Below are 144,179 nucleotides of genomic sequence, written 5' to 3'. Positions count from 1 at the left end.
TAATAGATACTCTCGCTCAGCTTTTATGTGATGCTGCGGTGTGCCTGTCTGTCTGTTAATCTCATGCTTGTACTGCACCCATAGGGGCGGTGCTGTTGGACTTGGACCAGAAGACCCTGCCTGGCATAGCTCACCAGGTGGTGGAGCAGATGATCATTTCAGACCAAATAAAGGCAGACGACCGAGCTAATGTCCTCAGGGCCCTCCTCCTCAAACACAGGTACCTAGTACTCACTGGAAACCACTCTGTTCTAACTTTCTCTCACCTAAGAAAATAGTCTGTGTCTCACACTTTACTCACTGAAAAGCAAATACAGAAATGCTGAAAACAGCAAAAGGAATAAAGAGGACAAATTACCATAAGTTTAGAGCCTACAGAGAGATTCACTTACCCCTCAACCAAAACATGCACTGAATCAAATTTTAGTACATGAAGTCACAGCATGTCTGCATCTAGATCATCACCTTGTGTTTTAGTTTTTTTACTTATTAAATATATGAACACATGCTGCATTCTTAACCTGTTGTATATGTATTTAGAATTTCTTACTTTCTGCCTCTTATTTTCTACTCTGTCTTAAATGGGTTCTTCTTGGACACTTAGTGGAAAAATAGACTGAAAGATGTGCCTCTGTCTAAAGGCGCTTTCGGACCGAACAGTTCTAGGGTCTCATTTGATAGGAACTACCCCCTGGTTAGCTCCCCTAGAACTACATAAGTTCTAGGGCTTTTTTTCTGTTTCCATTCACACCGCCAGTAGGAACGCAGAAGTGACGTAAGCCAGCCAACGGTATAGCAGCTAAGAGCTGTTGTTTACGACTAACCAGGATAGCCGCACATTTTTAAGTACAAATGTAATGACTTTTAAGACCTTTTAGATACCTCCAAAAGGAAAAAAATACCATTACTGCGACGAAAGAAATCGACAAACTAGACTATAGTATGCACAATTAATGAGTTGTATTGAATTTGAATGACAGAAATATTGAGTGCACATGAGATAACATATAACTGCCTTCTAATTGACGAAAATAAAACTGTATGGCGATAGACCCAGTCCGATGGACAAAAATGTCCCCCCGCATTTATGCATGCACCACCGCAGTAGCAGTGAATGACTCGATGGGCATAGTACTTTTCGGGTGCTAGCATAGCGCTTGTGCCTGACGCTTGGTCGCAGCATCGTGCTTTTTTTTTTTTTCCTTTTTCCCTGCCTCAGCCCTCAAATCGTAAGCTGAATAAACACATTCTTATTTTAGGTTAAAATACGGATCACAGCCACACAAGCGGACACACAAGCACCTACCGAAGCGAAGTGTACGCTACCTCTTCAATGTACAAATATACATTGGACGTTGCAGAAATGGTCATTGTTGGGGGATATAAAATACCGGTAAAATAAAACATAAAAACCATGTGTACCCTCCTACAATTCCAGACATTTTAAGAGTTAGTTTTAGACATGAATATCAAAAACTAAATGTAATACGTTCTAAGACTTTATATTTTGCACGGATCGGTTGCAATCATCGTATACCTGCGTCTGGACCAATGGCTGTACACCTACGTCACAAGGTTCCTATTGCGCTGCGAAAGTACCTACCCTGAAGTAGGAGCTAAAAAAGCCCCTCAAAACGGCGTTCTAAGAACTATGATCGCTCTAGGTTTCTGCGGTGCGAACACGCGAAAAAGGGGGTACTTTCTTCAACAGTTCTAAGAACTATGGAAAAGTTCCTCCAGTGCGAAAGCGCCTTAAGGGGACTCCTTATGTGACCTGTGACGTCATCAAGTATCTGCTTACTTCAGCTTCTAATAATGTCCCATCATAATGAATGGGTTTGAGAATCTTTTTTTGGGGTTCAAAATCTTTGAGTATTCTGCTGTCTGTCTTCCCATCCTCCTTGGCTTGGCTTTGTCCCAGTAGATCTGTTTGTGGCCCTTGTCACTCCTTCCTCCTTTACCTTATGCCGTGGCTCCCTTTCTCTCCTTCCCACAGTCACCCAAGCGATGAGAAGGAGCATGTGTCCTTCCCCAGGAACATCTCAGCAGCCAGTCTGGGCTCTCTCTTAACACATCACCACAGCTCCAACCATGTCCCTCAGACTGAGCCCTCCATCACAGACCCACTCATGGGCGGCAGCAGCAGTGCAAAGCCTGACACCACCCTGCATATGGAAACTGAGAAGAATGAGGTAACTTTTCATTTTCATACTCGGTGTTTATTCTTAAGACAGTTGGTGACTCAGATTTCGTCCACTTTACAAATGTCTTCATAATGTTGGTGTGTTACGATATCAGTTAAGCTCAAATTCGCACACAAATCATCACAAGTCAAATAATTATCTGTATGTTGTGAGCATATATATAATCCTTTAGCCAAGGTTAGCACAAGTCATGTTAAATCATTATTGGGCCTACAAAATAAACTAGAAAATATTTTTATATTTTACACAGATCTTGACTGTTAGTGACACAGACGGCTTGTGAAGATTCACAGTATCATTTTTTATCTGTTTTCTTGCCAGAAAGAGTCAACTACATCTTTGGGCATGCACAGATCAAAGTCCAAACATGAGCTGAAACTTCTGGAGAAGATTCCAGAAAATGCAGAGGCCACTGTTGTCCTTGTGGGTAAGCAATCCATTAGATTTGTTTTCTGCACTCCTTTGGACCACTCTCCTGTTCTTTTCTAACCTTGAGAGCTCAGTTTGGATTCGGTTTTAGTCAAATATAATTTACAGTGATGTATAAACATACGCTCAGTCTTTGGGGTGAACATTTTGATCTAATGATTCCATGCTCTATGTTAGGCAGTGTGGACTTCCTGGAGCAGCCCACCATGGCGTTTGTGCGTTTGCAGGAGGCTGTGGAGCTGGACTCTGTTTTGGAGGTACCAATTCCTGTCCGCTTCCTGTTTGTGCTTCTGGGTCCACCCAGCACCAGTATGGATTACCATGAGATCGGCCGATCCATCTCCACCCTCATGTCTGACAAGGTGAGTTTACCTCTTCACACTCACACGCACCAGTGAGTTTACCTCTTCACACTCACATACACCAGTGAGTTTATCCCTCCACACTCACACACACCAATGAATTTACCCCCTCCACACTCACACACACACCAGTGAATTTACCCCCTCCACACTCACACACACCAGTGAATTTACCCCCTACACTCACACACACCAGTGAGTTTACCCCTCTACACTCACACACACCAGCAAGTTTATCCCTCCACACTCACACACACCAGTGAGTTTACCCCTCCACACTCACGCACACCAGTGAGTTTACCCCTCCACACTCACACACACCAGTGAATTTACCCCTTTCACACTCACACACACCAGTGAGTTTATCCCTCCACACTCACACACACCAGTGAATTTACCCCTTTCACACTCACACACACCAGTGAGTTTATCCCTCCACACTCACACACACCAGTGAATTCACCCCTCTACACTCACACACACCAGCAAGTTTATCCCTCCACACTCACACACACCAGTGAGTTTATCGCTCCACACTCACACACACCAGTGAGTTTACCCCTCCACACTCACACACACCAGTGAGTTTATCCCTCCACACTCACACACACCAGTGAATTCACCCCTCTACATTCACACACACACACCCTTCCACACTCACACACACCGGTGAGTTTGAGTTTATCCCTCCACACTCACTGGATAGGTTATTAAGCACAAAACACTCACGCCAAGAGTATGAATAGTTTCTCTGTAGTATATTAGTGTATTTCTGACTGTGTGAAATATCTTTGTAACAGATTATATCAATGTATTGCTGACTATGTGAAATCTCTGTATGACGGGCTATATCAGTGCATTACTGACTGTTTATGCTGATTCCTGCAGCACTTTCATGAGGCGGCCTACTTGGCAGACGACCGTCAGGACCTGCTGAATGCCATAAACAGCTTCTTAGACTGCAGCATAGTCCTCCCCCCATCTGAGGTGGGTGGGGACGAGCTGCTTCGCTCAGTGGCTCGCTTCCAGAGAGAGATGCTCCGCAAGAGAGAGGAGCAGGAGGTTGCTCTGCTGGCCAAGGAGAGCGCTGAGGAGAAAGGTCAGAGCCTCTTTCAGGCATATTCGAGTTTGTTCCTGTTGCCTTAAGCAGAGATTAGGGTGACATGTAGTTTATTTCGTAGAAATACCAGGCCTCTCCATGTACTGTAAACTGGTCAAGCTACAGAGATGTCCTCAAACCACATGTGATAATGTAGTGCTGTACATTATTCAGTGTCTTCAGATAAAGGTACACAGAGATCTGCAGCCCTTTGCCAGCATGTGTTAGTCCCGGGACCCTAGTTCTGTGAGCTCTGACAGTATGATGCAGAAGTGTGTAACCGTAGAGACAGAGTCATCCCAGAGTGAGAGCAGGTTCAGATCTTGAACACCTGTATAGTGTATAATGACTGTTAGCTGTTTCGACACCTCCAGAGGCCCTTCTGACCCCCAGCAAGCCTGAGGATGACCCTCTCCAGCGGACAGGTCGTTTGTTTGGTGGAGTGATACGGGATGTTCGCCGCCGCTACCCCAAATACCTTAGTGACTTTACGGATGCCCTGAACCCCCAGTGTATGGCAGCAGTCATCTTCATTTACTTCGCTGCCCTCTCCCCAGCCATCACATTTGGTGGTCTCCTAGGTGAGTCAGAGCTAAAATAACACTATCCTCCCCATTTGTTTTTAACTCTTCCACACAGTTCCACCATATGTCAATGTAAAATGCAGCAGTAATATCTGGAGATATTTCTCAGCTCTGAACTTAATGAACTAGTGTTTCAGCTTATCCAGAGTGCATAACATCACAGATATCCTGGACCAATGAGGATCCACAGAGAGCCCGGTCAAATGCAGAGATAAACAGCTGTAAAAGCAAAGGACATCACTGAACAAGTCGGCTCTACTGTAAATTGTTATACCTTAGCTGACAAATCATTTTTGTGGGCATATCAGTTACAATGCATTGCTGTAGAGCCAGCTGTCTGCAGGGTGGCATAATTTCTCTTACATGTAAGACAGTATGAGTCAGGGTGACTAGGCATTAGCTTTAGCATGTCTCTCTGCCAACAGGTGAGAAGACGGAGGGTCTAATCGGAGTGTCAGAGCTCATCGTGGCCACATGTGTCCAAGGCGTGCTCTTCTGCCTGCTGGGGGCTCAGCCGCTGCTGGTGGTGGGTTTCTCTGGACCCCTGCTGGTCTTTGAGGAGGCCTTCTTCAGTGTGAGTCTAACATTTAAAACTCAATTTTTATTAAAAAAAATTGTTATGGTGGTGTCCTGATGATTCTGATGTTGGAGCTCCAGTGGAAAAGAGAATGTTTCTGAGCTCTAGATTCGCCTGTATGTGTTAAGCCAAACGCATTATAGGCCTAACACTTTGTCAGAGTAATTACTGTTTGTCAATGAGCTATTGACAGGATTTTAATCTGATCCAAATAACATGGTGAATGTAATATCACTGAACTTTGAACATGCTCTCATTAGTCTGTCTTTGGGTGCAGTTTTGCAAGGGGAATGGAATGGAGTACCTGACAGGCCGCGTCTGGATTGGCCTGTGGCTCATTGTCATCGTGCTGCTTATGGTCGCCTTTGAGGGCAGCTTCCTGGTCCGCTTCGTCTCCCGCTTCACTCAGGAGATCTTCTCCTTCCTCATATCCCTCATCTTCATCTACGAAACCTTCTCCAAACTGGGAAAGGTGAGAGCCACACGCTTTGTTTTTCAACTGTTTGTAGGATCAAATGAAAGCAGTTTAACTTTTGGTCATCTGATTTAATCAGTGTTACCTTAGGCGGTACTAATATGATTTTCAAGATGCAGCTCAACAAGATGCAACAAAAATAATTTATGCCACAGATCTTCTTAGAGCACCCGCTGAAAGGCTGCTCCATTGAAAATTCCACGGACGTGTCAGAAAATTTCACCCTTAGTCCTCTGGCAGATAACAGCACTACTCAAGGACCTGTAAAGGTGGTCGGGCAACCAAACACGGCTCTTCTCTCATTAGTGCTCATGGCTGGAACCTTCTTCATCGCCTTCTATCTTCGCAAGTTCAAGAACAGTGCTTTTTTCCCTGGCAGGGTGAGAACTTGGTCAATGACTTTTCTTTAGAATATCGTATATCGTGTATCATCCCTCAGCCAGATGGGCCATTCATTTCTGACCAGGTTTCAAAGCCCGACGGTAAGGCACAGTTCCCTTATTTCTGCTTCTGTGTCTCAGCTCCGTAGGGTCATTGGAGATTTTGGGGTCCCCATCGCCATCCTCATTATGGTCTTGATTGACTACAGCATCCAGGACACTTACACACAGGTAAGACAGTTTGAATAGAATAATGGGCCATTCACACTTTAGTCAGTAACCGTAACCACAGGGCTAAAATAAAACAGTGATGGTCAGATCAGCGAGAGTGGCCACTCTTAACATGACTGACAACCAAAATGATTAGTCACTTCTCCAGCATTTTTAGTACCCAGCAGTTGTATAATAAGACATGATTCTGTAACAGAATTCCATTCTTTTTATAAACAAATAGGGGTTGCATCCACTCTGTAGAGCTTACCTGTCAAGCGCTGCAGTTTTCATATCTCTGTTGAAGGTTTGTTACCGATGAGCCGTGAACACTAGTATTAAACTGTGGACAGTTAGTTGTTGTTATTACTAGCTATGAGAGGTCCCACTGCCTGATGACAGTCTTAATAATTAACACTGCCACGTAACTAAGGTGTTACAATGCAGTCTGTGATCAGTCTGTCTGTTTTATGATGTGGCACAGAAAACAACAAGCAAATAATATCCATGCCATTGCAATATCACCATAATTTTTTTGTTATTATTATTATTATTATTCCAACTCTACTGAACACTGTGAGGACAGCCTTGTTACACTGTGTTGAGTTTCAGTTTTGACTGGAGGAAGAGTTTTGCTTTATCGGATGGTGTTCAGTTATGTCTCATGCCGTGCTCTCTGCTGGATAGAAACTGAGCGTCCCCCGTGGCTTCTCCGTGACTAGTCCGGAGAAGAGAGGCTGGCTGGTCAGTCCCCTGGGCTCAGATGGCCAGTTCCCCATCTGGATGATGGCAGCCAGCATTCTCCCCGCCCTGCTTGTCTTCATCCTCATCTTCATGGAGACTCAGATCACCACGTGAGTCGGCTCGTCTTTCTGCTGCTCAATTCTTTAACTCCACCCTTTTCTGATGCTCAAACCCCACCCACTGTGGCATTTCAGACCTCCGAGAACTCTCCCCATTGTTCAAACACCCGCCCCCTCTCCTGGTGAACAGAGACCAGTCTCCTAAGGTCCCTCTGATGCTGAAACTCCTTGCCTCTCCTCCTGATCACATACATTTATGCTCTCTCCCCTTATCTCCAGTTATCCATGTACAGCTCCTTAATGTTTTCTCAGAAAAGGCTAACTGAGGCTTCTCCCTGCAGGTTGATAGTGAGTAAGAAGGAGCGGATGTTGGTGAAGGGGTCTGGTTTCCACCTGGACCTGTTGGTGATCGTGGTGTTGGGCGGCACCTCGGCCCTGTTTGGTTTGCCATGGATGGCAGCCGCCACCGTGCGCTCAGTCACCCATGTCAATGCCCTGACAGTGATGAGCAAGGCCGTCGCCCCTGGAGACAAACCACGCATCCAGGAGGTCAAAGAGCAAAGGGTCACTGGGCTTCTAGTGGCCATTCTTGTGGGTAGGTCTCATTTTATGCTCACCTAAAAATTAAGTAACCAAATTCAGATTGTCACCCCTTGTCATGTCCTGAGTGTCAGAACCAGTGAAGTGTTTAGTGGCAGAGCTGGACAGATCAGTAGTCTCTTTCATTGGGTAGACAGAATATGTTTGGTCTGTGATTGGTTACTGCTTTTAAGAGAGTGCTCTGTGTTTGTGTAGGATTAGGGTTAAATGAACAGTGGTAATATATGGGTTTCACTGTCAGGTCTGTCCATTGTGATTGGAGACCTCCTACGGCAGATCCCCATTGCAGTTCTATTTGGGATATTCCTCTACATGGGTGTGATGTCGCTCAACGGGATCCAGCTGTCTGAACGTATTCTGCTGCTACTCATGCCACCCAAGTACCATCCAGATGACATCTACGTTCGCAAGGTAAGCCCTTACCCTACACTGCTCACCTGCGCCCTGCTTCCCTTTATGCACATTCATCTGCTTCTCACTGTGTTTACCCACACAGCTGATCACAGAGAGCTCCCATTACAAATATAGCAATACTAAAAAAGTGTGGGTTATTTAAATAATGTCAGAGTTAATGTAACACTAATTTAACACACGTTTGGATTATATGAACTCTCCAGCAGATTCACTGCATCACTAACATGCTGCTGAAATGTTTTGGTTTGCAGGTGCGGACGCTGCGCATGCACCTGTACACAGCTATCCAGGTGGTGTGTCTGGCCATACTGTGGGCGGTGATGTCTACCGTGGCCTCGCTAGCCTTCCCCTTTGTCCTCATCCTCACTGTGCCCCTGAAGATGTTCCTCCTGCCACGCATCTTCACCCCGCGAGAGATGCAGTGTGTGAGTTCCCCAGGATGACTGGCACTCTCCTCATTAAAACTACACTAAACACATAAGAATGAATACTCACGGCATCATGACAGTGGGGTCATAAATAGGGATGTGCCCGAATCCGAATACGTTATTCGGGAAAGCACAAATAATATGATGGAAACAGATGTTTCTTCTACCCGAAGTTGCTCGTTAATATTTGGGGGGAAAAAAAACATGATTAACACGTCTGTGCATCAGCCTTTATGTTTCTTCAAATCGAGTCATGTCACTGTGGATGGCCACAAGATAAGAATGCCCATTCTGTTTGCAACACAGGACTTTGTTCTCACTAACTAGTCGTTTCCTTTACTACATATTATGGAAAAGTGACTGCTATATTCTGTAGTAGTCCTGTCCGAGTCAGGTGTGGGAGCTTGCAAAACAACAGCCTGGTGTGGCAGCTGGTTTACCCCCACAACCTGTAGTTTTTAGCTGTATGTGTTAATTTGCTTCATGAAAAAAACAGTCGAAAGTCGTTTCATTTACTACACAGTTATTGAAAAGTGATCACTATATTCTATAGATGCCCACACTAAGTCAGCGCAAATTACTGTTGTAAAATAGTAATTCACGTCTCTGTAGCGATCTGCATCAAGAATTATGAAAGCAGCATCATTGGAATTTGAGATTATTCCCTTCAACTGACGGATATTCTTCTGAACATCTTTACTGTAAATAGTTTCTATTCCCAATGCAAAACAGAATCTTTCGAATTATGAAACATTTTTCAGTTTTTGACTGTTCAGTGTCCCCCAGTTAAAGGGGTGGTGGTGTTGGGGTTCAGACAGTTCATAAAACTTAGTTTAGCTAAAAGTAAAAATAAAACAACGAGAGAGAGAGAGAGAGAGAGAGAGAGAGGATGTGGAAATATATTTCATAATTAATTATATGCCAATACTAAATCAATTTGATGCTTTGAAAAAAAATTTGAATATTAGGTTAGAAAATACAACATTTGCCCGATTTAATGTGACTTATGGTATAAGCCAGGCCCATGTCCAGTCTACTATCCGAATACAGATACAGAGACAGATAATTTTGTTGGTTGAACAGATACATATACAGATAATGACATCTTTGAACACCTCTTATCATAAATTATGTATTTGTCTTAAAAATACTGTACTGGAGCTCAGTTAAAAATAAATTGTGTCTATTGTCAGTATTTCTTCTGTATTAAGCTGAACATCCTTATATCAACACTGCTGTTGTTTGGTTCTTCTATGATTTACCATATTTGAATAGCCTCTATAGATCAATAGGTGGAGGGTTTTAAGGTTCCCAGCCAGGGAAACAGATGGAGCTGTTGCAGATATATGACTGGACTCTTTATAAATGGGAACATTGCTGTCAAAAAAGGCCTAGTTACTTTATTGCTGTTTATGCGTTGTTTATATGAGCGCTTGGTGCTTAGACGTTTAACCCTTTCTCTGCTCTGTCACAGCTGGATGCAGATGATGCTGAGCCTACGTTCGATGAGAAAGAGTGCCAAGATGAATACTCAGAGATGCACATGCCTGTCTAAGCCAAGCCCACTGCATCCAGTTCTCCCCTCTTATTCAACACACCCAACTGTCAGTCACTCTTGTCGCCAATCACACAGTTGCCTTTAAGGATCTTCTCTGGAAAAACAGCTTGGAAAACTTTGCTGACAGCTGCTTTTAAAAAGCTTTGGAATGCATCTTGGAGTGGGAGTCAGGATGTCAAAGGAACTTAATCATTTTGTTCTGAATCATACTTGTCCATCTCATTGGGAAAGACTTTTAAACAGTGTTCCAGTGTCTTTCAACTCTACACATCCAAAGACTGATTTTTTTTCTTTACTTTTGGAGATCATTTGTGCTGTAATATAAGACAGTTATCATCTCACATTTTTGAGCAGTGTATAGTATTTGCCCATAGGGAAAGAGAGTGGGTTTTCAGTACTTTGTCGTGGGGACTGAACATCGCCAAACCTGTTATGGGCTCTACTCTGAACCATAACATAAATGTTGTTTATTTAATTTTGTACATGTTGTGTTGCACATTTAAAATACACTTTAACTGGTGGGTTAGAGAAGAAGTTAAAAAATTGCAGATGAATGTGAATGATTTAAAGGAATGAAACAGATGTTTCCATAGATTGTTTTTATAGGTCTGTTATAGGTCAGGGATTGCGATAAAATGCCAACATTCAATGAAATTCATTTGCATATGGGTTTAAATGATTAAGGATTAGACGCGCTGTTCATAAACAATTATTTTCGAGATTGCAGGATGTTCATGTATTTGTTTTTATTTTTTCTTTAACTATGGTATTGTTCACACAGTTCCTTTCCAAACACACACCTGAGTCACTGGCACTACATATATACAAACACACACACACACACACATTTACATATTTTCATACCATTTTTCACCCTTCTCTGGACAAATACAATTTGATTGGCATGTGCCTCAGACTGTCCGTGAAGATACAGGTAGTAAATATGTAAAAGTTCACTTACAGGCCTTAAGCACTTTGTTAAGGTGTGTGTTTGTGTGTGTGTGTATGTGGTCAGAATGAGTCTACAGCCACCTTTTAGTGACTGTTACAAAAGCCCACTCTGCACTTCTAGAGAACACATGCTTTCACCACCTTGGTCAATGTTCTTTAACAGACAGGAAGTCATGTCTCCTGTATGAGTTGTTTTTTTTTGTTGTTGTTGTGAAGATGAAAGAGAAATTCCAACTCAAACAAGCCAAGTTTTTTTTTTTTTTCATACTGTGATTTAGTGTGATATTTGTATTGCTGATTGACCTGTTTGAATGATATGTATTTAAATAATAACTTGGTAATAATTCTGGTACTTCATGACCATTTTATGACCTAACCTATATCTAATACTTCCCCCTCTGTATTTATATTTCTACAATTGAAGATGTGTATTTTTAAAAGAGGACTGAGGCAATAGAATGCAAGCATAAAGTTTTTGTCATTGTTTTGTTTGTGTTTTGAGTCTAAACACCTGAGGGTATTTCTTCAAGACAAAGAGGTGAAAACGAAGACACTATCATTTTACCACAAAGGCTTTTTTCTTGTGTTTCCTTGTTTGTGTAAAGACAACATATCCTGACTTTTCTGTCTATTGGCCATTTATCGGTACATTATTTCCAGGGACACAGGCTTTAGGGTTGACCTAATCCCAAACACAGACACTGCCTCTGGACCATGTGACTCATGGCTTTCAGTTCTTCCTCATTATTCTAACACTCAAAGGGATCCACACAGACATCTGTTATGCTCACTTATTTAGCGAAGGATTTCATTAGCAAATTTGTTTGTTTTGGGGGGGTGGAGTGGGGGAGGGTGACTAACCTCTGGTTTCTAAAGAGGTACATACATGTAGAAAGGTTGAGAACTTGGTTGGTCCTGACAGATTGTAACTAATCAAAGTCGTTAGTGCTTTAGCTTATCACAATAGTACTAATATCACGTACATAATTGTACCATGCCTTAAAAGTTTAAAACCTGTGAATTGTCTAAGCATGAAAATTACTTTTTGCTCCTGTTTGTGCTTTACTATAGCAGCTGATTTTATATAGCTAATTACAACAGTTTATTGATCGCTGATTAAAACTGAGATTTTATTTTAATCAAATAGAAAAAGAGGCTTTTTATTACTTTACAGACATTTTCTTGAGCATAAATTATTAAAGAAAACTGCAAATATAATTTTTAATTGCAAATAATATTTTATGGTAAAATCTCTTTAGTAAGTCACCTTTTTCAGATCTGTTTTTGTCTTCTCATCTTTCCTTTATTAGCTGTGTTCACTTGTCACTAAATTAGACATGGTTTATGCAACCTCTTTCGTGAACCTTATTGTGCTCTTCTATCATGCTGACATGTTTGTCTGTTGCAGACAGTAAGTAGCGCTGGCGTGAATTGGAATTTTTTTTCCTGCTTTCTTGCAGAGCAGAAAAGATTGTTTGAAATGTCTTAAATCGGAAGTAGCTTGTATGTTCTCTGTAGCTGAAGTGTGTATTCACACCAGTGATGTGTTTGTGTGTGTCACAGGGACCAGAATTTTATTCATATATATATCACTAAAAGAAGTTCAGAAATTTGTTTCTTGTTATGAATTTTTTCCTTTGTTTAATGTGTATATCAAATAGTTCATTGAACAACAAAGCTTCATTTTGCTATCAAGCATGAGATGCTCTGTGATTTCCTTTGATTCAATTTTTCAAAATACATAATAAAAAATAATAAACCAAGACAGACACAGAATTGAAACCCTGAGGTTCTACTTATTTTCTGTTTTTATTAATTTTGTTCTCAATAAATAGTTCTGTATTCTTGTTCAGTTCAAGTCTCTATGCTCTTCAATGTGTAAATGCTGTAGTACACAAAGTCTGAAGACAAACATTTGTCATAAAAAGGGGGTAGTCTAATCTTGGTATATCTTGATGAACACAAAGAAGAGTGTAACTTCACAAGATGACACAATTGGCTTTGTGTGTTTATTTTGATTTGTTTAGTTTTTTTGATCGTTTTTAATTTCCAACTTCTGCCATGGTTCCATTTGGTCACAGAGACAAACATGGCACAGCCAGCAGAAACAACCCCAATACAGTTCAAACTTGTTTTATTTGAAATAGTCCATTAACACAGCTCTGTGGACGAGGTTGCATAAGAGGACACAGGATTAGTATACATGTCTAATGTCTAGTAGGTGACCGTGTATAATGGTGCCCCAGTCAGGATGAGCAGATCTGAGATCAGATAACAGGCAGGTCGAAGTGTGCACTGATCAGTAGCGCACTTTGGTTTGTGGGAGGGGTGGTAATGACTGTTTTTGGAAGATTCTGAGTTAATGTTTAGTTCAAAGAAGTTGCCAAGAGGCTCAATGTGGAGCTGAGTGACCTGGGTCTTATCAGACAGAACTGGGAAGATGGCTGCTCTGCTGATGGTTTTCCTGCTGGTTGCTGGAGCTCTCCTGAGATCTACTGAGGCTCAAGAGGACTTTACCAAACTGCCTGACATGCAGAAGAAAGGAGTGGACTTAGCCCTGCTGCACCTCCACTCCCACAAGTCCATCCAACATCACTTTCGCTTCTTCAGAGGTCAGGCAAAGTCCCACATCGATGTGAGTGGATAAAATTGAACACCATAGCTTGCCATCAGATTTTTTTCTGATTGTAATAGATTTGGGGAGAATATGGAACTGAGTGCTCTTTAAATAAATATTTGCAGATCCAGAACAGTAGCTGAATATATGGTTTACTCATTGGAGTATTCTCCAGATTTTAGCTGCTAATATGTATCAAAGTAACTGCAACAATAAGACCTACTCAAAATATATTTCACCAAGCTTAATGTATGTAACTCATTCAAATGTATGTAACTCATTCAAATGCACTGATTATGAGAAGAGCCTGTAGTGTCAAGGTGAGCTGGTAAGTGGAGGAGAATTACATATATTATAGTGTGATTTATCTTCTGTAAGTATTTGGTATATTGATTAGGCACCCAAACTTATACCATATTATGTTAAATTAAGTAAAATTACATGAAATCTGTATTTACAGATTACATCAATTTACTTACAGTGCTTGTGCACGCTCTTGTCTATCTGAGAACAAACAATGGTGATGGCAGTGTTTCAGGACAGTATGGCAAGTCTGTGATCTGTCTCTCTCCTTACAGGCAGGGTTTGATGTGAACTACCTTTACTACACATTCTTTCTCAAAGCCACCAAGTGTCCCAAAGGAACCACTGACACGGATCCACAGAGGTGTCCATTTAGAAATGACCGTGTGGGTACTACATGAGTTCACATGAGTAAAGTCCAGTGTGTCAACTGTTATTTGCTGAGTGCTCTGTGTGCAATATGCGGAGATCAAACACAAAATGAACACACTGTATGTACAGGAAAATTTGCTGTTTTCCCTCTGTCACAGTTTGTCCTATAGTTTAAATGACTGTTAGTTCAGTCTACACTGTAGTGTGAATGACTGTTAATTCAGTCTGCCCTGTAGTGTAGTTGATTTAATTCAATATGTTCTGTAGTGTAATGACTGTTAATTCAGTCTACCCTGTGGCGTAGCTGATTTAATTCAGTCTGTCCTGTAGTGTAAATGACTATTCTGTTGCCTGAGCAGCCTCTCATAGATTGTGCTGTGTGCTACAAGACGTACGCCGGAGAGATTGAGCCCCAGCCTAAACCGTATGTGAACTGTGTCCAGAAAACAGCTTTGACAGAGGTATACTCATTTCCTCAGTGTCCATTCCTTTTACTTAATTGTTTTTAAGTGTCAGTCCTATGATTATCCTGACACAGGCTGTCTGTGTGGAATAGGACTTCAAAAATGCACGTGTTTAATGTTCTCAGCCCAAGTCCAAGCTAAAGATCAAGCAAAGGAAAAAAAAGTGAAGTAATATCTGTTTCACTGAAGGAAATGAAGGCAGAGAGAGTGAAACACTGCAACACCCTGGGCCAAACCAGTGGAGCTGCTACTCTCCTGGCTTCCAAAGCATCGTAGTGTCGGTACCCATGGGAGCCCGTGCCTGCAGAGGATATTTCCCACAATGCTTTTCCTCTTCGTCTGCCATGAAGTCGCATCATAAGAAGGCTGTTCCATATGGCCATCAGGACCAACTGACACAGAGTGTGCTTCTCTATGCACAATACTGAATAACTGTCAAGACAGCTTGGGTGATATTTCTACTATTAATATCTGTAGCCAAGGTAGATCTAGACAACAGCCCATTCACTTCAGACAAAAGGCAGCCCATCTGCCTGCTGTTTTATCTGAGAGGGTTTTTTTCATCTGTTGTTCCTAAGAATGTCAGTGTTTCATTAAGTTACTCATTTGCACACAAAATGTTGCATCTCATGGTTAATACAGCTTCTCTCAGCTGCCATCGAAATGTTACTATTTGAGTGGGATTTTTTTTTTTTTTTTTTTGAAAAATTCAACTTATTGTTTGATTCAAAAATAAATTTTATTTCCTGAAATTCACTTTCGTTTGTACTAAACATCCTCTTTTGTTTTCACTGATCCAAGCACAGTAACTACAAATTTAGTAATTTGAAAGACAAGGGATTATCTACAAAATCACAAAACAGAAAGGTTCACAGTCTCTCATTACTGGCTTCCCTGTCAGGAACTGAGGCCAATTCATTGTAAATGGAGAATCCCAGCTGAGATAACAGTCTCTGTGACTAGGGGAGACTGAATCATCTGAGAGACTGTCCCTTTAAGATGAGCCAGCTAGATGGCAGTACTGTGAAGAATTCTTTGATGCTGAAGGATTTCCTTTGAAAAAGGAAATGTGGAAGCTCCCAAAACAGGGTTTGGGTGGGGGAGGGGATGACACATGCTGGTGGTATGCATATCTTCAAAAACAATCTCATGCGCAGTTCACTTTCTTTCACTGCTCTTGACATCCACAAAGGGCTCATCTTTGAAAAAGAAACGAGATTCATTTTTCAGGACCGATCAGCAACCACCTTTGACATCCTCTGTCATAAGTGATTGCATTATTAAGGTTTTGTGAAAATTCAGTGGAAGATTATCTGAACAGGCGCCTGGAGAGGCTAAAAATGGCTGCTGCTCTGTTGATTGCGCTGTTCTTCACTGGGACTGTGCTGAGTCTGACAGAGGCTCAAGAACTCCCAGAGCTGTACCAGAAAGGTGTGGATCTGGCACTAGAGCAGCTTCACTCTCACAAGGCTATGAAACACCATTTCCGCTTCTTCAAGACTCTGGACAAGTCTGACATTGACGTAAGTGGGTGATACTTCAGATTTTCATTTCAGAACAGTTCTTTTTCCTTTTTCAGAGGAAATGTTCAGCTGGTATGTTTTTAAGCAAATCAGCATCAGCAGATAAAGGTTCAGTCATGTAAATGCTGAGCCAATGCAGCCGTTAAATTACTATTGGTTCACACATTGGAGTATCAACTATCTAAACTCACTAACTACAGTATAACTGATAACAATATACCACGGACCCCAGTATGTCAATATCACAAGTTAATAATTAGTATGAAACATATTTGAGCATTTAAATGAGTCTAAATTAAATCACAGTGGTAATAAAGAGAACTGATAGCAAGATTGGGTGTGCTATTGTAAACAAGGCACATAGAATTAAGATGTCTGACTTGTCCACACGTGTCATATTCTAAAACCCGACGGTTATGTAATAGCATTTTTTTTATGTTGTTCTCGTTTTGCATAACCATATTTGATATGTGAACAAGTTGCTGTGGCGTCCAATCCAGACAAGAAAACAAATGACCCTAAAATCACAGATCACTTTACCAGATCTATATGTTTTTATCTCAGAGTGGTGTGTGACACCTCACTGTGGTAATTAACAGTGATATAAGAACTTTTTCATATGCCTTTGTTTATCCACTTATTCCTTTATTGTTATGTTTCAACAGGCAGGGCACAGTGTAAACTACATTTACCATCATTTTTACTTTAAAGCCACTAAGTGCCCCAAAGGAACCACTGAAACCAACCCGAAGAAATGTGCCTTTAGGAATGACCGTGTGAGTACACTTTTCACGCACTGACCACGGAGCCCACAAAAGTCACACAACAGGGTTTGAAAAGAGCTTCTCAGAATCTGATTTGAGAGAGAGAGAGATGGAATGTTTACAGTGTGTTTTGTATGATTGGTCCTTTCCTGTGTGTGAGCCTGCCTCTGATAGACTGTGCTGTGTGTTCTGTGTGTGAACCAGCCTCTGGTGGACTGTGCTGTGTGTTATAAGACGTATGCTGGAGAGATGGAGACAGAGCCTAAACCGTATGTGCACTGTGTCCATAGGCCAGCACTGACAGAGGTATGTTCCTCCCTACACCTCCCCTCCACCTCCTCCATCACTTAATCATGAGCTCTAGCCATTCTGAGTATGGATTCGGAGTGCTCTTTTTGGGTTTAACTTTGTTTTCCCTCAGAATTTACAGGTCCTCTGTGTAAAATTTGTGATTTTTGTTTTTCTGTAATCAATAAATGCATTGATTCACTGCACTCACTTGATTCAAAGAAACTAAATGAAATACTGAACAGAGCACATGAGGATCGGGGCCAAAAAAAAAAAAAAATATATAGAATAGGTATATTTCGTCTGCCTTGACAATGCTGCACTTTCAAAGTATCCTCACTTCAAGTGTCTTGACATCTGATTTTGAAAACTATATCAGTGCAAATATGTATATGCAATATGTAAATGAAGAATCATAACAGCAACTGAGAGGAATAACTTGATAATTTGTTTTGATTGAAGGAGATGAAAACAGAGAGGACTAAACACTGCGATGCCATGAGTCACACCAGTGGATCATCCACGCTTCTGGCCTCCAGAACCCAGTGAGGCATGGCCAACAGGTGTTACCCATAATACATCTGGGGTCCACTTTAATCGCGCAGTCACAGAGTGCATGTTTATATATGACTATAACACATAGTCACACTGTTTTATGTATACCAGGTACATACACACACAGCCTGTGAAACACTGATACCCACAACGTACTCCTCTGTTTTAGAAACTGCAAATATTCATTGGGGTTTTTTTTTGTTTTTTTCAATGCTTTGTTTAGGTTTTTGTTTAGGGTTTTGGTATTCTCAGGTGTCCCTGTCAGATTAGTATTTTAACATTTGAAAAATACATGTATTTTAATAAATATTCAACTGTTTAGAGCACTGATACATTGCATTGTCGATTGTAGATACAGCAATTTACCTTCATTAAAAATAAATTTCCTTCAAGTCCATCCCACGTGATTGAATCAAGTGCATAAATCTAATAACAAGAAACCACCTGGTGAATCACAAAGCTGCACATTTCATTTCAATAAACTCTGGAATAGGTTTCTGGTTAAAACTGTACTCGATGCGTCTGCTTAAATGAATCTTGAGTCTTGTTTCAGAATAGACAGGGAGTAGGTTTCATTTTGAATCGAGCATCTGCATCAGATCATGCTTTTTTAATGCTAAATAGAAATACACTGCTTCTATTTCATTCCTTATCCAGGTGTTCACACGTAAGAAGCCTGAGCAGAAAGAAATAAAATTTAGTTAAAAGACAGCTGGTGCTAAGAATTCAGATATGGAGTTATAAATGTCTGTCTCCTGTGTTCCGACTGTGTTAGTCACAAATACGAAACAGTTCAGCATTTAAGGACCAGTCATCGGCTGGACATTTGGACTACTTTTTCTGACAACCACTGGGGGGCAGCACACTTAAAAACAGTGAATTCTTCAGCTTCAGTATCTCGCTGTAAACAGGGAATGTTGCAACTCCAGAGGGAGACAGGGAGGAGAGAGAGCAGATCTGATGACGACAAATTCAGTTGTTTTTTTTCTCTCCTCCTCCTTTCCTTTCATTCACCCCCTCTGTGTCCCTTTATCAGAACCCACTCGGAACAGAGCTCAAGGTTGTCCTTGACTTTACCTCTCCTCTTGTCAATAAATAAACAGTTAAAGTTTAGCTAGTAAAGTTCAGCTGAAGTGTTTTCAGGAATTGGATCCTATCAGACAGAACTGTAAAGATGGCTCTTGGTCTGCTGACGTTTTTGCTGCTTGTGGCTGGATGTCTAGCTCAGGACGACTTCAATGAGCTCCCAGAGCTTTATAAGACTGGAGTAGAACTGGCTCTTCAACAGCTCCATGCCCACTCGGGCATTCAACATCACTTTCGTTTCTTCAAAAGTCTGTCCAAGTCTGATTCATACGTAAGTGGCTAAAACTCAGTTCTGATATTTGATTGCTGGAAGAGTAGCAATACCTATTTTTTCACATGTTTGCTCATTTTGAGGGCCAGGCATTATGACTGAATAAAAAGCCGAAGTCTTAATCTTTATACTTCAAATTAAAAACAAACCGTGAATAAAGAGAGTTGTAGAGCATGCCTAGATTACCCATGCTTTTCAGTGTTATCTGAAGTGGAAATATCAGAAGTTTTTTTAAACTGAGAGAAAAATCCTCTGTTGTCAGTTTCAGTTTTACTTTTAGTTTTAAATTCTTGGAAAAGCTGTAGTAGTCAACAGGGCAGCAAAGCTGGAAAAAACAAACAAACAAACAACTGAAGTAATCTATATATAGAAGCAATGGTGACTAATGCAAATAAAGTAAAAAATAAAATATACACATGAAATTTCCAGGGGGGATTTGGCGTCAGTTACCCTTACCACCACTTCCACCTGAAAGCCACCAGATGTCGCAAAGGCGCCTCACGTCCGAAAGACTGTGTGTTCAGAAACGACAGAGTAAGTGTTTCATTACAACACAATTCTTTACTGACTGTTTAACATTCAGTCCTGAGCTCGTGTAAATTCTATCTATCTATCTATCTATCTATCTATCTATCTATCTATCTATCTATCTATCTATCTATATGATACATATTTATGAAAATCAAACACCAATCCATATCTTGCATTGTTATCTCTCCATAGCCGCTAATAGACTGTGTCACCTGCTACAAAACCTACCAAGAGAAGCTGGAGCAGGAACCAAAACCCTTCATACACTGTATTCATAGACCCAAACTCACTAAGGTATGTCAGTCCCACCTTTACAGTAAACTACAAATACAAATACAGTCCCATGATCCTTAAATACTTTAACACATTTAATCTTCCTTTCTTATCAGCATAAGGATCAATTTTTTCATCTCTTCACGACAGAATATCCTTAATGTGAACTTTCAGACTTTCATAGAAGTGCCAGGTGGTCTGGCCTGTGTACTGCAGCACAGACTGAAAAATTAGTGTGAAGTTGCTAGATTGTTTTAAGATAAATACTTAGCCCACGGGCCCATGCCTGTTATAAAGGTCTTGTGGCAGAAGATACAAGTGCTCTGCTTACCCCAAACCAGACAGAGCCTTAACCAAATACACAGCCCAGTCATTAGAGAGCACTGTGGGACAGGTGGATCATGAGAAAGTATTGTGAACCACTTTCTCTGTCTAGGCGGCAGTTAGGTGAGTCATAAATTATAGAGGAACATGTGGGCACTGTTTTACTGTTTCCCTCCTGTCTGTTTCAGGATATGATTGCCCAGAGAGAGCAAAAATGTAAAGACATGAGTTACAGCAGTGGATCTGCCACCATGCTCCTGGTCAAGTCTGACAAAAATTAACACCATGGAGTGACATCAGCTACACCAGTCACATAACTCCATCAGCCTTCAAAGTTCTTTTTAGATGTTACTGATTACAAAGCGCATTCATTTCATTATTTTAAATCAAATAATTTGTTCAGTATTGCACCACACCTTCACCTCTATGTATTACCAAGCACCTTAGCATATGTTTTTCATCTAAAAAGTACAAACTGGTATTACTTTATCATGCTGAGAGTCAGGACTGACAGTCTCCACATGCGGTAGACATCACACTGTGGAGTAACTGAAGATGTAGTATTGTGTTTTTGATGTTTAGTGTAATATTCTTTTGATGCTCATTCTGATAGGTTTTCTGTTACTTACATTCCTAAACAATAACAAAAAATGAATGTCTGATATTGCATGAAAAACATCTGATATTGCAACCACTACATCCACATGACAAAATATATTTTCTCATGTGACATATGAGATTTAAAAAAAATAAATAGATAAGGACCCTTGAATTATAGCAAATTATAACCAGAAAATCTTTTGGTAAAAGTACCTGAGAATGTTAAACTACAGTTAACCACATGTCAGAAAATAAATAAATACCTTTCTAATGCTGAGACCAAAGCTCATTGTATTTTTATTTATTTATGTATTTGTGATTAATCATTAGATGTTAAATGACAATCACTGAGCTCCACACAAAAATAATGGTGGAATCTTCGGAAGGAATTCCCTTACTGCTTTCAGCGTCTCTTGTTTTACTGAATTGTCTGGTAAGTACTAAGGTCTTCAGAATACAATTACCTGGTGTATACTGTAGGATGCAGCCTAGTGTACTCCTCAAGGAGGCGTTGCTCTTTGTAATCCTTGATACAGCCGACCTGATATACTCTTGCTTCGCCCTCAGTTCTCACAACTCCTCTGACATCTTGAACCGTTTACGCACATTCACATTTTTTGATTTTGCTGAAACTGTGAGGAAATGTCACTCCTGCCGTTCACTCCCAGTTCCATGTCGACTTCTTTTTTGCTCCATCTTTATGTCCCATCCCAAACTACTTAACGCCGAAAAGGAAGAGTAGAAACATCCTATTTCCCCATTGGGGAATCGAACCCCGGTCTCCCGCGTGACAGGCGGGGATACTTACCACTACACTAACCACAGTATCGACAAATATGAGTTGGCTAGAAATATGACGAGCTCTATTCAACTATTCTTCATATTCTTTCCCTACTGTTGAAAGTATAAAAGGTGTAGACGCTGCAAGAAAACTTCTACTTGTACACATTTAATCAAAATGATCATCAAAAGATTCTCATCAAAATTCAATCGTCGAACCGGTGGTATCAAGAGATTCAAAACCCAGCTGAGAAACTACATACATACGTACATACTACATACTATGATTTGGAATATCAGCTCCCTGCAATGTATAATTTGTATCGTCGATCTGCCAAAACACAACGAAACTCAAGCCCAGGTTAAACAATTAGGTCCCAATCAGCGAAACACGCACCTTCTGAATCTGTAGAGACGGGACGAGATAACAGTGACGTGATTCCTGGAAGCAGTTTCCTTTGAGGTTGATTAAGGTACCTAGCACTTTAATATTTAATATGAACTGATAATTAATGCGTTAAGGTCCTGAAAGAAATTATTTACAAGTAATACGCCACAATCTTATTTGCCAATCGAAAGGGCATTGCGTAGATTTGAGACTAATTAGGGTTACACAATTTATAGTTTTATTCTCGTTAGGCTTGTATTATTTTTTTAGGGGTAACTATGAGGAAGCAATACATGCCTAGCGAAGCGCTTAACGTGTCTTGATTATGCTATAATCCAAACCTTTTTTTTTTATTTGAAACGAAATAGATTATTACATGCTTGAAACAAATCTTCCCTACCCTGTCACATAAGGTCATGCCATGTCAAAGCCTCCAACCCAATATTTCATTTTATGAAACGACAAAGTAATTTTACTCATCAAACCCTGTGGATCCTTTTGCAAGGCGCAGCTAAGTGATGGGCTCTAATAAACCCCACACACTGATCATTAAAGAGACCTAACAACGTCCATGTTCCGCAGGCAGCATTTTAGAGGCTCGCTGGGAGTGCCAGGTTTCATCTCTGGGGATATGAATATCTCTCAGGAAAATACTCTACATTTTAGAGCCAAGTAAAAAGGGAGAGGATTAACTTTAGTTAGATTCCACCAGGACTTAAAAGTGTCTTTCATGGCAAATAGCCTGACGGACACTATCTTCATTCAGCAAGCCATGCGCAAAGCATTACTCCTTTTGCCTGAACAATGTCTCCTCAAACACTTGGGCTTCGTAAACTTGAAGCTGTGATTTGGTGCTTTTCCATTTCCATGATCGAGTTAGATCTCTCTCTCTCTCTCTCTCTCTCTCTCTCTCTCTCTCTCTCTATAAATGAGCAATGTGTGTTACTAACACCAAATTCCCATGAGGAAAAAAAATCTCCACCAAAACATGCAGACAGCTCATTGGTAGGTTATAAAAAGGAAAGAGTGGCGAAGGCGAGACACCTGAAAGCCGAAACCTGCTCAGCCGGTCATTTCATTCTCATTCGGTGAGTACTTTACAGCTTTTTTGTAATAGAACTGCCCTATATTAAGTTACAAAGTAGGTCTTCCTTTTACCAGTAAATTGAAATGTATAGACTATCTACATGTCGCTATTATAGCTGTTATAGATGTAGTTTAAAATGGAACAAACTGAATAGTACAATTCTGCTCAGGGTGGTACATCATAATGTATTTTTTCGTTTGTAAACCTTAATAATGTTTTTAAAATACTGAAAAATCAGTGGTGATTGTACAATTGATAATATGTCCTTTGGTGTTCCTCTCAGCCTTCGCAGTTGTTCCTGAACGCTTGCATCTGAGAACCATGAGTCGAAACTACATGACCAAATACGATGAGCTCCGCAAAGGAGACTATCTGTGGTCCAATAACAAAGAGTACAAGGCTGTCTTCCAGGTAAAACTCTACGGGTATTTTATGCCCTAACCTTTTAGCATGGCATACCTCTGTCCCGTTCTGAACAGAAACATGACTTTAATAAGACGAACATTGAACTGTGATTGAACTCCGATGCTTTACGCTGTTTTTCTCCACTGTCGTATTAAACATTTGAATTATGTTAAAGGTACTGATGTGTGTTTTGAAAATATTATTAAAGTTACTTTAAAGTTACTTTGATACCCAGACATGTATTTTGGAGATTAGTTGTATGTTTGGATGCATTACAAATTAATATTTAAAAAGGCATTTCCTAGTGCGGCATGTCCGGTCATTATTTCTTTAACGTCCCATTCAATTGTCACACAACATGACTGAAGTCTCAGCTCTGGATGTGACCTCTTTCTGAGTGAAACACTTCTCTGATTGGACAGGATAAGCCATCAGAGGCATTCTGCTGGATTATGTCCCATTGCACTATGAGGAAAAATACAAACTGGAAACCTTTAGGAAACCTCTGTGAAGAATCTGCTTTATTATTATTGTTGTTTTTGATGTTGATATTATTATTTCAAGATCTATTCATTTTTTCTTTATTTTTCTTTGTTCCTGAAGGAGGATGGAAACTTTGTCATCTATGGCTGGAAGCCAGTTTGGACCTCAGACACGGCTGGCCAGCGCGATGCCCATCGCTTGGTGATGCAGGACGACTGTAACTTTGTCATGTACCGCAGAGATGACAAAGCCATGTGGCACACTGGCACTCAGCGCTCGGATGGCTTCCGCACATGCCACCTGTACCTGCGCAATGATGGCTCTCTGGTAATAGAGAAGGATGGAGAGGAAATGTGGTCCTCCACCCTTTCCCGCAGCCAAAAGTGAAACAGTCCCACCCTAATTACATGACACACAGACTCCAATAAAGCATGTGTGAGAAGCATCAGCATAATCTGTGTCAGTTCTTGAATTATAAGGAGAGTGGACTCCTACAATGTCTCCATCAATGGTAACTTTACAAGGGTTTATACATGAAACTTTATAAACAGACCTATCCCTCAGGAAGAGGAGCACACAGTAGCAAGTTAGCAGCAATCAGCAATCTGTTTCAAAATTCTGTTTCTTCCTCTTCTAACAGCTAGCAACTATGCATAGCATGTTCCTCACATAAATCCACAAAACCTCAGTCAAACTAAAATTGCAATGATATCTGGGGTCACAGATAAATTGGAGAATGAATACATATGAAAAGCCTAAACTGTACCCTCACATTAGAGAGTTTAAACAGAATGGGCTTTACTAAGACCACTGTCATACCTTCACATCACCCCGAAAAACCTGCCCCTCAGTGAATCTGGAGTACACAGCCACTTTGTACTCTTGGAAGTACCAATGTCATATGAATGACGACACAAACAATGTTCCTTCAGTTAGCCATCAGACCCATAGTCTAGTCTATAATGTGCAATTAATCTCCTGTAAAATTTCCATAAATGTCTTAACAGATTTGGCTTTGAGTTAATCTTAGAGTGTTAGAATTTTAATGTGCATTCCAGAATGTTGCATCTGTTAAACTGCTGAGTCTGATTACCTCAGAGGAGATTCAATTCCAGAAGCGCAGTAAATCTCAAACTCAATATCTTAATAGTATCAAGTCTGTCTTACAGAGCCTGCTGACTACTTCTGAACACACGGGACAAACTAAGCTTGGTCTTAAATATTAAACCTGATACTAGTGCATCATCCTGATATGATTAGCCATGCTGATCTCTGAGAACTGACCGTTCTTTTTTATCATTGATGTTGAACATGCCTCTGGCTCTGATTGTGGCATATTAACTTTGAGAATGCCGAATAGAACAGGTCTGGTGTTGTGTGTATAATTTTTAGCTCATGGTTGTAAGTATTGGTGTGTTAACACTAAGCTGATGTAAGGGTTAGATCTGGCTTTGCTTTTCAGTTAGACATCAGCACAGTGCCTGCTTACCTCTTGTGATAATCTCAGTGCTGTATCATGGCGCCGGAGAGTCCACAATAAAAAAAAAAAAAGACCTTTGAAGAAGTCATAAAAGTATACTCCAACTCTTGAAGATAACACAGGTCCCATTAAAGATTTTGCTTTCTTTTAATATGAAGTCATGAAATTCAGAATCGTCAGTTCCATTTGTATGAGCATTTGTACAAAATGGAAAACTTATCCATAAGCAAAATGTCATAGCAGTGTTTTGTAATTGAAATCAGTGTGTAATATTTATATTGCATATGCTGCATGCATTGCATTTGTCTGGGAGGAGGCATGTGAAGTTGGATGCAAAAGGTTTGATAAAGGTTTTAGCCTAAGGAAGGTCAGTTACATGCTGAGTGTTTGGACAAATTATAGTTAAAATACACCAATCATCATCCTTAACATAATACTCATTAAAATATCATTGAGCAAATAACATCAGTAAATCTGTTCATTTCTTGTTGTTGGTTAAAATACTGGTTAAAAATAAATATGACTGAGATTTCATACTTAATAAGGTCAAGATCATTTCTTATTCTTTCATCACCTGTGCTTCAGTAGCAGTTAATGACTTTCACCATGGGATTACAAGATTTGGAGTTCCCCATAAATTCTGAAAAATATTAACGGTATATTAAATATAAACATTATTAGAGATAGTGACGTAACAGACTGGTGAATTTTAATAAATTTTGGTGAATTTTGGTTGTCTTAGTTTTGGAATCCCAACGGTGAGTGCTTAACTCTTCTATTTATTTTACTCTTCATTGTTTTGTGATTGTGTTTTTGGTTTTCTTTTACTGTGGTATATATATATTTCGTTGGTCCTCATTAATATTACAATCTGAATCTTCAGTGTGTCACTGTCCGTTGTCCAAACAAATCAAATTGAGTCGAGCATAAGTGAACAGAATTAAAAACCAATGTGTTTGAAACGGTCTCCTCAATGAGATGTCAAATTGTTCTAACAAGCTAAACCAGGTGTTGACAATTAAGGCCGGTTTCGCTCAATCCAATTCCCAAATGAAAGCTTCTCTTGTTTGATTTCAGCTCCACAAATCACATTAAACGTAATGTGTTTTACGAATTAGAGAAACCAAAAGCTAGATCTTGTGCACCACAGATTTGATTCTGGCGTATGAGCTTCTCATTCACAGTCCTCTCTGTCACTGACTCTATAAAAACCAACTTTTCCAAGCAGACTTCGCTTTGATAGGAGATCCCACCTCAGTCTTCAGAGCATCCATCCCACTGCTGGCGGGTAAGTATGACACTGCATATACAATGCCTGGATTACATTAGTATAACCTGGCCACTGGTATAGCCGTTTTATTCATTTGTCATTAGGCACTGGTTCCATGCTAACAATACGGCATGCCACACCTGCATAAGCCTCTATTACTAAACCCATGTAATACATGTGTTATAATATTTAACTACACACTGCTTTTGTCATCTTGAGTCACTCATATGCTATTTTTTCTACCATTGTAAAAATTACAACAGTGCCTCTCATACAGTAATGTTGTATGAACACTTCTGTGATCAGCAATCCATTGACAGTAAATGACTTTATCTGTATTCAAAACCTATTCTTCACTCTGAAAATCATTAGCATAAGAAAACCATTCATTGTCTGTGGCATATGACACCTGCAAATGGATGCATGTCTTCATTAACATGTCTTCAGTCCATCTCATTTCAGAATCATGAGTCGTAACTACATGTCTAAGTACGATGAGCTGCGCAAGGGAGACTATCTCATGTCAAACAACCGTGAGTGGAAAGCTGTGTTTCAGGTGATGACAGAAAATCTGTCCATCCTTGTTTCCCCCCATCTCTGTATATTTACCTATAGATATGAAACTCACTACTCACTTTGAAGGGATTTTTTTTTTATTATTACTGACCTGCATATACTGCAACTTTTCAGCGGGATGGTTGTCTGGTGATATAAATCATTATTATTATCTATTATTACCTGCTCTATGCCAGAGGTGCATCTAGATGACCTAAAAACAACTGTAGCTCACACAAACTCTTCAAGTTTTCAGTAAAGCACTCAGAAACATGCATCTGGACTATCCAGTTTTTTCATTCCTAAATTCCTTCTAAATTCCACCTTTCTTTTTCTCTCCCACTCTCTCTGTCTCTAGGAGGATGGAAATTTTGTCATCTATGGTTGGAAGCCTGTGTGGAACTCGGACACGTCCGGCCAGCGTGATGCCCATCGCCTGGTGATGCAGGACGACTGTAACCTGGTCATTTACCGCAGGGATAACAAAATGATGTGGCAGACCAAGAGCCAGGTATCCGGAGGCTTTAAAACCTGTCGCCTGTACCTGCGCAATGATGGGACCATGGTGGTGGAGAGGGATGGAGAAGAGGTGTGGTCCTCAGCCCAGTCCAAGGGCCACAAGTGAAGGGCTCCTTCCTGTGGCCCTGTCTGGGAGAGAAATGCTGTATAAAAATGGTCCTTCCATCCCAGCAGTATATCTCTCTTTCTCCATAGAGGCTTGTTTAATAAAGAGCATGTTGAAAAGTGTTTGATGATCATGTTTGTGTTCTGCGTTTGATTACTCTTCCTGAGTCAGCTTTGTGGAGGATTTGCTCTGTGTATATCCTAAGAGCTCTCTCAGTGTTGTGTGTTACAGTTTGGAGGTACTGACAAAGTCCTTACATAGCCCATCTCACAGGCTAACCAACTGGAAACCTAGTGATGAAAAGACCAGCAGAAGAATGAATACGACCACACCAAACAACCAAGCAGCCTGCATAACCTGCTAAACATACCTAAGACTATCACTAATAATTATAACGCATAACACAAAAGATTATATATGTTTTCAAGTCTGCTAAACATAGTTAAGGCTTCCTATGACAGTCTGACATATCCTGCAGAGCACAGGACACCAAACTCAGACATCTGCACAAAACAGTTGATTCTTCCATACTTGTTTTTTGTTTTTAATTAAATAAAATGTATTTAATGATGGCACGGTGTTGTCCTGCTGTCATTTAGCCTATAATTCAATAACGGTCCACAAAGACAAGAAATGTCTCCATTAAGAAAAAGCTTTGAAAAACAACACAATTACTCTGTTACTCAAAAAACCTCTCATTAGCTATAGGATAATGGATTATGACAGGAAGGGATGCTATTTTGGGGGCAGCGTTTGTGATGTCCGAACATTCGTTAACTGTTGGCAACACCACTAAAGCAGGCCATGAGATGGTTCATGCTGGCAGAGGGAAGCTGCTTGGCAAGCTGTATCCCTGTCCTGTGAGCTGGGCTGGGCACCTCCACTGTCTAGACATAGGGCCTGTTCCAGCTGGACAAACTGTGCCAAGACTAAATCTCATTAGAGATGAGAGGGATTGGAAAGGTAAGAGGTAAATCTACTCACTCTTCTCAATGTGTGCTGCAATTAGCCCACTCAAAAACATCATGGAGAACACAAACACACACCCTGGTTCACTGACAAAGGAAGCAGGTATTTCACTCATGATATCATATGAGGACACCAGTCTAGTCAGATATGCCTAAATATTTGTCACAGCATGCTTGTGCTGTCTTTTAAATCACCATATTTTATCAGTTGTAAATGATGATGAGGAGGTTTGACTGATGACTGAATGGCATAATGTTTTCTCTCTCTTTTTTGAACAAAATTAACATTAAAGTAATATCAGTTGTACTCACATATATCACTGTCTATCAATGGATGGCAGTCATGAGGACATTTGACATAAGATTAGATATTTATCTCTATACATTACATACCTGCTGGAAGACAAAAGTGCTTCTTTGGAACACAGCACTAAGTCCACAGATTTGAAATCACAAAACCACACTGACAGACATGAGAAACAGCATTTCACTTGTCTAAAACGCTGCTCTGATAGCACTTCACAATGGCCACTGGAGGGCACTGGTTTGCTCTGCAGGACAACTGCTCCCAGTAGCCATTCCTGACCTGTTAGCATGAAGTGTTAGCGATACCTCTAGTTACATTTAACAGGCATTACGCCTGCAGAATGATCAGACAGACTTCACTGTGAGTGTTAGAACTCTCATAGCCTGTTAGAAAGTGATCAAAAACTAAAATGCTTTAAATGTGACAGAATTTTTATGTTGTAGCAATTGTGCATTCACAACACCAAATGGGTTCCATTCTGCACCCTGTTCACACTGAAGCACAGTATCAGCTACAGGAGTAGCTTACATATTATGATTTTATAAACGCAAAATTGTAACTTTCTGCTTATGTTTCATATGAATCAACATTTCAAACATATATATTCTGCAGACATATATTTCTGAGCTTTCTGGACACATTATAACACAGTGTGTTCCCAAACACACTGCACACACTGTTGGTGTAGATGAAAAAGTATCGATGTGTTAATCAGTCTGTCAATTCGCTCATTCCCACTGAACTTTCAAAATAATTTTTCTATTGTACAGTGAAGGATTCTCTGATCACACACTCTTTACTTACAGTGTCAGAGGAGTAGGGAGAGAAGATAGGCATAAAGAAGGAGTTTTGCTGGCTGGGCCAATTAGTTTGACACTCCTTTATTTGTTTGTTTGACAGATAAAAAATGTTCTAAAGATTCATGGCAGGCACTATTCCAAATAATGTTAGGAAGAAGAGAGAACATTCTACGTTTACAGAACAATCTTTATTTTAATTATGTCATAATGTGTGTCATTAACGTCTCCCTTTAGCCCAGCACATTTCTGTCATTTGGCCGAGTCTTTAAGACTTAAGTGTGAGTCATTTGTAGAGACTTATTTGCTTGTATGAGCATTTTTCACTAAATTAACTGACAATACCCTTTAACCTCATTATAGTATTTTCGATCCATCCGTTTAGCTACTTGTCTGTAAAACTGTCACAAAACTTCCCTAAACTAAAGGATGGGCGACATAAATTTGATCGACAGTATCTAAAATATACTTTGGAAAACACTAGCTTAGAGAACTAATCGCGCGCATTATCCAGGCTTTACGGTAAGCTTCGTGTGCCAACAGTTCCCCTCGGTTGCGAGCCTCAACTTAATAGCAATGTTATTGAATGGTGGGATGTCAAAAATGATTTTTGCTGCGTATAAGGCTTCAGCTTTATAAATACAGCGCCATGAGAAATCAGAATTGTGGTGTGCAAAAACCTTCGTAAGATATTTGTTTTTAATTTGTGGCGATCGTGTAGTTTTGAAACATAGGCACAGCCTAATTTCGCAATATATTTTCATGCTCGTTAATTTGAACGCAGCTGTGGTATTTTAGTTTTTTTGTAATTGGATGGGGCCGTGGTCATTGATCGTAATGTAGAAGGTCGAGGGGCAATGTATTTCACATGGAAAGGATATTACCTGTCGTCTTTGTAAAAACAGATATTGTTTATTGTTTCCTATGGGGCAACTGAGTGCTATTGCAGAATTGTAATGAGACAGGAACGTCACTTCACTCGGAATTCTTTTGCTTAGGTATTTTAACGTCTCCGTCAGACCAGCAGTAATATCTACGCACATTTGAGAACCCAAGGCGAGGACAAAATTCTCTCTCTCGCGGAATAAAATGACTATGTCCGTCCCGGAAAAAAATTCGGGCTCGGAGGAAAAAGAGGAAGAGAGCGAAGATGAGAGTGAAATCCTAGAGGAGAGCCCATGCGGTCGGTGGCAGAAGCGAAAAGAGCAGGTGGGTCAACCTACATCTATACATTCATCGACCAATTGCATGGTCAAGAACTTCACACTGACATTTATTCTGTCATCCGTGCTTCTACCCTGCCCTATGTTGTATCAATCTCGCTGGCAGTGCTCATTTTCTGGGCGAAAGATGGAATACGTGAATGCATGTTCATAACTATCTGGCAAATCCCTTCAATGCATGCACTGTAGGATTAGAGCTACGCTATACCTGACAAGAGCTACCGGCAAGAAGGCGGGGCGTACAGACATACGGTTAATAGCCTATATGCAAATAAACGATAAACATATCATGTTTTCTTCGTGCAAAGCAGTAACCACATTATACTATGCCAGTGTCGCCACCTTTAAATGGATTATGCCTCTTCGACATGGATGCAGATGTACCGGTTCATCTCGGCCAGTTCTGTCAAAGAATCTTTCTTGTAAACAAACGACATTAGGAGCATGTTGGTGTGGTTTAACGTTTAGTCACGAGAATCCGAACATCTGTATCATGACCTGCTGCACTGTAGGATAAAGCCTCTGATTAAAGTGGTCTTGGTTTCTAACGACTGACACGTTGACACGCCCAGAGATAACGAATTTCAGCTGAAGGCTATCTTTCAACCGCAGACGGGGTACATATAGGATACGCATTTCCATCGAGTAATTAAACATTTCCTTTGACGGACATATTCTGCGCCCCTCCCCCGTCGGTGTTTTTCCACCCATTGATCACTTACTGGCCGCTGTGGGGTTGCGCTCTTCGCTGAAAATCTGTACTCTGTCAGTACATGGCCCCGATTAACTTCCCAGTCAAAGGGAACTCGTTTTGCCCAGCACGTCCAGCTGAGGACGCAAATCTCAATATTATGCCTTGTTTGAAGATAAGTGTTTGAAGTGAACTGGATCATGATCGGTTGTGTCTCCGAGCGACGCTCTGTTGGCAGTAATATCATGCTGTAGAGAACTGGTTGAAAATCTTCGGTAGATCTCTACAGAAAACATGACAAAAACTGGGTGACTAAAAGCTGTAGACCCAGTCTCCACTGACAGGGTGGTACCCATTTGCACCTCAATGAATGGACTGGCCAGTCTGTGAAATCAATATTAAGTATGCTTAATGACCAGTTAACAAAAACATCTGAGAAAATAATGAAGGTGCTTATAAAATTAACAATTTCTTAGACCAACTGAAAATTGAAAGTGTATGTAAAATTAAAATCCAAATGTATTTTATATTCACAAACTCCCACAATCTGATTAGATAAAATATTACATGCCCTCACAGGTCAGTGACTATCTGATTACATAAAATATTACATGCCCTCACAGGTCAGTGACAAGCAGACATGGGTTAAAACAACCTCAAGAAATAGATTTATGGACAATTTCATCTACCCTCTCATCCATTATTTTATCTGAGGTTTCACCAGCGTCAGGGCACAGAAGAGGCTAAAAGTCTAATGCTTTTGCTTCAACCCCAATGGAAGTACATATGAGTCAACCAGTCAGTTTTCTGATGGATAGGCAGTGACGTTGTAACAGTTCTGAAACCGAGAACGAAACCATGATACAAACATCCACAGTCGTACTGAGCCGTGACTTTTGTGCACTGTCGCACCCTAATAGGCAGAAGAAAATGTTAGTGTGAAAATGTGTGTACCTCATAGTTCAGTGTCTGAAAAACAGTGTTCTCTTGAACTAGACTGGATCCTAGCCCCAGTCCAACATGGAGAAATATCACTTGTCACAGACACTTAATATAGTCATATTCTTTGATAAATCATAGCCACAGCCATACATGCAGTGTAGCAGTGTCATAAATGCAGCGTAACAGTGGCATAAATGCAAAAATCAAAATTTGCTTTTAATGTACTGACATTTAACTTTGTAATAGACATTTCTGCAGCGATCTTGTACTGAGCCACTGTAGTGTGATACCCTGTCCATCCACTATGTCTAGCTGTGCAGATGTGCAGTCACTAAACCCAACCCATGAGGATAATCTAGGATTTGTCTGGGCAAACTGTGGAGGCTAATACTCCGCTTCAGCCTTTCAACTGCACTTTTACCCATTGTCAGTGTTTGCTTTACAGTTCATTTGCATCAGCTTACTCACACCAGAGACGTACACAAAGCGTGGCAACCAGGGATGCTGTCACAGTGCTCCTCCTTGCTATTTTAGCTGGGGATAAATTATCAAGAAGTCACGTCCTACCACTGTCTATGGAAGTCCTTCATATCTTACTATAACACAGTTTTAACCACACTGATGAAAAAGGGAAGATTTCTCTCCTGAGTTTAGGCCTTTACACTAAGTTTAATTCTTGACTGCATGTTTCCAGAATGAAAACAGAGATGGAGATTTTTCAACTCTTCCTTTTCCTTACACACATTATAAAGGAAAAACAGCAAACAGCTTTGGCCATGAGGCACAGGCTAACCACTCAATACCAGGGCTTTTCCAGAGCCAAATAACCTCTGACACAGAAAGTAAAGACTGTGTAAAGACAGGGATGAAAGTGGTACATGAAAGTTGCACATATATTTACACTGAGATACTTTCAGACATATGTCAGTGATTTCACAGTTGCATTGATGTTACATTCATGCAGTTTTTGGACAGGTTATAATTTGTATTTTCTTGAAAAGCATTTGTTCCAATCAAGTTTATATTGTGAAGCAACATTGTTTTCTGAACGTCTTCAGATGTCCTCAGAGTGAGAATTTGAAAGCTCGTTATGTAGTCAGTGCATATTGGTCCTGTTCTGCCTTATGATGAAACGCATGTTGTTTTCAGGGAAACAAGGTAATAAACACTCTTATCTTTCCAAAGAGTTCTGTTGGGGGCTGCATACTTGACAGGGTTCCCTTTTCCCAGGTTACACTGACCTATAAACCATACGGTTCTTTCGTAACCTGTTTTTGTGCAGTGACTCTGTTCTCCCAGGAAGACAGCTTCTGTGCTACAGTGTCACAGTGGCTGGCAGTTCACTAAGTCTTTAACCACAGGCTCCACACATAAGAGGCTGGAATATGTCATCCATGGTAATGTCCCCATAATTAACTGAGCTGCCACTTGGTCATTGATTATCGTATGACTCTGTGAGGCTTCTTCACCTTTCACTGCTTGGAATGTTATGAAGATAGTGGTTATTATGTTGTATACTTTCAGTAATAATGGGAGATAGGAACATTCTGGAACAACACACTTATGAAACTAAATTATTCTTTTACCTCTGAACACTGTTTGACTGTATACATTGCTTAAAACTGATAAGCTGTGTGATCAGTTTATGAGAGTATTGTTAATTTCACACACGCACACACATGTGCACACACACGCACATACACACACACACACACACACACACACACACACACACACACACACACACACACACACACACACACACACACTCTTGCACATGCACACACACATACACACACACACACACACACACACACACACACACACACACACACACACACACAGATGGCAGCAATGATATTAACTGCAGTGCAGGGGTCAGTTTCCTGTGTGACAGCTGACTTATGTGGAATGGTACCATTCACATTTAGCCCAGGGGGTGTGTTAGGACACAGACTGCACATCTCCACTCGACCTACCCCTCCAGGCAGGCGCCCATGGCAGGGTGAAACCTCATCTCTGTCAGCCCTGCTTTTAAACATACCCACTCTAGCACTCATAATAATGCAAAAGCACTCAGCGGATATAGCGGAGCTTTTCAGGTTAGCTCAGCTTGAACAGTGGAACTATGCTGCTGGACTCCTGATTATTAATGTCTGTGCTCATGTCAGTCTAATGGGTTTCTTGGCATTTGTGATGGAATAAATGGATATGATGATATTAAGGCCTAACTGAGTTATGAAGAATTACTGTAAGAATTATTACAGCTCATTTTATAAGATTACCTGTGGTTCCGGTACCAGCTCAAAGAATACTTGATAATACCAGAACAACAATAACTTTTTCACTTCTCAGGGGCTTAGTTCACCTGCTCTGCCAGAAACCACAGTCTGATGTTGTATTCCATCACTGGTTTTGGTTTTGCTTACATTTCACTGCAAAACTCTGGCTTTTAGACTTATTCAAACATCTTTATGTATTTCCCTTTGGACTAGCATTCATAAATTCATCCCTGTGGTCTTGCATTCATAAATGGGTATGTGAGTGAGGACCCCCAGTGACCCCACCCCTCACCTTATCAAGTGATCTGACAGAAAGGCCATGCTAAAATCATTGAATGTGCTGAAAATATGCTGAAGTGTCTTTTGGGAGCAGAGTGTCTGGTGCGGTGAGGAGTAACCCACTTCCCACATAGAATCGCCACATTTAAACTCTGCAAATTTGCTTCACTTATGAGCTTGCAAAAGAGCTGTACATTTGCTACTTATTTGAAAGAAAACCAAGTACAGGTTTTCTAGAGCTGGCAAGTCATGAAAGCAGAGATGATTTACATGTGATATGCTAATGACATGCTAATGATTGTTCACGTATTTCGGTTTTGAAGGCTTTGATTGATGGCAGAATCCTTTTGTACTTGTGATACTCTGACCTCAGAAACATTTGTATGATGTGAAGGTCCGTTCATTTGAAACATTTGAAACTGAAAGGGACCTGTGTTACTGTATTGTGAAACCTGACTGTATCCTTATTGAATTTTACTGATATCTTTTGTTTCACTACAGCAGTAAATCACTGGAAATCTGCAGTTCCCACAGTCTGTAACTCTAGTTGTGCTGAGTGGTCACGCCTCTCAGATTAAAAAATGACAACAAAACAAAACAACAATAAAAACAGTTAAAATCTCATAACTGTCTAAAATTCAGTAGTTGCCAACACTGATAATATAATGGTAAAGCGGTTGGGGATGGGCTTTTATTAGCAGATATCTCCTTTTGTAATTCAGGAGTTATATAAATTCAAATTTACCTCATAAAGCTCTCCACTCCAGTAGTACAACACAACCCCATTAAATATAAACTAAAATGAACTGTAGGTACCTTTCCTTGAGTGTCTTTTATGACTTTTTGTACATATATGGATATACAAGTCATCAGAGTGGGTAAAGGACAGACGGCATACAGTTTTATTTTCAAAGCAAGCATTTTTATTATCTTTGGTGTAATAATTTACAACCCTAATCTTTCTGTGAGCCTGGTTAGTGGCAGCCTGACTGTACTGAGCTAACTAGCAGCACTCCCTCATGAAACGCATTCCGGCAGTTTCTTAACAGTGCTTAAGCGAGACACAGATTGGTAAATTGGAAAGTTGACAGCCATGTCTTTTAAGCTGCTAGTATCAATTCCTTCTGAGCTCTGGACAGATGTACTGAACACTTGCCCACAGAAATAGGCTTGCATTAAACAAATTGCATGTCCAAGTAATGTATATCCAACGGGCTTCTAATGTGTGTGAAGATTGTGGCCTCACATTCCTGTTGCTCCAGCTTGCTTGTTGCCCAACACAGTGTATGACTTTTGTTAATGTCTACTGAGGATCTGCTCTTTTGGTTTTAGGGAAAATGGCCATCCGTCCAGCCCTAGCTGCCGTCTCTCAGCAGCGTGTATCTGTGAGTGCTGTCAGTGTGTGGGGAGTTGGACAGTCAGGTTTGGCTAGGCTAAGAATAGTGTCTGGCAGGTGCACAAGTGTGCACAATGTTGCCAAGACACGGTATGAGCTCATAGCCCCATGGTGCCTTCAGCAGTGTAGACTGTGTGTGTGTGTGTGTGTGTGTGTGTGTGTGTTTCAAACCAGTCACAATTCAAGAGTTCTCAAACCAAGTTGCTCCATAAATCCTATTGTTTTATCTAACTAACATGCCTTAACTGTACTTGTCAAGTGTTCTACATTAAAGGAATATATAAAATATAATACGTGATATGTCCATGTATGTATTTTCATACAACTCAACTCATATGACTTACACAATGAAGTATAAAAACAAAAAACCTTTTTGTCTTTTTTTGTGAGCCAGTCCCCAGTCCTTTGTACTGTACTTCTGGGTTAGGATGTCATTCTGTTGTTGAAATGTAATATTGTTGCATGAAATATATGCTTGGAGGAAAATTCTAAACTGTACCCATGTGTCAGCTGAAACCATTCTGGAGTCATTAAAAGTGATGGAAAAACTTGACTCTTTCCTCAGGTTTGTTGTGAACCGCTGGTCATTTTTAACATTGATCCCAGTGGTACCCTGGTTTTTCCTCTGAATAGTCAACTTGTTTTGAATGTGACATTTGGTCCATTTGATATGTGCCTTATGTATTGAAACAGTCATTTATGATTTGAAGCTGTCTTCGGTTGTTACCTACACAGTTTATCACACAGGTTCCAAACACTGAGCTTCATCTTTGCTTTCTAAGTCTGGCTGAAGTCTTATTTCCAAAAATAACATTGTATCTATATGTAATATTATCCATCTCCCATGGTTAGGCAGAGCTCTTGGCCTGCTGCATATGTGACTGTTTGGATGGTGGTCTTCATCAGTTTATGTAGCAAGGTCTTCAGTATATGACACAGTATTGTCCCTTAACAGATATTTCATATAACATTTGTGGTTGTTGTGGTTGTTGATTTTTCTTTTTTTTACTAAAGACCCTATGTTATTACCCTATTGTGTAAACATTGTTCCTCCAACTGTAGTGGTGAGACGAGGTATTGCACTCTCCATTGAAAATGAATGGATGAGGTATTGCATGGTCACTTTTCTCACTGCTTCTACTCCCACAGTTTTCTCGAAACTGATTCCTAATCCTAATGCTGTGTAGTGTGCTTGTATACAGCTAATTGATCGGTCCACTCTTTTTTTTAATTGTCGTTTTTAATTGCTTAGTAATAATGAATGGAGAAAGTTTTAGGTCTCTAGTGGTACAACAAGGGTTTGCACACAGCGGCAGTCGATAGTTGGATTCAATGGTCTTTTGCTCCGTGAAGTGATGTGTTAGAAATTGGGGCTCTGAGCTAGACTGCTAAATTGTAACATTTTAACAGGCGAATATATGTGTATATTTGAACTTTAGCTCCTGTAGTAATGCTTAGTTGACGTGCATGTTTGGTATTTTGTAGGAACTCTATAGCGTGAGGCAAATAGTTAATAATCATCATCATCATCATCATTTTTTGCCGCTTATCTGGGACCGTGTCGCGGTGGCAGCAGGCTGAGGAGGGTAGCTCAGACATCCCTTTCCCCGGCTACATCCACCAGCTCCTCCTGGGGGATCCCAAGGCGTTCCCAGGCCAGCCGAGATATATAATTCTCCCAACGTGTCCTGGGTCTTCCCCGGGGTCTCCTCCCAGTTGGTTGTGCCCAGAACACCTCCACAGGGAGGCGCCCAGGAGGCATCCTGACTAGGTGCCCGAACCACCTCAACTGGCTCCTTTCTATGCGGAGGAGCAGCGACTCTACTCCAAGCTCCTCCCGGGTGTCCGAGCTCCTCACCCTATCCCTAAGGGTGCGTCCAGCCACCCTGCAGAGGAAGCTCATTTCCACCGCTTATATCCACGATCTCATTCTTTCAGTCACTACCCAGAGCTCGTGACCATAGGTGAGGGTTGGAACAAAGATCGACTGGTGAATTGAGAGCCTTGCCTTCTGACTCAGCTCCTTCTTCACCACGACGGTCTAGTACAACGACCGCATGACTGCCGCTGCCGCCCCGATCCGCCAGTTGATCTCCCGCTCCATTTTACCCTCCCCCGTGAACAAGACCCCGAGATACTTGAACTCCTCCACTTGAGGTAGAAACTCAGTCCCAACTCGGAGGGGGCAAGCCACCTTTTTCCGGCATAGGACCATGGCCTCGGACTTGGAGGTGCTGATCCTCATCCCGACCGCTTCACACTCGGCTGCAAACCGCCCCAATGCGTGCTGGAGGTCACAGTTTGATGAGGCCAACAGAAACCACATCATCTGCAAAAAGCAGAGATGCAGTCCTGGCCACCATACTGGACGCCCTCCTCACCGTGACTGCGCCTTGAGATCCTGTCCATGAAAATTAAGAACAAGATCGGAGACAAGGTACAGCCCTGACGGAGTCCAACACTCACTGAGAATGAGTTTGACTTTGTGCCGAGAATATGGAAACAGCTCTTACTACGATTATACAGGGACCGAATGGCTCGCAGCAGCGAACCTGGCACCGCATACTCCCGCAGTATCCCCCACAGGACACCCCGTGGAACACGATCGTAAGCCTTCTCCAGGTCCACAAAACACATGTAGACTGGATTGGCAAACTCCCATGATCCCTCCGGTATCCGTGCAAGGGTGAACAGCTGGTCCGCTGTTCCACGGTCAGGACGGAATCCACATTGTTCCTCCTGGATCCGAGGTTCGACAATCAGCCGCAATCTCCTTTCCAGTACCCTGGAGTAGGCTTTCCCAGGGAGGCTGAGCAGTGTGATACCTCGATAATTGGAGCACACTCTCCAGTCCCCTTTTTTAAAAATGGGGATCACCACCCCTGTCTGCCACTCCACAGGCACTGCCCCTGACTCCCACGCAACACTGAAGAGGCGTGTCAGCCATGACAGCCCAACAACATCCAAAGTCTTCAGCATTTCAGGGCGGATCTCATCCACTCCTGGCGCCTTGCCACTGCGGAGTTTTAAATACTTAATAATATACTTCATTATTAAATTTGCAAATTGTAATTTGCACAGTATATTTTCTGTTCTCTGTACTTAGAATGTGTTAGATTCACACAATATTGTCCTTTCTAACTACCCCATACCGCTGGCTTTATAAGGTTGTAGATAGGGGGTTACCTCTTTGACCCTATATCCCTGTTCCTCAGGTCCCTTTAGGATGCCCTCATTCCAAGCATAGGAGGAGACTGGAGGAAATGCAGGGCATATGCTGTCACACTCATCAAACCAACAGCATGTGCTAATTTATTTTGTCTCCAGGGTCAATACAAAATAAACCTGAGATACTCAGTTTGAATGAGACAGCCACAGGTCATGTTCAGACACTTTAGAGGAGCTGCAGATGGGGAATTCATTCTCGGATAAATTATAAAAACTCACTCCTCTGGAGATATTTTTAGAGCATGTTTTCAACCAAAGCCTCTGAAAGTAGCCCTAGTTAAGAGCAATATCAAAGCAAATTTTGCTGTCTGTCTGTAATGTTTATATTTATTCCTCAGGTAATGTGTGTATGGAAGATGTTGTAAAAATGACAACTCACAGCAGTGGTTGCTATGCAGATGGACAGTTTGGTTTTTCAGACGAGGACTTCGGAGTCTGAGCTCACTAGCACAATTCTAACTCCCTGTCACATGACCACAAAGAACAATGCATTGGGGATTAAAGTGAGATTTGCATTTAAATGGAAGTGCAGAGATCCTGTCAAAAACAAATAAATAAACAAATCAAAAAAGACGAAAATGATCTTTTTGGTTGCAGAAAGCACAGTGGCAAGAAATGGTGTATTAGTGTAATACCAAATAGTGTATTCGCCCACTGAATTCCCTCTACTGCATGTTACTATGGTTAAATTTCATTCCTTAACTTATAACTTAACCTGTCCCAACAATTCAAACACTCTATACCATATTTATTGTCACACTGCAGAACACACACACAAGTTTCCTAATATGATTGTAATGGCATAAGCATATCCTATATCAAATACATTTACGTGTTCATTCAGTAATAAAGTAATGAAAGGAGTAATAAAAGACATCAGTTTAAAGGGGCCTCAAGTGGAGTAACAAAAACACTTTCTCAAAATGAAACTCCAAAGCTCATTTTGAACAGTGACAGTGTGGCCAAATTCTATCACAATGATAAACCTTGAAGACGTTTATCAGACTTGACCTTCTGTTGTTGCCAGAGTATTGCCTCCGGTCTGATTTGTGTGCTGGCAAACAGAGTCTTCTCAGATTTGGGACTTTGGTGAGTCACACTAGTTTCCTCCCTGAATTGAGCATTTCAAAGATGTTATTCTGTACTTTTCACAATGCTAGTTGAGTATGAGAGTGGGCAGCAGTTGCTGTCTTTTTATAGAACTGTTTAATGATGTGGAGTTCTCAGCCAGTTTGTATTGAGACCCAGTATGACTAAGCCAAACCCAGATGTTTTATTTATTTATTTATTTTTTCCAGTGAATGATGATTGCCAGTCTTAGCAGTTCAGCACAAGCATATCCAAGCCAGCTATTTAAATCTGCTTACACTCCAACATTGTGGACCAGTCCCTCACTTTCTTGGAAGTGGGATGTTTTGGCTTACCAAACATGAGCTGTTTTCCACAGTGGGTTGTGTTTCTGTAAGTCTTGATCTCTTGTTGCTTTTTCTTTGCCAACATTGCAGAGGTATAAGTGATGTTTCCTAGCGCTCTGCGCATTGTAAGAGTGTTTTGATTTGACAGAGAATAGGCTTGGTGTGCTCACTGAACACACAGTGCAAATCAGGCAGCCTGAGCTGTTCATGAAGCTAAGAATCTATGAGGAAGCGTAGGAGTAACTTGGGAGATTAGACAGAGGTTTTGGTTATATGTTATGGAGATTCTCCGCAGTGGTGCTTGTGCATAGTCAGGCAGGAAGTACACGAGTCATGTAACATTAAAGTTGAATCTGGATCGGAGAGGGATTGAAACTCAGTGGTAATCCCACGGTAAACGTGCTAATCCACACAACATTGTATTTTTAGATGATTCCCCAGGCTTAGGTCAGGAAGTGTTTCAAGGGCCTACATAGGATGGTGTTTATGTATTATTAAATGGAAAATCTTTTTTTTTTTTTTAAGTGCAGATGTCCTAATGGACATACAGGTTTAGTTAAGTTTGAGTTTGCTCACCAAAGTGATTATGAAGTACTCCAATTGTATAAGACTTAAAAACCTGCCATTTGCTATAGAATGTAGCCAGGCATCACACAGCTTTCACTGCAGTGAGCCAGGAAGCAGCCCATTCGGTTTTTGGTAGTTTTGTTATCTGTCTAACAAAAAATAAGCAGACTGGATTGATCTGTCATTGACCAAATACTGAGCAAATAATAGAGAGAGTGAATGTGTTGTACTGTTGAGTAAACTGCACTGTTAGTGTCCCAGCCGTGGTGATAGTGTGGTCAGAAACACAGGTAAGGTCAAGGAGGTAGGGAAAATTATAACAAACACACACACGCGCACACACACACACACACACACACACACACACACACTCACTCACATATGCGCACACACACACAAATATAAATATTTTACATGGCAGGTGTTGCTTGGTTCCCAAACCATTAAACCTTGCTGTTTGAGTGACTGCGTAGATAACCTTAAAGAAAATGTTTGACCTTGAGGTTTTAGATAATGCAACATTCAACATTTGTTACCGTGTCTTTTGGATCGCTTACAATAATACTTATGTCTCTTTAAATCATAAGAGAACATGATCGTGAAAATGACCACTGTTCATGACATTTGCTTTTCGCCCTTTATGGTAAAAAAAAAATTTGGCCAGTTTTCCAAACACATGTTAAGAATAATCTAGGGTTGAAAACAAGGTGATCATCACTCATTAACCATGAAATGTACTTTCCAAACAGCCTTTATCTGTATCTGGAAACTTCCCCGTAAGAGCATGAGTATCAAGCAATGATTAAGTACAGGAGAAACTTGTGTTCTGAGTGGAAATTCTCTATTTCAAACAGGATTCATCTCAGGATGACACTGTCTGTCCTCAGTAACATTTTTCAGTAGTTTTCATAGACTGCTGCTGCATTCAGAACACTAAGATTTGTAAATATTGGCCAGTAAAAGACAGCACCCCAACGGATTTTGTGGTGAATTTGATGCATCAAAAACAATTTGTTAAATGTGACCATACTGCACCATGTAGTCCAAACATGACTATTGTGCACTATTATGCATGGGAGATACCATGTGTTTTTTTTTCTTCATCTGGATAAGTTAGCCAGTGTGGTGCTGCCTCACAGTCAATTAGTGTTTTGCCCTCAGAAATGCAGTTTGTATTTTTATTTTTTAATGTTATTAATTTTTTTGCAGACCTGCTCTGAAAGCATATTAAATAATTTGTTGTAAAGAAAACATTGCTTTCAGGTGCAAACTGCTCTCTTAATTTTCAGTGACAGAAACACATGCCTTTAGAATTTAGCGATAATGGGAATGTAAGAAATAGGTGTCGTTTGTTTTCTTAGGTCCAAGCAGGCCAACTTTGAGTGCTTTTGTATTCCATAATACACAGTTACTGGGATACACAGTTACTGGGTGACAGTTTCTCATCAGAGGACACATGCCTTGCACAGCCAAGGACTTTAAGAGTGTGGAAGGGAATCCAAGGGAATCCGGCTACCCTCCTTTCCCCAATGAAACCAACATGTTCATCATCAAGAACAAAACCTCCCCTGCTCCCTGTACACCCAGTCTGAGTTTGTCATTTTGTTTTGATACAAAGTTTGCCTGAGGACGGCACACTCATGTGTTTGCTGAAACGGACATGGACATGGCCTTGGCCTTGTGTAGGGAAACATGATGAGTCATGAATCTGTAATTTCAACACAGAAAATGGATGTGATATGTAGATGTGGTAGTGATGCAGAGTTAGAGTTAGGATGTCTTAAGCATTAAAATCATGACATTATCAATTACACTAAAACAAAATCCTCCGAACATTTTGTGTGCATGACTTAGTCGAACTGCCACTAAATCATCCCCTGCAGCCTTCTGTAATCACGGATTCACATGGATAGACTTGTCTTTGATTGCATGTGCTAAAAGTCAGGCCAGTTTTATGACATAACTATCATAGATCAGCGTAGAATATGTTACTGGCTAAGAAATGCTAGAGTAGGAACTCTTTTTCATTGGCAATCCTGGCCATTGGGAGGTGTGATTTCAGAGAAGAAGGGCTCACAATGTCAGCCAGATGAGATGGTTTGCTTTTGTGGAGCATCTGGTTTTTAGGGTCAGTGCAGGGACATGAACTGCCTGGCAGGGAGCTTGTTTCACTTTTGGGGACATTAGTCGAGAACATGCAGTACTGATCATTCAGGCACACACAACTGCCCAGACAACACAGCATAACACACAGACAAGTTACTACTGTAGGATTACATTATCATTTTTTTCCTGAAGTCTGCTATGAGAGGAAAATTAGGTGCACTCATTGTTTCACTGCATAGAAAAAAAGGAGACCAAATCCCTATATTTAGAGAGGCAGTTGTGGTAATAGGCAGTGTTATGAGCATTTGTCAGAGATGAAACTAAACAGACTAAACACTGGGTACAGGGCAGACTTGCCAGAGAGCTTCCTTGGGTGGCTGGGTCTGAATCCTGTCATGATTTGAAATAGCATTGTCTTACAGTGCTCTGTGAAGGCTCTGTCTGTGTCAGTCCCAGGTGGGAAACACATGCTTTAGAGCCATGCAGTCAGGATGCTCTGGTCACTTCTGCAGCTGCTGACTCCTGCCACAAGGGACATTTGATTGGTCACTTATGAAAGAGACTTGATTGTGATTGCAGATTTGTGTTCATAGCAAAAGAGGGAAGCAATTAATTACTATACCTCTAATCGGACCATCAAATTATTCCGCCACCTGAGCCTTGAGTGTGGACGTGAATATAAAAGTGGCCAAGCAGTGGAGGATGTCACTGAGGGCTGAACCTCTCCGGCATTTTTCTCCCACTGGGCTGTAAAGTTGTTGGACCTTTCATATCTGTTGTCAGAATGAGTGGAAGTGAATTCTGCTGTTCAGTCCCACTGAAGTTAGCTGCTGCAGGATTCTGTGATAGGTTTTATACATAGCAGAGTCACTGCTCACTAGTTTCACTGTATCTTCCCAATTGTCTCACCAGTGTTTGAACGCCCAGAAAATTTTGTTGGTTTCACCTGAGCATTTTGGGGGACAAGTTTGCTTTTTAATAAACTGATTGAGATGGGATAAATAAACGAACTAGCCAAGTACCACAAAAGTAAGAGTGAAATATGCTGCAGGCGAAACAAAACCACAATCATCAGTGTACAATACTTAACTACTGCAGTAGTGTAAACACATATTTAGTTTACTTGTCTTCAGATCAAAACTGCTGACTCACAGGGCTGACTGTGGCCTGGCAGACTCAAACAGTGCCTAATTATCACTGCATGCAGTTCTCATGCAGGTTTTCTGCGTACAGTGATTATATTCCCATGACATAGACAGCAGTGCTTGCATAAAAATTAAACAGAAGGAAAAATATGTGGCTGTTAATGAATAGCTTACTTTACTTCAATCTTACTTTAAAAAGCTGACCACGAAAGGACTGGTCTTATTTTGCTGAGGTTATCTGGGTTAATTCCATGTCCCCTGTGATGCGGACGGACGACCTACTCCAGACATCCCATGTAACTGTAACCCAGTTGGTTAATTAGCTGCATAAATTAGAATTAGCTGCTAGCTGTGGGGCTAGCTAATTTAAACACAGCTACTGCGACTTAGTGACCTGTTAAGCTCTGTTCTACAGTGGCAACAGTGAAAAACTCTCTAGTCACACTTGGGTAGCTTCATTTTGAAATTTGCCACAACCACAACTGCCACCACACCTCGCTACTTACTTACCAGTGATTCAGTCATATTTCTCGCTAAAAAAAAAAAGAATAAGAATCCTGTTGTTGTTGTTGTTGAGTTTGTCATCATCATCAGTTCTTTTCAGCCTATTTTTTTTTTTTTTTTGCAGTGATGTGTGAAAACACACACACACACACACACACACACAAACACCCTCTGTTTGACAGTAATTTAATTTTTGGGGTAGGTTAACAGTCGAGGTGTTGGCTTAAAGCAAAGCCCTGGTCACGAGCGCACGGTCATCAAGATGTCCTACGGTAACTGCCGCAGTGCGCTGTGAGGCTTAAGACTGCTATCTTGGCAGGTCATTGGGGGAATTACTTTTGTTATTATGCAATGTGGAAAACCTTTGTCCCACTTAAAATCGCTGTCTCAACTTTGTTTGATGGCACTGGTTTCAAACAACAGCCTATTTTATTCCATAAGTATGTGCATTTCATGAAGATGGACTGCTGATTGAATGACTGATTGTCTGACTGATAATACTTACTAGGTTTTTCCTTCTTGACCTTACAATGATCTGCATTTGTACAAAATGGAGCAATAATGACAATAAAATGGTCCATAAACAGTCCTTCCATGTCTATGAATAGCACAGTTGACGTGACATAACAAGCAGAGGATTGTGGGTAATCCATATACAGCTAGGCTCAGACGGGGGCTTGGTGAGGAATCGGCTGAGACGTGTATGAACTTATCTGACCTCTGCAACTGTGTCTGGGGTGTCTACATCATTCAGCCCCGTGCACGTTCCACTGGTGGACCAGCAGAATGGAGTACTCCACAGAACATTAACTGAGAATGTTTCATACACATTTCATGGAAATCTGATCATTTTAATTCAGAGAAAGCTTTCTATATTTTCTTTATTTCTATAATAATGAAAAACCTTATGCTTATATACCTTCAGATATCACTGAAGAGGAAAGCTGAAGAGACCAAATTCCATCAGGTCCAACTATGCTAGAAAGGGGTGTCAATGTCAGGCCACAGATTAAGAACTGAATGGCCTTCCTCTGCGGTGCTAATCAGATTATCCTCTCTGTCTCTGTTGGGAAAGGGATTGATAGCCGTTTGGGTGAAAACAAAGTTGGTGTCCCTCCGGTGTCAGCCACGGCCTAGCTTGGCGCTCGAATGCTGGGTTTTAATTTCTGAATCCACAACAAAATCGATTAAGAATAGAATAGAATGAAATGGATCTTCAGTACTGCCCCTACATTTGTTTGGTATGAGCTGTGCATTCCCTCATAATGTGACTGAAATATGCAGCACTTTTGGCCTTAAAGGATCTCCTCAGGATGTGTGTAAGACCTCACGCAAAAGGACTTCACCTTTGACCCATTCCTCACAGGAAACAGTACTCACATGAAAATGATACTTAAAGGGGAAAAATTTACCCTAATATTTGGAGTATGTGGTGCACTGTCCTTTTCAGATCCAGAACACTGCCTTACAGAATGCACCTGTAATGGAAGGACTCATAAACATGAGCGATGTATGTCAGTCTTCTGCTGATGGAACTCACAAACGTAGAGTAGAGAGGACAGCATTAAGTGGAGTGTTTGGTGTGTAGAGTCACTGTTGGAGATTAGCAGGATCGGGAGTCACGGCAGAATATTTTAGGGAAGGGGCAGTTGTTGGGAACCGCTGGGTGTTGATGAGATATCTGGCTCCAGAGAACCTCGTTAAAAACTTTTTCAAAATGAAGAAAACATTTATTGCTTAACAATTTTGTTGTTTATGAGAAAAACATTTCCCTCCTTAGACTGAGGCTTGCATTGCTGCCGTGGGCAGGGATTTAGGTTAAAACATATTAAAACATACGTGAACATACTGCTGACTCAACCTCTGTGAAAGGTTTCACTGACCAAACTCAACCTTGAGGCCTGTTCTCTTTATTTAAACATAGATGTCTCACACTCACAGAGACCTTCCTGCATTCAGCAGCAGAACTGCTGATATGCTATGTTTGGGTTGGAGATATGCGTAATTTCTGAGATAAAACAGAACACGTTTAACTAATCGTAGACTCAGTAATACAATGAGTATGAATGGGGTAATCAGCCTTCCTACACAGAAGATGTTGGCTCTATTAAACTATAATTTCAGTGGCACCATCCATGACTTAATCTGTCTCCTGGTGACAGGGTTACACAGAACAGACCAAAAAGCAATGAGAGTTTTAGACTTGTCTTGAAATGACCAAATTCCCCAAGAAAATCTTTATCAGAAATTGCATTTCCCAACCCTCCTTCATTTAAAAATCATTTTATTAGCAAACTCATCTAACTGACAGTGGTAAATACATGATTTCACCCACCAGATTCTCCTAATGTGCTTTTTCATTCAGTTTCAAGAGTCATTATAATTATATATCCCTGCAGATTGGGTTGTTTGGATCCAAAATTTCATTTATAAGACAGAGTATTTGAAAAAAGAAACACTGCTAAATTACAGCATATTGTATTTTGAGGTGAGGGAAGTAGCTAAACGCTCTATACATTAGAATGGCATTACAGCTGATCCTGTAGTGTGACATGGCATTACAGCTGTTCCTGTAGTGTGACACCAGATTTCAATGAAAGCTACTCTCGTAGTTCTCTGTTCATGGCGCCCAGCTGGGAACAGAACCATCTGATTTATGAGGGATGTTTTGCCCATTTGCTGGCAGACTGTGCAGTACGAAATGAGACATTTTAGAAAAGATTATTTGAGGTAGCTTTATTTTGCAGTGTGGTTTGGGAGGATCAAACAGCACACATAGAGGTCAAGTCAAGACTGAGAGAGTCATAACTGTGCTTTAACACAGCTAAACAGAGATACATGCACAGATACAGAATTAAACACAGATATGTACCTGTCATGATGAAGCACAGGTAGAGACACAAACGCAGACACTGACACAGCTGGAGACACAAATAGCGACACACACCCAGACACACTGCTAAACACAAACTAAACACAAGTAGCAAAAATCCAGACACTGACACTGACCTTAACACAATCGCAAAGCTAGACACTGACTCTGGACTAATCATACGCTGCTAGACAGAGACGTGCTAAACTCAAACATAGTCCATGACACTGCAATGTTTACAGCATATCTTTACTAAAGATCCCTCTTTGTCATTCACAACGTTTTCTCCTGGAATATATCTCCTCTGTCTCTCTTTCTTTTGTTCCTCCTCTTTGTGTCTTTCCCCTTTTCTTTCTCTGTCTCTCTTTGTCTCTCTTTCTGTATCTCATTCTCTCTCTCTCTGTGTCTGCCTTTATGCCTATTTCTTTCTCTCTCTCTCTCTCTCTCTCTCTCTCTCTCTCTCCTCAATATTACATCCATGATGAACAGGAAATCTCTCTCAACTACACTGAAATCCAAGCCTGCGCTCTTGCATACCTCCTTACATAAGCCACAGTGACACTAACAATCTCCTTGCTTTGCCCCAGTTCCACAATCATGATTTGCAGGAGGTAGCTTGAATATGGAGCTTCTTCGTCGTCTCGAAGCTGCAGTAATATGACATATGAGGTAGAGCGGGGCAGAAATGACCCCTCCCTCACATTCTGATGCTGGCATACTTTAACAACGCTGAGGATGTGTTCACAATCAGGCTTTGTCTTCTGACACTTGTGGTATTTGTTGAACCCCACATAATTACTTTAACAGTGTTTTGCATCACTCTGGCTGGCTACAACAAAAATTAAAAAGAAAAAAAGAATGAAAAAATAAAAAGCAGTCCATTAGCCTTTAAATGAAGTGTTCAAGTCAGTTGAATATTTGGGCTTCTGTCAGTTATTCTGTCCATATAAGAGAATGAGAAGGGTGTAAGTTAGGGCTGTTGCGGTGAAGGAATTTCACCTGCAGTGATTTAGGGTGGCTCAATAGCACCATATGTGGTATTAGAGCCTTTTTTTAAAAATTTCATATGCCCTGATTTTAGTGCTATATAAATAGGCTTTAATGTTAGGGTGTTATCAGGTATATTGTTGCTTTTTAAATGACAAAGATGACACAGTTTTAAAACAAATTAAATACTTGTTTATTGGTAAATGCAGAATACAGAAGGACAACAAGGCACTGCCTGAGAATGCAAGGTAGGCTACATGCCCTTTCTCCTTTATGGAAAAAAAGGATTAAACCTAGCCTATAGCCTAGGCTAGATATAAATTGTCACATAAAAATAAATAATAAAGCAAACTGTTTAGGCTAAATCTTTTAAGTGCAAATCTACGGAGCCCCTAAAAGAGCATGAGCGAAAAAAAAAAATTAGGGGACATGACAAAAAAAAATGATTGAAGTTTCTCATGCGCACAAGAAAACTATTTCAGTTGAGCAAAAAAAAAAAAAAAATTAAATATTTTCTTAAGAATTTTTTTCTCATGTACCCTAATTTTTTTTGCTCACATCCCATTAGGGGCTCCGTACAAATCACAACAGAAACACAGTCTTAATGAAGTAAAAAAGGATAGCCTATACTTGTCAAAGAAATGGTGCAAAACTAATGCAATATTAAACGCTCTAAAAAAAATCAATGAAAACGTATTATTGCTTTTCTTTAGCACAAAGAATAAAGTCCATAAGATTTAGACCTGGCTTGTCATGTCCAAGCTGCACGCTAGGAAAACCAACACGATCACCTTATGTGGTTTCAGAGAGGATTGGAGAGGGGTAGCATTGTTACTCAGCAGCACCAGATGTGAACAGACAGCCGGCAGGAAAAATTACACTCTTAACCCTTGTTTTCATTATGAATTTACTGAACATTCAATACACACACACTAAAGTGTAAAACAAGAAGGGCCTAGCTTCATGAAAAAAAGAAAACACGTGAACATAGCAGTTGTGGCGGTTACTTGCAATCCCCTGCGGTTGGCCTGTCAATAGCACAGTATTACGGTTATCGCAACAGCCCTAGTGTAAGTACTGCTCTCAGAAAAAAACCCATCCTTTCTATCTTGTGTATCTCATGTAGTTTTCACAGTGGAAAAAGAAATTTAGCCACACCAGCTGTGTAAATTTGTTTGGTACAACTCAGTATACTCTGTTATTATTCTTTGAAAACCAGGGTGTTGTCACCATATGCCGAACGTGGATTGACACATGCATTTTGCATTGGATTTAATGGTGTGTCTCCCTCTGCAGGTGAGTCAGGGAAATGTCCCTGGCATTGAGAGTGCGTCTCTAGCCATGGACACCGAAGAGGGTGTGGAGGTGGTGTGGAATGAGGTGCTTTTCACTGATAAGAAGGTCTTCAAGTCATTGGAGGTCAGTGTGTGTGTGTGTGTATGTATGTGTGTGTAAATGGGTGTGATCAAAACTGAATGGGTGTGATCAAAACCGTGACCAAATCAAAAATTAAAACATTGCAGTTCTAGAGGCTCATTTGTATATTTGGCTGGATGTGTGTGTGTGTGTGTGTGTGTGTGTGTGTGTGTGTGTGTGTGTGTGTACTCAACAGGACAAGATAAAGGAGATGTTTGAAAATTTGATGCAAGTTGACCATCCCAATATCGTCAAGTTTCACAAATACTGGGTAGACATGAAAGAGAACCGGGCCCGGGTGAGACACCTACACACACACACACACACACACACACACACACACACACAAACACACCTCTGAAAAGCTCATCATTCCCTTATAGTCCAAGGACCTTCTTTGTTCTGTTTACGACAGCATTTTGTAACCAAATCAATTTTTAACACTTTTTTTATCAAGGAGTGAACATTCTGAAGGAGGAGGAATGCTTTTTGAAGGCACTGAGTTGAAACAGTCAATCTTGCCTTATTTTATCTGTTAAAATGTGTCAGAAAATTCTCTCTCTCTCTCTTTTTTGGCTGACATTGTTATTTTCTGCCTCCCCGTTGTCCTCCTGTGTCCACTCTGTTTCCCACAGGTCGTTTTCATCACTGAGTACATGTCCTCAGGCAGTCTTAAACAGTTCCTTAAGAAGACCAAGAAAAACCACAAAACCATGAACGTCAAGGTCAGATTCATTCAACTACTAAACCATTTCATATCCCTGAACCAACAGGCCGTGTATGACACCTGGCTGAAACAGGCAACCTGGCACACTGGGTTCTTCTTTGGTTTTTAATAAGCCTTGTGTTGATGTGAATATAATTAAGTGTATAATTGAGGGCATGTGTATAGACTGTATAATACATTAATGAACTTAAGACTTCTAACTGTGTGTCCTTTGTTTCAGGCCTGGAAACGATGGTGCACACAAATTCTTTCTGCACTAAAGTACGTACTTTATTAAGTTTGTGTACACACACATACACACCACACGTACACACACTCTTTTTACTGGCTCTACAATCCTACACTCATGCAGCCTACACATGTCACAGATGTTCTGTGTCTCTGGCAGCTATCTGCACTCATGTGACCCTCCGATCATCCATGGAAACCTGACCTGTGAGACCATCTTCATTCAGCACAACGGACTGATCAAGATCGGATCAGGTGCCTGACCACTTCACCACAGACTCCCTGGATAACTCTCTCTGCTATAGGAATAAAGGAGTAAATGTCAATGAATGAATGCAACCAGACAACAGCTCCACAGGGATAGAGAACACAGTGAAATATGCAAACTGAAAAACAGCAGACTCTGAAACTTCTTTATTTAAAAAAATGATAGTTCTGTGTTTTTTTTTAATACTGCAGACTTTCTCTCTTTTTGATACAAAAGCTGAGTGAATGCGCTGATGCAGAGAATGACCATTTTTTTCTCCAATTGTTTCTGTCTTTTCTCACAGTGTGGCACCGATTGTTTGCGAATGGTGAGGATCATACTTCATTATTTCCATTTATTTATTTAGTGTATAGTGCAGTATGGAAGTTTGATGTCATGTGTTATTGCTCTCTTTCCCAGTCTTCCCTGAGGCTGGGGTACATGGGAAAGCTCGCCACCAGCGAACAGAAAAGAGGAACTTGCATTACCTCTCTCCAGAATATGGCTGTAAGCTCTCTGACGTGACAGGAATACATCCTTACTTAGCAAGCTCCACTTTAAAAGCAATTTACTGTGTCCTGTCACCTTTCTTTTGGGAGACAACATCTGTCACAGCTTATTCAGGCTCAGTGTTGACCCTAGCTATTTTGAATGTAATAAAACAGATAACAGACTGGAAAGTTATCTGTTGTCAGTTATGGATGATTGTCCATGTCTCTCAGAGTGATGCAGCACAGAGTGATGAAGGATGTAATAACCAGTCAGATTAATAGTCTGTATTGGCAGTGCTTTGTGAGGACAGCCTTTTGAGAATGTTCCAGATTCTGATCCTATAGGACTGTACTGTATATTTGATAAGGGTTTCCAAACAACCATTAGCATCATAGATAGATAGTTTCTTTATTGTCCTTTTACAAGGAAATTTGTTGTCATGTTTGTGCAAAGCCTCACATGTGATTCCATCACTATGATGTTCCCCACAAAACCACAATGTACGCCTGACATAGACATAACATAACATGAATAAGAATGCATGAATAACACTATATACACTCAACACAGATCATCATCACACTCTGTTATTATCTCACTCTTCTTTCTCCTCCTATAGCCTGCCAAGATGACTATGCTATAGATATCTTCTCCTTTGGAATATGCGCCCTGGAGGTGAGATTCCCCATCATTAACACACACACACACAAAAAAAACAAACAAACAATGTACTGTATACACTTACAGACTTCGATATAACTGCTCGGTCCTTGTTTTTGTAGATGGCCGTATTGGAGATCCAGGCCAATGGTGATGCTATTGTGTCTAAGGAGGCCATAACCAGTGCAGGGCAGTCACTGGAGGATCCCCTCATGAGAGTACGTGCCTGCGAAACCTCCACTGACTCTTAACACTCATATATAAACATGAACGAGGGGCAGGTGATATGTAGACAAGAAACTGTTGTCTTTCGCGTGTTCCTTCATTTGTAAATTATTTAGAAAACTGCAGCAGTGTGTGTGTAATAGTCATCACGTCTGCTCTTGTCTTGAAATTTGTTACTACATGTTTATGATGAAATACAAAAAATATGACATCTTTTTAATGACATTCCTTTTCAGTCTGTATGACCACATATGCACACTAATGATTGGATTTTTAACATCTTTAAATCCCATCCTGTCAGAAACACTTGCCTTTCTTGTTTTTTTTTTCTCTCTGTTTTGACAACAGGAGTTCACTCAGTCGTGTGTGCGTCACGACGCCAGGCTGCGGCCCACAGCTCATGACCTGCTGTTCCACCGTGTCCTGTTTGAGGTTCACTCTCTAAAGCTGCTGGCCGCCCACTGCCTCATCAACAACCAGTGTGAGTGGAGCCACCAAAGCCAGGGCTCGGGCAGCCAGAGGAGGCTGAGGGTGGGGGGTGGGGGTTCTGTAAGTTTAGAACCAGCGGGAGAACTAAGAGTAGGTCCTTCCTCAATAAACCGATAGTTTTTTCTCATATCAAAGAGGTTTTACATATGATTGACATTGGTTTGCATGCATCCGTTTCTCATTGTTTTTCTGCACCAATACATTTCCAGGCTATTTTTACTTTAACCTGATCTTAACAGACCTGACTCAACTAGACAACTAATTCACAAGGCTTTGACTCAGGTGTCAGTGCTCATCTTGAATGGAAATATCTTATTCAATAGACCCAAGCACACTGAGAAATTCGGTCACAGTATATTTTCTACCCAAAGACACTTACCATTTCATACAGAAAGACAGGAAAAGAGCAATTCTGTCATCCGTGTCTTGTTCTTTGTTTATGTTTTGTTTGTTTGTGACATCTCTTCAACCCAAAGACCTGCTCCCAGAGAACTGTGTGGAGGAGAAGACAAAATCCTTTGACCCCAATGCCATCATGGCTGAGATTTCTCATGGAGATCGGCCTGGAGTACAGATTAAGTAAGAGAGTGATGATAGATTTAACAGAGCTCTACATGAAACAAAACCTGCAGGTATAAGGTTGAGTTTGCCTAGTTTGTGAATGACACAGCAGGCTGTAAATAGACGTATGGAAATATGAGACCATTTCTCTTTTGGATTAGGACAGTATAATCATGTGTGTAGCAGGGCAGTGTAAAGGGAAACCTAATGAGATTTACAGATATTCATGTCTGTATGCAGCACCTCATAAAACTCTGAGATCTACTGTTGCTTTTCCTGTGCTCCCAGTGTTGGTTATCATTATCATTTTCTTTAGAAAAATCTCATTAAACAAACAAACAAACAAACAAAACTAATAGCTAATTCTCTCACACCTTCACACATTTTGTGCTCTGCTTCTGCTTCTTCTCTCTGTTTCTTACACTTCCCTCATCGTTATGTTCTGTTTTTTCTGCCTTTATCTATTTCTTGTCACATATTTCTACGTGTGTGACCCCCTCCCCCCACCCACGTCTCTCTCCACTCATCTTTTCTTTCACAGGTACTCTAATGTGTCCCCTCTGGAGCTTGACAAGTTTCTGGAAGATGTCAAGTAAGTGTTTCGTCCTCCATCAGTGCTTTTTATGCTGACGGTCAGTACCTTTTGCACATTGTGTGTATGCATCGGGTTTGCCAGTGCCTTGAAAAGTATTGTTTGTTGTCCTTTTTATCAGACCAAGACAGCTTTGATAATAAAAAGATCAGTAATTATTTAAAAGTAATTATTTAATTATAGCACTGTTTATTCACTGTGTAGCCTGTGTAGACTGTGTAGCCTTGGTGGTGTTATGCTATACAGAGAGTTAAAAAGCCTGCTGGGTATCTATTAAAAAAATCACAGCACACTCTCTCACTGTGGGTCCTTTATATCACCACACAGAAATGGAATCTATCCCCTGATGAATTTTGCCTCAGCCCGACCCCACCCTGTAGCCCGAGCCCTGTCTGTGACCCAGGAACAAGTAGAGACTGTGAAGACCCCCACACCTGAACCCCAGGAGACAGAAACCAGGAAGGTGTGTGTGTGTGTGTGTGTGTGTGTGTGTGTGAGTGTAATTAACATAAATTGAAAAGTGTATGTCATCATGAGGGACTCAAAGTTTGACAGGGAGCTCAGTGCAAATAATGATTATTAATGATAGGTGTGAAAAAACATACCTGTGTGTGTGTGTGTGTGTGTGTGTGTGTGTGTGTGTGTGTGTGTGACTAAATATGGATGCATGATAAGACTTAGATAGAGGTGTTAATTATTGCAGTCCTTAATTGGTGTGTGTGTGTGTGTGTGTGTGTGTGTTTGTGTTGTGTTGTGTAGGTGATACAGATGCATTGTAACCTGGAGTCTAATGAGGAGGGAACCAAAACCCATGTGAGTTGTATCTGTGCAGTGATAAAATGTTACTGTAATAACAGTGCTGGTTAGTTACTGTTGTCTAGATAGATGTCCACCTTTTGCTGGTGTCCTGGGCGATGCATGCAGAGAACATTAACCACTGTCATCACCCAATTCATTTGAATTCACTGCCATAGCCAAAGAGATGCAGACTGACTGAGCTGTGAGAAACTGGCTGGAGCATGACTAAGCAAATACAGTGAGACATTTTTTATCTCTCCCTCTCTCAGCTCTCCCTGCTTCTCAAGATGGACGACAAGCTCCACCGGCAGCTCAGCTGTGACATCCTGCCAAGTGAGTGAAGGCCTGAGCCAGGAAAAAAAGTGTCTCAAAATGTCACTTCTGTGAAAGCAAAGGCAAAGGAAAAGTAATGTGCCAAAAGCACAGTGAAAGAATGAAAAAAGGGGGAAACTACTCTGTTACCACTAACCTCAGCAGATTAGCCTGGAATCTAGTTGAATGAATTGCTGTTCAAGCTAAATATTTGTTTGTTGTCAGTTTGTTTGGTTGGTTGTGTGGTTGTTTGATTATTGAAAAAGGGCAAGAATTTCCTAATACACTTGTTGTCTTGCAGACTGTGATCAAATTCCTATCAGAGATTTCTGTTATTGCTGAAATATTGATTTTGTGTGTTTTTTGTGTTAATTGAAGCTGACAGTTCCAAAGACCTGGTCAGTGAATTGGTTCACTACGCCTTCATCAGTGAGGTGAGAAAAAGCCAGCGAGTTATTTTGTTTATTTTTATTATTGTTTTTGTTTGTTTGTTTATTTATTTTGTATTGGTGGGTGTGTTCGTTTGCTGAAATGTCTTAGTCTCAGAATTAGTACATGCATTCTGCCCTGTGCAGTTACAGTTGCAGCTGTGTGATTTCAAAGACATGAAGTGTCTCTGAATGAGCAGTATACCTTAATGCAGGTTACACTTTAGTAATGGTTATTATTCCCATTTGTTACGGGGAGCTTTGCTCTTACATATATGTTTCAAAGATAGGCTGAACAGGAATTCCCAACTGTCCAACCTGTTTTCAAAACTGCATAGTCCAAATAAGGATTTATTCCAGGACTGACTCCTGTGGTTTCTGTAGGAGGATAGTGAGAAGATGGTGGTGTTCCTGGAGGAGGCTTTGAGTAGGCACCGCAGGGAGCTCTCCGCGGCCACACAGTGAGAAGGCATCTCAGTGGTCAGCACAGCAGATGCTTCTACACAGACGGAAGCTGAAACGTCCAGAACACAGATCTAGAAGGATAAAAGATTGGGATTGGACAGCCAGGATGAGCGATCAGGGGTGAAAGGTGTGATCTGAAGGGGGTGAAAGGTGTGATCTGAAGGGGGCGAAAGGTGTGATGGGGGTGGAGATCTGTATGTGGACTGGCATGGGATTTGGAAGCCTATGAGACCATGGAACAATCAAAGTTATTGAGTACCAGAGGAACCTTCCTTAGACGGCTGTGTTCCAGCTTCTCGTCAGGAAGAAGGACGTTACCCGTATCTCCGTCCTTTGGGTGGAGGTATGACTGGCCAGGGGTCATAAAGCAAGGAGAAATCTCAAAATTGTGACACATTGAACAGGTTTAAAACTGAAGGAGCTGTCTCTAACCCTGACAGCAATGTGAAAATATTTTGACTCTCACAGATTTTCAGTCTAAATATCCCTTCCTTACAAAAAATTGCTAAAGATCATTAAAAGTGCTAATTCTTAAAATCTTAAATGCAAGCAAATTAATCTAGCTGCAGATTTTTGGAATGTTAACTGATCTAAGACAGATCTAGTCTAAAATTAATCTTTCACTGGTCTCTTTTAATATTGGGCAATTCAGACGAACACTGGGGATGAATTAAAGCAAGTGACACAAACAGTGATGCATTTTATAAAGAGGTTGTAACTGATATTCCTATGGTTATGTATGGGTTGTACATAATAAGGTATAGTTAATATTAACAACATAAAAACAGTAAGATGTGGTACAGTTGGCCTCCATATTAGTTATTGTGTCCTTATTACTGTTTCACGGTATTAGTGATAATTGACAAAGAAATGGTCCTGCAAAAAACCAAAAAACCTATTTGGCCTCCTAATCTCTGTAGACAGAATTAGACCATGAAAATGTCCTGAAGCTATGGGCCACCAGGTCACCTGGAAACAGCAGGGCTCAGGCTTAGCCCTGATATGACACAGAATATCCTATGAAAGCTTGTGTGTGCCAATCAAGACTTCTAGCCGTCCACTACAAAACACTAAACACAGTTAGGGTACAAAAACACATCAGTGAAAACCACTGGGAGTATAAGGGATGCTCAGCTCTGTGGAAGTGACTCAATAATAATGCATGTTATGCACCTCAGTGGGCTGGCTCACAGCACCGTATGGAAAATCTCCACATCCATCAGAAGTCCATAACAATTTGGAATTCTGTGTTGACTGCTAGTGGGATTTTATGTTGTTGTTAGGTTTTTTGTTTTTTTTTTTTGCTTAATTTGAACATCCCAGCCCAGTCTCTGAATTGTGAATGTGCTTTCCAAGAATAATGCTTTATGAATTGTCAGAATGTAGCATACATGCACATGTTAAGGCAAATGTAAGTATAACAGCACTCGTAAGACATTTCAGAGCTGTCCTAGGATCATGATTGTAGGATTGCTAGCAGTATTGACAGACAATATTATTGAGATCAGGACAAAGATTGGATTAATCTGTACTTTACCTTTTAGTAAGGAACTTTTATTCAAACACAGCCACAACATAGCTAACAAGTCCAATAAGGTTTAAAACAGTGTTTCACTCAGTACCCTCAGGAGAGAAAAATCTGTACGGTTTTGCACCATAAAAATTATAATGTGTGAACGCATGTGTTTTGGGGTGTGCATGGAAAAAAAAGCATTTTTTGCTTTTTTAAAAAGCATTTTCCAACTTCATTGTCATATTGTTTGACCCAGTTTTGTAGAAATCTTAAATCATTTATTCCAATTCAGCATGAACATTAAGCAGTTAAGCATTTTCTAAATAGCAGCATTGTGACCTTCATACTGCCAAGGTCAAGGGTGGTCAGCAAGCCACCCTGGCAGAAATATGGAATGTATATTCAGATCACAGGAGACTCAGATCTATAGTGTCTAATAAAGCAATAGTCCATTATGTATAGACCTTCGCTGCCATGTCTCACATCCATGTAATATTTTTCATATGACATACTTACATACATTACCCAGATTGGATCTACTTAGCATCTTCATTCATGTCAAGCGGAGTCTATGCTAAGCCTAAAACCAAATCTCGCTTTCCCGTCTGTCCAACTCTTATCACAATAATATCTCCCCATAAGAATGAATGAATGACGTTCTGCAAAATATAAAATCAACAGTGAACATGATGGCCGTTGTGTCACTAATCTGTGAATTAAAAATGCCATTGATCTAATCAGGAAAACATACCCGACACAACCATGGGGCGTGAAAGCATCACGTTAAAACTTTGGTTCACATGTCTTTTGGGGAACTCTGAATGTTTTAGGCATGGCACAGACACACTGAGATGTGAGGCAGCTTAGTTAATACCATATAGACTCATGTACAGCCTTAGTTGGTGGGAAAATAATGAGAAATTAATTTTTGTTTTAAAAGCACCATTAAAAACTAGTTTATTGATCATGATATACCGGAACCGAACAGTGATACGGTAGAGACAGAGGCCTTAACTGAATGATTTTAATGTGTTTCAATCAGTATAGTAAGCATAGTGGTATAATTTAGTACATGTGTTTGGACTGAGGTGTCTAGCTTGTAACTGACGGTGCTGGTAAAAGTGACCTTTGTTAAATTTTCTGAAAGCCAAAAAATTTCAAAGTGCCTGCAATGGCAGAAGTGTGATAGAGCATTACATAATATCTGGAATATTTCCCATGTTCATTCTGTGTTTGAAAATATTCACAACTGTAACTTCAGAGATCGGACCTAAAGGCTCTAATTGGATCAGACATGTAGAATCAGGTGATCAAAGTGTCAGAACTATGAATATGAAATTGTTCTTGTAGTATTTATATAGCTAATAAAGTGAGTAATTGTTTGAATTTGTACTATTTGATGTAAAATGCCTTAAGCATTTATGCAAAATTTCTTGCTCTGTGTTTAGGTTATATCGAGCTTCATACACATCTATACATATTTAGCACACATTTAATAAAACAGATTTTTTGACAGCTCTATCACCTTCAAAATTGGCATAGAGGGCTTGTAACTGGTGCAGACAAAGCAGGAGTGGACACTTCCTCTTTATCTTTTCTTTATTGTTTCCAGTGCAATTGTATTTGTTTGTTTTTTCTTTTTGCAGTACAGTGATTTTGTCAAAATCACAAAAAGTTGTGACCCATAGCAATCTGAAGGAACTGGCTGTCATTTTGTTTGTGTTCTATATAAGCTTTGTTTGGAGAGCACATGAGACTGTTATGAGGTGGAAAAATAAACATGGTAAAACTTGTACATGGTTGTGTCTAATGTGTTGCATTAATGAGGGGAAAAAGAAGGAAGGGGGAACTGGAGCATCTCGTAGAGTGAACTGTATCACGGCGACACAACAAAATGTTTCTTAATGAAACTGTATCTTAAAATAATGTGAGGTCAAACAGGCAATGTCCTCATTCATCTAATGAAAAAGCTTGAATTGTCAAATGTCATGAACAGGGTGAAAAACATATGAAGCTTTTCTGGTTTTATGACCTTGCAGTGCCACCCTAACAGCCTGTTTGTAAGACACACTGATAATACAATGGCATGTTTGTCAGTTACTCAAACTAGATAATGTTGTGCCTTTATGTTTTGGGTTCAACTCAGATAACTGAGTCAATAAAAAGTCTCAAGATAATTTTATGAAACCCCTTGATTGTCCAAAAGATTGAGTTCAGTGATTAGAGACAACAAGAGAAAACAGTGGCACTCCCAACTTCCAGATTCAGATTATAGTCAGGATCACCTCAACATTTAATATCTGTTTTAAGGGAACCAGTGCTGCGCAGCTCATAAATAGATATTTTTATTCATCTGGAGTGAGCAAAATAGACAAAACCGGTGAGAATACAAACACTGTGCAAACAGCATGAGTTGTCATTCTTATTTCAGTTTTGGTTACAGAAATAACTAAAAGCACAACTACATGGCTGCTACAGAAATTGTTATTTTGGCCCATATTTTAACATCAGGTTTTCCCCTACAGATGTTTTCTGACAAACAACATTTCACTTAATAAAACTGTGGAATTTTAAAATTGCTCATCTACTCATTTAAAACACATTTTATCATCATCTTATTTTCTTGATAATATCACTGATGTAATGACCAAGAGCCATGAGGACCCTGGTACCAATCTTGAACAGGTTCCTCCCCTAATAGGAACATGACTTTAAAGGTCCCGGCTAGGATCTGAAGGATCTTTTACAAGTATTGTTAATAAGGCTCAAGGTCCTTTTAAATCTCACAGAAACCCGGTTCCAGATCTTGAAGATCCTTGATAGATCCTGCCAGGATCTTAAAATTATCATCAAGGATCTTTAAAGATCTTACTCAAGATCCAAAAGGAGGTTAAAATATATTCAAACTTATTCTGGTAATACAACAACATTCCGTACAGTTAAAAAAAACTCACCCTCATTGTCTCCCTATTATTGTTCATTTGGAGTTTTAACAGTAAACAAATTCTTTATTAAAAGTACACATACCCCTGGACAGAAACACCTAGTCTGTCTCTCATTTCTCCTCTAGAAATTCAAGAACTTCTTAACAGACTCAGACAAAGATCCAGCTCCAGCTCCATAGGATTTTTGAAGCTGTCCCTCTATATTACTAGATTACTTTCAATTATTTAAGCCCATTTGTTGTTCTAGTGTCTTTCATATCTACCTCATAATATTCATTCTTATCCATCTGGATCAATGGAACACTAGAACCATTGTTCATTCTTGCCTTGTCTGGTGAGAAGATTTTTCTTTTTTTAGTGGTTGTAACAGGCAAGGCACCAGGCATTCATTTCAGTAGCAGTCTGTGCCACACTAATATTTCACTGTTGATTTTCTTACACTAAATTAGGAACTAATACATTTTGTAGACAATTGATAATATTTATCTTCTCTTCTTTGTATTTCAACATTTTTTCACTTTGCATTTCCCATAACTGAGTGAAATAAAACAGTGTATTGGTCATTGTTGTTTCTATGCTGTTACTGACAGTTTTCTCCAGACTGAATGCACATGGCTCCCCCTGCTGTTTATAAGTGTAATAATGAAGCAGCAAAGAGACATTAAAATGATGTAGTATTATTCTGTGGGTAAAAGTATCTTGCTATTTCAATCTTTTCACCTTTTTGAATGTACCCAACATACTTACTTATTTTCAACTTAGTAGCAACATTGTGCTACTTGCTTTTTTTTCCTTTTTCTTTTTTAAGGAAGTAATTCATAATGATTCATATGTGAAAAGAGAGTAAGTGTCCTAAACACTATCTGTTGTTGTTTTTATGTGAATCTGTACTGAACTGAAATAGATAAACACATGCATGAGAAAGAACAGTGCTGGTCATAGCCTTCATTGGTCCCTCAGCAAAATTCTGCTTGTGGAAGAATTTCATCCAGCCAAGACATCTGCATGTAAATGAAGGAGTCACTGATAGCAATAAGGGAGGATGTACAACACATGCTCAGTATGTAAGGATGGGGACACCTAAGTTTTCCTCAGCTAAATCTAAGGAATAGCCCAAATGCATTTCTATAAAGGATTTGTTTGTAGAAAGAAGAGCAGTTAGCTCAGTGTTGGACACAGGATTGTTCAGATGCCATTTGTGTATGAAATCATGCTTATTAGAGAACTTCAGCGTAACATGCCTGTATTGGAGTACTATAAGACTAAAGAATGTAAATTCTGGTTTGCAGTTGTACATGAGTACAGAACTGGCTGTCTTCTGGGTGGGTCAACCAGACTGGTTACACTCCCTGTAACATCAGTGACTCCTGGGCATTTGTGAATTGTCTGCAAAGTTACAGGTGTATCCATGGAAACAGTGTGGGCCTCCATACATGCTTTATTCCTGTGGAGACACTTGTGTGGTGGTAGGTGAAGGTAAGTGTTGGCCGAATCTATTATAACCAGTCCCCATTAGATAATACCTTTTTTTACGATGCTAACAAGGGGGCAGAGTCATGGATGTCCAGAAAGACACAATCACCAAAGAGATTATGGCGCAGTCTGAAGACTGGACAGAGGGAGAAAAGTTCATGTGCGCTACTTCATGCAATCCCCGCCACACACACGCATGATAAACGCAGATGATTAGACAGCGAAATACATTGATATGCTGAATAGCTGGCCACAACAAAGTGCTTTCCAAAGTAGTTTAATTTTACATTTACCTAATGTCATCAGCACATTTTTTCCTTGTATGATGCATGTGAAAGGCACTGGAAAGAAATCTAGATGTAAATTGACAATGTTCTTCAGATCCGTGGCATTTTACACTACCCTCTCGCAAGACACATCATTCAAATAAAAGTGATTAAAAGCAGAAACTGTGATGAGGACAGAATTGTTACAGCAAAGATACAGCCTACAATGACTCAAAATGCATTGTAGTGTAAAATAATCGCACATTTCAGTGCAGGCCAAAACTGTCTTAGACAATTCTACCTCTGCAGAGGCCAGAAGGTGTGTTTGTGTGTGTGTGTGTGTGTGTGTATGTATTTTTTTAAGCATTGCACAGTGTACAAAGTTCATTCTGTGGTTTAAAATACTAACTTTATAAGTCTTATATTGGAGCGTAACAAACCTTCACGAAGTTTATCTTTTAGATAAACAAAGTGGCAATGGCAATATTACACAAAATACAGGAAAATGCAGTTTGAGAGTGAATAAAACTCAAAAAATATAAAAAATATACAGCTGGTGTCTTATACTTTTCCTTTTTTTGCACTGCATAAACAAAAACCAAAACCAAAAACAACTTTATATGTGTATATGATGGCATACTAAAAAAAAGTACATGTGAACTTAAAATAGTTTATTGAATTATAAAATTGTTGCTATTTTCCTTCATGGGTAACATTATATCTGGCAGCCCAAAGTCGAGAATGTTATGAAAGGGTGGAGCCTCTCGCAGTTACCCGGTGCCTTGATCTTGGAATGAAGAGGCTGGGTCATTGTTAATACAGTTATAATGAAAGTTCATATTCATATTTTCATCCATTTGAAACTGAGGAGTTAATTGTTTTCTCTGTTCATAGATTTTTGGCATCTGGAGGAGTGGTGTAAGCTTGAATACACTTGTGTTTTTTGGGTTATCCTCAGCAGCAATGAGTAGTCTCCTAGTGCAGAGAACTCCAACCAGAAGTAGGGCATCAAGATGGATCAGGCCCAGAGAGCAGAAGGGGTCAGGATCACTGGTATCTAAGGAGTACCATGTATAGCTCGACAGAGAGAGACAGCAAGAAGAAAGAGAGGGGGCGGAGGGAGAGAGAGAGAGAGAGAGAGAGAGAGAGAGAGAGAGATTGTTAGGTATGCTCATTGTCATGTAATGATTAAGGACAATGTACGTCGTGTGCTGAGTACAAGCATGGACTCCAGTAAGACTAGCTATGACAGCATAACTAAAAGGGAGAGCCAGAAGGTTAAACAGACATGAGGGCACCCAGGGACATAAGGCGGCCAGCCACTCCACCGTCAACAAACCTGAGTGAATGCGTGAGAGTGGGAGGACGACAGCATCCAAATATCCCAGTTAACCAAAAACGCTATGTCCGAATCCTCCTGATCTGCTCTTTTGTCTAATAAAAGCTATTAACAAAAGGCTTGACAAAACAAACAGGTTTTCAGCCTAGACGTAAACATTGAGACTGTGTCTGAGTCCCGGACACTGACTGGGAGGCAGTTCCATAACTGTGGGTCTTTATAAGAGAAGGCTCTGCCCCCTGCTGTCAAATTCTATTTTATTAGTATTGCTGGAACTGCACAGAGAGAACGAGACAGGAGAGTTGGAGCATGCATGTATGTGATGTAGAAAAGCTGTTAATAAGTCAACTAAAAGACATAACAGATTACTAATTTCTTAAAAACACAACTCTGCCCTACAAGTTTATCTGCCGGCTCTGACAGTGCCAAAACTGTGCACTGCTTGTCATAAGTTTGGAGACAGCATCCTATTTGTCAGTAAGAATAAGTTTAACCTCTAAAAGGAAATACACACTGACATCTTGCCATTTTGTTTTTTTAAAAAATACAAAACCAACGCAACTCCTGACAAAAGTACTAACTTGGGAATAATGATATACCACACCATTCTATACCCGTGATGTGATGTCAGCACTCATCAATGGCTCAAGACAATACCTGTCAAATCATAATTTAGGCAAAACCTACTCTTCATGCCAAGGAAGACACTTTGATGAACATGAAAGAGAGTGTAACATAAATATACCAAATGTATTAGCAAGCATCTAATTTTTATCAACAAAACTATTACAGGCACTCGCTTCTTACTTAACTGAAAAGTAACACAGAAATTCAAATATAATCCCAAAATGTTTTATCAGGCAGTGTGCACCTCGAACACGGATACTGTCCTTGGGGGGTCGACCTCAATCTTGGAATCACCTCACAAATCTTTTTTTGTTTGGCTTTTTATGCAACAAACTATCGACAAATCTAACCATCCGTGGCTTGCATTGTCGAGTCTTGGTTCCCTCCTATATCAGTCTAATGGAATTTTCCATGCCACAACTGCACTGTGCTGGTTCAGCTCAGGTATCATGTCTGGCATCTTGTGCAGATTCTTTGGGACAATGTCCATTGTAAAAGGCACTTTACAAGTAAAACTGAATTGAACGCAGCAAACTGACTGTTCAAGCATTATAGCTAGACTAGCAAACAATGTAATTTTGCAACTGTTAGGAACTGGACAAGGGGATAGGGTTAAGATAATCCCTTGAGGCTGGTGCAAAAAATGGATGTGTGTCTATGGTACTATGAGTGGTGCAGCAAGCGCTGATCTACTCATACATTTTGTAGAGTAATTACATTTAGAGGGTGACTTAATGCCAAACGCGTTGGCTTGGCTCGTTTGCATCTGTAATAGGTATCTTCGTAATAAGCATTTGGCAGCAAGGTTAGAAGTCTAAATGTAGTTATGCTTAATATTCGCCGAAAACATCAACCTAGTAATATGACTCGCGGTTGAAAACGACGCACAAAGTTACTTTATTACGTGGCTCCTTTTCTACAGTTAAAATAAATATATTACTGAACTAAATTGAAATAAAACAGAACAAACAAAGAAGCAAATACATAAACAACAAAAAATAACAGCAAACTTTCCAATAAATGTAATCGTAAGTGAGTCTTCGCCCGTTGGATCTGCATTAGTAGGCCCACAGTTGCGTTTGTGATTCAGATAACTTTTAGATGGTCTCGCAGACCTCTCGGTATCAGGTTTGTAGACGGCTGTGAAAAGCAAGACAAATTTCGAAAAAAATCGAGTAATTCCTAAGGGGTGGAGTAAAACAGCAGCAGTGTCTGTGTGTAGAGTGATAGCCTATATTTAGATCATTCAGAGATGGACATCTCGGACCGCAGAAAACTATAAAATGTCACCTCCGAATTTGAGTTAGTGATCCTCCAACAGTGAAGATGATGCAAACTTAGGCCAATCAGCGCGTTTCTGATACATAAAGCTATTTGCATGATTTGATCGGCATACCCGGGTTCGGATCACGTAGGTACTTCCTGGAAGGTAATCCTCTCACATTACTGCGGTTTAAAAAATCGTATTTATTTTGTCAGTACTAAGAGACACTTGGGAACTTGACAAGTGATTTGATCAACGTTTTAGAGGAGTGTGTGAAAGACTTGTCTTCTCACTTGACACGCAGGTTTGGTTAGGACCAAGACCGAGATATTTAGGCCTAAGCGAATATGACATTTGGTCCAGTGCTTTATGTAAACGAACTGTCAGTCAATAAAAGCTCTTAGTTCATGAAGTAGTGTGAAGCTGAAATGTACACAGTTGAAATGTTACCGATGCGTATATAGTATGCGTGTTCAGTTGTAATACGACTTAATCGGAAGTTTAAGAACAGGAGAAAGCATTCGTTTTCATTTTTAGCTTCCGACCAGAATAGTCAGTGCAGCTGATGGTTAAGTACTATTTATGGAGAAAAGACTTGATAAAGTAAGCGGTTTCGTCATTTGACAATGTGCCCACATCTGTCACAAACTACAGTGGGCATCCTTTGTAACATGGCTCTCTGCTTTCTACACAACGAGAATTATGTCAGGAAACTGATTTTTTTGGTATGTGCATGCTTACAATTTTGTTCTCAGTTTGAACCAATGCTCAACTACACGTAGATAGATACTGTAGTTATAACAGGATATAGCGAACTGATATCCCTCACGGACTCGCGCACATGGTTGACGGGATTTTGCTCGTGATGACATAACTACAGTCGTATATTTGTACAGATGCGTATACCATGTCATTGCAACATCAGTAGGGCGGGTAAAAGGGAGGCGGGGATTAGTCACTGTCGTGGGCGTATAGTGAGTGGAATTCTCTAACATACCCGTGTCTTTCATTCACCATACCGGATTTCTGACAATAAACAGTAAGTCTGGGGATGTTCTTTGTTTGTTGTTTGTTTGCTGCACACATACAATTACTTTAAAGAAGCACAACTTTTCCAATATTTCCTCTACAGCTTTGTGACTTGTCTCTGACATAGAGCACCAAACTGTGAGTGAGGGATGAATATTTCCTGTTCGACAAAATGTTTTAATACAAGTTGAGGAATAAAGTCACAAGCTGGTTGGAGTTTGAAAACAAATTTTAAAATTATGATGAAATGCTCTGTGTTGGTGTGGTTTTCACGGATTATCTTAATTTCTTTGACGCTTCCTGTCAGTGCATAGAATTCAGTCATGAGGAATGTAATAAAGGTGACATTCTGCAATGTTTTTATTCTTCTCAGACTTTAAAAAAATGGCATCTCTGACAGCAGCAAACACCAGTTTCTCCCTCAACCTGTTCAAGAAGATCAGAGAGAACAATAAGACAGGCAATGTGTTCTATTCTCCTCTGAGTATCTCCTCAGCATTGGCCATGGTCTATCTGGGTGCTGAGGGAAACACTGCAGCTCAAATGTCTGAGGTGAGTTTGTCCAGCTTCTCTATACAGTGGCCAATCAGGGGACTTTTTGAACCACAGGCCAAATACATTGTCAGTGAGTTTCAGTGTTTCGAGTATGTGATCTTAAACACAAAACAGTTCTCCCATTGCACAGTGTAAATACCCCGAGAGAGAATACATGCAGTTCATATTAATACATGTGTGACTGTTGCACCATCTGCGACCCAGTGTACATTGTTGTGTGTCTAATCAGACAAGACCAGCAATGTTGCAAAACAAGCCACCACTGAAGTAAAAACAAAGAAAGAAAGAAAGAAAGAAAAAACAAAAAAACAACAAAAAAACTTCTGTAAAGGAACACTATTGTTGGAGTTGCCAAAGACAGGTTGATTCATTGCTGATCACTCCTTTGAGTGCCTGCGATGTGTTTGACATGAGCTTCTCAAATGAAAACACCCTTTCAAAACTATGCATGGATTTAGTCTCGTGTGTCCTTTTACTCATGCATAGCTTTACATTGGGATAGTCACACATCTCAACCAGTAATCTTCTTCATGGCTCTCACTGGGGTTCTGCCAATAGGTCATATCTTTCGTTTACTGTCATACTGAAAAGTTCTTGTTCCACGGGTAACACACACATTTAGAGGAATTAGGGTGTGGTGAGTTGCTATACCTGGTTTATAAAAATTAAAGCGACATACTCATATCGCAGATTCAGAAGGAGCCACTGCCTTACCTTTTCTTTGTGAACTTAATCATAAAAACACTCAACAAACATTTACAAGTATTTACAATGACATTGAGTTAGCTTTGAATTTATTAGAGTACCATCAAATGTTTTCATCAAATGTCTGCTGGTAATTTCCATTAATACTTGTCTGAAACAGCAATGTGTTTTCTCTGGCTGAGGACTAAAATCTACTGATTAGTTCCATGCTTGTTTTTTTTTTTTTTTTTTTTTAGGTCCTGAGCTTTACCAAAGACAAGTCTAAAGCTCCAATGCTCCAGCAAGTGCAGCAAGTACAGAAACTCCAGCTACCTGTGGCTTTGATGAAGGTTGTAAGACATGAATATTGTAATCAACCGCTAACTCAAGGGCTGAAGGGGTTGTTAGTTTGAATGTAACATGGTTTTGGTGGGTGAGCAGGGTTTTTGGTGAAAAGGTGTTGGCTGTTGGTGAGTAAACCCAAAAAACATGATTCAAAAAACCTGAGGCAACTGAGGCAAATTAGGAAACAAAACTCAAAAATTTAAGTGAAATGTAGGTTTCCAGACTTTGCTGTTCACTGAGAATTTTTTACATGTTGCGTTGCCTCAGAGTTTCTGATTTTTGGGGTTTACTGTGTGGAAGGGGAGCTTCAGGCTACACTGTTAAAATTAGTGGAAGAATACTTATTGTGCTATATATATTTGATAGTTTTTACTCGTAACATTTTCTTATTTTCTGCTGCGAATTGGTGTAAAACAACTGTTTTCCTCCTGAGCGTAAGGCTTCCTTTGTATGTGTTGGTGCTGATAAAAGGAACTTTTGGTTTAGTTTGTGGAGCTATAGATTCATCTAAATTATTGAAGAGTTTGTACAAGTCTTTGGTTCTTGTAGTTTAGAAATCACATCTGCTTATTCTCTGTTTTGTTCTTGACAGTGAGCTCATACTCTTATTACATTAAATGGGTCTTGTTCTTTACTTTACTGCTGGGAGGAGAGCACAGTATGTTTGAGTTGAAAATTTTACATCAGATGTTTGATGTAAGTATGTATGTTTGTTGTCAGTCTTTGCACCTGAACAAAGCTGAAGAGGACATTCATGTGGGCTTCAGCAACCTCTTTAGTGAGCTAAACAAAGAGGGAGCACCATATACCCTGAGCCTGGCCAATCGCCTGTATGGAGAGCAGTCCTACCAGTTTGTCAAGGTGAGACCAGGTTGTTTACATGGTTGGGAGAAGGAATGCTCAGCTTGCATTGTATATTCTCAGTTCCAATGGTTCCCACAGGTTAACATGTTCCTGTTTGGCTTTTTCCACTGGTCAAACTAATGCTAATTACTGTAGCACACCTCAGAAGGCGCTCCTTGGAATTTTACTCCTTAGAATTATGCTCTATAAATTCTTTTGTTAATGTTTTTTCTTATCTTATTTTGTTAAAATTGTGGAAATTCTGCTAGAAATTTCTGAATGACACCAAAACACATTACCGGGCTGAACTGGAGGCTGTGGATTTCAAATCAAATGCAGAGGCTGCCCGCAAAAACATAAACGCCTGGGTACAGAAACAAACACAAGGTCAGTTTTCGCTATGGTTTACACTGTGGGAGAGACTCCCTGGTCAGGGCCAGGTGTGACAGAGTCCCCTCTCCACACTCACTGCTCTACTTCCTATACTAAGTTCTTCTTTTTTAAAAAATAAAGTCTAAGTTTCAAAAAGCAGTCAAAGTCTTCAGGAGTCTGATGCAGTGTAAGTTCATTGCATTCAGTAGTGAACAAAATACAACAAACTGAGTCAGGTCCCAAGGAGTGACTGAATCTAATACAGAAAATCATGCACTTATATCTAAAATTTTACCTTCATGCTAAACCTGTGTATCCAATAAGCGCATAACACAATTGTATGGTAACACCCCTTACATCATCCGTTTTTGCATGGTCCAACCCATTCGCTTCCAGAAATTTCCCCAAATTTTCCCAGAATTTCATTATTCCATACATCACTGTTTCCGACTTCCTTTTTTGGCTAAGTAAAAAATGATGATTCAGCCATGTCCTTACTTTGCTTTGGATGCTCAACCATGTCCCCGATCTCACCTCAGATATTTTGCCCCTTAACGCAGGTGTTCGTTATCAAGCAATGGGCTAGTCCATGTAAGGCGGACACTGAAGCAACTACACCCCAGCCATTACTTATGCTTCCCTGTCACTATAACCTAGATTTCACCCTTTTCATATTGCCTTCATGTTTTGCTGAACTTGCATTTTCCCTTTCTGGTATACCAAGGCCCTCCTCCGTTGGCTTCAACTTACAGAGGCCTTCTTCCATTACAGAGGCCTTCTTCCATTTCTCCAACAACACACAAGCTTCAGTGCATGACTTGGATACTCTATTTCATTCTTTATTTTCAACCAGTTCAGTAGCCTGTTAGATCATTAACCAATCATGATTTAGACCTGCTTATAGCGATGCTGTCTATACAGTTTCTGAGGTTCCCTTTATTGCTGCTGTATAGGTTTATATGTCATATTTGCCAAGTACCTGCCAGTACTAATTAATTTGAGAGTCTTAAACTTGTGCTGTATTGGAAAAAAATCTGCTAGCGTAAGACTGACCAATAAATGACAAAGTACGCTGGCTGAATTACTTGTGAACTACAACAGTGTTTTTCTATGAACAGGGTTCATGATTTTATGAAATTAACTAGCAGTGTTCCACAAGGTTCCATACTTGGTCCAGTCCTTTTTACTATGTACATAAATGACACTGGGTTTGGTAAATCAAAGCTATATATACACAGGTGATACTTCTATAGTCTCCTGCTCTCCTACTCTTGACAGTTCTTTATCAACCGTTCAATCGGGATCTAATGTCGTCTAGCAAAACCATTACAGTCATTACAGGAACACATTTGTTGTCTCAGAAAATGTGGAATCTTATCATTGCTAAAGTTTCCCACTGCAAATGTGTCCATCTTCAGTTCTTAAGCATCTGACTTAATCACAACTTAAATTTTACTGACAAGTTATCAAGGACTTTTGAGATGACACAATGTTTCCTCTCATGGTGTGAATACTTTTTTTGCCAGAAGAAAAATGTTACTTGGCAATTTTCTGCCCATTTTAAATTCCCTGATATAATTTCAATTCATGCAACACAGTCTAGTTTGTACTCTTTGGTCAGTCTGTCATGTTATGATTTAAGAACAGATTAAAAAAGGTGGGGGAGTTGTCTTATGTTATAGAGCAGGCATGGCCAAACTTGTTGTGGTTGTGGGCCACATACAGAAAAATATAGAGAGCCAGGGGCCAAACAAATTAAGCTAGGCAGTTTTTAACCAGTTACACTGCACTGTTTTTAGACCAGAAAAACTGTGCCATCAAAAATTTATTTTCTATCAAAATTACTACATGACACTACTGAACAGTTTGACTGTTGACATTACAATAGTTAATTGATGTGCTCACATATTACTATAGGCATCTCTGTATCTTAAATTTAAATTAATAAAATAAAATTCTTTAAAACTCTCATTCAAAAAGCAGTGCAAAATGAAAAGCTGTGTGGAGAAAAAGAATAGGCGAAAGGATCAAGAAAGGGACAAGGCAGTCTCTAACATTCCTCCACAACTCAGTGAATATAGTTCATGGCCCAAGTGTCCCATGTACTTTTGTTAATTTATGGCATGGGAAAAAATGGAAGAGAAATGTATCATATCAGAATTACATTTCGTTGTGTTTATTACTTTTCCAACAGACACAGACAAAAAAGACTTACTGTATGAACAAACAGACCTTACAAATGGCCAGACTTTTGTCCAATTTTCCTTTCCTCTGGTAAAATCCAAATGTCTTCCAAACTTTAGATTTTAGATTTGATGGCGCACTGTAAACCGTGATGAGGTTGTTGGACATGTTGCTCTTGTTTGTACCTCATGTGCAACGCCAACATTACTCTCATAAAAGGTAAAAGCTCAATGCGAGATGCTGTGCACATTTATTAGCAAATGAGAGGCAGTCATTATTATTTTGAAAGTAATATAACGCTAGATCAGTGAGTCTTTTACAGCAGCTTGGTTTATACTGAAGTAGAATTAGCAGCAAAGCTTCAGTCAACCGATTCGTAGCTTTAGTATTGGGCCATTGACTAGTTCATGGTACATTTAGAACGATTCAGGGGTCCGCATATCGATGTAGTCGCATCTTTAATGCTAAAACCTGTGCACTGATGTGGATCGGTGAATCTTACCATCCCCATTAGAGACTATGTCCTAACGGGCCATGTTCCATTTTATTTTTACGCCAGGCCATTTAAAAACGAGCAGTGGGCCGCAGGTGGCCTGGGGGCCGTAGTTTGGCCATGCCTATTATAGTGGCTCTGATTGTATTTGTAGTAATTTTTGTTCTATGAGTTTTCTAGTATGTTTCTTATTTATTTATTTTTTTATTTTTTAAACTTCACCTGCTCTTTGGTTTAGGTCTAATTAGGAAAATGTCTTGACATCAGTAGGACTACCTGCACAGATAAAATCAAAAATGATAGCCCTACTATGTTGCTAACAACTGATTGTAATGGTCAACTTCATCATAGACAGAATCAAGGACCTGTTGGCTGAGGGAGTGGTTGATGAGCTGACAAAACTGGTCTTGGTCAATGCCATCTACTTCAAGGGTTCCTGGGCAAGGAAGTTTGCAGAGAGTTCCACTGTACAAGTTCCTTTCAGACTGAATAAGGTATAAAGTTAAGAAGCTTTGTTTGGGAGTCATCCTGTCAATTATAGACATATTTCACAGAAAGGGACAAGACTTGTTTTCATAAAAAGACATCCCTAAGATCAGATACATTTTTAGTAGCTGAAAATTTGGTCTCCAAGTGAGGCCTAATTAAAATGAAATTTTTAGAGAAACGTTTAGAGAAACAGTTTACTTCAAACCTTTTGAGGTTAATTCACACTGTGTATACTACCATGATTAATGTTTATGTACAACTTTTAACCTATGGCAAGTGCACCTGCAGTGGCATTTACCAGAAGCAATGCCAAAAAGTCTAAATATATTTCAACATGTAAAACTATGTGATGTGATCTTAGGCCTCAGTTCAGTCTTTTATGGTTAGGTGGTCCATATACGACACAACCTAAATATGTTTCTATTTCGTCTGTTTGCAGAATGAGACCAAAAAGGTGAAGATGATGCATCAGAAAGCTAAATTCCCTTTGGCCTACATCCCTTCACTGAACATGCAGATTCTGGAACTTCCTTATAAAGGCAAAGACCTGAGCATGCTCATTATGCTCCCAAACGAACTGACTGACAACACCACTGGCCTTGAGAAGGTAAGATTGTAACATGTAGTCCATGCTGTTTGGCCTTGCTGAATTGTGCAAGTGTAAAAGCTGTTTTTAGGTCATACTTAAGACATCCTATAGTTGACAAGGGTCAGGATGCATTTGGAAGGAGAAGTGTTAAATTTTACCTACAGGCCTGGATTTAAGCAGCAGAAGAATGTAGACTGCTAATGGCACTTTTTTTTACAGTCTGCAAATAGACACTGTGCTGAATCATGCTCTACCTTTGTTTCTAAGCTGGAGCAGGAGCTCACCTATGAGAACTTTGTCGAGTGGACGAGGCCTGATATGATGGACACACTGGAGGTGCAGGTGGGCCTGCCCAGGTTCAAGTTGGAGGAGACATATGACATGAAACGTCTCCTGATCAGCATGGGCATGGTGGATGCCTTTGACCAGGATAAGTGTAACTTCTCAGGAATATCACCCAACGATGATTTGGTGCTGTCCAAGGTGGTGCACAAGTCCTTTGTTGAGGTGAATGAGGAGGGCACAGAGGCTGCTGCCGTAACTGCGGCTGTAATGATGGTACGATGTGCCCTTCCACGTCACAAAAACTTTATTGCAGATCACCCTTTCCTCTTTTTCATCCGACACAACCCCACTCAGAGCATCCTTTTCTGTGGCCGCTACAGTTCTCCTTAATCCTCACCTGCTGCTGTAGCATTCCACTCTCTGCTGACAGACCCAATTAAGATATATCAGTGTATGTTTAAAATGTTTGTTGCTCATGTAAGAAAAGTGCTGATTGACTCTTTAATGACATGGAAATGCTTGTTAGAAGACAGATCAGTTTAGTCACTAAAAGAGTTTAATGCCACATTTAGAGTGCCCTCCATGACTTTATGCTTGAGCCTATATACTGGTTTAATACTCTGTGCTGTTTTCAATAATGTTAGAAACAGAAGTGAAGTACTTTCTCATAACTCTCATAACAGTCTCATAAGAAAAATGAGCAATTTTATGACACACAATTTGCACTTGAACAAATGATTATATAAAAATAAAAGACACTGATCATTAAATGTTTTTGACTGTATGACAACTGTTATACAAATTTCTTGAAATGACTGACAACACACCTGATCTTGAAAAGGTAAGTTAAACAAGCGAGATCAAATCTCTCTTATAAATCTCCCTGAGTTCATCTGATTAACTGTTGTAACTGATCAAAAATAGAGGACTGATTTTTAAGATCTTAAAAATCAACCTTCTATGCCTTTTTAAAGTAAACATATTTCAACACTTAACAAAAACATACCGACACAAATCAAATGCACAAATAAAATTTAAAATAACAATCATACAAGAATTCTGAAATGTTCAAAAGGCCACTGGAAACAAGTGCACAAAATTGTTCCTCTGAAAGGGACTAAGAAAGGGGAAAAAAGGCCCAGGACGCTCTTCCAAGCTGAGGCATATGACTAAAATGTCTTTATTTCATATGTTTATTTAAAAAAGGACAGACTGAAACAAGAAGAGTGTGTGGTCCCCATATTCAGTGTTTTCCTTGCTTTCTATTTGAAATATAACAAGAAAGGCCTCCAGGAATATGTTGTAGCTACACCAGTGACAAAGAAAAAGGGAGCACATAGAAATGCATGTCACCCATAGAGAATACAGAGATACCAAAGCTCTTCTTATCCATTTCCTTCATTATTCTGTCACAATAGAGAGAACACTGTGACATGGAGTTGTCTTCACAAATGTGTCATATGTACTCTTGTATTTTCAATAGTAAACCAATGCAGGGGGCATTAGTTGAAGGAATCAATATTGAGTTGATTATAATTATTAATATTACCAGGAATAACTGTTACTGGAATAGGGCTTAACGGTCCAAGTTGAATTTGGTGATAATTCACATCTGAGGGAAGCAGCTAAATATGTAAATTTCAGTAATGCTTAGTAAGCTTATTAGCAATGGTCAAAGGAAGAAAATCTGATTGTAAAGGCAATACAAACATAATAAGGAAAAAGAAAATGAATAAAACTGTCAGATATACTCATATATATTCTTTATTATTATCAATGTCAATCCAGCAAGTCCAGTGAAGTACCATACAGATCGAGTGAAGAAAGGAAGAGATCTCTACCATGAAGTGCGTCTCTTAGTCAATAGTCTTTACTTTTTGGTAAATTGCTACTATTGCTACTAGTCCTATTGCTACTACTGCTGCTAACTCTTCTACTACTAATAGTACTTGTTCCACAAAATAAAAAGCCCTTGGTGATCAATGGAGGGTCAGCGCAGATGTGGAAAGTCTTGAGAATCACGCTGGATGAAACTATTACCATGGGTGTGTAGTAAAATGGTGCCAAACTGCTCTGGGTGCAAAGGTTGTATCCATTCTATTTATTGAGTAGAAATGTGGGAGCACTTGGAAATGTTGGAAAATTATTCTATATCAAACTTTTCCTCTAGTTCTGTAAAACAGAAGGGGCTTGAGCAATAGTAAGGAAAGAGTGTGTTTACTGGAAGTTGTACTGTAACCATACTGGAGGTCAAATTTAAACAAATATGGTAATGTCATATGAACTAATATTTAATGACAGATTTGTCCAGTAAAAAACTGAGTCTTTAACGGTGAACATACAGTTTTCTGGCCTTCTCTCAAAAAGCCCAATTACTGACAATTAACAATTTAAAAATGTCAGAACCAATAATATCTTATATATGCAAGAAAAGGCTGTTCCCCAAGGTATTCAATCCTACCAAACATGAAGTGCATTCTGCCAAACACCCACGTAGACTCTCCACGTAGCAAATCCTCAACACTCCATCAAGTCCCTAGCCATTATACCTTTACAAAAGGTACTTTGTTGCAGAGATCATGTAATGATTTTGCTATTGTCTAACACATATCCATTAAGTCCACATAGGTGAGATTTAACCAGGCATGTTTAGCTGTACAGATATATCTCATAGACCCTTACCAGGTTTCCCTGTTGTATCTGCTTTTATACATGCTAAAGGATTTTAAGAAGTCTCCTTTTCCGAAAGTTTAAAAGACTCATGACCACCTGAGGAGATGTATCAGACCAGTGCATGAACACAGAAAAGAACATTTCAAAATTTCCTCAAGAAGTCTGCCCAGCATTGGAAATGACCACTTTCAGTTCATATGTAGATGTAAAAAAGATTTACAAGATTCTTTTTACTTAAATGGTATATAGACGGATATATATGCACGAAACATTTTTGGTCTGGTTCTCAAAGGAGCACCTGAAGTTGCTGGTGCTCACCTTTTACACTGCACAAATATCCTACAAGGTGTCGTCATCACTACCCTCCTGACTGCTCTCCTCACTGTCTTCCCTCTGACTTCGGTCTCGCTGGTTGAGCCTGCAATGAGCTGTTTGCGTCCATAGGCCACCAGCTGGCTTTGGGTCAAAAGTCTCTGTTGTCATCTTACGCCGTTTTCACACCTGAAAGTCCGGACCAAGGTCCGAACCAAGGTTTTATTAAATTGTACACATTTACAAGGTTTTATTAAATTGTATACATTTGATCCGGTTAGTTTTGGTTTCACACTGCATTTTGTGAGCGAACTAATGAACTTTGCATGACATACCTACATGGGCTGCGTCTCCCTATACTTGACATTGATTGGTTTGTAGATGGGTGTGCGTCTGACGTCGGCGTGTCGTCAATTCGGCAGGTAGCCTTTCCCATTTGAATGGAGAAAAATGAGTGAACAGATTCATGTTGTTGCATCTATTCTATTATTATTATGGCATTAGTGGTCTGGGTGGGACTGGGTACTGAAGCCTGCCCCCCCTTCCTCGCCGTAACTTTCCATTGGATAGCCTATATGTAATATTTAGCCTATATTTTGATAACCACACAAACTTGTTAGGTGTTGCATGGTGTATAATGCAGCAGGGGTAGGCCCATAGCCTTTAATGTCAATGTCGTACAACTAAATTAAGATGGACTCTTCAAATGAAGCATACAAAAACACATTGAAGACATAATAAAAACACAATAAAAAAAGTCTAAATGAAAGGCTTAATTACATATTTGATGGTTATGCAACTGTCCTTTACTTAGGCTCAGAGTATAGGGTGACCAGATGCAAACAGACCACATGGGGGACAAGTAGTAAGTTTGTGTGGGACAATGTGGGACATGTTACCAACGCTGAGAGATAACGTAAAACTTAGATATAATGTCTATCTAACTGAATAAGAAACATTTGTATTCTGCCTTTCGGCTTGTAAACACCTATACTTTCGATTCTACAGCACACCAGTTAGGTCATAAAAGATACAGGCTACAGCTTTTGCTATATGAAAGATATGATGAGCACAGTGCTGTTTGTCATCCCAAAGGCACACTAATTTTGCAACATAACATGTCTTTATTGATACACATTCAACATGCATTAGCCATTACTGGCCCGTCAAAGGCAACTGTCCTTAAGCAAAGCAACAGACATCATGCAACTCAAGTCTTTCGAGTTATACTCCTAACCAAATCCAACTACAACATAAATAAGGAACAAAATAAAATATTATATAAAATAAAACAATTTCATTGCAAATTTTTATATCAAACCAAAATTTCTATTGGATGAGTAGCATGGTCAGAAGGGATAAAAGATCTTTTTCTTTTCTTTTTGACCATGATGTCGGCTGATAGCTTGATAGCTTTTACCCTCATATCTACAAAGTTTTTTTAAGTTTGGGGGGTTTTTTTTTGAAGTAGAAGAGGAGTTCATCGGGCCCATGTCTGCACAGTTTGATTGACGGCCGTCACAGCCTCTTGATGACCGCCCTCAATGCTCTCTTCTCAGCCACTGGGTGAAAGCCAGGCTTTCAGAAAAACTTGGCTATGTTGCATTTTTTGCTGCTTTTGATGTAGTGCTATTAAATAGAGTAGAAACTGTGCCGCAACAGCATAAGCAGCTCATGTTCCAGGTGGGTAAAAGAGCGCATCCATGTGTTCTAATTTCTGACAAGTAAAAACCAAACGACCAACAAAAATGTAGGACATTATCTCAATACACAAGATGCAAGACAAAGGGTCAAAATGCCGTGCAGTACAACACAAAGCGGGACACCTGGTCACCCTATCAAAGTACCACAAAAGTTTATAGTTTCAAGTTTCAAGTTTGTTTAGAGCCCAATATCACTGTTTACAGTCTCAAAGGGCTTTACAGGCCACAACAGTCAAAATCAAAACAGGAAGGCACCCCCTGACTTAATCCTCATGGCGGGAAAGAAAAAATTCCCCAAAAACCCAAAAGGGAAATGGGAAAATAGGAGAAATCTTGAGAAAGACCACAGAGAGAGGAGACCCCTTCTTGGCCAGACAGGTGTGCAATAGGTGCCGACCCAGCGGGCGGTTACAATTGCAAGTAAATTAGAGCATGAACAAAGGGGATGGCGATGCTGACAGGAGGCTGACAGGAGGATGAAAGATAATAGCACCAGGATGGATCGGTCCAGAGGGCAGGAGGTACAGAAGTTTTGTTGTTGTTGTTTTTGTTGTTGTTCCTTGCTAGTTTGTTTGGAATATTTCTCCTCTGTACGAAGACGCACCCCTGTTTTTAAACCATCCAGTCAGAATCTGAGGTTGAGTCCTGTCCAGTCAGTTTTCTGTGCATGCATGGCATGAAGTGAAAGTAACCAACAGCACTGTGTGCAACTGCAGCACGAAATTTGCTTTGGGGAAGGGGGTTACCTTTATGTTGGAGAAGCAAGTCACAGAAGGATTGCAGAAGTTGTACTTCTTTATCCTGTTGATAGTGCACATACTGAAGATGGCTTGCAAAAGAACACTTGAGTTTTCTAACGGACAGCAGAGTGGAGAGGCTACTCCTGTGTGCCGGGAACATCCAATTATTCCAATGCCGAGTCCGAAAGAAAACTGGTGTCCATGTTAAATTAATTTTTTAAGAAGAAGTCTGAACAGCAGTATATGTTCATGGAGAATGTTATTCGGTGGTTGGAGAGGATGGAGTCAGACATCAGAGAGCTCAAAGAGGCGCAAGAGGAGTCTGCCCCAAAAAAGAAAATGAGCGCGAAATGACTTTGCTTTGGTAAGTTTATCTCTGTAGCCTGCTGGTTTTTGACTGCCACACATCCTTATATGTTCGCATTTCTTTATCTACTTTATCCCATAATGTGGTTGAATTTAACTCTTGTACTAATTTTGCTTTTACAGGAAGCTATGCAGAGAATGCATAACGCTGAAAACAACATGCACAGATATGGTCCACAGACAAGGTAAGCCAGCCTGTTTTGTTGGTATATCATTGTGATTGTTTGATAACAGGGCGGCATGGTGGAGCAGTGGGTAGCACTGTCGCCTCACAGCAAAAAGGTCTCGGGTTTGATTCCCGGCCGGGCGGCCAGGGTCCTTTCCGTGTGGAGTTTGCATGTTCTCCCCGTGTCTGTATGGGTTTCCTCCCACAGTCTAAAGACATGCAAGTTGAATTGGAGATGCTAAATTGCCCCTAGGTACGAATTTGTGTTTGTCTGTGCGTCTGCCCTGCGATGGACTGGTGACCTGTTCAGGGTGTTTCCCTGCCTTTTGCCCTATGAGCGCTGGGATAGGCTCCAGCACCCCCCGCGACCCTAATCAGGATAAGCGGCTTAGATAATGAGTGAGTGAGTGTTTGATAACAGTACCTGGAATTCAAAATGAACCATTAATCAATCTTCCTTTCTTCTCCACTTTTTTTCTTTCTCTAGCATCCTGCAAGACCTGTTGAGACTATTCAAAACAGTTACAGGGTGAACCAAGAAGAGAATCTAGAGAAGAAAGAGGAGGGCAGGATCACCACTCACACAAGGCAAAGGAAGAGAAGAGTAAGTAAAACATAATTTCTCTGGTAATGCCTAGACATTTTCTCCATTTGCTGTTTCCAGTGGTGTAATTCCTGTTTTCCCTGTGTTCTACAGCTGCGCAAAGCTACAGCTAGTGTTCTTTAAACTGAGGAAGAGGCTGCCATATGGAAGACCGCAACAGTAGATATGATTTCCGAAGAGGAGGACACCATCTTGGATGGAAGGCCAGTGTGTGTCCTCCGGCCCGCAGCACAGAGTTGTCTGCACTGTGTGGGGTGCTACAGAATAGACTGGATGAAGACCAAAAAAAAATACAAAAATATGTTGTGAATCACCATGCACGATACGGATAGATTCACAATGGAGACCGCAGAAGCTGGGCTGTTCTTGGGAATGCTCAACATTTAGTGTTTCCTTTACGTTTCCAAAGAGCATTTATATTATAATCTATGATATTTGTCAGGAGCCCTCGGTCGTTAGTTCTTGTTCTTGTGTATGTTTCTGTTGTTTCGTTGTGTGGGTGTATGTGTCTTGCTGCCTAGTTTGTTGGTTTGTTGTGTGGGTGTGTGTCTCCCTACAGATGTGCGGCGGCGGGATTTTCTCCATGAAGGCACGTGGGATTCCGTCGATTTTCCTGTAGGCTGAGAGTGAGGAACAAACTGAGAGAGATAGATTTGTTGTATTCTGAGTGATTAGTTGTGTTATACTGTATTTGTTAAGTGTTCCTCTTTCGTCTACAAAAGAAACCGGTTGTTGTTTGTGTGAGTTGTTGTGAGTGTTGTATTTGTTTCTGTTGAAATTGTATGTAAGAGTGTTTGTAGTTGTATGTGCGTGGTTAACATCTGGGGGGTATTTCAGGAAGCGGGTTTAACAAACTCCGAGTTTAATTCTGAACTCTGAGTTGATTAACCCTGAGATGGGTTTTCGGTTCCAGAAAAGCTGATCTGAGTTGGTTCGATCAACTCTGAGTATTTTAACTCCGAGTTAAGCGTGTGCATGACAATTATAAAAAGCCATCATCAGTGGAGCTCCGATACTACGATTCACCATGGCAACCGGCGAAAACAAAAGTCGTTTTACTTCAGCCCGTGGCAGTTAGAAATTCTGATATGTAGTTATGGTGAGTATGAGCACAACTTGGGTCGGCACGGTGAGGCAGCGGGTAGCGCTGTCGCCTCACAACAAAAAGGTGTTTGGTTCGGTTCCCACCTGCATCGGCAAAGGCGAGATAATCGGCGTGGGAGAGAATTGCTGCCCTAGTCAATGCGTAGGTTTGAATGCAGAAGTCTATTCATTTAACATGTAAGCATACTTTCTTTTAATATTACAGGTGGAAGTGGTGGAATGTAAGTGAATAAAATTCTATTTTCCTTTAGGAGCAATCCCATGGGCACAAAGCGCACTTGGCAGCCGCTGAAAATGAAATATAAAAACATAGTTCAAACAGGTAAGACACATTTTGCTTAGGCCTATAGGCTCATGATTGTACCTCATTTTGGTTTTAATCATATTTGACATATTAAACAAAGTAAATGTCATTCAGTGGCTATTTCAACTTGGAGTAGCTTTAACCCCCAACAGAATGCTGTTTTAAGACACACAAATGTCCTCTCACCCAATATCCTGCTTAGCAGATTAACATTTGGGCTGTAAATACTCCCAGAGATTTTGCCAATTAAAGTAGTTTAAAGTATACTGAATCAGAAAGCTCTTCATCACAGGATGATGATGAAGACACGTTGTCTGCTGTCTCAGAGGGATTCAGAAAGGCCTACTGTGGTTTACATTAATATTATGTATGGTAGCTACTGATATTTCTCTCCCTATTAAAATGTTTTTACATTCTTGTGTGGAATTTTGAGTTTAAAATGCAGATTGAAGGGATGACACGTTCTTATCCTTTTTAACAGAGCATGACTGGGCATCACCAGGAGGAGAGACCATCAACCTCCACAGCACAGACTGACACAGTGAGATGTTCAATAAATGCCAGGTTAATTCTGCATGTAGATCTGTAGAATTTAATGTCATCCTTATGTTTTCTCAGTTATGAATTAAGGAGGAAAATGGCTAAAAATGACTGAGAAATGATGCACTTGCAGTGGCAGATTAAATGGCCTATCTTGAAATTCAATTACTGGAACACCAGTTAGAGGTGGGTGCGTGGTCACAGGTGAATTGTTAATTGTTGGAACAATCTAAATATAGTAATTGTTGCATTTGTAGGGAATAAAGAAGACCAAATAAAATGTGACTGATTTTTCTTTATTTGACTGCTGGGGGTGGTGGTATCTTAATCTGTGAAATGTTTTTGGCAAATTCTCTCGGATGGCTCCTCCATCCAGGACATCTGCAGGGTGGATGGGACTGTCTTCCTCAGGATCGTTCATTTGTGCGGCAGGGTACTGCTCTCCTCTAATTGTGGCAATATTATTATGGAGAACAACACATGGCAAAATAATGTCACACACCATCTCTGGGGTTACCCTGAGTTTACGCAGACACTGGAGCCGGGCTTTGAGCATGCCTATTGTCATCTCAACCCAGGCTCTAGTCCTGCAGTGGGCCACACTGGAACGTTGTTGGGGGCCCAGCTCAGGGTCAGGGTAAGGGCTCAACAGAGAGGGCTGGCATGGGTACTCTCTGTCACCAAGCAGGTGGCCATCAAACTCTCCTGTAATTATACAGTGGATACATTTTAAGGGTGTTAAAAGGGGGAGACAAGGGAATGATATTTGTGCAAAGCTTTACTTACCATGTGCAAATCCGTTGCTCAGGGTACACTAATGATACATTCGTATATCATGCACAGAGCTGGGCCACTGGCTTCAACATTTGTGATAAAGTGCACTGCATCACATATGATCTTGACAGTGCAGAGAATGAGATACATTAGTTGCAGTATATTGTGATGTATAGTCTTTGTTATTGTAAGACAATAGTCAGTGTACCTGCACATTAATGCTGTGGAAAGACTTCCTATTCACATAGTCAACTTCATTAACTGAAGGAGCAGTGATCGGGATCTGTGTGCCATCGATGCAGCCCATGACACTGGGAAACGCTGCAACATAAAAACTAACGACTGATCCTAGTCTGAGGTCGCAGCAGAATGTCATGAACAGGATATAATTTAAAATATCGTTACCTTTAACTGAATGATTCTACATCAGTCGCCTGCAATCCTGTGTAATTCCTCTTTGATGGTCCTTAGAGGTCTGACACTAGGAAAATGTGCAGTAGCCGTTTAAGTTCAAGGGACGCTTTTTACGGCTCTACAAACAGTTGCTTTCCCGATATACTCGGCGTCGCCAGTGTGATAAAGGAAACTCCCGTCGGCAGAAATAAAAATGAAGAGCAAAGAACTTACTCCGATCTGAGAGCATGAAGTCCACGGTGTGTAATATGTAGGCCGTTGTTCGGATAAATGATAGATTGTGATGAAAAACGGTAACGCTCGATTACGTAGTCATCAGGGAATGATAATACATCTAATCGGGGTCTCAAAAACTTCTCCCGACATAAGGCTATGCGAATTAATTTGGTTTCAACACCGATCGGGTTAGCGACGAAAGGAGACGCCATGTTTTACAGATGCTTCAGGTTCAGTCGGAGGGAGGAGCTAGGGAGAAACTCAGGATTTGTTGAAGAAAACCTGCCAGCGAGCAGGTTAGGTTCACAGAGTCAGTTACTGCGGTAACTGAGCCAGAGTTTGAGTTACCTCGCTTTCTGAAACGGAAAACCCAGAGTTTCCCTCATCTCAGGGTTAACAAACTCAGAGTTTTCACTAAACCCGCTTCTTGAAATACCCCCCTGTTCTGTTTCTGCCCTGGGAGCCGTAGGGGTGAGCTGCCATTTTTTTCGTTGCTTTATCGTTTTCTCCTGTTTTTTTGGTTAGATAGGGAGCCAGCGTAGTGCTTGTCTTTATTTTGTCTTTTCTTTTCTGGTAGAATGGATAGATTTTTCCAAAATAGTTTGTTTTCGTTTTGTTAATTATTTTGGCCTTGGCAAACCCCGACGCTATTCTCCCCTTCCTTTTTTCTTTTTTTTTTTGGGGGGGGGGGGGTATTTTGGTGTAAATAAAATTGTAAATATCTTTTGGTAATTTAACTCACTTGGTCTCCATCACTTTTGTGTTGTGTCCCAGTACCCCTAGAGCTAGGATGTAACATATTAAAGTATATTCTGTTCTAATGTATTCTATTCTGTTATATTACATGTTGTACGTTGTTTATATTTATATGTTTATATATATTTATACTTACATATAATTTAAAATTATGATTTAATAAATATATAATTCACACACACACATATATATATATGAATTGTCAATTTATATGTCTAATAATTTATATTGTACTGTATTTTCTTTATTTATAATAAAATATTTGTGTAATGCATTTTTGTTTGTCAGACTATCTATATAATCTATCCTTGAACACAAAACAACAACACTAATAACAATAATAATATAAACCATATGAAATCATGTCTGAGAACACACACTGGACCAATGGGGAAGGGTTTTAGAGGAGGGGCAAGACATTGTGCCACCAATCCAAGGTAAGACGTTTGACCAATTGCAGGATACCTGGTGGCCCAAGGTGTGAAGTGCAAGGGGGTATTTCAGAAAGCGGGTTTAACAAACTCTGAGTTTAATCCTGAACTCTGAGTTGGCGACCCCTGAGATGGGAAACGCTGAGTTTTCGGTTCCAGAAAAGATGATCTGAGTTGATTCGACCAACTCTGAGTATGTTAACTCCGAGTTAAGCGCGTGCATGACAATTATAAAAAGCCATCATCAATGGAGCTCCGATACTACGATTTACAATGGCAACCAGCGAAAACAAAAGTCGTTTTACTTCACCCCGCTGCAGTTAGAAATTCTGATACATGTTTATGGCGAGTATGAGCACATTTTCAAAAAAAAAAAAAGCATCAGCAAAGGCGAGACAGTTGGCATGGAACAGAATTGCTGCCCGAGTTAATGCGTAGGTTTGAATCCAGAAGTCTATTTGTTTAACATTTAAGCACACTTTCTTTTAATATTACAGGTGGAAGTGGTGGACATCTTAATATTATGTATGGTAGCTACTGATATTTCTCTCCCTATTAAAATGTTTTTACATTCTTGTGTGGAATTTTGAGTTTAAAATGTACATTGAAGGGATGACATGTTCTTATCCTTTTTAACAGGGCATGACTGGGCGTTACCAGGAGGAGAGTCCATCAACCTCCACAGCACAGATTGACACAGTGAGATGTACAATAAATGCCAGGTTAATTCTGCATGTAGAACTGTAGAATTTAATGTCATCCTTATGTTTTCTCAGTTATGAATTAAGGAGTTGTATAAAATACATCTCCTGAGGAAAATGGCTAAAACTGACTGAGAAATGATGCACTTGCAGTGGCAGATTAAATGGCCTATCTTGAAATTCAATTACTGGAACACCAGTTAGAGGTGGGTGCATGGTCACAGGTGAATTGTTAATTGTTGGAACAATCTAAATATAGTAATTGTTGCATTTGCATTTGTAGGAAATAAAGAAGACCAAATAAAATGTGACTGATTTTTCTTTATTTGACTGCTGGTGGTGGTATCTTAATCTGTGAAATGTTTTTGGCAAATTCTCTCGGACGGCTCCTCCATCCAAAACATCTGCAGGGTGGATGGGACTGTCTTCCTCAGGATCATTCATTTGTGCGGCAGGGTGCTGCTCTCCTCTAATTGTGGCAATATTATTATGGAGAACAACACATGCAAAATAATGTGCAAAATAATGTCACACGCCGTCTCTGGGGTTACCCTGAGTTTACGCAGACACTGGAGCTGGGCTTTGAGCATGCCTATTGTCATCTCAACCCAGGCTATAGTCCTGCAGTGGGCCACACTGGAACGTTGTTGGAGGCCCAACTCAGGGTCAGGGTAAGGGCTCATCAGAGAGGGCTGGCATGGGTACTCTCTGTCACCAAGCAGGTGGCCACAGTAGGCCTTTCTGAATCCTTCTCTGTGGCAGCAGACAACGTGTCTTCATCATCATCCTGTGATGAAGAAGAGCTTTCTGTTTCAGTATACTTTAAACTATTATAATTGGCAAAATCTTGGAGTATTTACAGCCCAAATGTTATCTGCTAAGCAGGATATTAGGCGAGAGGACATTTGTGTGTCTTAAAACAGCATTCTGTTGGGGGTTAAAGCTACACCAAGTTGAAATAGCCACTGAATGACATTTACTTTGTTTAATATGTCAAATATGATTAAAACCAAAATGAGGTACAATCATGAGCCTATAGGCCTAAGCAAAATGTCTTACCTGTTTGAACTATGTTTTTATATTTCATTTTCAGCAGCTGCCAAGTGCGCTTTGTGCCCATAGGATTGCTCCTAAATAAAAATAGAATTTTATTCACTTACATTCCACCACTTCCACCTGTAATATTAAAAGAAAGTGTGCTTACATGTTAAATGAATAGACTACTGCATTCAAACTTACGCATTGACTCGGGCAGCAATTCTCTTCCACGCCAACTGTCTCGCCTTTGCCGATGCAGTTGTGTTGTCCCCCTTTTTTTAAAAAAAAAAAAAAAAAAAAAAGTGCTCGTACTCGCCATAAACATGTATCATAATTTCTAACTGCAGCGGGGTGAAGTAAAACGACTTTTGTTTTCGCCGGTTGCCATGGTGAATCGTAGTATCGGAGCTCCATTGATGATGGCTTTTTATAATTGTCATGCACGCGCTTAACTCGGAGTTAACATACTCAGAGTTGGTCGAATCAACTCAGATCATCTTTTCTGGAACCGAAAACTCAGAGTTTCCCATCGCAGGGTTCATCAACTCAGAGTTCAGGATTAAACTCAGAGTTTGTTAAACCCGCTTTCTGAAATACCCCCCTGTATGAATGAAAGAAGTTGTCACAATACAGCATGATGTGTGAAATATACTGGTTGTCTTGCCTTGTTCAAATGTCTGACCAAGAGTGGATTCCCGAAAAAAGCATGAATCACGCATGGACCCAGGCCACCTAGCCTCCAGACTGGTCACCATTAAATGGTGATTACATGTCATCTGACAAAGGATTTCAGGCCATTTTAACATACTATCACTGTAAGAAAATCACCACCTAATGTGTATTTAATTTTCCGGAATATAAGTAGAATTTTGGACAAAATAATGTAGGCTAGCCTACATGTCCAATCAAATACGATCAAATACCTGAACACTGATGCTGTGAAATGACTTCCTATTTACATAATCCCCTCATGTTCTCCCAGGGGCTCTCTAATGGGCATGTGCCTACGGTCAACCGCACCAATCATCCTCGGGATTTCTATGGAAAAAATGTAACTGTATATAGGCCTAGCCTATGCATAGTAAAAACAGACCAAGTATTTTCATATTGTGAATTACCAGCGATCGCAAAAAAGCCTGTTTGATCTTTTCAACGCTTAAATGGCCAGGGAACACAACAAATGCATCCAGCAGTTTAGTTACAGTAAGTACCACCTTGCGAACTGCACGGCATACAGTATTCGCATCGGGCAGAGGACTTTGACGATCTCTAAACACCCTCGCCTTGCGGAGTGAGTCTCTCACAATCCCTGTACCAAAGTCGGTTGGGTCCTCTAAATGTGCCGGGGCGGTGCTTACATAGGCTAACATCAAGTTAACCATGAAGGTAACCTGCTCGGAGCAGTTTAGAGACGCAGCATAAAGTGCCATGACAGTATACCTCGGGTTAAATTTACCTACCTTTCATAGTACGGGTTAATCGGGAAGTTACACCCGACGTCACAAAGTTACTCCTTACTTGGATAACAGTCATCTCGCTTCGTAGTACAGCCCTCAGGAGGGGCATAACAGGAAACAAAAGTTCATGCAGAAATCCTGACAGACATCTTATATATCTGTCAACTATTAAGAAGCCTACTAACATAACATATTGCTCTGTGCTGCTAAAAATGAGTCTGGATTGAACTGGTTGATGTCGGAGTTCTCTGATAATGCTTCATTTCTCTCACATGACTTTATAAGAAGTGTCAAGTGCTGGGAAAGAACTGTTCATTTTAATGCATAAACACAAATTCTACTGATGCAAATCTGAGATGACTTTGGTCGAATCATGAAAATAAATGAATAAGATCTTTTCTAAGGTTTAGTCTCTTGAAAACTGAAACTTGCTAAACGTCCCCAAAACTTGCCTGCACCAATGTCACAGGGTTGAACCCCAAAAACGGTTTGTTAGTCATAACATTTTGCTAGGTTCCCCATGCACTGTGTCACAGTATTTCCCTTTGCTCCTGGTAAACTGAGTTTAGCAGGCTAAATTTAAGATACTACTTAAACTACTCTGAGATTAGATATCTGATGCTCTCAGATGATTCCAAAACCAGCACCACAGTATGGGTGAGACAAATCTGGACTTCTGTTCAAGTAATAGATCAGTACAAAAAAATGTGTATTGTGTTTGAAAGCACAAAGGAAAATACAGTATTGATCAGTACTGATCACGTAGTCACATGGATGTATACTGCAGTAACTAATAACATATGCAGTTGGGCAGATGTTCATTTTGTTGGCAGTAGAAAACTTTAGTGTATTTTATTGTAACGTCCCCCAGGCCCCTTAGCAGATGTCCCACGTATCATCCATGAATACAAACCACTAAGCTTCTTTGGCCTGAATTGCACCTCAGAGTCAAAAAGATGAACAGAAAAGAGTCAGTGTGTAGTCCTGGCATTTCTGTCCTTCATATACCCAAGCCAAACCAGTGCCCTGTGGTCATTCTCAAGAACGAATCTCCAAACTAAAAAAGATTTGTTTTAAAAGAATTTAATACTCACTTCATTACAAAGTACTCTTGAGTGGAGTAATTGCACTCCTGTGCACTCCAGCTAGCCACTCATGTAATCAATAGGCTATAGTTTTCCTGGGACTCTTGCAGTAAGATTACCCTGAGATCTATGTCTGTGGCATCTGTTGGTAATTTGAATGACAGTAAACTACAGGTTTCTTACAATGGAGCCCTTCAAGATATTGAAAGATGTCCCAGCACCACCCAGCCAGGCTAGAAAGGAACAGTCCTGCTTTTTGGTATGGGCTAGGTGGTTTACTTCATTACCTCAACCTTCCCAGCCCAAGGGAGAATGATAACTCAGCCCAGCACGAACCCCAGATATGATGTCCTTTCTTCCCAGTACCTTTTCCAGGCGCCTTGTAAGAGCCATATATTGTTATTGTTATTTGTTTATATTGTTTTGTTTGAATTAGGCCATTTTTTTGTGCTGCCTGTAAATTGTGGAGTCGGGATTAGTGCAAACGGTGGATTGTGATTGGTTGATTGTGGATCCTCTGGTGCGCATGTGTGGGATCAGGTTGGTAAGAAAGTTTGGACGCCGCTTCAAGGTGAATGCTTTTCTTAGACATGTGCGCACATTATAGCAAACAGCTTTTTGACCGCTCTTCTGTAAAATTACAACGACTTTGATTGACGAAACTGAAAATAAACGACGCCGACATTCACCGGGACTTGGTTGTGTGTTGCATGCTTCAAGGCTCTGGTGAATGATAAAAGTTACAAGTGGATACAGATGCGAGTCAGAATTACCTTTTGTGCCCACGTGAAAGACGTGGTTTAATTTTAACGAACACAAAACGAAATTTTGCCACTATACGCCTCAACTGCATTTCCCAGCTTGCATTGAGAAGGACAATATTGTCCAAAGAATCTGATGTAAACTGCTCTGTCCCCTTGTATCCCTAGAATAGTACTACATCATTTTTATGTCTTTTTGTTACTTCATTATTACATTTTAAACAGCAGAGGTAGCCATGTGCATTGTTCCTTACAAAGTTTCACAGTGCTCACATACTTTGTCTTGGTCAGTTACCACACAAGCGTATAAAGCTTATCAAGCTCTGGCAAAAGGTAAGGGGTAAACTTTAACAAGCTGTTCACCTTCCCCAAGTCCAGGCAGAACCATGGACTCCCATCCCTCCAAAGGACAAGGCTTCACTCAGTGACAGGTGATTCAGTAACTACAAGCTACATCGTCACCTGGTCTGTCTGTGTAAACAGTACTGAAGAAATCTCTCTGGAACCCTGCAGCATGGCTGTTATGATGGGTGATGAACTTTTGGGGTGATGTTGCACTCCACCCAATAGACAGTTTGACCAGGCTGACAGATAGTTAATCCCAGTTGAAGACAAAGCTAAGAGGGCAATGGTTTAGAGCTTTCTGCAAATAAATGCTAAGTGTATGATTTTCCAGAGTTAATCACTGTAAAGTGGGGGACAAAAGGTTAAAGTGTCAAGTGAAGTGTAATCTACTCCACAAAACTTCTGCACAATAAAAGACATAATGTAACATAAACTGCTGGGGATACCAGCCTTTTCAGTCAAAATCCATTATTATTTTCTTCGTTTCGAGCATTCCATTTATCGTGCATTCATCCCGTGGTGTTGTGGAGTGACGTGATTCGTGGGTGGTTTAAACAAAAAAAAATTACTGGCTCCGCCGCAATAGCACTTCAGTGCAATGGTGTTTTATTTACAGTGTTTCCCAAACATCCCAACAACGCAAAATTCCGTGAACAAAAAATCCAGAAAAGTGCAAAATACGTTTTTAAGTCTCAGAAAACAAAAAACAAAGCAAAAACAAAAAGAATTCAAATTTACATGTATATACAAACGCAATTTAATGTACCCGACTCTCAATGGTCCTACCATGACTGAGTCCTCCCAAGAACTACCTCTAGGTACCCCGGGGCTCTTCTTTTACCCTAAGCCCCGCCCCTAGCTCATACCATATTGAGGGATTGACCAGCAAATAGATTTTTCCTTCTTTTCCCCCCTTTTAGAACTTCTCAGGCATTTTCTAAAAATCACATTTAATTTATACACCCAACGTTGATGATAAATGGTTGTAATATTTAAAATAACAATTTCCATAATCCATTTCATTCACATATTTCATGTTTGCTCATTCTCGCATGGTTTGCCCCACCAGCTTGTGGCGCGCAAGAGTCACCCACCAAGCTTTAAAACCGTCAGAGAAATTATGGCTTAGTTTGGCCTTTTCAGCTTCCGTAGCCAGGAAGTTCAAAAGTTAACACGGAAGACATAACAATGACAGACGAAGATCTTCAAAAACGACGAACAGATAAGACGATAATAAACTAGGCTTTAAATGTATTTCCGCGTCTGTGTATATTTGTGTCATGCAGGCATAGTTTTGGTAATTGTGTATGAAGGACCGGGATGAATTATGTCGTGGTTGTGATTGCGTGTATGCGAATGGAACATATTTAGCCGCTAATTCTGTGCGTGCACTCACAGAAGCGTCTAACTAGAAACGGGGAGGGGAATGTAATATGTTTGGGGGTCAACCAAAAGTGCCGCCGCGGTTACCGACAGAGCCCTCCGTCACACGTGGCCTTGGGGGCCGTAGGGGTGTCCTGATGAATACTTGGGCAATCAGGGATCTCCACAGCTCTTGATCTTCTGCTGTGCGTATTAGTGTTGAGAGGCTGCAGCCAGTCCATTCCTTGATGTTGTCTAGCCAGGATTTTCTCTGTCTGCCTCTATTTTCCTTCTACTGTCCCCTGTAGGATGGTCTTTGGCTGGGAGGTGTGTCATGAGACGTGTCCGTACCAGGTTAGTTTGCCGCACTTAACAGTCTTGAGTAGTGGTTTCTGTTCACCAGCATGGGTCGTGATTAGCTGTCTTACATATTCTGTTGTCCTGTGTTCTGTGTACATGATGCGGAGCATCCTTCTGTAGCACATGTTCTCAAATGCCTGTATCCTGCGTTCAGTATTTGCTGTGAGTGTCCAGCTCTCACATTGATAAACAAGAGCGGAGACTACCAGTGACTTGTAAAGCTTGATCTTCACTGGAGAGCTGATGGTGTTGTTTCTCCAGATGCTGGTAATTCTTGTCATTGGCTAGGGTTGCAATGCCAATTCTTGCTTTAATTTCTTTTGAAGAGCTCCCATCATTACTCACAATAGACCCGAAGTATTTGAAATCCATCACCTCTTCCAGTTTTTGCCCATTCATCCTGATGTTGGTTGATGGTTTTTGACTGTGGGTGTTGACTAGGATCTTGCTTTTTTCAGCACTTATTTCCATTCCATGCGCTCCAGCTGCCTTCTCCAGCCAGGTGGTAAGTTCCTGGAGTTCTATGTCACTGTTTCCCTTAAGGTGGATGTCATCAGCAAATGGAGGTTGCATATGGGTCTTCCTCCGATGGATATGGAGGTATGAAAGTCTTGTAGTGTCTCCGGCATGATGTTTTCTCGGAAGACATTGAATAGAACCAGGGAGAGCAGACACCCTTGGCGAACTCTGATGGTTGTCTTGAAAAGTTCGCCCAGGTGGTTATTCATGTGAACTGCACTGTTTGGCCCTTTATAAAGTGATTGAATGACTTGTATGATGCTGTTGTCAAAGTTGTTATTTCTGAGCACCTGCCACAAACCTTCCTGCCAAACCTAATCAAAGGCTTTTTTGAAGTCAGTGAAGTCATTGTGGGACAGGTCATGCTGGTGATGGAGGTGCTTCCCAATCAATAGTCTGCTGTTAAAAATCTGTTCAGTGGTACTCCTTTTTGGACTAAATCCTGCCTGTTCTACTGAAGGAATTTCCTCAGCCTTCTTCTTCAGTCTGTTCAGGATGATCCATCACATTACTTTGCTAGGATGACAGATAAGGCTGATTGTTCTGTAATTTTTGCAAAGTCTTAAATTTCCTTTCTTGGGGATAGGGATAATTAAGGATTGGATCCATTTCTTAGGCCATTGTTTGGTTTCCCATTATTGTAGCTCTAGGTTGCTGCATCCTTGTTAGCTTTTTCAGTGTGGTGTAGGCTGCTTTGCTGTTCCTGTCTTGCATCCCTGCATCTATATTTTTACACTGCTCTGTAATCCACTTCTTCTTGGCTCCTTTCATCCTCTTTCTGATGTTTTTGTTCACAGAAATATACTGTTTTGCTGCCTCTGGGTTGTCCTTCTTGGTCTTTTTGAAGTTCCTCCTTGTGTCAAATAAATCAAGGATGTCATCAGACCCATGCCATTAGGTGCGTGCCATGTTCTGTGGGAGGTTTAGTGTGGGAACAAGGTGTTGGCTAAGGTAAGCTTATGACTTCTGGCGAAGTCAAAAAGTTTAGGTCCTCTGTCATTTGTTTCGTCCAGTCCAAAACGTCCTACTGTACCTCCCCAGTGCTCATAAGCATCCAAACCTATTTTGGCATTCCAGTCTCCTAGGATGACAAGGAAATCTTTCTTGGGCATTTCCTTGATGGTGTTCTCCATTTCTTCATAAAAACCTTCAACTGTATCATCATAATCTGTCATTGGGGCATACACTGAAATGATGGTGATGTTCCATGGCTGAGTGGCGATATGAATGCTGATGAGCCTGCTGGATATTGACGTGCAGCTGATGACTGAGTTTAATTTCTTCTTGCTGACAATGAAGCTTACTCCATGTTGGTGCCTAGAGTCTTCTCCACTGTACTATAACTTGTGGCCTTCTGTGTAGGTTTCACCACGACCAGTCCACCTGACTTCAGCCGATCCAAGGATGTCCCACATATATCTTTCTATTTCATGGGTCAGTTCCTTCACTTTCCCCCAGGCATACAGGGTGCAAACATTCCATGTCCCAGTGATGGTGTCGTTCTTTGGGAGGCTGATGGTTGGTGTTGATATTGTCCAGTAACACACTTGTCACTCCCACCCAGGGACGAGACAGTGGGCAGCGCGCTCGTTGTTTTTCCAGGCCTTCACTGTTCCGGTATGTAGATATCTGACTGTGTATCCATCATGACATTTCATTGGGCAAGTAAAGCTTGGTAGTGCCTGTCTCCTCTCCAAGCTCTCACCAGAGGGTCGGTGACCCACCAATTACCCTTGTCTAGTTTAGCCTGCTGGTCGAAGCAGTTTGCCGTGGTGTGAACGCTGAAACTCTGCTACTTGGAGCCGTAGACAAGGGCTGCGACTGTATCTCCCTCAAAGGTACCACCTTTCCCTTGACACACCCCATACACCACGGCAGCGGTCCAGTAAATGACATTAACTAGTACTAAAAGAGTAAAAGTCAGACACATTTTAAAGTGTTTTCCAATGGCTCAAGTAAATAAAACAAACAAATGAACTAAATGACATTGGAGACACAGCGGTAATTAAATATGGCAATGTTGTATTGAGAGACTTCAGAATTTAACACTAATTGTTTTTGACGGTTCAAAATTTACAAGTTCAGAAATAGCACGAGTTTTTCGTTGGTGTTGTTATTTTTTACACTAATTGGATCATGGTGTTTGTTGTCCTGAAGAGGGGCAGGGTTGTTTGCTTTTTCAGAAGGTCACAGATTTTTTTTCCCCCAGGATTTAAACAGTTTGGTGATATTTTGTAACGGTGTTCTGTAGGCCAGTAAAAATATGTTGTCTCTCCTTTTTGTTTTTATTGACTTACTAGCGGGAGAATTGGTGTGAACTATGTAGGTTTTGTGGTAGGAGATCTGATTGAGCATCACTATATTAGTGCTGTTGTTGTTGGCGTATTAGAAAAGTTAATCATGGACTACAGCAATTCAGATGTTTAATGTCCATTATGTCTGCCCTGGGTCCCTGTCACATGATTTGAGGGCAAACGACACCAACCACCATTTGTTCTTTTATTGTATTGTTTTTTGATTTTATATTCATGTATTCAATGGAAATATGAATGGTGGATAAGTAATACTGAACTGTGTATCACTCTGAACTTTACTTACTGTGATTACAGTGAAGCCCTTTCCTGTGCTGTGCATCACTCCCTTGATTTTTCTGTTAATACTCTTAAAATTCTGAAACAAACCCAGATAGAAAACCTCTATGTCAGACATCTCTATTTCCCAGTCAAGGTATAGTTGTGGGTTGTCTACAATGATTGATTTGTATTTTTTAATTGTTCTTGGTCAATCAAATATAGTTCAATACATTTTGAAAGTAGTTTGTTGTTCTTATTGTTCATTTGATTTCCTATGGAGCTTCTCTTTCACTCCTGGTCATCAAGCAAGGGGTGGTGTAGTCTCTGGGCACTAGCGGATGCTACCCAATTCAGTGACTACTTTGTTTATGGCAAAATGGAAGTATAAGCACCTATAATAGTTCACCAAAAAATCTGAAAAAGGACACATTTTATTGGTACAATATGTTATTTTTTCATCTTGTACTTTTGAAAACTGGAAAAAGACCAATACAAAGACTGATAACTGATTAAAAGATTAATAGTTTAAGCCTTAGACTGACCGTTTTTTCTTTTGATGGATGACTTGCATATTTGCTAATCATTTTACACTTTGTGCCAACTCTCCCTCATAGCTTTTCACTACTGCATGTCTATATGGTAACTTTCTTTGGCGAGGTATCACTGAACACATCTGAACAGTGTAGATCAGTCAGTGTTTTATCCAGTGTAAGACAGTTCATATCACCTTTTTTGTAATTATAGTCTTTAAACAAGCAGTCAAACTCTTTAGGAAAGCTTACTGTTAATATCACTCTATTTTAAATAAGATTCCTCTTTGTCATTTTTTATTTTATCACTACACTGAAGCATCGGAGACCTTTTAAAACAACTGGAATGTGACTAAGTTTCATCAAAATAGTAGAAAGTAAAAAAAGCAAGGAGCAAATGAAGTGTGGATAGGACAGCAATACAAACCACTCTACTGAAATGATACAAGTTCGTAAATATAGAATCCGACCATTTCTCACAATGCTTTTCACTCTAGTAGGTGTGCAGAGAGATTATTTACAGATTAATTATTTAAAATTACAGCAAATTTCACACACATAAAATGAGATAAAGTATTATAATAAAACATATAATCTGAGGCTTTTGGGATTTTACTTTTGAACAGTATACATTTAACTCAAGCACAGCTTGACAACAGATTGGACAGCAGAGCAAGTGGACACTCAACACTAGAACTGGCGTATCCTCCAGCTCTCTCTGGTGGTGAAATCAAGATATGACAGAAAAATTAACCTTCAGAAACAACAAAACACTCACTCACTCATCTAAGCCACTTATCCCGGGGGGTGTCGGAGCCCATCCCAGCACCCATAGGACAAAAGGCAGGGAAACACCCCTGGACAGGTTGCCAGTCCATTGCAGGGCAGACACACACACATTCATACCTAGGGGCAATTTAGTGTCTCCAATTCACCTAACCTGCATGTCTTTGGACTGTGGGAGGAAACCCATGCAGACACAGGGAGAACATGCAAACTTCACACAGAAAGGACCCTGGCCACCCGGCTGGGAATCGAACCCAAGACCTTCTTGCTGTGAGGCGACAGCGCTACCCACTGCTCCACCCAACAACAAAACAGTTTGCACAAATTGGTTTAAACTGCTGAGCACTACCTATTCTCATCCACATTGTTTACCACATGTAATTTATATTTCACAAAAGTTAAACTGGTAAGCTTTGTAAGAAGTTGTGACATGAGTTTGAGGCTATAGCTATGACAAATTATGTTATGCTTTTATGGATTTATGCATTGATGTTGTGAAAAAAAATGTGTGCTATGAAGCTGTGAGGTTATTGGATAGTCTTACATGTAAGCATTATTTTAGCTGTGAGTCACAGGGTGTGACCATGTCTGAGTAGTTTTTACACAGCCGTCACATTGCTCTGCTCTTAGTGTGAGTATCATAATACAAATCAAAACCACAACACTGACCTGTTTCATCACTCCACTGGACACAAAACCACTGCATCTGTCACTTACTGGCTCAGCAAGCCAAGAGGAGGAAAAGGTAAAGAGGATGTTTGTTATTGAGCTGGTTGATTATTTTTTGACATTTGGGCAATATGCTTCTAAGCTAGACTTCAGCAGCTAGTTTTAAAATATTTGCACAATCTGATTCAAATCTTGTATGTGCAAGATCTTTATTGATAGGTAAGAAAGTAACATTACACAAATAAAAAGTCTTTCAGCAATATTTCTGTGTGACTACAGTGAGAAATCATGTAGCTAGATTACTCTTTTTGAAGGTTGGCTTTTTTTGAACACAGATGAATATATCACATTGCTTTCAGGACCTGTTGACTGGAATAGAAAGAAGTAAAATATTACAGTGCATCCATAATTCATGTATCACTGTAGTGCTAATCACTAACATAGCATATTACTGCATACAAACACTGTGAGTAAATACCAAACATTAGTATTGTCCTAGTTGATTTGGTCAAACTGACCAGCTGGGATAATGGTCCACTATCAGTGTCAGCAGACTGCAGCAACATCAATACTCCTCTGAAGTCATCAATCCTCAAAATATCAGAAATATTTAATGATAAAAACCTTTGACAACGATGGGATTTTGAAAGAAGGTGTAGAATATGTCACTTCTTCTGTGCACTCTTCAAACTATATTCGAGAAGAAAAAAAGATGAGTCCACGTTTCAATGGAAATTACAAAGTGACTATGCTCTTGCTCTCTGTTCTTTTTTGCTGCTGTACACACATAAACAAACTCTCATATACACAGCCATACAGAAGAAAGAATAGATGATCAGAATGATAGATGAATACACAGATAGACTGAGCACCACACATATAGGCACACAGATGGATCATTTTGTAAACTGTTTCATGTTTGCAGAGGTTAAAAATAGATAGATAGATCATTGATTACCTTTTTGGGCTGCCCAAATTTATGCACAACTGCATAATTTTCTTCAACTTGAGCATTATGTGTCTGAGTCCAAGCCAGAGACAAAGAGAAAACAAGAGACATGCAATGAAAATTTCAACTGAAAACATCAATCTGTTTGGGTTATTCAAGATGTACGTTAAGGTTTTTAAATTTAGGATTATTTATTGATGCAGACTTTTAGCAATAGCTGGTTGCAGAAGAAAAGAATAAACTACATCACTCCATCATCATGCTTCTCAAATGGCATTGGAGAAAAAACGAGTCAATAATTGTACTGAAATCATATTGCTGTGTTGCTGACATACATATCATTAAATTAGACACTGACAGACTGCCATTATATATAAGGTTGGGAGTTTGAGCCTGGTTGACATCAGCAAGGGCATGCAGTCAAGTAAAGCGCAACACTGTCACATTCAAAGTCCCTGCAAAGGGCACTGCCTTAGCCCCTAAATAGGGGAGTCCATGGCATAAAAACAAAACAAACAAACAAACAGACAACAACATCAATATATATATTCGTCTCCTCCCCTCTCTTTATAAACCCAAGTATTTCCCAATCTCGTCGCGAAGTCTACACTTTTCCATGTGTATTCTGAGCACTATATATATTGTTTACAGTAACATACTGTCTTGTAATGGCAGGATCAGGCTGTCTGCAGCAGGGTTTTGTGAATATGATGAAAATAGATTACAATATGTTATTTTAATAATAGCTCAAAGTATGCACTTTGAAACACATTCACTCACACTCACACAGACAGCCAGTGAAGTGTAACTGTACACTGCACTTTCCAAAATTATGTGAAAAACCTCAAATTCCTGTAAGCTTTAAGGAAGTCGTCTGTTTCTTCTGTGGTTGCTTGTTTTGCTGATTATTGGTACAACAGTGGCATAACTAAACTAACATTACCTCAGGACTGACTGAGTCACTATTTGCTTCTTGTGCTGAAGATTTTTTGTGTCCTGAAACGAAGACATAACTTACAGTACAGCAGCTATGTTAAATATTTAAATATTTTTCTATTTTCTATTTAAGTAATTTATGTAGGCAAGAAAAAATCCTAGTGGAAACCCTGATCTGTATATATATATACACATGCACACACACTATACATATATATATATATATACACACACACACACACACACATACATATTTACTGTATATACACATATACACACAGATCAGGGTTTCTGCTAGGATTTTTTTTTCCAGTCTGACAAATTTCAAACTTACTGGTCACGTTTCAGTTACAGTCTATGCTGCAAATGCAAATATAATGTACACCTAAGTTAATGAAAGTAAGATAGCGACAACCTCAAATCAGTTTGACTATTTAATAAACAGTAATGATTAAGCAAAACGAACAGTAACGATTGAATAAAACCTCAACAATAGCCACTAAAATGTCGACTATTACAAAACATCTGTAACCAGTAACATCTGTAGCCTGTTTAAAAAGCTACATGGCATCGTGTAGCCTTCAGGCTACCAGGTAGCATTTTACTGTCTCCTTTTAATTCATTGTGGCAAAGTCCTCTGCTGCCGACTTGAAAAACATGTCCAATGTCTCTTTATGTCTCAATGTCTCTCTTTAAATGAGCATCGTTACCAGAGATTTTGACCGGCAGGTTTTTATTTTATCAGTTTTCTGCCAATTTTACCAGGAAAAAAAGACAGTAATTACCAGCTAATGGAAACCCTGATATTCAAATATGGGTCACTCTGTGTCAAATCAGACAGAATCCAGGAAAGTGGCTGCAGCCCCGTTTCAGATTTGTTCAAAGTTTGTCTATAATGATTGGGTTCCAAAACTAAGGCCTGTAAAAAAAATTTTGCTCAGTTACAATGTTTTTATATTTTTTTGGCCCTTGATATTTTTTAATCTTAGACAGTCAAAAATGCCTTTTCTGGGAGGTCATGTTTGGGCATTAATATCTTGAAAAGTATTATCCCTAGCCTCAAGACAAACATGTTCTCAGTATAACTGAACCATTAAAACTCTGTACTGCACGCCTATTGATTTTCTATAAGGCCCTAGATTTGGAAAAAAAAATTGCAAAGTTCCTAAATGAGGGTGATATTGAGAGTATTATAAACTCTTTTTTTTGCAATCTTTTGTTAATTTTGTGCCAATATTTGAGGTCTCTACCACTAATGGACATGAAGTTATTAAGAATGAAACAAGGCGTGGTAGCATTTTTTGGTCATTTTTATAGGAAATGGTTTGTGGGGTAGCTAGTAGAAACATGAAAATGTATGTGGAAATAGCTTAATGTATGGTCATTTGGTATACAAAGTGCCTACTTTAGGGGGCTGCTCTGCCAGCCATGCACCTGTCATGGCACAAGATCTCAAGCGCGTAGCTAACTGTGACGACTTCGTCTCCTCCCCTCTCTTGATAAACCCCAGTATTTCCCAATCTCGTCGCGAAGTCTACACTTTTCCATGTGTATTCTGAGCACTCCTAGTTTGCCAGTTTGTTGGTCATAGTCTATTTCCAAGTTTGATTCTTAGTCCTTGTCCTAATCTAAATTCCAGTTTCAGTGTGCTGTTTTGCTTTTCTGTTTGTTTTCAGCTTAGTTTTGGGAGACCTGCCTGATTGTGTTGCAGTTTGTATTTGCCTGTTTCTTACTAAAACTCAAACTCTGCACTTGCGTCCGGCTTTATGGAGACTTTGTGACACTAACATATATATAATGCATATGATGAAACTTACTCTTTGCGTTCAGTTTGACCAACAGGAGTATTCCACATGCTAAGACAGTCAGCAACACACCCAAAACAGTGAGCTACAGCCACCATGCCTTCTCCATAAAACTGAAATACATAGAATTAATCAATTATTAAACAATTACTAAATATGATTATTTACATAGAATGCACAGTTCACGTCAACTTTTTCTGGCACAATCTGAATTTGTCTCTCTCACCAGCTTTCTTTGTAATGTCCGAATGAACATTCACAAGGGAAAAATCATATCCGCACTACTGAAGTCAGAAACACTGCACTGTGAAATTTTGTTAAATTATGGAGTTTTGTATGCATTTAATTGACTTTTCGCTTGATGACAAAAACCTTGCTGAAGAGTAATAATAATAATATTAATAATAATAATAATAATAAGTTTATTTAGAGCCCAATATTACCATTTATAGTCTCAAAGGGCTTTAAATGTCTACAACAATGTCAAATAAAAATTATATTATCCATAAGTTCAAGAAAGGGTGTTTTAAATCAGACAGGTAGGTGGGTGCAAGCCCATGTAAAATTTTATATGTTAAAATCTGCCCTTGCATGAATTGGGAGCCAATGAAGGGAAACCAGGACAGGTGTAATGTGATCAAATTTCCTTGTTCTGGTCAGAATTCTAGCAGCAGCATTCTGGACCAGCTGAAGACTTTTGGTATTAGAGGCAGGCAGGCCAGAGTACAGAACATTGCAGTAACTGAGGTGATACGTGACGAATACCTGAACAAGGGTCTCTGCATCACCCATACTTAGAAAGGGTCTAATCTTACTCCGCAATGTGAGGGTGTTTAGAAATCGTCAAAGTCCTCTGCCTGATGAGAATACTGTATGCCGTGCAGTTCGCAAGGTGGTACGTACTGTAACTGAACTGCTGGATGCATTTGTTGTGTTCCCTGGCCATTTAAGCGTTGTAAAGATCAAAGAGGCTTTTTGTGCGATCGCAGGTAGTTCGTAATATAAAAATACTTGGTCTGTTTTTAATAATCTAGGCCTATATACAGAACACATTTTTTTCCATAGGAGTCCCAAGGGTTATTGACTGTACGCATATCCCCATTAGAGCGCCCCTGGGAGAACATGAGGGGGATTGTGTGAATAGGAAGTCATTTCACTGCATCAGTGTTCTGGTATTTGATCATATTGCAACTGATCTGACTTGTAGGCTAGCTTACATTATTTTGTCCTTAAAACTTCTACTTATATTCCGGACAATTAAAGACACATTAGGTGGTGATTTTCTTACAATGATAGTGTGTTAAAATGGCCTGAAACCCTTTGTCAGATGACGTGTTACGACCCCGTCTAGGGTGGGGTGAACATAACTGTGTGAAACTCCCTCCTTAACTTGCCACCGGCGATAACGCAACACCAACACCAACACTGAGGATTGTTAGTCAGCTTTATTATTATTACTGATGAAATGCAAAAGACTTCAGAGGTGGGCAAGGCCAAAATAATAAACAAAACACCGCTAACCAAGAGGAGAGGAAACCACCTTACCTACCAAAATAAAATTAAAAAGAAATACAAATAAACTTCCCTATCTCCCTAAACAACATGAACAGGAGAAGACATGAGCAAAATGAAACGGCACCCTCTCCCTACCAGTGCTGACTAACAACGAACAGAAAAGTATTTTAACAACACAACACAACACGACAATTTACAATTATGTACAAGTCTTTTCAAAATTCCCTCCCCCATTTTCCAGCCAATGGTGAACCGCCAGCAATCTGGAAAGGAAATAGCGAGCGAGAGGAGAGAGAGAGAGACACCAAAACAGATGATTCAAAAGTAACAAAAGTAACCATAGGCTATACAGTTAACATACAAAACCATAATAGCAAGAACTGAAGCATCAAACACTAATTGAAAGGTAACCTACCCTGTTCAAAGTTGTTGTACAAGGTGGACTCACGAAACATTCTTGAATCATGTACAGACCTTGGTCATTTGGCTTCCACATTTGTGATGATGTGGGTGGCATCACATATTATCTTGACAATAGAGAATGAGTTGCATTACTATCTGAAATGAAGATTTGACTAAGACATGTAAAGCTTTGTCATTACCTGCACATTGAAGCTGTGAAAAGATTTCCTATTCACATAATCTCCCTTGTGCACACTTGGAGTTTTAATAGGAATCTGTGCTCCATCCACACAGCCAATTACATTTGGAAATCCTGAAATTTTTATTCATTGTTCAAACAGCTTAGTACCTAAACCCTTCATAAAGATTTTTACATAAAATTAACTAACCTGTTATTCTGTAGAAGTCCTCTCTTATGACCATTACTGCTTTATGCCCCAGAGGGAATGTGCAGAAAGTGCTTCAGTGCAAGGCACACTTTTCAGATGGCTCTGTGCACTATTGCTTTCCTGATGTTTTCAGCATCTCCAATGTTATACAGAAAGCTGCCATCGGCAAAAAAACGAAGGGCAATTCACAGTTTGTAAGGATGTGAGCACAAATCCAGGATGAGTGATGTTAGAGGTGTGAGGTTTAAGAAGGTTGCTGAGGTAGATTATAGACCGTGATGAAAAATGATAACGCTTCCCAAGAACTTCTTCTGAAAATGACAAAATATTACAACGAGGTCTAATAACTCATTCTTGGCGAAGTGCTCAGCGAATAATTTGAGCCTCCATGTCAAGTGGCCTTGAATGAAAGGGCACGACATTACTGAAACAGATTAAATGTCTGATTGAATCATTAGCTACTTAAATACTGCAGGTGTGGTGGGGCTTAAACAAATCTTTTTCAGGTTAGTTTCAGAGCATAAGTTGCCATAGCAACTGAACTGGACTTACTCCGATCTTTGTAATCGAAGATTCCGGACTTCTGTGAATTTCAGCTTCAAAGGTCTGGTTAACTCGCAAATGTTGCTTTCTGGAACACATCCCAGACGTCCAGATTTGTCTCACCCATATTGTGCTGCTGGTATTGCAATCAATTGAGAGCATCAGGTGTCTAATCTTGGAGGGCCTCTGATGACTTTGTGTCTTTGTTTTTAAAGTTCTTGGTCAATTTTGAACATTAGATAACTAAGTAAATGCAAAATACTGTACATAATGCAAAAGGGTATTAATATTTTAACAATATTAGATCACTTTCACATAAGACGATGGTGGTCAGCGACCTGATCAGTGATCTTAGCCTTCATATTATGGGTTTGTGTGAAACTTGGTTAAACCCAGATGTTTTTCTCTCTTTAAATGAAGCCTCACCCCCTAATTATTCCTTTTTTTATGCGGCTGAGGCAACAAGGAAAAGAAGGGGCATTGCTCTAATTTATAATACTAAATCTCCTAACACCCTTAGCTTACCTAATTTTGCTTCCTTTTAGCTGCTCTTCGTGAGGCAATCCTGCGCTACCTCATCTTTCCTCATAGTACTGATCTATCAACCCCTGGGGCCCTACAGTCAATTTCTAGATAAATGCTCTGAATTTATCTCTATTATTCTAACTTGAGTGGATAAAATCCTGACACTGGGGGACTTGAATATCCACACCAATAACAGTTCTGATTCTCTTAATAAACCTTTTACAGCTATGATAGGCACCTTTGGCTTTAACCAATATGTCCACGAACCCACTCATTTCAGTGGCAACATTTTAGATCTTATTCTAGCTTGCGGACTAGATGTCTCTCATGTAGTCATCTCTCTGTGTTCTGCTGTCCTCTCAGACCATTTTCTTATTACTTTCCAAGTAACTCTCCTGTTCACCCCAGTTGTCTCTGCCACGGTTCGTAGCTGCCGTCGCATTAATGCTTCCACCACTGCTGTGCTCGCTGACCTGCTTCATACTGCTCTCAACTTGATGGACAGTCTTAAGTCTACACTCCATAATGTATTAGATATGGTAGCACCATTAACTATAAAAATAGGCGTAAACACTCAACGCCTTGGTTTAATAGTGATACCCGCATACTGAAGCAGGTGTGTAGGAGATTGGGACGAAACTGGCGGGCCACTAAACTAGAGGTCTTCCATGTCGCCTGGCATGACAGCCTAATAGATTATAAACGCGTCCTCTCCACGGCCAAATCCACTTATTACTCAAAAATCATTAATCTTAACAAAAATAACCCCTGGTTCGTTTTTGATGCAATATCTAAACTTACCCAGAATCACTCCCCTCAGTCTAGCCCAGGCATGGGCAAACTACGGCCCTAGGGCCATATATGGCCCGTTAGTCTTTTTAATCCGGCCCGCCGAACTTGTCCAAATTATATTATTGATGGCACACTCCAGACACATTGACCTTACTCTCTACTTCACTTCTTCGCTTTGAGCCCTTCTGTAAATATGAGCGGACAAAAGAAAAGAAAAGAAAAGAAAAGAAAAGTGGACAGTGAGTGCCAAGTGTTTAATAAGGGGTGGACAACAAAATATTTTTTCACTGGAGTCCGATCAACGGCTGTATGACTGATATGCCAAGAAACTGTTGCGGTTTTCAAAGAATACAATATCAGCCGGCACTTTACCACGAAGCATGCTAACTATGCTAGCAAGCTGTCAACGCAAGAACGGGTGGCTACTGCCCAGAGGTTGGCGGCTAATTTACAGACTCAGCAAAAAAATTTTTACCGACAAACTGCGATTCAAGAGTCAAGTACCAAGGCAAGTTTTTTGCTGGCATTCAAATTAGCACATTCTAGCAAACCTTTCTCCGAAGGCGAGTTTTTGAAAGAATGCATGGTAGAGACAGCAGGTCTCTTGTGTCTGGAGAGCGAAGGCAAGTTTGAAAAAATGAGTTTATCACGCAGGACAGTGACTCGCCGTGTAGAACTGATTGACGAAGATATAGCCAGCAAGTTAAACACTCACTCACTCATTCACTCACTATCTAAGCCGCTTATCCTGATTGGGGTTGCGGGGGGTACTGGAGCCTATCCCAGCGTTCATAGGGCGAAAGGCGGGGAAACACCCTGGACAGGTCGCCAGTCCATCGCAGGGCAGACACACAGAGAAACACACTCACACACACATTGCGAGTTAAACAAAAAGGCAGAATCCTTTAAGTTATATTCACTAGCACTGGATGAAAGTAACGACATAAAAGACACTGCTCAGCTCCTAATTTTTATCCGAGGGATTAACGACGGTTTTGAGATAACGGAAGAGTTTTTGACCATGGAGTCTTCGAAAGGTAAAACGTGGGGAGAGGACTTATATGACTTATATGAATGTAAGTGTCTCGGCTGTGTTATGAAAAAAATGCATTTTGAAAATAATTTGTACAATAACCCTTGCATATTCATGCTTTGCTACCTGTTAAAGGCCAAAACCTTTTATGTAATGACTTTTACATGTCAGTTATATTAGTTCACACAAGCACTCCTTCTATCCGCTCCTAGCCCGGCCCCTCTGTCAAAGTTTAGAACCCATTGTGGCCCGCGAGTCAAAAGGTTTGCTCACCCCTGGTCTAGCCCTTTTAGTGCAAATAACTTTGTTGAATTTTTCTCGCAAAAAATAGACTTAATTTGTGGTGATACTCAAATTAGGTTATCAGATCTGACTGCCTGCATGCTCGCCGTTACTGCGCCTGAAATTAATCAGACTGTTAGAGGACATATGGCCTATCTACAGCGACAATTTTTTCAAGAATTTTTGGACCTCTTCTATTCTCTGTTTACATACTCCCTTTGGGTGACATTATTCGTAGTTACAACATTAACTTCCAGTTATGCTGATTTTATTACCTGTCAAGCACAATGACCACTCTGAATTAGCTAACCTTGAGGCGTGTCTTTGTACTATTAAGGGTCGGATGTCTTCAAATTCCCTGATGCTTAACGTAGGCAAAACTGAAATGCTGGTCAGTGGTCCCCCTACGCATAAGCATCTTTTTACTGATCTTACCCTAAATTTTGACAACTGCATCATCTCTCAAAACTCTTCAGCTAAAAACCTTGGTGTGATTTTTAACTCTGGTCTCTCGCTAGTCTCTCATATCAAAAATACTACCAAAATACTACCAAAACCTTATCCTGCCTTTTATCACCTCTGTAACATCGCTAAGATTAGACCCTTTCTAAGTATGGGTGATGCAGAGACCCTTGTTCAGGTATTCGTCACGTATCACCTCAGTTACTGCAATGTTCTGTACTCTGGCCTGCCTGCCTCTAATACCAAAAGTCTTCAGCTGGTCCAGAATGCTGCTGCTAGAATTCTGACCAGAACAAGGAAATTTGATCACATTACACCTGTTCTGGTTTCCCTTCATTGGCTCCCAATTCATGCAAGGGCAGATTTTAACATATAAAATTTTACATGGGCTTGCACCCACCTACCTGTCTGATTTAAAACACCCTTTCTTGAACTTATGGATAATATAATTTTTATTTGACATTGTTGTAGACATTTAAAGCCCTTTGAGACTATAAATGGTAATATTGGGCTCTAAATAAACTTATTATTATTATTATTATTATTATTATTATTACTCTTCAGCAAGGTTTTTGTCATCAAGCGAAAAGTCAATTAAATGCATACAAAACTCCATAATTTAACAAAATTTCACAGTGCAGTGTTTCTGACTTCAGTAGTGCGGATATGATTTTTCCCTTGTGAATGTTCATTCGGACATTACAAAGAAAGCTGGTGAGAGAGACAAATTCAGATTGTGCCAGAAAAAGTTGACGTGAACTGTGCATTCTATGTAAATAATCATATTTAGTAATTGTTTAATAATTGATTAATTCTATGTATTTCAGTTTTATGGAGAAGGCATGGTGGCTGTAGCTCACTGTTTTGGGTGTGTTGCTGACTGTCTTAGCATGTGGAATACTCCTGTTGGTCAAACTGAACACAAAGAGTAAGTTTTATCGTATGCATTATATATATGTTAGTGTCACAAAGTCTCCATAAAGCCGGACGCAAGTGCAGAGTCTCGAAAAATCCATGCAACAGCCGTACAACGGCATTTTCTCGACAAGATTGTGGGCGGAAGGGCGGTGCTTACAAAGGCTAACATCGAGTTAAACACGAAGTTACCTGCTCGGAGCAGTTTAGAGACGCAGCATAAATTGCCATGACAGCGTACCTCGGGTTAGATTTATCCACCTTTCGTGGTAAGGGTCAATCGGGAAGTTACATCTGGTGTCACAAAATTACTCTTGAAGTTACCTGGATAAGCCAGTTATCTCGCTTAGTAGTACAGCCCTCTGCTCGCTAGGGGGTGTTATATTCTGTTGGTGCACAAAACATTTCAGTGACTAGGGAAACAAGGTAGGGAAACAAGTACCTTGAAGAATTTGTAAACTAATTTTAAAAAAGGTCATAGGCTACTTTATAAATTTCAGAAAGTTTTGTCATCTTGTACTTTTTAAAACTTGAGTACATTCAGAGCCTGATACTTTAAGACACTGACTAATGAACTGTGTACATCAGCAAGTGTTTTTCATTCACTGTAAGACAGTTCTGTATTATTATTTTATTCATAATTACAATCTTAGTTATTGTTTATTTTAAATACCAGTCCGTATTTTAAATGTGATTCCTCTGAGCAATTCTCTAGTGTATTTATTTATGTTTTTTATTTAGTTGGTTCATTGTCCCTTTGACATTTGGACAATATGCTTCTGAAACTGCATCAGAAGCTAGACTGAAAGTATTTGCATAAAGTGATACATATCCTAGGTTTGCTAGATATTTGTTGGCAGCTGAGAAAGACGTATTCTGCTAGAATGCAGCAGATATGTTTTGTATATTTCTGTATCACTTGAACATGCACACACACATCCATCTCTTTGGGAGGTAATCCCTGCCAAAATGAAAATGAAAATGAAAATGGTAAAATGAAAGTTCAAACCCTGTTTTGCAATTTCTTTTTCAATACATGTGCACACATATCCTGCCAAAATGAAAAATGAAATTAGATAACTCTATTTTCATTTTCACGATGAAACTCTTTTCTGACATTTCACTTCATTAGTTAGACTTTTCCTTTCAACAGATTTTGCAGTACAAATAACTCTTATTCACTCATTATCTAAGCTGCTTATCCTAATTAGGGCCGTGGGGAGCGCTGGAGCCTAGCTCATAGGGCGAAAGGCAGGGAAACACCCTGGACAGGACGCCAGTCAATCGCAGGGCAAACACACAGATAAACACACTCACACACACATTCATACCTAGGGGCAATTTAGTGTCTCCAATACTCCTAACCTGCATGTCTTTCGGCTGTGGGAGGACACCCGCGCAGACACTGCGCCACCGTACCGCCACGGTACAAATCAGACAAAATGCGAATGAAAAGCCAAAGTGATAAACCTATGGCAAAGTCCTGGTTTGCGATTTAATTTTCGACATCAACACGCTGTTTGACAATATGAAAAGGTCAATGCAAATGAGCATTGCTTTATCGTTTCCCATTTTGCCTTTTTGTTTTCGAGTTCGCCAACATGTAATTATATGTAAATATATGTTAATGAGACATGCGTTGCCTAAATCACGGGCGCCATTGATGGGGGTCAGGCAATCTCAAAAGCGCGTGAAAGCGAAAGTATAATCTCTCTGCTATTAAAGCAAGAGCCTAGTGGCCAATATAAAGATCCAGTCTACCTGAAAAACTTGAGACCCCTTGCACTTCAGTGCTACGATGTCAAAATATTAGCCAAATGTGTAGCATTTTGTATTAAACATGTTTTACCTGACACACCGCAACCAATCCGGTTTCAAGGACGAAATATTGCAAATAACATAAGACAGTTACTTGAAACTACACAACTCTATTGCAGAACAAAGAAGCCAGGATTAATTTTCATAGCAGATTTTGAGAAAGCCTTTGATAAAGTAAAATGGGATTTTACATATAAATGTTTGGAACTCTTTAATGAAATGGGTTAAAGTTCTGTACAATTACTGTACTAGTAAAATTATAAAAAATGGATATCTGTCAAATTCTATTGTACTCTCAAGGCGGGGGGGGGGGGGGGGGGGGGGGGGCAAGGTTGCCCTTTATCCCCATATTTATTCATCGTGGCAATTGAAATTCTTGCTTTAAAAATAAGATCAAATAACAACATCAAAGGGTTGGAATTGCAAGGTCTAAATACAAAAATAATAATGTATGCCAATGACACAAGTTTCTTGTTGAGCCCTGACAATAAAAGCCTACAAAACATTATAAAATACCTAGATGACTTCTCAAACATATCTGGACAAAAGCAAACTATGATAAATGTCACATACTAAGGCTCAGTCCACTGAAAAATACAAATATCTCCCTCCCATGTGATTTACCAATCAAATGGACAGATGGATCGGTTAATGTGGTTGTGAAAACAGCAAATAAGTCTCGTAGCTCAAAAGTTCGAATGCTTAAATGAAGGTCTACAGTGGTCTATTTGCACTGACAATTCGTGTTGATGTAGACCATAAGGACGTCCATGCATCTTTCAGTCATATGCATGTTTTCGTGCTACATGTAGCCTTTGGCTTCCACCATCTTGTTCAGACTTCTTTTGTTACTCCCACCTCTATTGAAAACGTCAAATACCAGACACATCACATGCTGAACTGGTTCTTGCGAGGTTCTCATTTGCATAAAGTTGGAAATTCGCCATCTCAATTTCGCTTGCCTCGGCGAATGCGCTCCGATTTCGCCCAGTCAGTGCGAAGTTACAAATAAACTTATAAATGAGAGTGAAGCAAAATTCACTGCAATGGAAGTGTGCAGTCTCTGCGAATGTGTCTGCTATTTTATCTTCTTTGTCTTAGGCAATGCCCATTTCTAATTAACATATATTTACATATATCTACATGCAGGGATAAAGCAGTGCTCGTTTGCATTTGCCTTTTCATATTGTCAGATACAGCGCATTGATGTCGAAAATTAAATCACAAACTGGGACTTTGCCATAGGTTTACCAACTTTGTCTTTTCGTTGCATTTTGTCTGATTTGTACTGCAAAATCTGTTGAAAGGAAAAGTATAACTAATGAAGTGAAATGACAAAAAGATATTTTAATTTTATTTGTATTTTTGTCAAAAAAGAAAATTAAAATGAAAATAGAGTTATCTAATTTCATTTTTCATTTTGGCAGGATATGCGCACACATGTATTGAGAAAGAAATGGCAGAACAGGGTTTGAACTTTCATTTTACTGATTTCACTTTCATTTTAACTTTGGCAGGGATTACCTCCCATACATCTCTAATAATAATAATTAATAATTAAACTTACTATTTGTGTTCAGTGTGAGAAATAGGACTGTCGAGAAATAGGTGTGAGAAATAGGACTGCATGCTAAGACACTTATTAGCACTCCCAAAGCAGTGAGAAACAGCCACCATGTCTTCTCCACAAAATTAAAACACACATTAAATATCATTAAATATGATTATTTACAAATAACATGCATTTCACAACAACTTTATATGGCACAGTCTCAATTTGTCTTTTTCTCTCTCCATTTTCTTCTTAATTTCCAAAATGAAAATTCACAAGGGAAACACTGTATGTATGCTGAAGTCAGAAACATTGCTGTGTGAAGTTCTGTTAAACTGCATTGTAGTGTTTTGTATGTGCTTAATTGCCTTCTGGGCATGGCCATAAAACCCCTGATGAGCACCTCCTGCTGTGAAGCTTTAGAATAGCCAATGCACTAAAAATGCACTAGATTGAAGTATTTTCTCCTATTATTTAACAAACCACTTCTCTGACAGTACATCATTTAAACGTGACACTATAACGGGGAAAAAAGCTACAAATATAAATGATTTAATTATTTAAATTTAAATACGTTATAACAAATGAAAACCCATGACAATAATAAATATTCTTTTTTGTTGGTTATTTCTCCCAGTCCATTAATGCATGCACTTGGCAGGGTTCCTATACAATATGTGGCCTTAAATCTTTTCTTTTTTAATTCAACATTACATGTAATGACGATCAAATGCCATAACTCATGCAAATAAGCGTATCCTTATGTAACTTAGTTTGAGAACTCTCCCTAGAACTTGGACCAGAAGCTGAATTTGAGAAATGGATTGCTGTGATAGCTGGAGATAATTTAAAGTCATACAATTTCTCAGACAAAGATTAAGACATAACAAGGACGTACTGCTGGAGACAGCTCGTTTAATACTGAACTTTCATTTATATTTAATGCAATTATATTACAGTTTTTTACAATAGCGAACATCCTTTTGTCCAATCTGTAGTCACATTTTCAAAACTCTAAACACAATTAGCACAACATCCATCTGTTGTGGAACATACCATTACAGTTTTTTACAGTTGCTAACAAGTGTTTACCTATACTTAACATACTTTTTATAAACTCTTAACACAGCAACACACCTACATCACACAATTTGCCAAATACTTAATTTTCTGCTCAAAACCACATTTTGTTCATTAAATACCAAGTTAAGTCTACATTTCAAAATGCAAAAAACCTTTTTCTACATACACTGACTCTATCAAAACATGGCAAACCCAACTCAATATCAAATCATTCTTTCAAAACACTAGCATGTTTTCTATCCATGAGGAAGATACAGTCAATCATAGCACAATGACTTTCAAAATACTAACTGTTGATGTCATTACAGAAACTGCATTACTTTTCATGTTTCAGTTCTACAGGTACCTGCATATAATAGACAACATGAAATCCATTGGTTTCTTCTTTCGTAATTCAGTTTCCTTTTACTGTAAACCACTCGACATTTTTTGGTTGAGCGTGAAATGTATGCATTTTTGGCAACATACTATCTAAAAGCAAATGAGCCATCTTTACTTTATAGAATGTACAGCAGAAAAAAATAGTAAGTGATAAAATTGCTGCAGTGAAATCTTTATTAGCAACATGAAATTGCTGCCAGTGATCAACACAATATCCAACATACATGGCCTTTGGTTCCAAATGTGTAAAAATCAAATACACAAATACAGTAAAAAAGCCACAGCTACTCCTCTGCCTGGTCTAGCTACTCCTCTCCCTGGTCCTCTTCCTCTCCCTCATTCAGCTATTTCTCTCCTCTGTGTTGTTTTGTATCCACACTGAAATCAGCCCAAAAAGGCCCCTTCTCACTGTGTATGTACATGTAATTGAAAGAACTTCAACACCTGGCTATGTCCCTGATTGAGATTGGAGTCAGCTGTGGTTGGTCTATTTTACAAAACTTAAAGTAAACAATTTCTCAATGTTTCAATGATGTGTCCATTCAAAAATGCTTATCAGCTGTTTCCATATAGCGTTTGAGCTGCTGTTGTTGCAGAGGTAGAGGCTTTATACTATATTTAAGGTTTTGAACATTAGGTTTTTATTTCTGGCATGCTGTGTGCAAGCATTTGTAAATAAGATAAGAAAGATCCATAATTTTGGTATTGGCTAAGCTTGTATGTAAAGAAAATTTAAGCATTTTAGAAACGTGTTAACTGACTGCATATTCTGTGAGCACAACATGAATTGTGTTCATGGTATGTTCCACAACAGATGGATGTTGAGCTAATTGTGTTTAGAGTTTTGAAAATGTGACTACAAATTGGACAAAAGGATGTTAGTGATTGTAAAAAAAAACTGTAATACAGAGGGACAACTTCAAAAATATGGAACTGGAATTGGGCCTTTTCTGAAACAGACTAGGTGTTTCTGTCCAGGGGTATGTTTTAATATTTTTAATAAAGAATTTGTTTACAGTTCAAATTCAAATAAACAATTATAGGGAGACAATGAGGATGAGGTTTGTAAACTGTATGGAATGTTGTTATCAGAATAAGTCTGAGTATATTTTAACCTCCTTTTGGATCTTGAGTAAGATCTTTAAAGATCCTTCAGGATAATTTGAAGGTTCTGGCAGGATCTATCAAGGATCTACAAGATCTAGAACCAGGTCTTTGTGAGTTTTAAAAGGACCTTGAGTCTTATTAAGAATACTTGAAAAAGATCCTTCAGATAGCCAGGTCATGTTCCTAATAGGGGAATATTTAAAGATCCTTCAGTTACCTGTTTAAGATTGGTGCCAGGGCCTTCATTGTTCTTGGTAACATCAGTGCTATTATCACAAAAATAAACTGATGTGTTCACTGTGTTTAAAATGTGTTTTAAATGAATGGACAAGCAATTTTAAAATTCCAGTTTTATTAAGTGAAATGTTGTTTGTCAGAAAAATCTGTAGGGGAAAACCTGATGTTAAAGTATGGGCCAAAATAACAATTTCAGTAGCAGCCATGTAGCTGTGCGTGCACTGAGGTATTAACCAAAACTGAAAAAAGCATGACAACTCGTGTTGTTTGCCCAGTGTTTGTATTCTCACTGGTTTTGTCTATTCTGCTCACTCTAGATAAATACAAATATGTATCTGTTGGATTTGGTGCTAGCAATTTAAAATCAGCCAGCGTACCTGTCATAATCAATCATAATTTAAGTAACTGACAAACATGCCTTTGTAATATCAGTGTCTTAAAGACAGGCTTGAAGACAGGGTAGCATTGCAGAGTGAGAAAACTGGAAAAGCTTCCTATGTTCATATATTGAAATTATACTTTCATATTAAATATTTCTTTTTTTTCATTTAGGTGGAAGAATATGTCATTACAAAAGAAATATATGATAATGATGACCTGCCAATGGTTATTAATATTGCATTTACATTTATTCATTTTGCAGACATTTTTATTCAAAGTGACTTCCAATACAGACAGAGTACAAAACCACGCAAATACACACTGAGGATCTTTATATATTTATTTGTTTGTTTTTTTATAATTTTCATCGTTTGTTGAAATACTGTTATCTGCTATGGCAACGAGAAGTCTGTTGTTATCTCTGCTTTGCACCAATTTTGAGATTAAGCCATTTTCTTTTCTAATTTCTGATGGATTGAGATTTGTAACCACTGTCAAAAAATCAAACACATTTCATGATAAATGACTTTATTTTTATTTTAATGCTGTATTACACAAGTGTGAAATAACGTGTATTTGTTCATGTGCATGTTATGAGAGTTTTGAAAGACAAGTGAGACAGCTGCACTTCATTCCTGTTTGTAATATTATTACAAACAGAACAGAGTACTAAGGCATTTATCCAGTACAGAGGCTCAAGCATAAAGTCATGGAGTGCACTTTAAATGTGGCATTAAACTCTCTTACTGGCTAGACTGATCTGTCTTCTATCAAGCATTTCCATGTCATTAAGAAGTCAATCAGCGCTTGCTTTTCTTCCATGGTCTGCAAACACACACTTTTAAACAAACACTGACATTTCTTAATTGGGTCTGTCAGCAGAGAGTGGAATGCTACAGCAGCAGGTGAGGATTAAGGAGAGCTGTAGCGGCCACAGAAAAGGATGCTCTGAGTGGGGTTGTGTCGGATGAAAAAGAGGAAAGGGTGATCCGCGATGAACCTTTCTGGGGGCAGCATAGCACAACGCATCATCATTATGGCTGCAGTTGCAGCAGCAGCCTCAGTGCCCTCCTCATTCACTTCCACAAAGGACTTGTGCACCACCTTGGACAGCACCAGATCATCGTTGGGTGACATTCCTGAGAAGTTACACTTACGCTGGTCAAAGGCATCCACCATGCCCATGCTGATCAGAAGATCTTTCATGTCATATGTCTCCTCCAACTTGAACCTGGGCAGGCCCACCTGCACCTCCAGTGTGTCCATCATATCAGGCCTCGTCCACTCGACAAAGTTCTCATAGGTGAGCTCCTGCTCCAGCTTAGAACACAGGGCAGAGGATAACTCAGCACAGTGTCTACTCACAGGTTGTAAAATCTGAGGCAAAACTGCCATTAGCAGTTGATATTTTTTAGCTGGGTAAATCCAGGCCTGTAGGTGAAACTCACCAGGCCTCCTTCCAACGCCAAACACAGTCAGAATACATTTGTGTTCTGACCCTTGTCCACTGTAGGATTTGTTAAGTATTATATAAAATAACTTTTTACACTTGCACAATTCAGCAAGGCCAAACAGCATGGACTACATGTTACAATCTTACCTTCTCAAGACCAGTGGTGTTGTCGGTCAGTTCGTTTGGGAGCATAATGAGCATGCTCAGGTCTTTGCCTTCATAAGGAAGTTCCAGAATCTGCATGTTCAGTGAAGGGATGTAGGCCAAAGGGAATTTAGCTTTCTGATGCATCATCTTCACTGGTTTTGTCTCATTCTGGAAACAGATAAAACAGAGACATGTTTAGGGTGTGTAGTATATGGTCCACCTAACTATAAAACACCAATCTGAAGTTTTACATCTGGAAATATATCTAGACTTTGTGAAGGTGCTTTTGGTAAAACGCTACTTCAGCTGCACTTGCTATAGGTTAAAAGTTATATATAAATATCTGATATATATAAACATCAACCATGCCAGTATACGCAGTGGTAGTCTATTTGTCTAATTGTATGTACATCCTCCAGCACAGTTTATAAAAAGTTTATGTAACTATTAAGGAAACATATCTAAGTGACAGTTTACTAGCACCAAGTCAAAGGCTTGAGTTAAAACGTTTCAAAAGCGACATGAAAATGCCAATAAAGCCGCGTTAAAGGATTATAGTCAACAGCAAAATTAGTCCTAACTGCATATCTGCAAAGCAAATTTCTCACTTACTAACAAATTTGTCTGTTGTAAAGGATGTCTTCAAATATTTTACATAGGAGCCAATGAAAAGTTTCTTCCCTTTTCATGGAACATGCCTGAAAATGACAGGATGACTACAAAAAATGTTCATAACTTTATACCTTATTCAGCTTAAAAGGAACTTCTTCAGTGGAACTTTCTTCAAATTTCCTGTCCCAGGAGCCCTTGAAGTAGATGGCATTAACCAAGACAAGTCTCGTCAGCTCATCGACCACTCCTTCAGCCAACAAGTCCTTGATTTTGTCTATGATGAAGATGACCATTACATTTAGCTGTCAGCAACATCTATATAATATATACATCTATATCAACTATAATTTTTAATGTTATCTGTATAGGATGTCCCACTGATGCCAAGACATTTTACTAATTAGACCTAGACAGAAGGCAACTGAAGTAAATAAAAAGCATAGAAAAACATAGAAGAAAAGATATAAGCAGACCCTCTATGACATAAAACAGTTGCCCACTAAGTGTAACCTTTTGTCAACCATTAATTTAGAGTCACCAAAGACATCAGCCAGGGATCAGTGTTCCAATTCCATGACAGACTGACCAAAGAATGCCAAATAGACTGTACTGCTCAATTCAAATCATATCAGTGACTTTAAAATAGGGAGAAAACTGAAAGGTAACATTTTTCCTCTAGCAAAAAAGGGATTCATGCCTGATGTTATCTTGAAATTCCTGGTTAATTTGTGAATAAAACTCAAGTTTGTATCAAGTCAGATACCAAAGTACTAAAAAATACACTCATACACTAATACAGCTCCTCATTTTCTAAGATTTAGAATGGGTGAAAGTAATGACTTTTTTACCTAGAGGACATTAGACAATGACTGAACATTTAGTAAATATTTAGTAAACCACCACTGTTAAGCATAGAGGAGCAGGAGAGTATAACAGCATAACTTGTGTGTGTGTGTGTATACACACATATATATATATATGATCAATAGATAGATAGATAGATAGATAGAGATATTAGTATTTGAGAAACCAGAACTCAAGTGTCATTTATGTAAATAGTAAAAGGGCCAAGTATGGAAACTTGTCGAACACCACTATTTAACTTCATAAAATCATATTTAACCCCATTCATAGAAAATCAGTGGGTCTTATTTATTAGACAGTTCACAAATAATTTAGCCCATGCACTTTGTCATTTACTGTGCAGTCTAAAGCTAGCAGAAGTTTTTCCTATAGATTGCAAGTTTAAATTAAATAGTACTGGCAGGTAACTGGCAAATATGACTTTGGAAACATGTAACAAACAGGCCACTTAGCTGGTTAGATCATACACTGAAGCTCGTCAGAGTGAAAACTGACCTTGTGTTTGTTTCTGTACCCAGGCGTTTATGTTTTTGCGGGCAGCCTCTGCATTTGATTTGAAATCCACAGCCTCCAGTTCAGCCCGGTAATGTGTTTTGGTGTCATTCAGAAATTTCTAGCAGAATTTCCACAAAATCAGAAAAAAACAATAATAAAAAATTCACTGTAAATAACTGAATCAAACTTTGTAAGATCCCAAAGTGTGCCTTGCTCAGTGTGCTGCATCAAGTATCATTAGGTTGAGCTCTGAAAAAAGCAACATCTGTTCTCACCTCTACAAACTTGTAGGACTGCTCTCCATACAGGCGATTGGCCAGGCTCAGAGAATATGGTGCTCCCTCTTTGTTTAGCTCACTAAAGAGGTTGCTGAAGCCCACATGAATGTCTTCTTCAGCTTTGTTCAGGTACAAAGACTGACAACAAAAATACATATTTATGTCAACATGTGATGTAAAACTTCCTTCTCAAACACGCTATGCTTTGCTGTCAGCAGTAAAGTAGAGAATGAGAGCTATTTTAAAGCAATTCAAGTATGAACTCCCTGTCAAGAACAAAAAAAAGTGAATAAGCAGCTATGATTTCTAAAGTACAAGCACCAAAGAAGAACTCTTAAAATAATTTAGATGATTCTACATCTTCACACACCTAAACCAAAAGCTCTATTTTTCAGCACCAACACACACAAATAAAGCCTTACACTCAGGAGGAAGACAGCTAGATAGCAGAACAGTAGTAAAAGTTACAAATAAAAACAATCATACAAAATACATAACACAATAAATATTCTTCCACCAATTTTTTATTTTAACCCAATTCTCCCATTCTGTATGGTAAACCCAAAAAATTAGAAACTCTGAGGCAACACAATGCCTAAAAAAATCAAGTGAACAATTTTTCAATGAATGACAATATCAGTAAAACAATTAATCTTGTAAGTTTTGCTACTTGTTTTTTTAAATTTGCCTCAGACTTTTTTTTGGGTTTACTGTTTATGTGAACTCACCAATAGCCAACACCTTTTCCCAAAAACCCTGCTCTCCCACCAAAGCTATGTTACATCCAAACTAACAACCCTTTCAGCCCCTGTTAGTGGTTGATTACAATATTCATGTCTTACAGCCTTCATCAAAGCCACAGGTAGCTGGGGTTTCTGTACATGCTGCACTTGCTGGAGCATTGGAGCTTTAGACTTGTCTTTGGTAAAGCTCAGGACCTATAGCATCACTATAATTATTAGCATGTAAACATATTGTTCAGAATTCTGGAATGAACTTTTAAGTCAATGACAGGACTTTGTGTATTATGCAACTTCATATCATTAAGCAAAGAAGTAAAACTCTGAAGAAAACTGCACTGAACATGACACTAGTAATAGATATTGGCCTTCATCCAGACAAAACACATTGCCATTTCACACAAATATTAATGGACATTATTGTCTAATTTCTGTGGCAAACATTCGATGGTACTTTGGTAAATTCACCAGTGACTGAATGTCACATGTAAATCAGTCTGAGAGTTTGTAAAATTCAGTTCACAACAGAGCATAAGACAATATGGCAACTCTGAGTGCCTTAATGGTTCTCTGAACTTGTGGGTTTCCAGTGACACCTTTGAAATGCCTTTGTGTGACACGGTTGAATTTCTATAACATTTATGGTTGGCTTTTATTGACTGTGATATGTAGTCTAATAGTAATAGAGCTGTGCTAATGGTCCTGTAAATACAACTGAATGCATTCCCCAGTCTCAGATAAACCCAGACCAAACTCTGGACAAGTCCAAAAGTAAACTCCACCCTAAAGTAAACCTCCTTTTCAGGTGAACTGAACTTTTCAACCACTTTTCAGCATTTCAGCACACAGAGCTGAGCAATACTAACTGTGCAGGCATGTCAAATGCATCAGGACATATCTAAGGTTTTACTGGTATTATGTTTAAAGAGGGTCACTGTGTAGAATCAGCATAATGTTTCTGTATTTGACTACCCTAATGTAGTTACCATTTTTCAGATCTCTACAGATACACTGACAAACATTGACTATTCTCATAAACACTATGTTCTGTGCTTGTTTAATAATTTGTTTGTAAATAAAATGTTTAAACTAAATTACACCACAAAATTAATACAGTTTTTTTCCTTTACTTCACTTCTGCAAATGTAACTGCTGAGTTTACTCAACTTATCTGCTCAGTTTACCTAACTATTGCAGCCCAGGTGAACTAAAAATTCTAAAAGGATATTTGTCACCACCGTGTGACAACTGAGGTTTGTAGGACCAACACTTTATGGTGAAGTCATATTACATCTCTCTTCAAGTGAATGGCAGTAAAATTACCCTCTTCGGGAGTGAGCCACTGAGAGATAAGGCTCTCTTAAAATTCTGAATACTAAACAGAACGTATAACCTGGACAGCATAAGAACAGACAAGCAAATCATTTTATATGAGGGAGTGGGTTGTTGTTCTAGGTGTCTCTATGTTAAACAGTGAGTTGCTGTGGCAACACAACATAGCCACCCATATAGAATGCTTGACTTTGTTCCCTGATTATGCAAGATGGATCTTTGCTCTGAGTCACTAGTGGGTTTATTACCTCATTTATTTTCAGTGACAGGCAGTGGAAAACAGAGAACTTAACAGAAACAGAGGAATTAACTAAACAACTAAAAAAACAAGATCTGATCTGTTGGCAGAACCTGTTGAGAGATATGGAAAAGATTATTGGTTGAAATGTGTGATGAAAGTTGCTCCATGAATGAGAAAAAGGATACGCAATATTGAATCCATACATAGCTTTTGAACGGGTGTTTCCCATTAAAAACCACAACTTAAACGCATAAATCACAAGTTCTCAAAGATGCAGTCAGTGATGAATAAACCTCTCCTTAGAAAATCCAGCCTTAGAGAGGTTTTTTTCTTCTTCTTCTTTTTTTTGGTGGCGGCCTGATTTGTAGCATTGTTGGTCATGTCTTGGATCTTGACATATGGATTACACACATAATAATGTAAACTGGATTGTTGTTGCTACAACAGTTATTCATGTGTATCATGTTGTACTTCAGAATATATTCTCCTATGAGTACTCACACTGAGTCACAGAGGAACTGTATTGTGTCTGAGATCACACACTCTTAATGTTAAAACTCAATGGCAATGTATTTGGGCCTGTGCTTTGAGGTGTCACCTCATTTACTAGCCACTGTACAGAGAAGCTGTGTAAACTCACCCCAGACATCTGAGCTGCAGTGTTTCCCTCAGCACCCAGATAGACCATGGCCAATGCTGAGGAGATACTCAGAGGAGAATAGAACACATTGCCTGTCTTATTGCTCTCTGTGATCTTCTTGAACAAGTCAAGGGAGAAACTGGTGTTTGCTGCTGTCAGAGATGCCATTTTTCAAAGTCTGAGAAGAATAAAGAAAAACATTGCACATTGTCAAACATTTAAATTATAATTGTCAACAAAACCATACAGCACTTTGACTACACTCCTCATGCCTGAATTACATTCACTCAGTCGTAACTGCTAAGAAATTGCAAAGAAACTCGAATGATTTATACTAAAAACAGCCTGCGACTGACTTTGAAAACCACACAAAGAAAGAAAAGCACTCATAATTCTATAATTTGCCATGTTCGCAAATCCATGGGGGATAAAAATTATTTAACAGATTAAAATTCACGACCGTGAGGACAAAACTGCACGCACAGATATATCGAACAAATTAGTTTCCTAAACGTAATTCCCATCGTAAAGAAAGAAAAATCGACAGCTTTATTACCATGGATACCCACTGTAGCCTGTGACAAATGTAGAGACACCACTAAATTACAAACAAAAGCGATTAATGTAACCAGTCTCTTTTCTATTAAAACATTTATTGGCAAGTAGTAGCACTGACTTTGAAACTGAAAGTGAATCCATTCTTTTGTCAGCTTCCGATTATTTTATATTACGACAGAGCCGACTGTAGACCACGCGAGCGTAAGTAATATTTATACTGCAGATATTGCACCGAGTCCGTATCTTGTTTTCATTGATAGAAACATAAAGTACATTCGCTAACATACGGTAGGCCAGCCGTCGTACTCACTTTAATATGCCTTGGTCTCGGTCTCGGGCAACACTGTGCGTGCCAGGTCAGAAGACAAGTGAAAATTTTTAGACTAGCGTGGATGGTTTATGCTCGCACACACGCCCTCCAAAACACTGATCAAACACTGATATTGTTTCCAAATTCTCCCTTGTACTGACAATTTCGCCTGTGGCAGCATTGGATGATGAGTAACTTCCCGGTAGGAACTAACAGGTCCACGCCCAGAGAATGCTGTGTCATTGATCAAGCGCGCTGATTGGTGAGTAATCGCGAGATACTTTGTGTGTGTGTGTGTGTGTGTGTGTGTGTGTGTGGGCGGGCGTGTAAACATCAGCCGTTAATTCTCTGTCTTTCCACACGAGGTGGCTAAGCTGGAGAAACAGCAGCAGAGGAAAGAGAAGACGCGGCCGAAAGGGAACTCCGACTCAGGCAAAGACAAGGCCACCCAACGCCCCAAGGACCCAGTGAAAACTCATCTGAGTTAGTTAACTCAAAGTAGTAAACCACCTTAATAGAGGAGCTCCGTAGCTTTGTTTTGCTAAGAGAATGAAGGCACATGTCTCTTCTATTAGGAGGTTTACTAGTTACTCTTAGTGAAATAGCTCTGAGTTTTCACTAAACTCGCTTTCTGGAACACCCCTAGGAACTGGGCTTTATAAGCCAACGCGAACTGGGCTACGTTCACACAGTGTGCAAAGCACATTGGGCAAAGCATAAAGGTAATGATTTGATATGAAGATAACTCTTGGTTTTCCCTTATGCAATGATGAAATATGGATGATACTGAGGATATTTTAACGTTATTGTTACCAACATTCTACAGTAGCCAAAGATCAACTCAACAGAGCTCAGTCAACAAAGTGGGTTCATTGTGTTGAGATATAGCAGCTGTTTTTTTTCTTTTTTTTGTAAAGTCGGTGAAACCTCTGTCATTAGTAAGCCTAACCAACTTAAAAATTAAATTAGTCATATTTGCTTGCACCTGTTTCATACCAACATGAAATTGTTAAGGCGTGTTAGTGTACTGGCCTAGTCTATTATATGACAGACTCGATTTTAGAGTCATCCTTGAGAAATCCGTCCACAACTCACAACTGTTGCATGTTTATTTCATCACAACGACAGTTGGGAAAGAGAATTTGCACAGTGAAATACAGCAACAAGCAAACAAACAATTGATTCACCCTTTTCTGCTGCTGTCATCCTCCCTCTTGTTTACCAAGGGATCTAACTGGAAATTGAGTAAACCTGTAAATCCCCAGTAAGATAGCATAATCTGAAAAAAGTGACTGTTGGGAACCAAAAGGCTGGTCCCCACTAAGAGAGCGATTTTCTTTTACACATGGCCCCTTCCAACCTCTTTGACTGGAGGATCACTGACTGACACACACACTTTACTTAATGAACACTACTCAACTCTGCACACACAACACAGTTGTTATTGCTGCTGTCCCACTATTGTCATCTTGCAGTAATGCACAGTGCACTGTATGACCGCTGCTCTCTGCCCCTTTGCACACACTGCACATGTAACTTTAATGCTAATACTCCAATTACCAAGTTTACTTGTCATACCTCAATTTTTATTTTCTCTTGTTTTGTCTCTTGTCTTCTTCATAAGATTTTATTAATATATTGTTTTTATTCATACTTGTCTTGTAACGGAGGATTAGCAAAGTAAGAATTTCATTGTACAGTGTAACTGCCCGTTTTGCTGTGCACATGACAGTAAAACTCTTGAATCTTGAACTTATGAGTACTATTTAAATGCTGAGACACAGACATGTTGCATTTTGTTTCTAATGTTATATGGACCAGTTAAGACATGGTACTCTTCAGCACAAATGAACTTATTATTTTTGAACTTGGTGGGAAACAATCTAATTATTAGGCATTGCTGGATGTTTATTGCTACACTCAGTGTTCAGCTAACCAATCCTAGATAAATCAGTAATCACCACATCTCCCCTTGTCTGAGTGGCAACAACACTACTCACTAAACATTAATGCCTGCAAGAAACAAATAAAAGAAAGTCTTACATTTGCAGTATTTACTGAAAAAATAATGCAACTGAAAATTTCTCTATCCTCTCCCTGTTCTTTTTTTCCACTCAAGGGGACAGGCTGAGTGACTCCTGTTATAGAAGTATTATCACCTTACTTTGCTCTCTCATCCTTCCTCCTCATGCTGTCAGGGTCTGCAGTTTTTGGAAGCAACTTTTCTTCCAGCATTGGGATGGTTGTGTGAATTTGGTGTGCTGATCTTGCTCCAGTTATGTTTATGGGAGTGGCTCAGTAATGCAGCATGTGCCTCATCAGCAAACTCTGGCACCTTGGGGGTGCCTTTGCAATGTCATGGGTATTTATAGATGGTACACAAGGCTTATTATCACTTTGTAGACGGAAACTGTCCATTCCCTGCATGTAGCAAGAAAAATGTTCATGAGCCAAAACTCCTGACAGACACTCTTTGTTTGTGCATACCTCTTCTCAGTCTCTGTTGAGGTGTGTGCAAAATGCGACAGGTCTGAGCTCATTTTCTTTTCCTTGGAAACAATCAGCAGTGAGACCACAGCTACTTGTGTTTGAACCATGGCTGGATTCCTATCATTGTGACATGTTTGTGCTGAACATAATGTTGACTTGACTTTTCTGAAAGCCAGCTCCTGAGGGTTTTGTCACATCTAAGGCGCATCCTTCAACAGCTTAGTAATAGGGTGGAGAACAGTTGTAAGGCCAGTTGAGAATGTTTCTGAGTAATTCACCATGAGACTGGTGAGGCTTGGGAGCTCAGCAACTGCTCTGACTTTGCAACACTTCACTCAAATGGTGGTCATGACTTTCTTGGTCAGTTCCAAAGACCAGAGTGTTGTCCATTACAACAACTGTATCCTCATTGTCTCTCAGTAGTACAATCATTTTCATCTGGAATATCTCAGGAGCTCATGTAATACCAAGGGGAAGGTGACAGAATCTTCCTGTTGGACTAATGAAGGTTTTTAGTTTCAAGGAGGTACGATCCTGCAGTATTTACCAGAACCCACTAGACGCATCAAGTGTGGAGAAGACATTTGATGGGATTGCTGGGATTGTGCACAGAACTGTTAGTATAAGGATGGTTTCCTGCTCACTTAGCCTACATGCACATCTAGTTGATAGAGCTTGGCACTTCGTACAACCAGATGTAACAACAGCCTTTCACATGTTAGCAAGAAATAGCAAAGTCAATCCTATTAGCTGGATATTGGTAGGGACATTTCCGTACTGTCCCTACCAAATTCTACGCCTTTGCACTGCATCTTGCTTCATTTAAATTTTAACTACTTAACACAGTTCAGTAGTCCTATATCCTTGAGTAAGTTCGTGTTAATCTTGTCTTCTCTAAGGAACAGACCCATTTTACATGATATGATTCTACTGAGGGAGATTATTTGCATCTGGCCCTTGAATGCCATAAATCCTGTATTCATATATTTGCATGTATTCTTCGTGGAATTATCCCCATGCTGTTGGGTGGACACTGCGCAGCTTTCAGAAAGAAAAGGCCATTTGTTAACCTTTACTGTTCCTTAGTAATTAAAGTTGCAGTTGTGTAAACTCTCTTCCTCTTTTTCATCCTTCCTTATCTCTTTCTATCATTCTCACTAAACACTTAATGAGATGTTGACGCAACACCTTCACCCATGTTGAAAAGTAAAACATTGCAATAACGTCGCGATATCAACGTTGATTCGATTTTCAAAATCAGTACTTAATTCAACGTTAATTCAGCGCCGATGCAAGACCTTATATTCACCAGTGTTAAAAAAGTAAGATGTTGAAGCAACGTCGCGATATCAACGTTGGTTCAATTTTCAAAATCGAAACAAAATTCAGCGGGTTCAACCCTGGTCCATGACGTTGACTCAACATTGAGTGAACGTTGAAATGCCGGCCGAGATGTTATAAGCAAATACATGACCAAGATTTTTCACCACAACCTTTGTGAGAACACCTGTAAACCATGACATCTTTAAGAAAGGCAAACTAACAAGAAGTAGATCAATTAACAAAGTATAGCTCACATTCAGGGCAATGATGCACACTTAACCTACAGGACTTCTCTGAGGTACTTCGCTTCAGTATCTGAGCTAAGTGACTTAGTCCAAAGTTCTGCGTGATGCATACGCAGAGAAGCAGCCTTTCCAAAAACTAATATTGTTACTTAGTTGTGTTTCTTTGTTTGTTTTCTTAATTTTGTGCAAAACCAAGCACCCATGTCCAGTTTAGAAGAATCAGATAGCACATTTTTATTTTTAATCAATTTTACTTCAGGGCTGTGTTGGAGAAATAAAATGTTTCTTTGGTTTATGAAAACATTGAAAGAGCTATGTAGCCATTTTTTGTGCGAGTTAATCAACATAATCATTTTGTATTAAGAATTCATAACTATATGGTCATTTATATCAAAGTAAATGTATGTAGTTCTTTTATAAAGATGTGATCTGTAAATGGAGGAACAGGAAGGTAATTTGAGTATGTCTCTGTGCAGAGAGTGCTGATGGTCAGACATTCAAGGTTACATGGTGTGAGCCTTTTTTGGAGAAAATGAGAAGACTGACTGTGTTGGAATATAGCCAAGGGCACTATGATACGATGAAATAGTGCTCTCATTTACTCTTTGTATTCTCTAACAAGCACTCATTAATTTTTGTTTTTTTATCAGTGCAGGTGCTAATGTAAGACAGTATTCTCACTTATTTTTTTTAATTAGGCCTAGGTCAAAGTGTCAGTTTCTGACTACGTCATTAGGAAATGATGGTGTCTAGCAAGATATGCCTAGAAGATGGGAAGTCCTCTAATGACTGTCTTTACCATTGGATAATCTTTGATATGATTTTTGGATAACTATAGGTGATGTGTGTCGGTTCGTAAGCCACTCCCAGGACCGGCTCAGTTTGTTGTATGCTACTTTGAGCTCTTACAATAAACTTACGCTGCATCAGACTCTGAAAACTTTGATCGTCTTTTTTTAGGAAGGTGAACAGTGTGGCTGGTTTCTCGGTCATATCTGGCCCAGGCTGAGAATGCTCTTCCACAGCTGTATCATGAGATGTCACAATGAGAAGTTAATGGAAATGTATCAAAAGAACATGTGAAAATTTGACTTACCATCTTACTTACCAGTGGCTCTAAACTTCATCAGATAGGAAAACACATGCATAAGCTTATACTATTCTGTAAACAGGTCTCAAACATAAAAGTTGGCTACTTTTGACAGTGTTTCAACTTGGCCAACCACTCTACATGAAGTGAAAGCACATCACCCTGTATCCCTCCATGTGTATCAAGCGTGTGCATTGCCGGAATTGAGAGAACTACACAGGAATTTTATTATCCTATGTAGTGCTCTGTCCCCTCCTGTATAAATATGGTTATACAATAACTCGATTGAAATACAAATACAATAACCCCACTGAAAGCTTAATTTCGGTTTTAAAATGAGGCCATTGCCTGCCGTTCAAATCAAAGAAATAAATAAAAAGAAAGCAGACAAGAGATAAGCAGGATAGAGCTGAAGTATTCTGTGATTTAGAAATAATTCATTACTGACGCTAACAGATGATAATCTTGATAGTATGGCCAAGTTTGTATGAAATATATGATACATAATAGGCCTAAAGCGTTAAATAGAAAACATAAAATATTAAATAATTAGACTTAAATAAATTACACTGAAAGTACAAAAAATTGTTAATATAAACAATTATTCCTTGAATTCAAGTCTTGGTGCTGCATATTTTTTCTGCTTTTTAGGAATAAACCAGTTGAAAGCGATCAGATTGCACTGCACGACATGAGCAAATACATGCACTACTTCCATCAATGATTATTAGTAGGTTACTGTAATTCTGAGGCCTCTGTGCGCACTCAGCTCAGCTCTGTGAATGAATAAAACAAGAGAACTCTCTGTTATCAACAGAACAAAACAAACTGTACACATAATTTATAGAAAACAAAAACAGAGAGCAAAGGATTGATCACGTGAGACACACCCAGACTTGCGAATGTGCAAGACAAATTGTTTTGTTTTCATTTTTTATGCAGGCATACCTTGGAACTGATACACTCCTGGAACCAGAGTAGGAGGAGTTCAACTAACAAGTGGACTGTGCAATTTGCAGCGTGAAGAGTTGTAACAAAATGTTTTTAAAGGAAGCTACAGCGATGGTAGGGAATTCTGAATAGTTCAGCTGGGCAACGCTCACCTGAATATCTGTACATAATGTTATCGCTAGTGAATGATCAGAGTATTTTACCTTGTATCTCTTAAGTAAGAGCAATATAAAGGGTCTCATAAGCTGCATCTACGCTGTTTATTTTTCTTTCTTTTAGAGCATTTTAGTTCATTTTGTCAAGGATCATAGTAAACAAGTAAACAGTAAATTCCAAACTGTGCTAGTCTAAGGGATCCAGTAAACTTTGTGTTTGGCTGTATTAAGTTATACTGTAAGATCAGCTGATAGACATAAAGGTTTGTAATCACTATCAACTATTTCATGAGATGAACAGATGGATAGATGTTTTCCAAAGAAGCCTGGAGCAGAGTGGTGTGGGGGATATCAAAATGACCACCATGTGCCCCCCTCCCCATCAACTTAACAAAGATTCGGGTGGATTTTTCTGTCTGTTTTTCCAATTCCTTTGTATTTTAATGTCTTGTCTGCAGTAAATTTTTCTGAATTTATAAAGACCAATGGACTCATTGACATACTGACATTTGAATCATGCAGGAATTATTACAGTAAATGACTGCAATGACTCTAGACAACATCATACCAGTTAGGGCTGGATAATGAATCATATACTTATTTTATGCAAACTAGAGCTGAACTGATTTCAACATTGTGGAAATCTGCCTCACCCACAAATCAGGTGGGAAGAAGCAATAAATTGCATTTAGACTTCATTATACCTCAGTTTATATATGTACCAGTCATTTCTTGAGGAACAAGTTTCAACCTGTGTATCAGGAATGATTTGGAGAAGTGCATAAAATAATATAAAGTTTTGGTGAATTTCTGTCAGTATTCTACTACATTCTTTAAATATAGTAAATTTCTGCAAAACCGGCCCATTCTGGGATATCAGGATCATTGTCAGAGTAGTTACAATGTCTAATCTTACAGTAATTAAGCCCAGGGCTTCAGGGTGGCTCTGCACTGTTGCCTCACAGCACAGAGGCCCTGGGTTCAAATCCCAGCCATCTCAGGTCCTTTCTGTGTGGAGTTTGCATGTTCTTCCCGTGTTCGCGTGAGTTTCCTATGGATGCTCCGGTTTCCTCCCACCAGAGACATGTACGCTAGGATTAATACTCTTGTCGGGGACCTTGACCGAGGCACTGGCGAGCAGACCTGGAGTTGGTCCCCGTGTGCCTGTGGCTACCCACCGCTCCTAGCTCCTTGTATGTGTGTGTGTGTGTGTGTGTGTGTGTGTGTGTGTCCTCACTGCTCTAGTGTGTGTGCTCACTTGTATATAGGATGGGTTAAATGTGGAGGCTGCATTTCACTACTCACTGTTGGTATGTGTGTGACTAATAAAGTACTTCTTCCTCTTCTTCTTCTTCTTCTTCTTCTTCTTCTGCTTCTTCTTCTTCTTCTTCTAATTAATAGGAGCATAGCTTGAACTACTGCATGCATTATGGCTCGCAGCGGCTCCTCCACAGTCTGCTGAAAAGAGGCTGTCACTGACTTCATGTGTATATAGAGAGATATCTACACCCTACCACTGCCATGGGGTGGGGCAAGCCATGGGGAACAGTAATACAACGAATGTTTCCATGACTTAATAATGTAATGGGACTGCACTACTGCAGTTTAACAGTAAAAATAGACTAGACCTACAGGGACCCAGTAAAAAATATCCACAAATACTGTAATCAGCTATATTTCAAAATACAGATAACTGATTTTATAATATAGTAAAAATACTGTAATCAAATAGTATGCTATGGGTGAAATGGCTGCTACTAACTCAGTGTAATACAGTCATTTACAGTTATTTGTCCGGACATTGTAAGTTTATGATCTGATCAACATATGGGCGTAGTTTGTATATTGTTCAGAAATCTCATGAATGTAGTGTACACATCTGGGACAGGTCTTGCGAATACAGCTCAAAGTTCACATGGAGTTTGGTTGATAGCGGGGTGGACCAGGGTGGGAAAACTAGTTTCTGTTAAGAAATCAAAGTTCTCTGGTAAAGGCAATGCGTTAACAAAAACCAGTCAGCACTTGATCACAATATCAGTGATTTCCTAAAAGGGTGTGTCTGCACACATAAAATGCCAGTGTGAGTCTCTCAAGCATCACTTTTCCTCTGACCTGGCATGAGAAGGGTTGTTCGCTGTTAAGACACAAAGACATTCTGTAGTAAGTATAACAAATTGGCCAAATAGCCTACCTCACATAAGTAGTATTTGTATATATTTGACATTAAAACTTTTTGAAGTACAATGCAGGTATACTATGTGGTTAAAACATCATATTTTCGCTTCACTACAGAGGGACAGTGTCAGGTTGATAAACAAACCTGTGATAAAACTGGGAGCTACTGAAAAATATGAATTCACACACATTCAACTAGATCAGAAGCTGGCGAAACTGTCGAAGGAACTCACAGTATATATAGTACTGACCATAGTGTTGAGAATTTGAAGGTTTAATGTATGTATTGTTTTGAAGATGAAATGGAGCAACGTATAATCTTTTAGGTATCAGTAAGTAGGAGAGAGTACGTGTACTGATATTGTTGTAGCAGAGTTTCAAGGAATGAAGAAAATGTTGAATATTTTGCATCTTTGCTTTAACTCCTCTGACTTTTCATTTGATAGTTCTGAATTTTTCACTAGGGAGCTGTATCAGATACTATCTATATGTCATGAAATGTGAAATTTCTTGTGATCTCTTACCACTCAGAGGAACTTATCATTAGACACTGGTGCCCCATCTTGCTCAGTTTGTTCTTGAAGGTCATTTGTCCATCTTATTTGTATGGTTCTGTTCTTATCAAATACATAAATTGGTGAAAACATTCATTTGTTGTGGCATTAATTAATTTCTGTATGGCTCCAACAAACCAAAAAAACGCCCAAAATGTTTTATCAATTATGATATGAGCTGGAGAGGCTTAAGATGCAGATTTACTTGCATGCAATCATTTGGATGCAAGTTGCAAAGCTGGCTAATTTTAAAATAATTTTGGCCCTCTATTAATTCTGTCTGTTTGTGTGATTACCAAGGTCATTCAGTTTCTAGCATAAATTATGGTGACTTCTGCTGGTCAATGCAATCAGGACTAATGAATATAACTCAGTCATGTTGAATGTTTTTCATGTTCTGTATGCTTTGGTTCATTGTTATACCTCAAATGTTTGACCGTCTGCAGTGTTTCTGTGTGCTCTTCTCAGATTTTGAAAAAATGGCATCTTTGACTGTATCAAACACCACTTTCTCCTTCAATTTGTTCAAGAAGATCAGAGAGAACAATAAGACAGGCAATGTGTTCTATTCTCCTCTGAGTATCTCCTCAGCATTGGCCATGGTCTATCTGGGTGCTGAGGGAAACACTGCAGCTCAGATGTCTGAGGTGAGTTTACACAGCTTCTCTGTACTGTGGCCAATACAGGACATTCTCAGACATCAGCCCATAAATACTTTATTGTCTGTCAGGAATATTTGATCTTGGAGATGGCAAAGCGGCTGTTATAAGAACGAGAGGGTTTTAACATGCTTAAGCCATGTGTTGAGACTAAGGTTGAGATATAAGGGTGTCTATAAGGAGTTAAGAATGTCCTCTGTAATTAAAAGTCTCAATAGGGGCACTTCTGTTAAAGATTTTCACAGATTGCCACTCCTATGTGCATTAAATATTTTCTATGGTTGTTCACATACCAAAGAATGCAGGTTAGACTCCACCTGTTTTGCACTAAACCTCTTTTTTTCTCACAGTCTGTCTGTGTGACAGGATTTAAAGTGTAATGGTGCCTGAAACCCTGCTGGAGGGTTATGGTGGGGGCAGGACCTTGTAAGGTGTGGTCTGTGGTATTTCCAACATAGCACTGGAGATTTGATTACCGGCTCTATAAGTTGATGCTCTTGCAGGGTTGTGACTCATAAAATCCCAGATCTAGTCTATATGTAGAGACTGAAACAGAGATAATGCTTAGTACAGTTGTTCATAAATCATGAGGACTATTGTAGCTGTCTTTATAGTGATTTTTGGGAATGTTCTACTACACACAGAAAAGACCAGAAAATTGTTTACGTGCACTTTTGTTAAATATTTACACAGATTGCCACTCCTATGTGCATTAAATATTTTCTATGGTTGTTATGAGACAAATCGAAGAATTCTTCTACACACAAACTGCTGCTCTTCTACACACAAACAAGATCAGAAAATTGTTTAGGTGCTCACACAACCTCTTACCTCCATATATTTTTCGAGCATTAACTTGGAAACTGATAACTTGGAAATGGAAACCGTGCAATATTATAGAACTAAGTATTTGAGCTTGTATTAGGGTATTTAAATATTTTTCAGTTTAACCATTTTATGCAAAAGTTGAGTTCTAACACAAACATGTCATTTCGCAAAACAGATGTGTTTTTAATCAAATGATACTGTAGGTCCTGTGCTTCATCAAAGCAATGGAGTGTGGAATACCTGCACCTTCAATGCTCCAGCTAAACCAGCAAACGCAGCAAGTACAGCAAGAACCACAAATACCACAAATACATCAAGGACAGCAAGTACAGAAACCCCAGCTACCTACAGCTCTCATCAAGGTTGTAATATGAATTCTATAAGCAACCACAAACTCATGGCATAAAAGGCTTTTTGTTTGGACGTAACATGAAGGTTTGGGATAAATATGGTTTTTAGGAAAAAGTGTCGGCTGTCACTGAGTTTACTCCAAAAAGAGAAACCCCAAAATTTGCAGGGTATTTTAAAAATCAAGTGAAAAGTGACGTGTAACATTACAAATGTTGTTGTTGGCTGAAATATTTTTGTAACTATCTCTAATGGCACTCTTCTGCCTCAGTGAGTTAGGCATTACTGTGTGAAAAGGAAGAATCAGTTAAACTGATAAACTAGTTGAACAGCACAAAGATCTCATTTTTAAAGTTTGTAAAAAATCTTTGCTTTTAGTGTTTGACTAACCATACTTGCTTAACCACTGTTTGTTTGTAACAGTGAGGTTTATGTCTGCAAACAGTCATGATGAATGCTCAGATCAGTTATTTTTGAACACACACTGACAGCTCTAAAATGGGGCAGGTTCCCCTTGTTTCCTGATGGCAAGTGCATGAAATGGAGCATAGTGTCTTTGAACTGGATGTTTAACATAAGTATATGCTATTTTTCTTCTCAGTGTCTTCCCGTTAGCAACGATGAAGAAGACATTCACATGGGCTTCAGCAAGCTCTTCAGTGAGCTGAACAGAGAGGGACTCCCATATTCTCTGAGTCTGGCCAATCGCCTGTATGGAGAGCAGTCCTACAGATTTGTTGAGGTGAGAACAATTTTGTAGTTAAGATGTGACAAGAATTGTTCAGACTGCATTGTATATGCTTTCACTGGAAGATTCCCATAGCTGAACCTACATCTGTTTGTCAATTTCTAGCACTAAACCTAATGAGAGGGACACCACTCAGTATGTTCAATGAATTCATACTAATACAAGCATTCATCTCCTTATACTATGACAATCCTGCCAGAAATTCCTTAACGACACCAAAAAATATTATGGGGCTGAACTGGATGCTGTGGACTTCAGATCAAACCCAGAGGCTGTCCGTAAGAACATAAACGACTGGGTGGAGAAACGGACGCAAGGTCAGTTTTATCATCAAATTGTACACAAAGTGTTTGACCAATACATGTCATCTTTCATGTTTAATCTGCTCCGCAGAGTTCCAATAAGTTTTTTGCTCCCTTGTCATGCTTACTTATAATGTGCCAAACATACACACACACACACATATACACGTTGAGCATTCTCTCAAATCTGTGTCATGCTTATTGAAAAGGTTCCTCCTCTGCAGGTGCTCATTATATGTTAAGAATTTGGCATGTCTGTCCATTAAATAGACCAAGCAATCAGTGAATATAGTCAAGCTTTCAATGATTATATCCATCTGCCTGTATGCCACAGTTTTTTTTCATGTCCTCCTCAATTAATTTTGCAGTTCCCACAGAGAACAGTTGACACTGTCACAAGTATATGAAACGACCCCCCCCCCCCCCCCCCAGCTTTTTCAAGGCCTAAATCTGCAATACTCAGGTCTTCAATATCTGCAAACCTGTGTGTGTCATTGTAATAAAACAGCTCCTGTGATTGTTTTAACTGTACTTACAGTTTTATGTGGCTAAGGCAGCTGTAAACATTTAGTAAACATTTAGACCCAAAAGTGTACAGGCAGAATAAACCATTAAAACCCCAATTCTTATTATTCATTGAGCTACTTAATGCTTTAAAAAGCTAAAAGCAGAAGTACTCTATTTATGACACACACACTGAGCAGTGAGCAGTGAAATGCAGCCTCTGCATTTAACGCATCCTAACACCGGTGAGCACACACACACACACCAGTGAAGACACACGATGAGCTAGGAGCAGAGGGCAACCGGTGCCGGGGGATGAACCCAAGGTCTTTTTGCCAGTGCCTTAGTCAAGTATTAGTCCTAGTATACATGTTTTTGCGGTGGGAGGAAACCAGAGCGCCGGAGGAAATGCATGCAAACACAGGGAGTACATGTAAACTCCACACAGAAAGGACAATGCAATGCTAAGCACTGAGCCACTGTGAAGCCCAAAAAAAGATGGTTAGTTCTTGTGCTTTACTTAAATAATGACTAATGTTCTGGTAATTGCATAACAGACAAAATCAAGGACTTGCTGCCTGAAGGAATTATTGACCATGATACAAGACTCGTCTTGGTTAATGCCATTTACTTCAAGAGCTTCTGGGAGAAGACATTTCTGGAACATAACACTAGAGAAGTTCAGTTTAAACTGAAAAAGGTATAGTTATGCTTTTTTTGTTTTCATAGCATTAAATTTTTTATGTTCTGCCACAAAGACATGTGTGAGGGAATGTGTGTTACTGCTGTCATATTCACAGATATGGAACATAGAAATGAATGTCAGCCATGCCCTGTTGGGAAGTAACAGATAAACATCCCTTTGAACACACTACAGCTATGACAACTATATAGCTACATGCAAATATCCGCATAAGCATAGACAGACAGACAGAAACACACACGCGTGCGCCCACACACCCTTTTTAATGGCATATTGTGTCTTCATAAATTGCCTAACACCGGAGGAAAGTACACCTGAAGTATCATTTTAGCTAAAGCACATCAACAACAATATTTTAAGCTGTAAAGCAGTGATATAATCACAGGATCTTTTCTGTTGTTTTCCAGAATGAGACAAAACCAGTGCAAATGATGTTTCAGACAGACCAGTTTAATATGGCCACTGTCCCTGAGGTCAACACTCAGATTCTGGAACTTCCTTATAAAGGAAAAGACCTTAGCATGCTCATCATGCTCCCAAATGAAATAGCTGATGACACCACTGGTCTTGAGAAGGTAAGACTAAATTGTGACCCATGTACAGTTGGAGTGGTCTCTTTAAGTGTAAAAATGACAGGCTGGTTTTTCAGTGTTATTCTGGGTTTTTTAAACTACTGACAGTAGGGTGACCATATTTTGGTTTTCAATAAAGAGGACAGGCAGGGAGAAGGGATGCATTCTCCTAACTTGCGGGGAAATTTAAGTGTATGTCACTTTTAGCTCCTGTCATTCCGTATGTAAGGTTGATGCTTGACAATGCTATGTGAAACTCCATCTGTACTTAACTGCCGCAATACATAGCCAGCTATGTCTTTAATAAGACAAATAATTGCTAGCAGAATAGCAGTGACAAGATGACCTTATTTCTTTCCATTCAAGTTTTGGTGGCATTACAGCTCTCTTAAGATCTCTTGGCTGTTGCTGTGGTGTTAATGAATGAGATGCTGTTTAACCAATGTTTATGGCATGATAGTCTACATGACTATCCATTGGTGGTGTGCGAGAGGGCGGGACCTAAAGAAAAAGGTCAAAGCAATGCAAATGCACACACAGTGAATGGTGACTGTGGAAAGCAAAAGCCAATTTTAGGCCCGAAAAAGAGGACATGTCCGGGAAAAAGAGGATGTATGGTCACCCTAACTGAAAGTGGACAGGGATCAAAGTTTATCATAATGACATTTTTTACTTGATGTGGAGATATGTTTGGAGGGAGAAGTGTAAAAGGCCTGGATTTATCAGCAGAAATACTTGGAATGATGTGTTTTGCCTCAGATGCCACAGAACGTTGATAACTTTGGAGTGATCTGGAAATGTTTCATGAGAATTTTTGTAGAGTGCCATGTTTTTTTTTTCAAACTGAGAAAGATTTGGGTTTAGGTTCTCTCTCTACCTCCCATTCAGTTCCATTTTTTGTCATCTTTCCTTGTTGTTCTAAGCTGGAGAAGGAACTTACCTATGAGAACTTTGCTGAATGGACAAGACCAGATAAGATGGAAACTGAGACAATAGAGGTTGGCCTGCCCAGGTTCGGGATGGAGGAGACCTATGACCTGAATGATCTCCTGATCAGCATGGGCATGGTGGATGCCTTTGACCAGCGTAAGTGTAACTTCTCAGGAATGTCACCCAACAATGATCTGGTGCTGTCCAAGGTGGTGCACAAGTCCTTTGTGGAGGTGAATGAGGAGGGCACTGAGGCTGCTGCTGCGACGGGTGTTGTAATGGAAGTGCGGTCCGCCATATTATTCTCCAAGGTTTTCAAGGCAGATCACCCTTTCCTCTTTTTCATCCGACACAACCCCACTCAAAGCATCCTTTTCTCTGGCCGCTACAGCTCTCCTTAATACTCACCTGTAAAATTTCATTCTCTCCAAACAGACCAGATTAAGAGCTGTCAATATTAGTTTCTATATATTATGAAAACAATTTACTGCAAAATTCAAGGAGTTTGCAGAAAATGTCTATAGAGATAAGTGAAGTCAAGCAAATGTTTTCAGTTTACACTTGTGCCACTCACGTCTTTTTAATGCACACCTATTAAAACTTTGTATCACACCCAAAATAACCAGTTGACTTTTAAAAAGTAAAATATATTCAAAGCAAAACATGTGTGTGGTGTGATAACTGCTCAGTCAACCCAGGCATGCTTTTAGATAAGCTCATACAGTCATGGATTTGCTTCTTCTTTCAATTAGTACAGGAATATCTACAAAATTGACTGTCTGTCTGAGACATCCTTCTATCCTACAAACTTCAGCTCCTGAAAAGACAATATGGCCAGTATTAGAGTTTTAGGGCCTCCAAAGCAGCTGATGCACTCAAAGAAAAAATGTGTATATCCATAAAACATGTGTCAAATAACATGGAATTGTAATTCTCCTAATGATGGGTAACCAACACAGATATTAAATTGAATTAGATGGTGATAAAATAATACTGGTAAAAAAAAAAGAATAAGATTAAATTTCTGTGATTGCACACACACACTGAAAGCAGAGAGCAGTGACTTTGACCTCTGCATTTAACCCATCCTTACACACTAGCAGTGAGCACACACAACCACTAAGCACAGGAGCAGTGTGCAGCACACCTGCATCCAGGGGGCAGTTGTAGTGCCCTTGCCCCAGGGCACTACAGCCATTCAGTTGCCATTTGCTTAATGAGTGACTACATACACAATGTTAGAGGATGAGCAGACAGTTTGAGTGATAAGTTCATTGGTTAGAATGCACATAATTCTGCTCTAATGTAAGATTTTTTACACTATAGCAGTATTATTAATGCAATCATTACTCCAACTCTCAAAATTCATCACCAGCTCTATCAGCTGGGCATGCACAGACCACAGTGCATACAGCTAGCAGGGGCTGGGGTGCAGGAGCTGAGACCTAACTTGCAGCATTACTACAGCACCTTGGAAGTTTCATCCAGAGGAATAATTTGTTTTATAATCGCTAAAAGGGGACCCACATGGGTCGGTTTATACACAGTGAAGGAGGGGACAGAGGTGCATCAGGTGCCAAAATTCAGATTTATTTTGCATTCATTATATTTGTCAGTTGTCAAATGCAAGACAGAACAACACTGATGAGAAGAACCACCCACCTCCTAACCTCATATGGCATAAAAAAGGGCCCAGCTTCATTACCATTGCACTTAACACATTACAGATGGTTTGCCAATGAAGTCGTTTGCTATAAATACAGAAAAGCACTCTAAGTAGAGTTAAACTGACACTTGTTTTTGTAAATTGTAAATGAGTGACTATTTTACTCTTAAGTATTTTTCAGGATGGATACTTCAATTCTACCTAGAGTGTTTTTTGTTGTTTGTTTGCAAGAGTATTTCTACTTTTACTTTTTTTCACCCCTGCTTAAAACACTCTACCTCACACTGAATGATGGTTTTCCTACCATACAAACCTTATCAACCTTCAGCAGAATATAAATCTTCACCTCATTGGAGCACAGGATAACAATCCAAGCAGCTAGGAAACCAGGGAGCAAAGCTTAGGAACCAGAGAACAGGCACCTGATATATACAGGGGTGAAAGCAACTGGTCCTCTGAGATGGTCCTCATTTAAGGTAAAACCCAGTAGGAGAGGCAGAGGCTATACAGGATTACTGCCTGTAAATGGGGATGTGTCTGCCTGGATTTAAAGTGGCATTCATGCAGTTACGACTGGAAATTACAAAAGGAGATGAAAGTGTCCCTATGCCCCAAAACAGTACAGTCATGTGGTTATGTTATTCAGCGCGTGAATTAATTCCTGCCACATTTAAAGGATTTTAAATGCGATGGTAAACATATTTGTCATCATATTGTCAGTAAAGGTCAACGTTTTGAACAGTGAGGCTGGCACATGCTGCACATGGGGGATGTGAAGTTCAGAAAAATGCCTGAGAAATTTAGAGATGTATAGTGTTAAGAAATCTTATGCATGGACAGTTGGAAGATTGTCTGTGAGAGAGCAGATGGGAGCTGACAATTATGATCCAGCAGCCAGGCCAAATGATGAGTTTTCCCCTCTTACTGTATATATAAATATTATTTTATATTTTTAAGACAAACATGGTCATAGCAGATTTCAGCCCTTTCAGATCCTGATTGATATCTAAGGACAAAAGAAAATATTAAATTGATTAACTTTTCTGACTTCAGTTATATGTAATGATTGATGATATTTATCTCTAGTTCTAAAAACTGAACCTGGCATGAAGAGCGGGAAAATTGTGATAATGCACAAGATTAAAGCTGGCCCTTTTACAATTGATGCGAAAGGGCTAAAATGTTTTTTGGGCTATCAGCCCCTATATCATAGCAGATGTGGGGCCTAGCTGAATACTTTGACCATCACCAGACCTCTTTGGCCTCTTAGTGAGGTGTAGTGGTAAAATATGATCACAGGTATATATTAAGTGAATGGAATGTGTGGACATACTTTTCATCTTGTGTTACACTTGTCTCACTCAAACACTGGTTTCTCAACCAAGCTCTCACACACCTGCCCCACAGTTTTAGAGAGCTCTCATTATCTATGGGCGTCAAGGCCGGAGGCCCTTGGCTGCACGGGTATATTTGTGTGTGCGTGAGACCTTGTTGTCAGTCTTCCACCATCGAGACTCTGCCTGGGTGTCTCTGATGACCTCCTCTCTGCTTTTGCTGTATATGCTACCTTTTACTCAATAAAGACAAAAGACCTACCTTAAATCATCGTTGTGCCTGTTTATTATTTTCAACACTTTTAAAAACATTGATGCCCAACAATTTGGTGCCGTGACCCGGATGGAATATAAGACTGTCGAATGTAAAGGTGCGGAGCGGAGACGGTTGATGAGTAACTCTTCGGACAGCACGGGGAAATTCCATGGACTGCAGCCATCGGGGATTGCCCTCCGGAGTGACAAAGACAACGCCGCAAGTGTGCGCGTGAGTCGTTCTCAGTTCTATCTCCATTAAGAAGTTTGTTAAGCTGTAAACTCATATGTGGTTGGTCTCCTAGTAGTCAAAAGAAGTTAGACTAACTAGAAGAAGTTGTATACGCAGTTTACCATGAGTTGTACAGAGAAAGATACCACACAGAAGGGAGGAGTATTGCCTCCAAATGTTGCATTGTCTGATGTTAAGGATGAACTGGTTAAGTGGTTTGATTCACATTTTGACTTAGCCAATACTGAGAAAGAAATATGTGCAAAGTATGGCATTAAACCTTGTAAAAATGATCAGTGGCATCCTGATGATATTAAAAGGGCATGGGGTAAAACACAACACATGAAAGACGGCACAGAAAAAACTAAATGGCTTTTGGTGGCTCTCTCTAAGCTCAGACAGCATGAACTAAAAGTTGAACGAGATAAAAGTCAGCATGAGAATGGTAAGTTAAAAGCTACTGTTGATTTTCTGCACTCTGAGAATGAGAAGCACAGAGAGAGAGAGAAAAAGGTCCATTTCGCCAACTACACTGCAGTTGGCAATCCGCCAGCTCAAGAAAACGGCCAAACTCACTCTCACTCTGAGGTGAGAGATAGCCATAACCAAGGCACCTCTGCAAGGCCAAAGTCAGAGTCAACTTCCGTGTTATCTCTCTTGTACCCATGGGAAGATGTAAAACAACTGGCAGAAAAAGTGGATGACCCAAGGGCTTATGAAAACAACAAGGATGAGGGGGAACGGGAGGAGGTCAGCTCTAATGATAAACTGACAGCTCTGAGAATAGTGAGAACTAGATACCAGAGACGCGTGAGGCCTACAGGAGAAGAAGTTACAGATGAGGACGGAAATGCATCTAGGACAAACATCCAGACGAACATCCCCCTAACACCAGATTTGGTTGAAAAATTTTCAGCAAAGGTACCCCCTCCCAGAAAAGGAGGTACACAGACTTGGGAAGAGCTTCAAAGGCTAAAAGGGATTTACAATTTACACCCTCTTGATGGATGTCAAATCTTAGCTGTACAGCAAAGTGAGCAGCAAGCTGAGCAGCTGCAGGATGCAGTGAATACCAAACTAGACGCAGATGACGAAAGCAGTGCATGGAAGAGGATTCAAACTTGGTGTATGGAAAATGCAAAGCTGACAGTGGACTGGAAGAAAATTCTCTCATGTAAACAGAAACCAGATGAGTCAGTCGAAGAGTGTCGGAAAAGACTGAAGAATGTGGCAAGAAATGCCCCTGTGCCACAGAACCAACAACGCCCTCAGCCCTCCATCAGTGGCTCTCAGCAGTCTGATGCAACATCAAACAGCCCACTGGAAATGGTTTCCCAGTTTATGCGGCTATCGCCAGAGGTTCAAACCAGACTCCTGGGGAGTGTTAGAAACACGTCCCAGGGAAACTTCTGAATCACCCCTCTTTTCGATCTCTGTCCGCAGCTGTCCAACAGCGGGCAGATGGTTTGTTTGTGGAAGTTACAGTTGGACCTTGGAGTGTAGATTTTCTCGTTGATTCAGGTGCTCAAGTAACTGTCATTCAAGATATATATAAATTGCCCCTTAGTGATAAAACAGCAGAAGGTTGTGGTCTCAATTCCTCTTAAGACAAACAGTTCCTGTTTATATTCAAATTGGGCCTATTACATTGATCACGCCCATTTGGACTGGGCCAGTAAGATAGGCTTTATTGGGACTAGACGCTCTTAGTCAAACATCCAGTTCAGACATCCAAAAGGTGATGAAAAATGTGACGAAATGAGTGATGAAAATTCTGACAGCAGCGATGTTGACTCAGCTCCAAATGACATGGATGAGACTTTTAATGGTGGTAGCACGCCCACCAGCAGACCTAAGGAATTGCGACATGTTATTGTCCGCGATCTCAAACACATTTCTGAATTACTAGACAGTTCAAGCCGAGAGGAACGATGGACTTGGATGGAGAATGGTTCAAAGCTGCATGATGACTTAGTATGGAGGAAAGGTGACAAGGTCGTTGCTCCTTCCTGCATCTTGTCATACCTGGCTCAGCAGATACATAGCGGCGGCCACATTAGACCCAAAGCAATGGTCTCAAGATTTTCTTCAATCTGGTATAACCCGCTCTTTAGAGCGGAGGCCCAGAAGGTTAAAGACGCTTGCATCATCTGTCAACAACATGATCCTTCTCCCGGAGCTCCAGTTCCAATGCTTCGACCGAACGCACTGCCTGGACCTTTCAGGCAGCTGCAAGTCGATTACATTACCTTGCCGAAGGTAAAAGGGAAACAGGACATCCTAGTCATCGTGGATAAGTTCTCCAGATGGATTGGAGCTTACCCAATAAAGAGGGGGACAGCCTCTCACACAGCTAGAGTGCTGGCACAGGACATCATTCCCCGATGGGGACTCCCTGACATCATAGACTCAGACCAAGGAACACACTTCACAGGAAGGGTGTGTCAGGAAGTGTGCCGACTGCTGGGTGTCCAATGGTCATTACATTGCGCTCACCACCCCCAATCGTCTGGCATGGTGGAACGGGCCAATGGCGTTCTCAAAGCACGACTTTCTAAAATGCACTCAGAAGGACTTTCATTGGTTGATGCTCTTCCTATGGCTCTCTGCAGCATGAGAGCGACAGCCAATCGAACGACAGGACTCAGTCCTTTTGAAATCGTCATAGGACGACCAATGAAGCTTCCTGGTACAATTTACAATTTAGTTATTTGGCAGACGCTTTTTACCAAAGCGACTTACAATTGGTGCATCAGTCGGATTTCTAATACCTTCAACAGAGATCATAATAAGACTGAGCGTCAAATTGCCCTTTCGCATTGTGCCCCTGGAATACTTTTACAAACAGAAATACAAGACAAAGGTTTTTTTTTTGTTTTTTTTTTTCTCTAGGGAAGGGAGGTTAGGCATTGGGGGACAGGTGTGTTCTAAAGAGGTGGGTTTTCAGTTTCCTGCGGAAGATGGTAAGAGACTCCGCAGTCTTGACTGCATGGGGGAGGTCGTTCCACCACCTCGGGGCAATGGCGGAGAAGAGGCGTGGTCGGGAGGAGCGGCTGCCGGGTTCCCGGAGTGAGGGGACCGTCAGTTGTCCGGAGGACGTGGAGCGGAGGGTCCTAGTTGGGGTGTAAGGCGTTATAAGAGACTGAAGGTATGATGGGGCAGAGCCTCTTGTGGCCTGGTAGGCCAGCACCAGTGTCTTGAACTGGATGCGGGCTGCTACCGGAAGCCAGTGGAGTGCAGTAAGCAGTGGAGTGACATGAGAGTGCTTAGGGAGGTTGAATACCAGG

At 39.9% G+C, this 144,179-nt stretch overlaps 7 protein-coding genes across 12 annotated transcripts in view; 6 read left to right on the top strand and 1 right to left on the bottom strand.

Moving 5' to 3' along the window:
• slc4a2b (solute carrier family 4 member 2b) overlaps window positions 1–12,814 on the top strand; it is a 63,704-nt gene extending 50,890 nt beyond the window's left edge. For 2 of the 3 annotated variants that reach the window (XM_030770081.1, XM_030770083.1), the window contains 15 exons: window positions 85–220; window positions 1,997–2,192; window positions 2,526–2,631; window positions 2,811–2,995; window positions 3,884–4,094; window positions 4,469–4,675; window positions 5,104–5,252; window positions 5,533–5,727; window positions 5,886–6,110; window positions 6,252–6,341; window positions 7,008–7,174; window positions 7,465–7,718; window positions 7,965–8,134; window positions 8,389–8,562; window positions 10,040–10,120. In XM_030770081.1, the coding sequence (XP_030625941.1) occupies window positions 85–220; window positions 1,997–2,192; window positions 2,526–2,631; window positions 2,811–2,995; window positions 3,884–4,094; window positions 4,469–4,675; window positions 5,104–5,252; window positions 5,533–5,727; window positions 5,886–6,110; window positions 6,252–6,341; window positions 7,008–7,174; window positions 7,465–7,718; window positions 7,965–8,134; window positions 8,389–8,562; window positions 10,040–10,120 (2,546 nt within the window). Of the gene's footprint in view, window positions 1–84; window positions 221–1,996; window positions 2,193–2,525; window positions 2,632–2,810; window positions 2,996–3,883; window positions 4,095–4,468; window positions 4,676–5,103; window positions 5,253–5,532; window positions 5,728–5,885; window positions 6,111–6,251; window positions 6,342–7,007; window positions 7,175–7,464; window positions 7,719–7,964; window positions 8,135–8,388; window positions 8,563–10,039 lie in introns of all 3 variants that reach the window. The other variant, XM_030770082.1, reaches the window with a different exon arrangement.
• Window positions 12,815–23,621: 10,807 nt separating this feature from the next.
• LOC115806781 (lectin-like) lies at window positions 23,622–24,575 on the top strand. The gene is made up of 2 exons (XM_030767642.1): window positions 23,622–23,711; window positions 24,309–24,575. Exons 1-2 carry the CDS (start codon window positions 23,622–23,624, stop codon window positions 24,573–24,575), a joined length of 357 nt encoding a protein of 118 aa, XP_030623502.1.
• Window positions 24,576–27,404: 2,829 nt separating this feature from the next.
• On the top strand, window positions 27,405–28,118 carry LOC115806506 (mannose-specific lectin-like). Its single transcript, XM_030767244.1, has 2 exons — window positions 27,405–27,494; window positions 27,852–28,118. The coding sequence occupies exons 1-2, from the start codon at window positions 27,405–27,407 to the stop codon at window positions 28,116–28,118; spliced, it is 357 nt and encodes a 118-aa protein (XP_030623104.1).
• A 2,700-nt stretch (window positions 28,119–30,818) lies between these two features.
• On the top strand, window positions 30,819–57,944 carry nrbp2b (nuclear receptor binding protein 2b). The gene is made up of 19 exons (XM_030767243.1): window positions 30,819–30,874; window positions 31,189–31,399; window positions 51,124–51,246; window positions 51,440–51,541; window positions 51,879–51,968; window positions 52,191–52,231; window positions 52,359–52,453; window positions 52,750–52,773; window positions 52,866–52,952; window positions 53,557–53,612; window positions 53,720–53,815; window positions 54,171–54,303; window positions 54,788–54,890; window positions 55,414–55,464; window positions 55,792–55,927; window positions 56,224–56,277; window positions 56,532–56,595; window positions 56,953–57,008; window positions 57,387–57,944. Exons 2-19 carry the CDS (start codon window positions 31,280–31,282, stop codon window positions 57,465–57,467), a joined length of 1,512 nt encoding a protein of 503 aa, XP_030623103.1. The 5' UTR covers window positions 30,819–30,874; window positions 31,189–31,279; the 3' UTR covers window positions 57,468–57,944.
• Window positions 57,945–66,960: 9,016 nt separating this feature from the next.
• Window positions 66,961–75,532, top strand: LOC115808394 (leukocyte elastase inhibitor). Of its 3 annotated transcripts, none has more exons than XM_030769748.1 (8): window positions 66,961–67,041; window positions 68,297–68,475; window positions 69,420–69,512; window positions 70,228–70,368; window positions 70,620–70,737; window positions 73,751–73,893; window positions 74,328–74,495; window positions 74,745–75,532. In XM_030769748.1, exons 2-8 carry the CDS (start codon window positions 68,308–68,310, stop codon window positions 75,150–75,152), a joined length of 1,239 nt encoding a protein of 412 aa, XP_030625608.1. In that variant the 5' UTR covers window positions 66,961–67,041; window positions 68,297–68,307; the 3' UTR covers window positions 75,153–75,532. The 3 variants fall into 3 exon arrangements, with proteins under 3 accessions (XP_030625608.1, XP_030625607.1, XP_030625609.1); XM_030769747.1 differs by having other exon boundaries at window positions 66,975–67,059; XM_030769749.1 differs by having other exon boundaries at window positions 66,991–67,059; window positions 68,362–68,475.
• LOC115808396 (leukocyte elastase inhibitor) lies at window positions 66,976–137,806 on the top strand. The gene is made up of 7 exons (XM_030769752.1): window positions 66,976–67,059; window positions 132,280–132,484; window positions 134,262–134,388; window positions 134,594–134,711; window positions 135,758–135,900; window positions 136,311–136,478; window positions 137,399–137,806. The coding sequence occupies exons 2-7, from the start codon at window positions 132,291–132,293 to the stop codon at window positions 137,804–137,806; spliced, it is 1,158 nt and encodes a 385-aa protein (XP_030625612.1). The 5' UTR covers window positions 66,976–67,059; window positions 132,280–132,290.
• LOC115808395 (leukocyte elastase inhibitor) lies at window positions 115,514–123,011 on the bottom strand. 2 transcript variants are annotated; one of them, XM_030769750.1, is made up of 8 exons: window positions 122,829–123,011; window positions 121,961–122,138; window positions 119,853–119,945; window positions 119,005–119,145; window positions 118,730–118,847; window positions 117,502–117,644; window positions 116,759–116,926; window positions 115,514–116,478 (listed from the first exon to the last, which is right to left on the bottom strand). In XM_030769750.1, the coding sequence occupies exons 2-8, from the start codon at window positions 122,126–122,128 to the stop codon at window positions 116,071–116,073; spliced, it is 1,239 nt and encodes a 412-aa protein (XP_030625610.1). In that variant the 5' UTR covers window positions 122,129–122,138; window positions 122,829–123,011; the 3' UTR covers window positions 115,514–116,070. The 2 variants fall into 2 exon arrangements, with proteins under 2 accessions (XP_030625610.1, XP_030625611.1); XM_030769751.1 differs by lacking the exon at window positions 119,853–119,945 and having other exon boundaries at window positions 115,516–116,478.
• Window positions 137,807–144,179: the final 6,373 nt, after the last annotated feature.

This window comes from Chanos chanos, chromosome 3 (assembly GCF_902362185.1).
Source record: "Chanos chanos chromosome 3, fChaCha1.1, whole genome shotgun sequence".
NCBI classification, from domain to species: Eukaryota; Metazoa; Chordata; class Actinopteri; order Gonorynchiformes; family Chanidae; genus Chanos; species Chanos chanos.
Note: the sequence above shows the minus strand (reverse complement) of the source record. Positions and strands in the feature narration are given on the sequence as shown.

Excerpts from the sequence above, each read along its gene's own strand:
- LOC115806781 (XM_030767642.1), top strand. The coding sequence starts at position 23,622 with ATGAGTCGAAACTACATGACCAAATACGATGAGCTCCGCAAAGGAGAC. Across the intron at positions 23,712-24,308 it reads AGTACAAGGCTGTCTTCCAG|GAGGATGGAAACTTTGTCAT; the intron begins GTAAAACTCTAC and ends TTGTTCCTGAAG.
- LOC115806506 (XM_030767244.1), top strand. The coding sequence starts at position 27,405 with ATGAGTCGTAACTACATGTCTAAGTACGATGAGCTGCGCAAGGGAGAC. Across the intron at positions 27,495-27,851 it reads AGTGGAAAGCTGTGTTTCAG|GAGGATGGAAATTTTGTCAT; the intron begins GTGATGACAGAA and ends CTCTGTCTCTAG.
- nrbp2b (XM_030767243.1), top strand. The coding sequence starts at position 31,280 with ATGACTATGTCCGTCCCGGAAAAAAATTCGGGCTCGGAGGAAAAAGAG. Across the intron at positions 52,454-52,749 it reads ACTGATCAAGATCGGATCAG|TGTGGCACCGATTGTTTGCG; the intron begins GTGCCTGACCAC and ends CTTTTCTCACAG. Across the intron at positions 55,465-55,791 it reads AAGTTTCTGGAAGATGTCAA|AAATGGAATCTATCCCCTGA; the intron begins GTAAGTGTTTCG and ends ATCACCACACAG.
- LOC115808394 (XM_030769748.1), top strand. The coding sequence starts at position 68,308 with ATGGCATCTCTGACAGCAGCAAACACCAGTTTCTCCCTCAACCTGTTC. Across the intron at positions 69,513-70,227 it reads TACCTGTGGCTTTGATGAAG|TCTTTGCACCTGAACAAAGC; the intron begins GTTGTAAGACAT and ends GTTTGTTGTCAG. Across the intron at positions 73,894-74,327 it reads TTCCTTTCAGACTGAATAAG|AATGAGACCAAAAAGGTGAA; the intron begins GTATAAAGTTAA and ends GTCTGTTTGCAG.
- LOC115808395 (XM_030769750.1), bottom strand. The coding sequence starts at position 122,128 with ATGGCATCTCTGACAGCAGCAAACACCAGTTTCTCCCTTGACTTGTTC. Across the intron at positions 119,946-121,960 it reads CTGCAGCTCAGATGTCTGGG|GTCCTGAGCTTTACCAAAGA; the intron begins GTGAGTTTACAC and ends GTGATGCTATAG. Across the intron at positions 119,146-119,852 it reads TACCTGTGGCTTTGATGAAG|TCTTTGTACCTGAACAAAGC; the intron begins GCTGTAAGACAT and ends TTTTGTTGTCAG.
- LOC115808396 (XM_030769752.1), top strand. The coding sequence starts at position 132,291 with ATGGCATCTTTGACTGTATCAAACACCACTTTCTCCTTCAATTTGTTC. Across the intron at positions 132,485-134,261 it reads TTACACAGCTTCTCTGTACT|CAACGATGAAGAAGACATTC; the intron begins GTGGCCAATACA and ends TCTTCCCGTTAG. Across the intron at positions 134,389-134,593 it reads AGTCCTACAGATTTGTTGAG|AAATTCCTTAACGACACCAA; the intron begins GTGAGAACAATT and ends CAATCCTGCCAG.